We start from the raw sequence: 144179 nt of genomic DNA, 5'->3' as shown, positions 1-144179 counted from the left end.
GTGATTCAAGTCAGTTAAGTCAGTGAAAACGGCCTAGTCGCTAGTTTATATGCCTCCTCCAGAAGCCTCTGGAAGTAGGTTAAATCTTTGATGGGTATTTAGAGGTGGAATGCATACGAAAAGAAGGATTTATGGAAGTCATCTTCTTTATTGTGACCTGATTTCCACCTGATGAAGGGGCAAGTATACGCTCCGAAACGTCGTGTTATTCACGAAAAGAAGTTGGCATCCATAAATCTTGCTTTTCTTATTAAAAAAGCAGTCATCCAGTGATCAGCTGAGGTGCAGGTTTGTTGGACATGTAGCAATGTTATTATGACACTAATATACCTGAGAAAATCGTCTACAGTGTAATTGCATATTGTGTTAACATATTAATGCTTGTTCTCGAATCCAAATTCACTTTCATGAATGTTTTAAACCATTTTGAGGAACCCCGCATATTATGACATCGAAAACAGACTGAACTTAACATTGTTCCATGGTCAATATCGCAACGTTGGTGCAGTGGTAGTACTTGGAAGTTTGTTTCATATTTTTGATAACCCTTTCTTTTGTGCAGATAAAACTATTAAAGAAAGAACTAATAGTGCCATCCTTCTCTTAGAGTGAGAGAAGATGATTTATATACTGATTCTCATCGAATTAGATATGTCTTTTTCGTCCAAAGAGAATTCACTAATTACTCATTACGGATACTTTGGGATCCTGCAAAAGCAATATTAAACTTCGTGATTCTGTTCATAATCAAGGTCTGCGGCTGTGTCTTGGATCCTTTTGCGCTTCTCCAATCGACTGTCTTTACGTTGAAGATCAGTTTAACTGAAAAACCTAAATGTCTTCAGAACAAACATCGTCGCATCAAATGTCTTTGCTGTATGTCATTAATCTTTATTCTAAAGCACCCAACCCTGCTAATAGCCGTGTGTTTTATCCTCTTGATGAGGATCTGTATAATACAAAAATCTTCGCATATTCAACCAAGATTTACATGACTTTGGATTAAAAAGATTACATCTATATCCCACGTTTGAAATGACAATTTCATGTGGGCGTAGGTTCAATCCTGTCTGATCAATACAATCAGGACCAGGGCGTCCCATAAGGCAGTATTTTGTCTGTCACATTGCTTAGTATCAAGATCAACCGTTTATCCAATGTTTTAAATGATTCAATAGATAGATCACTTTTTGTGTATGATTTGAGTGCTTCTTATCGCGATGTAATATGCATGCTATCGAAAGGCAACTGCAGTTGTGTTAACCAAAACAAATAAACGGTGCCTTGAAATCTGCTATAAATCCAAACGTAATTGTGGACATTTCTGCCGTAAATACAAACCGCATAAATACCCCGAACTATCTCGAAATGGCACGCACATCAAAGTTGTCAAGTAGACCAACTTTTTTGCTCACACTTAACGTTTTACCACATATCAAATCCCTTAAAGCTAAATGCTTTGAGGCACTTGGCTTGTTGAAAGTTGTTTCGAATTTTAAGTGGGGAGGGGATCAAGCTACCCTCCTACATCTATATGTATGCGGTCAAAGTTGGTTTTACTGGTAATACATCGCCCAAAGACTGCAAGACAAGTGTGCCTGAACGCATTTACATTTCTTTCCTTTCATCTTAATCAAACAATCTTCTTTTGTATCCAGGTCACTCTTGTGGGGTCTTTATCACAACCAGCAAGACATGACTGCGCTGAAGTATCTGCCCGTCCATTACCGTCTCAACCACTATGACCAGTAGCATCTTGTCATGCACCTCCGAGACAGTCAATCAGACTTGAAGACAGTGTGGTCAAGTGCTATCATGCACACCTGTGGACAGGGAACATACAAATATTCATGACAAATGCTTGTCTGGATGGGATAAGCTCATTTCAAACTTTTCCAGTAGATATGCACAATTTGGTTACGGATGCAAAGCGTAATCTTGTGCTTAAGACGTAGCTGGCCTACCCATTGGTCATGTGACAATATGCCTTGATAAATTCTTGATGTGAGTGGCAGTGGTTTGCTGAACCAGCTTGGGAACCTGTTCCTAGTTTTTCCCCTTAGCCTACACCCGCAGAGAAAGCATACCTTTTCATAAAATCCCATGTCAAGGACATGTCAATTTATTCAAATACATATGATCGTATAGCAAATTTCATCAGCCACAAACAGCAGGACCCCGTAGTATGATTTAACTTCTGAATATGATTGAATTTGATGTAAAAGTGATCAGCACCTTACACTACGTATGTAGATTTTTTCAGTTCTTTTTTCAGATGCTTTCACGTTCGTACCTGGAATCTTAACACTGGAATATGTATATGTTGTAATGGGCAGCAAGTGTTAAAACTGCCTCCCAAGAAGAAACGGCATTTATCAGACATCATTATGAATATTGTTCCCGGATTTGTTCAAACTTTTGTATTCGTTCCTGATTGGTCATTTCCTGGGAAGACACCCCTTTAAACTCTGACCCTGTATTTCCTGCATTTACAATGAGCTAGCTGACGTTTGCTAATGGCTAGATTTGGCATTGGTTTCTACGGTCGTAAAACTTCTAATCTCCATATCTCGGAAACATTTGCAACAACAACATGAAACTTTGTAAAGAAACGTACAACATGCTTTTCGAAAACAATAACAATGTATTAATAGCGTAATACATCTACATATTTCATATTTGCACTTCCAAAAAGACACCTAGAACAATACTCTAACTTGGTGCATACCGATCGGAACCTATGGTAAAGTACCAACTGACTGACACCGTAATTCCCAAATTCTTTTAATGAGTCCTACAAGTCCTGTTTCCTTTTACGAATTAAATATAACACTTATACCAAGTCCTGGTGAATGGTCCATCATCACCTCTCAATTTTTCTTTGATCTTGCCCGAGAAGTTAGCTGCTTGATGGCTTCCTAAATATACAGGCAGACTGACAGTAGCGTCTCCCTTTTATTCTTAATTACAATGACGGCACAATCGAGATGCGCCTGCTACAATGACCATGCGAGATATTCGTAAACAAAGATGCCGGCGCCCATAAAACAACCTGCTATCCCTACGCTGTTTGGCGATTTTTAACAAGTTTTGGACGTACGCAACATATTGTTATGACGGTAAGGTAATAAACATATTCTATGCCCAGAAACTAATATAATGATGTGCAGACGCTTCCTAACGTCCTAATCTAACATCGTATTCTACCGGAAGTATGACGGACATTCGATTAGACAGTTACGTGCAGAATGACGTAATGACCAGTACGTTTTAGAATAAGGTAATGAATCCCTATTGCGCTTCAGTACCTTCAGCTCACTGCCCAATCCTCCAGATGACTGTATTAACTACCTTGAAAACATATTTGTTTTCTTTCTACATTCATTAGACTACTGTCTAGGACCAAGGTTTAAGACTTTGGTTTGAGTCTTTAAGAACGTCTCCTATTGACAGTCTCTATGTCGATGTCGATGAGTCATCTCTTAACCAACGCCGTATACAATTACCCTTACAGTGTATAACAAAAAAGAGCCCCCGTAATCTAACAAATGTAACCTTGCATTTAACCATCTCATTCCTCTCTATGGGGATATGCACAAACAAATGAGACCAAGAGTAAAACCCTCCTTTCTGGTGCTGGCATTGAGCTGGAAAATATGTATCCTTCCTTCTTTCTTCTCCTCCTTGACAAATAAGTGAGGCAACATACTGTCCTCACACTGACAACATTTAATAAATCCGAAACTAATGAATAGAAATATAAATTAGAATTTAATCAATTACAAGTGAAAATGATACATACACATCCGTATTAATAGATGGGTATAGAGATAGTAGCGCAGTGACTTGTGCCATTGTCATTTGACCCAGAACAATATCTTCTGGATTACCAGGTGATAGTTCTATTTTCACAGCCGAAACATATACCCAAAACAACATTCTAAACTGATTCAGATTCTCTGTCGCGCCTCCCTCAAGGCGCAAAGACCCACTTAATATATAAATACTTACTTAATTATGTTATGAGCTTGCTATTGGCCAATACAGCTAAAGACAGCGTTTTCGGCTAGTCGCAATCCAGGAAGGAATGTCTGGTATATAGTCAGTTTGCTAAAAAGCGGACCGGTGAATTGCAATCTGACTCGAAAAATAAATCTCAGAGCGTTGGGAATGAAAACATGACATTCTGCAATGATTTATAACTCTATTTACCACGAAAAATAAACGTTACAAAATATTTGATTTGGTTTGGTACATCGCATAATGATGAATTACTATAATTCAAAACAAACACAAGGAAACATCAGCTCCTTGATCCATGGGGCATTTTACACTTAGCGTGGTGTTGATAGAAATAACTGAAAACTGAGAGTGAGTTTAGTTTTACGCAACAGTCAATCCAGTGATCAACAGCATGAGCATCGATCAGCGTAACTGGGAACCGATGACATGTGTGAACCAAGTCAGCGAGCCCGACCACCCGATCTCGTTAGTCGCCTCTTACGATAAGCATAGTCACCTTTTATGGCAAGCATGGGTTGTTGAAGGCCTAGTCTACACCGCACGTTCACGGGTCACAGTTTTTTTAGAATGGTGTACTTGTACTGACAACATCTTCTGTTGTGTGTGTGTTCTCACTACAGAGAGCATACCCAATAGACAATGTGCAAGTACTAACACCATGATCACATCCTTGGCATTTAAAACATCTTAGTTTGTTTTGCATGTAGGGTGTTGACATTAATGTTACAGAACCCAAACTTAAGTGTTCAGGGAGCAGTAGGAGAAGAAAAAACAACAACAGGTATATGTTGGTTGAATTTTGTTGGTTTTTACTTGTAGAAACCTTGTGACATAAGTCCCTTGTTCTTTCATTTCTGAAACAATATCAAGATCAGAATGATCATCTGTGAATGATCGATCTTGGTCTCTAACGATGCCTTTGTGTTCAGTGTTCTGTGAGGAGACACCAAAACCAGGATGCCCGCAAACGTTTCAGTGTTCATCAGGTTAGTTGTCTGCTGCCTTTTGCTGCACTCAGTAAGCGGTGCACTTCTGAACGTAAACGTAAGATGTTTGGGGTTTTTTTAATACATGCCACTGGCGTTCAGGCTCCATCACTAAGACTCGTGGCCATTTTTACGTTCAACGTAAGTGACCCCTCTAGCTTTCATTTTTGAAACAGTATCAAGTTAGGACGTCAGTGAACAATCGATCACCGTCTCAAATGATTCCTTTACTGGTGTTATGTGATCTATGACGAGAGCCTGATACCGGAATGCCGACGAACGTTTCAGCAGACATCAGGTTAGTTGCCTGTTGCGTCCATGCAAGTATCCAAGGTACCGTAAGTCCCCATGGCCCCTAGTGTGCTGATCTACCTTCTGTTGTTTGCGATCTATATCCTGTTATTATACTGTATTGTCCATATAATGATATCATTTTAAACTTTCCACAATAGTTTTAATGCTAATCGTGATATTCTACTTGCTTTCTTGTCCCTCGTTGACAGGTTTTACAATGTACATATGGTCCTTTTCATTGTCGAATGTTCTCGCCACGATATGGCTGAAATATTGCCGATGTGATGTTAAATATTAACTCACTCTCTCACTAGTTGCCTTTTGCTGCACTCAATGAGCAGTGACCCTGAACGCAAAAAGTTGTTTTTCGCATCACCTTGCATGCCCTTTTGTACAGCAAAAGAATTAACATCAATTTTGAGTTAACCTGAGTTTCCATTACTAAGAACTTGATTTGGTGCTGCCTGTAATCATCATCATCATCATCAGGAAGAATCACAGTCCAGCATGCTTGACTGTGCTGAATATTCCATCAAAAGGGATAAGTATTTTAAATAACGAACTATGAAAGATCTTCTTGGCAATATAAGTTCGCATTGTGCTGGAAAGTCGTCGAATCACACTCCACGAGTTAGAGGAGACCACAGGCATTTCACACGGATCCATCGAGACAATTCTTCATGAACATCTCGTCATGTCTAAGGTGTGCGCAAGATGGGTGCCAAGAATGCTTACAGATGAAATAAAGCAAACAAGGGTCACCATAAGCAACTCCATGCTAACCAGATACAACAAAAATCCAGAAGATTTTCACTTTAGGCTAGTAACCTGTGACGAAACCTGTATCCACCACCATGATCCTGAGAGCAAACAAGAATCCGTGGAATGGAAACATGTCACTTCTCCCAGGATCAAAACGTCCAAAGCCTCCAGATCAGTGCAGAAGGTAATGGCGACAGTCTTCTGGGATAGCCAAGGCGTCATCCACATAGATTACTTACCAAAAGGAAGAACAATGAATGGGGAATATTACGCTAACTTGTTGAGGCAAATGCGACAGTCAATCAAGGAGAAGCGCCGGGGCAAGATCAGACGTGGTATTCTTCTACATCAAGACAATGCTCCAGTACACACTTCTCGCGTTGCAGCCCCTGCTGTCCAGGAATGCGGGTACGAAATCTTGCTGAATTCCCCCTACTCTCCAGACCTGGCACCAAGTGATTACCATCTGTTCCCAAATCTCAAGAAACACTTGCGTGGTCGTAGATTTCAGGATGATAATGACCTTATTGCTGCAACTGAGGCTTGGTTTGAGGACCAAAAATGGCGCCTTCTACAGAGATGGCATCAGCGCCTGGCAGAAAAGATGGAACAAGTGTCTTGACTCACAAGGGGACTATGTTGAAAAATAAATGGGGTTCATACCAATATTTTGTGTTTTTCTGTGCAAGGTTCACAACTTATTGACATCCCCTCATACCGTAAAATTATTTTCCTCTTGGGAGGGTATTTAAGTCCCAAAACATTTAAAGTATTCCCCTTTTTCACCTGAAAAAATGTGGCTAATCTTGCATACAATCGCCAGCAGCTAAATCCAGCTAGGGACCATGCAGGTAGCAAAAGTAATGTAAGTGCCCATGGACCCTAGTGTGGAGATCAACCTTCAGTTGATGATAAATGGCCCATTTTTATATGGTATTGTCTAAAATGTTATGTTTTTAGAAATAGATACTGGGTAGTTTTAGCTCTTTTTGTGATACTCTAGTTATTTTACAGTCCGTCGATGACTTTTATTCATTGTGTATCTGTCCAAGAGCGTCCGTCGTGGTCACTCTCGGGTGGTAGTTTAGGATGGTGGACAAGAGACAGGGAGGACATGAGTCGGCGTTAGAGATGAAGACAGCAGCAGCCATGTTTTATTACTGTTTGGTCGAAGGATGGTCAAAATGGTAAAATACAGTGGTAAACATGTGACAGAACGCACATCAGGACTGAATGGCCAATGATCCCGATGTGGAGACCCGCTCTGTCACTTACACACATATTAGAAGTCCGACGGCGATTCTTCATCGTCGACGTAGTCGTAGGTGGGCGACGGCCTTGGCCGACACCCCGACTAGACGCACAATCCGTCCACTTCTGTCGATGATCTAGTCTCCATGGTTGGTCTTGCCGGTTGGTCTCCTGGATGGTCTCGCTGGATGGTCTCGCTGGATGGTCTGTCGACTGACCATATCAGCCAGGTTTTTATACACAGGGCCATTACGTCACATTGTGCAAGGTCACTGGCCCATGCACATGTACACACGTAAGATTAGGCGACTTAAGGAGGTGTCAATTGACATGTATTGATAGCGTTTGAGAATTAAGGGTCCTGCCCGGAGGGGGGTTTATGATAAGAGGGGATACACCGAATGTTTGCCGAATACATTACATAGACAAAGGGGATAGAATTTCGGTGCACTTTGGACTTATATTGAAACAAATAGATTGTTTGAATAAATGAAGTTTTAAGGAAACCTATTGAAATGATTTAGTCTATGACATATCTACAACATTTCTCGTCACTACATGGCTGCAATATTGTCGATGTAAAGTTATATTTTACTCACTCACTCATCATCATCAAGATCAGACGTTTGTTTTTAAGGGAGAGATTCGTAAGCCATGGTTAGTGTTTAAAGATTCTTCATCCGAACTCCCCATCCACCACGGAGTGTCACGGTACCACGGGCAATGCAAAAACAAGTGGGGCTCCAACTTGCAGCACCAAGGATGCTCGGATGATATACTCAAGAAGAATTATGAATAATTAATCCTCCAGACTGGCCCATGAGCCACCCCGCCTTCTGGGCATAAGACTCAAGGCAAAGTTGCTTTCATCATATTTCAAAATCAAAACGTTTTAAATGAACAGTTAATCCAAGACCAAAACTGAAACCATTCCAATTGGCTATTAATGGGATATTTATCATAATTCCAATTTAAATTTGTACAATGACATCGTATGCATAACCCATGCACGGGGCCTTGGCACGACCAGCCAACTGATTGAATTTAACCACCCGTCTAAGTGAAGTGAGGGCCGCAGTGGTGTGTTTGGCAAAGGAACGTTGCTCAAGGCTCCAACTGCGCACAGCCACCAGGATCCCGTCTTCCGCCAACACAGGGGAGCAACCTACGGCAAGCAGGTTGCCCAATTCGGCCGCTCCTCACGACCAGCAATGGGATGCTATCGACCTAGTTGACCCCAGGTCCATGAGGAGGTGGTTCTTCTCTGGTGCCAATTCCAAATATAACATGTGTTAAATGTTCTTATGGCTCACCTCACCTCACATCAAGTTTTGATGGGTATCTTTGATGTCGTACTTTATATAACTCAATACATTTCCCTTTTCGGTATATAAATTGTGAATATCATGTACATGCTAGCAATCCTGTGATTGCAAATTCATTTCTTACGTCAGTATTCACTGAACCATTGTATAACCAATTCACAGAATACGTTCAAGCCATAATAGCACAACAACATGATGGTTCATCAAATTGAACAAAAGTTCTTTCACTTTTTAACTGCATCAAAGGCAACCTCGTTATACATACTTTTTTCCGTTTACTTTAGCTAAATTGATAACTTTCCCCCAAATGAAACACGATATTACGAGGGTATAAGAGTAATCTTTCTTTTTTAGTACGAGTCTTTCTATCGAGTATCCGAATCTTGACAGAAGTTATTTGATTCATACGCCTCATATATAATATAACAGTGACGTTCCTTCAACGGCGGATGAAGATAAAGCGGTAAGTCTATTTGATTATAGAACAAACTTACACTTGAAAACGTGTACTGAAAGCGATTCTAGCTATCGTTACATAATTCCTTCATACTACAGAAAAGACGGAAACTGGTCATTCCTGCTACTTTGGGTCTTATTCTTGAGACAATACTTTTTATTAATTGTTTTATACCTTTACAGGGACACTATGACATGCACACGTCTCTAGTGTTGAAAAATGAAGATTTTTGCTTGTTAACGTTAATATTTAACGACTTTCGTTACAACAATGTAAAAAATGTCAATTTTCCACAATTATAATTACACAAAAAGCCAAAGGTTTAATATTTGGAAAGAGAATAAGCTATTTATTCAGATATACTGACGATATGACGATATACATCAATATTACCATTTCCTGTTAAAAAGTGTGCTTGATGCTCTGTACAAGAAGTTCTCATCACGATATGGCTGAGATACTGCCGATGTGTACTCACTCTGTTCAAGAAGTTGAAGAAATATTACATAACATTGGTATTTCTGGTCCATTTGTATCAACAAAAGCGCTACCTTAAAGGCATGCCACTAAAAAATACCATTACCGTGATATGAAATGTCACCCATAATAACTATCACGCAAAACTCTAAACATTGTGACGCAGTAATAAGTATAACTTACTCAATAACAATACAAATTACAGAAAATACACTCTCTTATCACTCTCCCCCTTGAGAAGTTTAACGGAAACTTTCTGTTACAATCATAGCAAGATAACTAACATAACATGACGTGTAATAATATGAATAACATGAGAAGCATATTGCATAATTACTATCACACACACACACACACACACACACACACACACACACACACACACACACACACACACACACACACACACACACACACACACACACACTGGAAAGTGCACCAGCACAAACATTGTCTTTGCCTTATTTGTGTCTGACCAAGGATTGAACCATTGCAAGGTCAAACTCCACCTCATAAATCTTTGATTCTTGTTCTTCATTTTATGAAGAAAAGTCAAAGGATTGTGATCAGGTATTACTTCAATTGGCAAAGTAGTGGTACCTAGGTACACTTGCAAATACTGCAAAGCTAGCAAAAGACCTAATGTCTCTTTCTCAGTGGTAGAATAATTACTTTGATGCTTGTTAAACTTCTTGGAAAAATATCAAACTGGATGTTCAGTTCCTGCATCATCCTCAGGACAGCACCTGCACCTACACCTACATCACCTGCATCAAATGCTTTCTCAAAATTTAGTGTCTGCAATACTGGTGAATTCATGAGTATGGCTTTGACTTTTTTAAATGCAGTTTCACAACTGCTATCCCACTGGAATTTTGAAAGGTTGGTAAGCGATGATACAACATCTGAGAAATTTTGACTATATTTTCTGTAATAGCCTGCCATACCCAAGAATCGCATGAGTTCTCTCTTTGACTGAGGTACTGGAAAATGTACCATCTGGTGTAGCGAATATCATGGTCTGTGAGTGGAAAATGCCAGAAGCCCTTCAACAGGTCAAACATACGTATATATATGGCTTGACCAGTGCAATCAGTTTAATCGTCCTTTGGTGAAACATTATCACTAAGGTCATCAAACTTCACATCACTAACACCATCATCAATGTTGTCAAAATGTTCACCATTGTCTTAAGTACAATCAGTAAGTAGGGCAGTACAGTTGACCTGTTTGATTATCTAAAGTGCTGGCTTGAAAGGTAAATTGTCAAATTTGCAGAAATGTCACTGCAAAACTGGCCATAAGGTAGGGCACACTTCTCCCATTCATTTCAAGACTCTTGAACAAAAACAGGGCTGAAAATGATGTTATAATCTTTGGGCAGATACAGCATGTGGGGGGAAATCCAGCTAGGGTTCATGCAGTTAGTAAAGTAATGTATGTGCCCATAGTCTCTAGTATGATGACATACCTTAAGTTGATGGTGATCTGTAGCCTGTTTTTATGTTGTAATCCCATAAGTAGTACTGAATCTTATGTGAAGCGGAAATCCATAGGTTAGAGAAGACATTGTTTCACAACAAATGAGTGAGGGAGGCACGGTTTCAACAGACACGCTTCTGTACCATTAAGATGATTTGTTTTCCTTGTCGTCTTATTTGATTACTAAGGAGTAGAAACTCTTTTGAGTCATCACGATTATTGTTTCTAGAAATGCACCTGTGAGTAGTTTCATCTGGTACGTAAACGGACACTATTGGTGGAACCACGTCCGAAGAATCGATTCCATTAACAAAGCCTTGAGTAATGTGTGCATCAGTTTCCTGACAACATTTACCATTCTCAGAGAAGGGCGGCAGGAACAAGTTGTTACGATGTCTTGTTTCCCGTGTCTATCACTGAACTTTATATTGGGATTTACACAGCCGATACCTTCTGACGCCATTCCAGTGAACGTACCCATGTCTCGTGTTGAATGTGCTGCAAGGTGTTTGGAGGACATTAGATGTAACTTTTTCTTCTATGATAAGCGCGATAGGCACTGCTACCTCTCCAACACAATGAGGGATCAGTCGTGGGATAGAAGGGACCTGGAAGAAGCACTCAACATTCGCTGCTATATTAATGCCGAAGGTAGATATAAGGCACATCTACTCTTGTGACAACTTCATTCCTATTTATGAATGATCATGGATGTGGTTTTTTAACAATATTCCAGCAATACCGTGGTGGGACACGCCACATTGCATCGTTGCTCAATCTGCTTACTGTTTTATGATAATATAAATTATAAGATCTGTCAGCGAAGGACAGTAAAACAACTTGATTATTACAGATACAATTTTGAAACGATTTTAAGTCTAAAACAGTTTATATATTTAAGACCATTCAATACAAAAAAAACAGGCTGTAGATCGCCAACAACTGTTGTCAGATTACCATACTAAGGACCATGGGGATCTATTTCATACATTGGAAGATTATGTTTTGCATATACGTATGTACTTTGCAAATGTCCGTTTCCCGTCCGCTTCTTGGTCTGTCTGATCTACCTTCAGTTGTTGGTATTGCCTGTATTTTATATTGTTTTGTCCATCTGGTGCTTTTAGTGTTACCTTTCCACATTATATTTAATTGTAACTGTGGTATTCTAGTTGTTGTACTGTACATATATGTTCTCGTCACAATATGGCTGAAATATTGCCGATGTTACGTTAAATATTAACTCACTCACTCTTGATCTCTCTTCACTCAAAACAGGCAAGTGGTCGTTTTAGAACGTTCCTGGTTCATGTCGCATTTTTGTCTGTCCATTTTACAGCTGAATATCTGTTTTCCGTTTGTGTCCAAACACTTCCCTTTTGTGTATCGATCAATGGCCGAGGGCATTTCACCAGAAATATATATGTTACTCCAAATGTTGTAAACATACTGAATTAATCCAAATGGGAGTGCCTGTTCATTATAATGCCAGGCAAACAGGCCATTTTACAGCTGAGAAATTTTTTTCTGTTTGTATCCAATTACTTTCATTTTATGTCAGTATTTCATGAATATTCCTAGAAGTGGGCATTTCACCAGAAATATTTGCAATGTTACTCCAAATGCTGTAAACATACTGAATTAGTCCAAATGTGAGTACGTACTCACATTTGTGCCCATGGTAGTGTCGAATGTAAGAACGTTAAGGGCTTTATGGTAACACAGAAGTAAGAGCACCCGGCAAATCCTATTCATTACTTAGAGCATCCGTCTGTTTATGAAGCCAACAAGTCAGGTTCAACTGGCCAGATTGTACGATGCGTGATGCTATTGCTGGAAATTTGCAAAATGCAACGTAAAACTGTACTCACTCAATGTCACACATGTCACATGAAATAGTTTACATCGCATCAGCCATATAGCGATGAAAACATCAATTGAAAACATCTGTCGGCAAAGGACAGCAAAACTAACTTGACTGTCACTAATAACATAACATAACATAACATAACATAACATAACATAACATAACATAACATAACATAACATGAGTTCATATATTTCTTCTTGCCGGGAACCCCTTCATATCTGCGCAAGATATTTCCAGGATGAAAGGGTTTATTACCGGGAAACAGACATTTGTGATGTTGCTAACAAGTAATAAGCGGGCTGCCGCATTTTGAAAACAATTTCCAAAATTATAATTTCCGACCATGACATGGATAGTGTAGTTGAAGGAAGATGGAGGGTGACACGTAAAATGTCCCATCACTGCACATAATGTCGAGGTTGACGGTGGTCGTCAATCCTCGTACCTTGCCGTCGTCACCGTAATTTATGCCCTACGCCTGTCACCGCATGTTTGGCTGGAATTACGATCTCTTGATTTGGGGATTGCAGGAACGGTTGAGAGGCAGGCAAGGTACAACCTATTTTTCTCCCTGTCGAATGTTGGCATACTCTCGACAACCGATCTGTTTTGGACTGTATGCTATCCATCCCTCAGTGATACCTTGAACAGCAATGGCAAGTGTGTGTAATGTATTTGCCTTCACTTTCAGCCGCTCCAGTGTGTCTCGCACATGGTGAAATAATAACATATTATATTAATATTCTATACATTAAACGATGTCTAATAAGAAATACTTTATTCTCTTATAACATGTTGCAGTTATTATCATATCACTGTAAATGGATATTTATACCTGTATGTTATTGTTGACGTATAAGTGGTTATGTACATCAGCCTGCTTGGTTACTATGCCATCGTTAGTCGTGTTGCAGGTCTCTGCTAGGAGACAGTCGTGTTGCAGGTCTCTGCTAGGTTACTTTGTCATCGACAGTGGACCCAGTCGCGCCCTTAGTATTTCATCGTTAGTGGAGACAGTCGCGTTGCAGGTCTCTGCTTGGTTACTTTGTCATCGTTAGTGGACACAGTCGCGTTGTAGCTGTCTGCTTGGTTACTATGTAATCGTTAGTGGAGACAGTCGCGTTGCAGGACTCTGCAGCTGCTTGGTTACTATGTCATCGACAGTGGACTAATCCAGCTAGGGCCCATGCAGATAGCAAAGGTACTGTAAGTCCACATGGTCCCTAGTATGGTGATCTACCTTCAGTTGTTGGTGAACTAGAACCTGTTTGTGTACACTGCATCCTCTCTAGTTAAAATATTTTAGATTTCATGACTAGTTTTAACATCAATGTATCTGTGATAATCTAATTAGTTTTACTGTCCTTTTTTCTCGACGGATATTTTAGATTGATTACCTTGTTTTCATCGCCGTATGGCTGTAGTATTGCCGATGCGATGTAAAATTTTAACACACTCACTCACTCGACAGTGGACACAGTCGAGTTGCAGGTGTCTGCTTGGTTACTATGTCATCGACATCAAAGGGTTTTTACTGTAATAACAAATGTCTACTTCCCGGTTAGACTCTGGTGAAAGATATCAAAGGATGAGCCGAATATTTCGAAAATCCAAGACCAAAGGTATGTGTAGGACTAGGCGTCCTGAAAAGCTAAAACACATCCATGTCCATCTAAATATGGAGAAACAAAATTTCAGACACCTCGATGTGGAACTTGTTCAGTCATAACTGAAGACTGCAAATTCACATTTTGTGAAGACAAAGTATTTACTATCAAAACAAAAATGTTATATATGTTTTAACATGTGCGTAATGTGGTGAACATTGTATTGGGGAAAATGGAATGTAACTAAAGGATATAGTCACTGAACACAGACATCAAATTCGAGATCCTAATGTGCGATGTATAAATGTACGCAACCACATTGATGAATGAGTAAATCTTTTCGTTAAATCTGTTGCTTAACAATGATAAACAATTACGGATGAAAGAAAACAAATGTTCATAAGGCTGTTTAACCTAAGCATACTTCAAAAGTACAATTTTGTATCTTTCTTAATGCAACTAAGTATATATTTGTGCGCTGAAACCAAAATGCATATATGTTCACCTCTACTGTTTCTAACTATGACGTCAAACACATGATGACGTCACAAACGTAACCCTACTGATACCCATGACTTCGTTATACGTCTCCCGCTATTGTCACCAGCTTTAACGTCATACTCAGATGACGACATAGCTATTGGAGTTGCGCGTCGCCTATGTCGACACTTAAGTTTTCATTCTATACCCGAAGAACCGCTGAATGACGAAAGATATTGTGCCTATGTAAAAGAGGTTTTGCAACAAGAGTGAGTGAAGAGTTTACTTATACGCCGCACTCAGCAATATTCCAGCTATATGGCGGCGGTCTGTAAACAGTCTGGACCTGACAATTCAGTGATCAACAGCATTAGCATCGATCTGCACAATTGGGAACCGATGACATGTGTCAACCAAGTCGGCGAACTTGATCACCCGATCCCGTTAGTCGCCTCTTACGACACGCATAGTCACCTTTTCATGGCAAGCATGGGTTGCTGAAGGCCTGTGCTACCTCGGACATTCACGGGTCTTGGCAAGAAGATATGGCTGCAACATTGCCTATGTGACGTTACATTTCAACTCATTCACCCACTAGTATGGTGATCTACCTACTATTTTGTGATGAGATTGAGCACATTAATTCCTCTGTTCAGGGTATCCAGATAATACCCTTTTCTTGTCTAGGTGAAGGAGAGTGCCCATTTTCTGTTGAATCTACGCCATTCCAGATCATTTTGGCAATATCACATTCACAGTATGTTATGGTTTTGACACTTATTTTACAGACAGTACAAGAACTGGATTCAGTTAATTTATCTTTTTATGGCATGTCGTTAGTTGACATAGACCTGTGAATGATACTACATTGAAACCACTGATGTATTACATTAACAAGGGTCCTGAAAAATATTTTATCTACATATCTACATTATCAGTCATTATCAGATATACATTCGTTTACTTCTAAATCTCATTTATTTTGGTATTTGGTTTTAGTATTTTGAATTGTTGTTGTTTGTAGTACATCAAAAAACATTCTGCATCCTCTGCTTGAGTTCACTAAATCACTAAATCTTCTAAAATGTAAAGAATGAAAGGCATGCAGGCTTTTTATGTAGTGATGTATCTGTTAAGATAAAATATGTTTAATCGTCATCGACATTCCGGCAAATTCTGTAAAGAAAATTCTGTACATATTTTTACATTGTTCAAATGTTAGTATGTTTCCTCTGTCGTCTACCAAATAGTTTATGGTATGTATACCTGCCTTTACATGGTGTCTTTAGCATACCTGCTTGTTATTGCTACGTAAATTGTCTTTGTGTCACAGTGGTTGTGTGAAAATATCACCATCCTTGCTGTTTTTGTCTTGTACTGTTGATGTAAGGACATAACATAATACACGGGTCCAGGTCATCACACAAAGTCCTTTCCACTTCGAAGCGAGATGACTGCATTACCAGTAGTGAAGTATTCATTTCTGAAGTAACCATTTTACTTTTCAAAGTAAGCGTGTTTACTTTGTAAATGAGGACAATATTTGTGTGCCAAATCGAAAAAAAACAGTCCCTTCATGGTTTCATGTTAACATTTCCTATGATATTATTAGACGTGTTATTATGTACGTATCTGACAAGGCGCTATTTTATGTACAGCCCGTGGTTGCAGAACAAACAGCGGGTATCAATTCTCAAGACTGTCTAACAAGTGCTATCGTTTTTACACTGAGGCAAAAGAATGGCTGAGCGCCCAAAGGAAATGTGAGTCAGCAGGCGCTAATCTGGTTCATATACATGATGACAAAGCACGTGACGTCATGAGATCTTTCATATCGAATGGAGGTAAGTCTTTGCAATTCAGCAAAATGCATGCTGATAAATGATGGTTGCTGTGTTATACTGAACACCAAAATGATGCAAAAACATACAAAAATATAACCAAAAATGAACCAATAACTGTTCTTTGTCTACCCAACTGTCAATAAAGACTAAAGTATAAAGACATGAATAATATTCGAGCTATTGACCAGCTGGAAACAGACCAAACTGCACAGATGTTTGCAGATATATTCCACGTCACATTTGATAATTAGATTCATTGATCTTAAACATATCTGTCATTCAACATTTTATCGCCATCAATTGTTTATGCATTAATGTATTGGTTCAAGAGAAATGGGTGTTTTGTGTGATTAAGTTCAGTTTGAAAGACATCAATACAGCAAAATTCAAAATTTTGTAACCACTTGGAATCCAGATTTCCTCGATGTCCTGGCAGAAACGTGGCTTCTTGTAGGCGTACTGGAATATGTGTGTGACTGCTAAGGCTCGGGAAATTGGTTCGTAGTGCCGAATCGGTCCATAATTGCTGTCATATATCAGCCTGATGTTCAACAACACATGAACACAGATATTTGCAGCAAGATTTACTTTCTACTTTTATTTGCAGTCATATGGATTGGACTGAATGACAGGGCCTCGGAACAGTCCTGGGTCTGGGCAGATGGCTCGGCCATGACATCCAACTACTGGAACCCAGGAGAACCACTAACCTCCAGAGACAGTAACTGTGTGAGTTACAATCCGCACCGGAGTGGTGGTTGGGATGACGTCATGTGTACCAACAAGTATCGTTTTGTTTGTGAACTGTTGTAAAGGTTTGAAGTACTGTCAGACATAGTGTTTCTCTTCCAGGGCATATGTGTTTCTCTTCCAGGGCATATGTGTCTTATGTCTCATCACGAAGGGTCGGGAGACATATTGATTTTGGCTGAGCTATCGCCGACGTCGGCAGTACCATTGTTTCCGGAACAACTAAATCTACTTGAACAATCTTCACTCTCCATATCATGTAGCTATTTCGGGCGTTTGAGGTTTATTTAATTTTTTCTGTTGTCATGGCAACAATTTGGACTTTGTCATTTTGGGAGGGTAAAGTTCGTTTCCGGGGCAAAATTTTGCCTCTCCATATTATGTGTTTTGTCATGTCTATTTTTCTCGGTTTCTATGGAAACGTCCTCTCAAAAGAGAGGAGTGGGCTCCACTCGAAACCGTTCAATATCATTCTACAAGACTGGACATTTATATACACAGAACTTGAAGTAGTGCCTTTTGCTATTTTCAGATTTTTGGTAATTGTATATTTCTATGCTACCATTGAAACGATTTGAACTTTACTTAGTCAAAAATAGATCAAGTTGGACATAATTGTCTGAAGAATTGTTCTTTCCAATTTGGGGGCCTTAGTCTGGTGATCTACATTCTGTTGTTGGCGATCTATAGCCTGTTTTTGCATTGTATTGTTCAAATAGTGCACGTGATATTAGTTTTAACTTTTCAAGCTAGTTTTAATTCTAATTGTGACATACTTGTGGTTTTACTGTTGTGCGTCAACGGGGTTTTGTACTCGTCTATAGCCTGTTTTTACATTGTATTGTCTAAATAGCGTTATTAGTTTTAACTTTCCACACAGTTTTAACCTTCCACACTAGTTTTAAGTCAAATTGTGATATTCTAGTTGTTTTACTGTCCTTCGTTAACAGGTTTTTATAATATACATATAGTTCTTTTCAGTGTTAACTGTTCTCGTCACGATATGGCTGCAATATTGCCGATGTGACGTTAAATATCAACTCACTCACTTGCTTGAATGGTGAAAACTATTACAATTTTAACATTGTTAAATATTAACGTAAACAGAGTAAATGAACATCAACGCTAATACATGAATTTGAATACTCCAGTGTCATATTTTATTTGAAACATTCACATTCTTCATCATTTGATTTATGATTGAAACGATAGCTGACATACATGGCAATACCTAACGACGCGATTCAACTTAAGGTTACAGAGGCTATGGTGACAATAAGGCTGAGCTTCACAATGTACACACTGCCCCGACGCCCGAGTGTGCGCCTAGCTGTAACGGCTTAGTGATTACAATGTGACACAAATGAGATTGTTGACTTTTAAAATTATTAACATTTGAATTCCTCGATCTTTATCGAAACAACTTATAATAATAGAAATTATGTCTTATAACGAAAGTTGAAACTTTCTGACTATTTTAGAGTGAGACTAAAATTAAAGAGAATGTCTGTATATTTTGAACTATTCCATAGCAGTACTACATCCCCTTGCGTCGCGATAATGCGTTTACATTACATGAAAATATATTTATAAGACACTGTCGGAATGTGCGCGTTTAGCTAGATGTGTTTACACGCAGTATTGTATTTTAAAGCATATGCGGTCACAAACTGGATATCTTGCACGTAAAAATATATAAGCTTCTGGCGCTAACAATACATATACAAATCGTACATTACATATATATGGCAAGTAATATACATGACAAAGATTTAGCTGTATCAACTGAGAACACGTCAATAACGTTGTTCACCTTGTATGTGTTGTACACAAACTATTTTAGCATCCACGACCTCATACAAGAATAGTCTATTTTAGCGTCATTACCTCCACAATACGCCTACCTTTTATACTAAACTGTATTATATTTAGTACTGTATTTGACGACACAATGTAATTTACATAAATGGAATATAGTGAATGAGTGAGTTGGGTTTTACGCCGCACTCAGCAATATTCCAGCTATATGGCGGCGGTCTGTAAATAATCAAGTCTGGACCAGACAATCCAGTGATCAACAATATGAGCATCGATCTGCTCAAATGGGAACCGATGACATGTGCCAACCAAGTCAACAAGCCTGACCACCCGATCCCGTTAGTCGCCTCTCACGCCAAACATATTAGCCTTCTATGGCAAGCATGGGTTGCTGACGGCCTCGTCTACTCCGGGACCTTCACGAATCTGATATATATATGCAGAGACAAACTAGTGAGTTCGAATGGCATTTTATGATTTTGACTAAATGTAACTTAAATTCATTCTTCAAGAGGAGTGCAAGAGTTTTAAGCAAGGAGTCGGGCAATACTGATATACTGGGTACGTGCACATCACATGCTACAGCTAGCACTCTAGTGAATAGGGGATTTGGAAGGGTTGAGGAAGAACATATGGACAACATTCTTGGACTTTGTTACTTAACATCTGCCACCCTGCAGTTTAACTCTCGCAAGCTCTAGAGCAGGTTCAAATAGATGAGTGGAGCCTAGCGTATGGCGAGAGATTTGAACAGGAATTTCAATCTGGCAAGAAGATGGTGATAGGTTTCCTGGCCCCAGCATAGCCTGCACTAGATTCTACTTGGGGAACAGTAATCAGACCTTCTTGGATAATCAGGCACCTATCAGCTAGGGAGACAGCAGCCTTGTATTCAGAAAGGACGTCCATGCCTTATATGAGAGAGGGGTGTTGAGATTGAGAAAACATCCAAGGACTGGGACATAAGAAGAAGAAATTATCTTACCTCACACATGAATGTCGCTTTCTGATTGGCGAAGCGCCCTTGTATTTTTTTCAGTGTACCACGCCTACAGACGATGTATTTTTTCAATGTACACATGTACATGGGAATGCCGAACTCATTTGTTTCTTCATGGTAGTACTTTGGTATCTCGAATAACTTTGAATCACGCATGATGCACGGAAATTACCGATGTTTTGCGACTGAAAGTGAATGGAGGGGAGATAGCTCTAAATTTTTTTCCTTGTGTCCTCTGCACAATGGCGACGAAACGATTCGCCTCACATTCAAAAGAAGACAGTGCTTCAAACAGTTCAAAATTAAAATTCAGGTGTTCGGTAAGATAAATACGTTGTTCACAGGTCCCTCGGGGTCCATGGGCTCATGTACCCTCGAGGTTTGTTTATGTTCATAAACGAACATATGGAATATAAACAAACCTTGAGGTTACATGAGCACATGGGCCCCTCGTGACCAGTGAACAACTTGTAATGCCCAATGCGGATATCCAGAGAAATGGAGCCTTAAACCATATGAACATCGCCACCTTCAACTGGTGGAGTCAATCCAAGATACCCGGATTCCCCACTAGTTCAAACAGTTTTGTTTGTGACAGTATATGCCTAGAATTATTTCGGGGAAATACTTCCGGGATCAACACTTCTTCAAAAGCAAACAGAGAGGAATCTCAGACTGAGCAGGACTGATTTTTGTGTGCAGCCATCCTGAATATTTACCCAAGGCCTCTTGTCCGAATTTGAAAGCAAATCTGTATGCAGAAGTTCAGTTAGCAATTTCGATATCAGAATATATCATCAGACAGCAGATGGATGACAGATGTTAAGGGTGAATGCCAAAGTAATGAAAGTTAGATAATGAAAGATTATGAATGCAGTTTGAATGTCAGAGTTTGTGATGGTTCATTTGATGGAATATACTTGACTTGCTCAGTGTAACTATGCTATCGAGTTCCTTACATCAACAAGTCCCTCTATTTCGATTAGGACATAAAGTGACCTACCATTTCATTGCATGTAGCGTAGCTTGACCTGTTGCAACAGCGTTGCATCATCAGGTACTACATAATATGCCAGCTGCCATGTGCAAGTAGAGTTACTTAGAGTAAAATATAAACAAATATACATTGCAGAGTTTTTGTGAAAACTAGAAGTAAAATATGCCAGTTTTAACACAGTTATAGTATCCTTAAATTTGAGGAATAATTTTACTTTATTAGATGGAAGAAATATAGCCTGATGTCAACCACCCTCAAGCAACTATATGGTAGCTGATTATGGCCATCGCTTTCTCGTGTTAAATTTTAGAGGCGAGAATGCGATATCGCGAGACGAGAAAGCGTAGACACGAGATGAGAAAGTGATATCATTGCACGATAAACCAACCCAGTGAATGTCATCTGTTGCTGTCATTAGATTCGAATAGTTTTGACATAAACTGACCAAATTATAGACAGGTATATTACAGGTAGATCATTACATACATTGAACGAGTTTCAAGTCCTCGTCTAACAACGAAACTGTTACAGACTGAAAAAAAAGTGAATTGGATACACGCGTCACCATTCAGCTTATCAAATGCTACGCGACCACGAGCAGCTGTGCCCTTTGAGATATATACATGTATACAGAGATATAAACAGCATTTAAACTGTCTCAATAATATATACATAACGTACTCTAAGTGATGATATGTATGATATCAGATAAACGTGATACAGAGCAAAGTTTGTTTTAATTGCATGGGCACTTGGCTTCATCATGCAACATTGTTAATGGTTCCAGTTGGTTGCATTTTTGCTAAGAGCGACATAAATCGATCGAATCTCACTCACTTAAGCGTTTCCTGCAGTATTGTAAATCACGTGCTTGATAACAGTGTCTACACCAAAACGTTGCTTATATTATAATACAGAAGCTGCATATCCACAGAACTGTCTCCACTGCTAAATACCCCTCGAAGTTCACTATGGTTAGTTAGCCCAGCGTTTAACTGCGTGGTGTATACTGTATATTTTCAGCTTTGACAGGACGAACGTTGGACTGCATCCTTTTGCCTAGGTTAGACCACTGACTGTGGAATGGTTCTGTTTCTACATTTAGGTACCAATTTAAGGTGCTTTACTGTCAAGCGCGCCTCTTCGTTTCTTGGGTAGGAGCGATTTAGGTAGGGTTCATAAAGGTGAAGATAGTCAGTTAATAAATCTTGAAGAAATCAAAGAAAGTACAGCTGTAATTTTTGATAACCATGAAAAACATAAATGGTCCCAGCTTTTTTAATTATTGTTAGGAGCTACTTAAATCGAATCTCACTCACTTAATGAGGTTGTTGCAGTGATATTATTTTAGGATGAATATTTGGATGTGGTTGAATGCACCGTTTCAGGTTGCGCTAGTGCTATCACAATGCCTTATTTGTCATTACTCCTCTCCCCACTAATAATAATTGGTTGATGTCATTGAGTTGGTTAAGACAATTCTAGTTCGGTGATGACATAAAATATGTAATTCCTTCAGTCACTTCGCAAAAAGAATATTTCCGGCATTTCACATTCAAATAGTATGCCAAAGGAAAGTCTACATCTATCTTAAATTTCTCTTAATGTCAAGTCAAACAATGCCAAGAACATTACTGAAAACCATTTTATACTATTGAGAAACTACGAATGGCGATTAAGCTCCAGTTTGTGGTCATTCGTGCCCAAACAAGACTGAATTGTGGGTAATATCGCTTTCACGCTTTCGCGCTTTTTCGCTTTCTCGCTTTCTTGCTCTATCGCTTTCTCGCACAATGATATCGCTTTCTCGTCTCTCGCTATCACTTTCTTGTCTCGTGTTATCGCTTTCTCGCCTCATATTCAAGCCGCTGTCACAATAACACGGGCATTTGCACGATCAAATATGGTTTAGGGTCTCGTTATATGAAGTTGTGTTGAAACTGCGAATGTAACATAGATGCACATAACAATAGACAAGCATCGTCGTGCTCCAGTGAAAAACTGATTGGTAGTGCAGACATTATTTCTCAGTTAACAACGAGGAAGGCAAGGATTTCATGTATCTGTATCTATTTTATAATTAATGATGGTTAGAATTTGAATGTCCCTATTGTCATCGCATATATATATATCTTATGTAAAGAACTGCATGTTTAGTTTCCTGCCTGCATGTACCATTCTCAAAGAAGGGCGACAACAAGAAGTTGTAAAGATGTCCTGTTTCCCGTGTCTGTCAGTTAAATATATATATATATATATATATATATATATATATATATATATATATATATATATATATATTGTAACGGAACGGCCAAAGACTAGTCAAAATACTAGTAGACAAACTACACAAATATAATGGATGCTGCCACCAGTCACAAAATGTGACAAAATAAATACCAGAGTTCGGAGACGAAGTTCAGTGAAAATATATCACAAGGACCTAAGATGCAAAGAATGAAGAAACTGGCGATATGCAGAAGGATCACACAACAAGTAGATAAAGTTCCAATAACGATTTTATTTAATGAGCACTAAACTGAAAATACACGATCTCGAAACTGTCACCTTGTCAGTCATCAGGACTGGATATCTTGCTTGTCAACCCGTGTCTTCGTGGTTGCAGAAATCTTGCCTTGCTGTATGGCAGTCTTGACTGAAACTCTTGGCTGTTAAATGAATTAAACTGTATAATAAACTTTGAAACTGGAAAGTGAATGAACTTGCGGCAACCGGAACTGGATCCAGATAATGTAAACAACGTATTCCGGAAGTCACGTGATCCGGAATGAATGACAAGGAGGCCACACCTCCAACAGCTGTCAAAATGTGATACGAGTATGAATAAGGCTAAATCCCACTTATAACTTGCATTAAAAAAAACCGTATGTCTCGGCTGTAGACGATTCCAATAATCCCCTGTGTAAGAAACCCTTAGCAGAGACTGTAACTTGATAAGGTCAACATAGCATGTCGGAATGACCTTGGACCCCCGCATCGCGAAGACAATCAGCGACTGTCAACATTAAATTAAACTGTAATATTTCCTACAGGCGATAAACCATGCTTGACTTGCAATATACAACTGTGACTGTGAGTGTATCTGTATCTGTAATTTGTACACTTGATTCCCATAAGCCAAGGATAATCTGTCTGAATGAATCCGTCGGAATGAATCCGCCGGAAGGGATCTGCCGGAATGAATCCGGATCTCCACAAGGTTGAAAATAAAACCACAATAATCACGTAACTACAGCTAGATGCTTAGAGAGCAGACCAAGTGTTAACAATATCCTAGTTAATTAAAATTTATACAATAAAGGTATCCCATAATACGAAAATGAGAATTAAGCTGTGACGTAACCCTGGAACCCTACCTTGCTTGAGAAGTCAAATTTGCCGCCCCGACTTTAACCTTGACAGCTCTATTTATAGGTGACATAAGGTCACATGACACGCAAACGTGACGTCAGGGAATTCAAGATGGCGACTGTAAACATGACTGACGTTACTTGTGCCGTAATTTACTGTTATACCTGATACTGTAGCTTGGAAGCTGACTGCACAAAAGGTAGGTCATCTTAATTAGATACAGCATAAGGCTGATATCTTGGCTGGATTCACTGTGATGGCTGAGAAATTGATTATCTCGGTACTTGAAGCCATGAATAGACATGAATTTTTGTTACAATATATATATATATATATATATATATATATATATATATATATCTGTGTGTGTGTGTGTGTGTGTGTGTGTGTGTGTGTGTGTGTGTGTGTGTGTGTGTATTTACGCCACGGTCAGCATGTATTGCACGTACTTAATCGCCACTCTGCCTGTAGCAAACCAAGTGTATTCGTCTAGATTACTTGCCCCGCCTGCTTATCACAAACGCGTTCACTGCGCTGGCTCATCTAATACTTGTCAAGCAGTAAATTAAGCACATCTGGTGTTTTTGGAATGATAGGTTTTCAACACGTACATAAAACGTCTCGTGGTGACCTCCACCGATTTTTTCCGACCTATGTGATCCGCTGACTCATAAAAACGACAAAATGATTGGAATCTATGTTGATTATAATGATGATAAATGGTCATTTAAAAAGCAAAACACCGATTTTCATACAAAACCAGGTATATACAAGTATTGCCCAGGAATGTTTAATGTTGAATTAAATGGTGAATGTGAACATTCAAAATGAACATTTGTCCTACTCGATTCAAGGTCAATACCGAGTGTAACCTCCGTGTGACTGAATGACAGCCAGCACTCTCCCCCTCGTAACCCCCCTGATCCTCTGAAGTGGCAGTCTAATGTAATTACTCATGTAAATAGATTTATTTATCTGTTTAGGGCACCCGTGAAGGTCCCGGGGTAGAACAGGCCTTCAGCAACCCATGCTTGCCATAAAAGGCGATTGTGCTTGTCGTAAGCCTGAGACGACTAACGGGATCGGGTGGTCAGGCTCGATGACTCGGTTGACACATGTCATCGGTTCCCAGTTGCGCCGATCGATGCTCATGTTGTTGATCACTGGATTGTCTGATCCAGACTCGATTATTACAGAGCGCCTCCATATAGCTGGAATATTGCTGAGTGCGGCGTGAAACTAAACTCACTCACTCACTCACTCACTCACTCAACTTGGTAACACAAATGATGCAGAGGTACTCGGAGTCTTTGCTGACCTGGGTCAGACAGTTTAAGGCCTGTCAGTTTGTCTGTATGGTTCCCCCAAATCTGAGTCGCACCGCGAACAAAACGAACAAAATCGTTTGTAACGTAACGACGGCTTAGCTGATTGGCTACTGTGGGAATGCGGAGGCAGCAAAGGGAAGTAATAATATTATCGAGCCATAGATTCATCCAGGATATAGTGGAGATTTATCGGAACGTATACTCTGGAGATATGGAGGATGGATTGTACATTATGCTCTTGAAAAAGAACATGTCATCCTAGATGCAAAATTGGCACTTTTTCGAGACTCATCCAGCTAGACAGGTCCAGGATTCTCTCATCATTTATTCTTCTTATCACTTTGACGGTTTGGGCGACGAAGGTGCTGTGATACTGAATCTCGTAATGACTTGCCATTATAAACATTTTGCTGTAATTTTTATTGACTTCATTAGTAATTTAAAGTTTCCTCTGTAATTGTAGCATTTCTTTGGTGTTTGATAGTATTAAACTGTATTCTTTCGCGCACATATCTTTGGATAAACATGTCATATAGTTAGAGAGACATCTGTATGAGTCCCTAGTGAGGTGATCTACCTTCAGTTGTTGGCAATTTATAGCCCATTTTTATATTGTATTGTCCTCTGTAATAAACTGTTTGAGATCTAATCACTAGTTTTACATTCTTCTCTGTGATATTCTAGTTAGTTTTACTGTCCTTCGTTGACAGGTTTTTACAATGTGTCACTAATTAAAATGCATTTTTGTAATTCATCGTTCTCGTCACGATATGGCAGAAATATTGCTGATGTGACAATGAATCTTACCTCACTCACTCAATCACATTTGTATGAGTCATTATATGTAAGCGGTCTCGGTCACGGAAGAACAGAGAAAGCACCTGTCTCCTGAGACGAGAAACATTAGACGATTTTACGCTCAATCCACAAAATTGAGTGTAGGACACTTTTCTCAACATGTACTAAAGGAAGCGTGCGTAATATGACAAAAAGCATGCGAAACTTGAGTGTAGATGAGTTTGTCGGTAGGCATCACGTCTGTAATATTTGACTGTGATTTCAATGTTTCATTTACTTTGTTCGACATGAAAATAAAATTTGTGTAATTGTATGGTGTCGAAGTTTTGGGATTTCAGATATATTCAGTGCTAGAATCATTTTATACTATTTTCTGTAAGTTTGTGCAAGAGGTTTGCAAATATCATTCCAGTAATGCTGTCTTGGCGGAGTGAGTGAGTGAGTGAGCGAATATAGTTTTACGCCGCACTCAGCAATATTCCAGCTATATGGTGGTGGTCTGTAAATAATCGAGTCTGGATCAGACATTCCAGTGATCAACAACGTTAGCGTCGATCGGCGCAGCTGGGTACCGATGACATGTGTGAACCAAGTCAGCGAGCCTGATCACCCGATCCCTTTAGTCGCCTCTAACGACAAGCATGGTCACCTTTTATGGCAAGCAAGGGTTGCTGAAGGCCTATTCTACCCCGGGACCTTCACGGGTCTTGGCGGAGTGAGGTAGACATCAGCTGTATGTAGATTATCGTGTTAAATGCGTAAAGTATTGTTGCAAACTTTTGATGATGGATAATAGTAGGTATCCAAGGCCGAGTTATCTTTTATCTTGTAATGAAACACGTTTATGAATCTGGCAGGAAAACATGGACAAGTGGTGTAAGGCAATAACTTATCAGTTTCGCGAATCCGCGACCATCCTCTCTCCGGACGGACGCTCTAATCACTACACCACGAAGGCGGTCACTTTTTGTGAGAAGGGGAAGATGCAAATTAATATTTTATAATAAAATTTAGAGAGGTCTTCGCCATTTTGTCTTCAGGATTTACTCCCATCTGTATAAGTAGGCAACCGGACAAGTTATGATTTAAGAAACTCCGACAATTTTAGCCAACCATGTCCACTGGATCCACAAATCTTGGCAGGATACTACAAGTTTGACGACCATACAGTGTTTTAGTGCATGCGGGTTTCCAACATGTGCACCGGATTCTGTAGAATCGGACAATGGGGAAGATGGTTTTCCACTGACTGTGCTTGTTACAAACATGACGGGTAGCGCATGTAAGGTAGAAGAATGTGTGAATTGTGATCGTGCCATTCCAACACTGGACCCAGATATACAGTAAGGAGAAGCGGAAATTTTGAATAGACTGAGTGGTGGTAAGAAGGACAATGAAAAGTGAGTGAGTGAGTTTAGTTTTACGCCGCTCTCAGCAATATTCCAGCTATATGGTGGCGCTCGATAAAATAATCGAGTCTGGACCAGACAATCCAGTGATCAACAACAAGAGCATCGATCGGCGCAGTTAGGAAACGATATCATGTGTCAACCAAGTCAGCGAGCCTGACCAACCCCGATCCCGTTAGTTGCCTCTTACGACAAGCATATATAGTCGCCTTTTATGGCAAGCATGGGTTTCTAAAGACCTATTTTACCCCGGGACCTTCACGGGTCACAATGAAGAGTGAGATGAGTGTGATGAAGAGTATGATGAAGATTGTGACAATGATAACTGAAGAAAGTGATTCACTAACTACCAACCCTACATATCCAAAGGTTTTAGAGATGCTAAGGGAAATAACACATTATGCCATGGTGCAAAACTCACTTGAACTCTTGAATCCCGCAGCTACACTCGAAGCCACTACAGAAACTATGATCCTAAAACAGCCAATTAGTGCGTGAGTGGGTTACAATTTAACGTCACCCCGGCAATATCTCACCCACATTGTTACGCAAAATACAAAAAAAATGAAACCATTTAGGAGAGTAAAATCTGTCACCGATCTGACAGTAAAAACACAAGATTATCACATACATAAATATAAAACTAGCAGGGCGAGCTAAAACATTTAAAGCAGACAATACAATATAACACACGGGCTAGACATCGCCAAGGTAGATCACCATACCAGGGACCATTGGGACTTACAGTACTGTTGCTACCTGCATGGACCCTGGTTGGATTTACACCACACCTTCAGCCGCTGTCGATGGCAGGAAGATTTAAAATTTAAAAGACCAAATATTCTACGATTAAGAAGTATGGTTTAACAAAATTATCTAAATCTTTGAAGTTTTTGCGACTTACGTACCTTCTCAGGAGGACAATTATTTTACGCTACTTCAACACCTTCCCCGCCCCACCCCGTATAAAACTTACCTATTTACAAAACAAATATTACAATTCATTTAACAAATCTACCTCTTTTAAAATAGTCAGTTAATAATCATTCACAATCCTTGATGACTGCTTTCTTCACAAATTGAACCTTTTTATGCATGTATATAAGAAACAAATGTTTCGTCTTTAAACACATTCAAGTAATGTGTGTTTCGTGCACAAGCGTATGCTCGTTAAAGGGAGATAACTCCACTACATACTGTGTAACTCGGACTGTTATTCGGACTTTTTAGTCGGTTCCAAACCGGTCCGAATAAAACAGAGTGCACTGTACTAGACTGAGGTACTCAACATAATCTTTTACTCCATCAGCAGTTAGAGACCCGGGAAGATCAGGGGTAGAATAGGCCTTCCGAAACCCATACTTGCCACAAAGGAGACTGAGCTTGTCGTAAGAGCCGACTAACTGGATCGGGTGGTCAGGCTCGATGACTTGGTTGACACATGTCATCGGTTCCCAGTTGCGCCGACCGATGCTCGTGCTATTGATCACTGGATTGTCTGGTCCAGACTCGATTATTTACAGACCTCCGCCATATAGCTGGAATATTTCTGAGTGCAGCGTAAAACTAAACTCACTCACTCAGCAGTTAGAATGTGGAATAGAATTACCTAGGAAGGGAAAATGTTCACCTATAGTCTATTTGGATCAAAAGCAATGAATTGCAATGTCACTAATAAGCATAACATGCTCAATGAAACGCTGACCATAATCAAAACATCACACCAACTCTGTGAGTTTTCCGCAGAATTTTTGTCCTAATAATAATAAGTTGTTTAAGAAACTGTCATTACTGACACAGTTCACTATTTGTTACGAGGGGGGAGTGCAGAGAAAGGCACAGCCAGGTGTTCGAGAAGCACGTGCACAAGTGCCGAGAAAGTTATTTATTCATTAACCTGTGCTGTCTCCGTGCTTCCTCACACACCTGGCTGTGCCTTTCTCTGCACTCCCCCCTCGTAACAAATAGTGAACTGTGTCAATATTGTAATGATAGTTTGTTTATTTATTTTAAGGACAAATATTCTACAAAAACCTCACAGAGTTTGTATGATGTTCTGATTATGATCAGCGTTTCATTGAGCGTGTTACGTTAATTAGTTTTCGAGGTAGAATGCAATTCAACTGTTCGCTTTTGAGCCAAACGGACTATAGACATATTCATGATGGAATAAAGAAGTTAGATATTTTGCACAAAACACAAAGATACATGACGAGTAAACTTAATTGTGATGTACTTAGAATAAATGTAAATGTGTCGTGTCATTGTGGCCGTTAATATTGGACTATCTTTCATTACGTCCTTTCATGTCCATTGCATACCAATCAAGGACATAAACTGTAAAATCTTTACAAAATATTGTTAACAGTAGAACACTGATTGGTACTAATCTTATCTTAGATGACAATGCAGGTCTCTCAGTTACTGAAAATCATTTTTTTTCAAATATGTACACGTCTATATCTCGTGTAACACGTGTTAGCACAGTTAACTTTCTAGTTAGTGTCTGTCGACCGGCTGCCTGGCAAATAGGAGATAAACCATTTTTACCCCTTGAAATGTCATCTATCAGAATATACATTTCTTAAGCAAACTGTTGGTTATCTCCCATTTGACAGACATTCGACTGACAGAAACGCAGATTTTGACAAAATGAAATTTCAGGAGTAAAAAAGAAATGTACTTTCCACGTGTGGAACGCGGTTCTCGACATGTACTAAAAGAAGCGTACGTAATATGACAACAAGAGTGGCGAAACATGAGTTATTCGAGTTTGTCGGTAGATTTCACGTCGTCATTCCGCTAAGAACTGTTTATAACGTGTCTCTGAAGGTGTTCCTTTGTACTTATTTGGTATCGCCAGCTTCAATAATGTATAAACCGGAACTTTATTATATCTTTATTATAATCATATATACATCTAACTATATAACTTTATGGCGATGTTACATTTCACCTTAACTTCGCACTGACCGAAAAGTCGCCAAATGTGCGTATGCTTTTACCGTCTTTTAGAGTTTCGAATATAAGTTTTCAAAAGACAACCAAATCACCAGCAATTACCTTTGGAAACCACTCATACCTCTATCCTTAAAGATACCACGTCAGGTTGAAAAATACCGATATCAGCTTCTAATAACAAAACAACAAGAACGTTGATTTCAGCGAAAAGGCAAAAGCATTGAGGACATATGCACCGACAACTGAGCCAGGTCAATCAATAGCTATAGACAAATAACAAAGTGTCGAGTCTGGATTGTTTGGTTTACATAATCAGCGCGCTGTCTTTTTTCTCTCCGTGGAATCCAGGTGAGATCGCCATGCGGTGTTAAAGGATAACACCTGTCAAACTCATCACGAATGTGTAGGGTATGTCATTAACACAGACATTCAGTTCGTCATGTACGTCATTATCAATAGCGAGATATATACACATCCCAACGTGAAGTGTAATGTATCTTAAGCCATCTTAAGGAACAGTAATAGTCCGTTTATAAGGCGCACATATCCAGGCATGTTACCTGCTTTCAGTGCTAGGTGCATTACTATCCCCGGTCATAGGACACTAGCGATACTTTTTCAACTCATACAGCCATGTTGCCAGTGAAGCGCAACAAACTAAACACTCACTCTGTCAGCACATCCTCATGCGTACCCATTTCACAGCTGGGTGAATTGAGACAATGTGGATCAAAGTATTTTGTCCAAGGATACTACGCAAATGTGCCAACTCGGGTCCGAACCTAGGTCCCTCAACCCGGAATCGAACCCAGGCCTTCAGCGTCTCCGGCAGACGCCTTACCACTGCACTATCGTGAAGTGAGTGTTTAGGGATTGTGATGAAACACCAATACATAAGGGATGGCGTAAATCTTTGAATTATAAAGGATCCATATAGTGAAACCTGAACAATGTGCACTTTTTAACCTTATAGTTTCCATATTTTAACAACTAAACTGTCTTGCAAACCTTGAAACAAATATACCCAATACACCCCTGCACGTCTAGGCTATGAGACAAGCCTAACGATTTCGGGTTCCTTTATAAGGTATTAGTGAATATAATTATTTAGGAACCTTTTTTTCTGTTTACGTGTTCATTTCAGAAGCAATATGTTAGTCAACCGAACACAGAGCAACGTCGTTATGTATACCAGTAAAAGTTATAGTCTAATTTTCTTTTAATGACAAACAGATAAAACTGACATCTGCACTCCAACTGAAAGGACAAAACTCATCCCGTCATGAGGACAGATCGTCAACTCGCACGCTCCATACTTCACCAACGTTCCAGACAGGAAGAGATCTTTTGAGACAGACCAAGACCAGGAAGACCTCCAGGAGCTACGCTATAGTTAGCATGAACCATGGCAGATTAAGGTGATTAAGACATTCTAAATACCGATATTATTACATTATTAAGCTTCCAAGTGATGCCATTAGACTAACAACTAGTCTCTAAAGTGAAAATATATATTTTACAGAAAAAAAACAGCTTGAAATTGAAAAAATAAAATATAATGAAAAGGAGCCCAAAGACGTGGAAATCTAGACTTGCTACGTATTCTAGACTTGCAACATAATATAATCTAGACTTGCAACATAATCTGGACTTGCATGGGCTTTCTCGCATATGCTTGTTCACAGGGGCTATATCACAGGCTATCATGCCATGGGCTTTTGTTGCTGTGTCTGAGAGGTAATATTCTGCTGCTGGTCATATAGGTAAGACACAGTGGTTCAGTACGCAAGCCTGTGCATTTAAAAAGAACCCGTCATGACCAGATGACGGTCACGTGAATACGTGCACACACTTAGTTGCGGGTACAGCAGCATGCAGTAAACTCGGACAAAGTACTGTGATCATGTGCCCCATTCCACCCAGCTGTGAACGGGTACTTCGAAAGGATGTAAAAGTCACATAGACGTAACTTGGTGTCCCTAAATGGCTACAAGAGTTGCATGATCCCAGGAAGTTGGGATTGGAAAATACAATGTGCACGCGAGATTGACATCCAGTGATCGAGGGAAAAACAAAGCGCCAGTGAGCAGTTGGTCTCGATATTGGTGCGTGATCGAGGGAAAAACAAAGCCATTGAGCAGTTGAGCTTGATAATGACTAGATACAATTATTTTTGTGAATGACTGGTTGAGTAATTCTTAGCTTGTAAAGGATGTATGCAGTGTAATATTCTTCAAGTGACTGTCATGCGCTTACCGAAGCGCAGTGGCAGTGTATGAAAAAAGGCCCGTCCGACCGACCGAGACGGACTGGATGGCTGATACACCTAGTCAGTCCGATGGCCTGGGAAAAATATTTAGACGTTCTGAGTAAATTCACAATATCTTGGTGTCTGGTCCGGGTAATTCCATTTCGAGCTGGTAACAAGCCTTGATCTCTGGCTCGGCTTTTAAAGCGATTTGCAACTATGGGTGAGATCTGGGTTCATCAGAGGAACCGCTGTTTCAAATAAATAGCGACTCACACGACGTGCCAGTTGTATTCTCAACCTGAGACAAGTATTTTCTTGTTTGTTTCCTCTCGGACACGGAACAGCATTGATGACTTCACTTTACCTACAGCGGTAAATCTCGAAAATCTTCACCAGCTGAAATGCTATCAAGTAATTGAAATACAAGATGTACACATTTCCAATAACGGGCTAGAATTGATCTTCAGTACGAGCCAACTAACGAGGTCAGATGGTCAGGTTCGCTGACTTGGTTGACGCATGTCATCGCTTCCCAAATGGGAAGCAGATCGATACTCATGCTATTGATCACTGGATAGCAGGCTCCAGACTAGATTTATGCAGACCACCACCATATGGCTGGAATATTGCTGAGTGCCACGTAAAGCTAAACTCACTCACTCATTATACACTCATGCACAGGTAGCTATATATTTGACTGAAATTGATTCCATACTTTAACACATTTCCAATAACAATGTTTATCATACATTAATCTAAACTGTATTAGAGATGTCATTATCTTCAAGAATATACAAAATTCATGCAATCATATCGCCATCTCCATGGAAAAGAATGAATTCCACAACAGGAATTGTACATAATAAAAAGGACAGATTATGAAAGACAACTGACAACTGGGTCGAGGTGGTGTACAAATTATTTAGACTGGTCGTGGACGGCGGGATATGACACTGCGCCGTTGTTTCTTGCTGCTAATAGTGAGCAACTTTGCCATTACATATGATGTGGTACTATGTGTGACTGAGCAAGACAGTGAGTTCAATTTCATGCCATGTACACGTTTTAATCACGTAACTCATACAAGTGGTAGCGGAAGTGGAGCCCAGTGGAAAGAGCGTTCGCTCGCCACGTCGAAGACCCGGGTTCATTCTCCGAATAGGTACAGTGTGTGAAGCCCATTTCTGATGTCCCCGCAATGACATTGCTGGAATATTGCTAAAGGCGGAGTAAAACTCATTCACTGCGCGTTACCTTGGATTTGTTGTGGGAAGTGATAACAACGGCGTGAACTCCATGTTCGCTCATCGACTCCATGATACATAAACATCCCCGACGACCTTGAACACGCGGACACAAACCCGTAAAACCGACACATCTGCAATTCGGCAAGTCCCCATGGTCACATAACCACTGTTACAGCTCAGGGGATATACAACGCTCAGCAAATTTCACAAAAATTACCCAAATCTAAAATAATTGTAATACAAATCGCCATTTGTCATGGAATCTTCAATTAAAAAGGGATCAAGCACCTTCATTAACGCATGGCAACGTGGTGACTGGCGTGTTAAACCCGTAGTGTCACTTGAAGGTCAGGGTCGTTTAAGGGGAGATTAATCTTCGTCAACTAGATAATTATAGGACTGGGTTTGTTGATCTGCGATCGGCTTACGATAACAGGACAATTAAAAAACAGTTTGAAGGTGTAAAGTTGAAAATTTCAAAACCGATTTTCTGACTGTTGTTTTGGTGCTTGTCTTACGGGACGCATAACATAATGTTTGGTCCTAATTTCAACAACAGCATGTAATTTCATGCGTGTTTGATATTTCCGTTAACAAGCTTTGTTTAAATGCAGTGTTTACTTATGATTTTCGATTGATTGTCTGCTCAAAACGAAATTATACTGAAAAGACAATAACGGTTGTTGTGGGTCACATCACCTGATCACAATTTTTTGGCACACATGTACAGCTCACCCTACTCTCCCTACCCCCAACAAAAACAAAACAAAACAGTTTGATTTTAGCTGGATAAAACACCTTCGCTGGGATGTTAAGATTATAATGATGACGCTCACGACAACACCGACGACGATGACGATGACGATGACGATGATGATGACGGTGGTGGTGGTGGTGGTGGTGGTGGTGGTGTGATACAATCCACATGAACTTCATGAAAATCTACTAGGATCACAGATAGGGCTGGGGTGGGTAATACAAGGAACCGGAGGGTAAAAAGAAAACAAAACAGAAAACAAAAATGTTATTTGATTTTAGCTGGATGAAACACCTTCGTTGAGATGTAGGGCTGTGACGGGTAACCCGTATACCCGGGATGGGTGGGAAATGAGTTGGGTACCCGGACCCGTTACGATCACGTGACTAATAGATTATACAATGTAAAATGCTATTCTTTCACGAATAAAATGTTACATTGGCTTTGGAGATTCAGGCATCATTTACATTCACCGGTTTTAAATATAATATATGATTAAGACATTGAAATTGTAGCCTCTGAGCTGAAGCATATACATGTACTGCCAATATGATTTCAGGAATTAATATATCGGGTATCCAGGTAGAGAAATAGGGGGTGGAGTACCCTGTTGGAACAATTAGACCAACCGTCTTAATCACACATGTAACCGGTTAAATAAATTCAAATGACTTTTGGTGGCCGTTGAATGAATTGAATAATCTGCATCCGTATGTCTACGAACGATCATAAGGCGCACAGTGTCCTTCCATCGGTAATTATTACAGCCGGCACCTCAAAGACTTTCCAAAGACCTTGTACAATACTTCCGGTCGATAGCATCACGTGACGTGTGTCTGGCAGCCATTGTTTCGTACTTGGACGGTGCACCCATTACTTCCAGACTACACTGGTTTTCCCTGGAAGCACGAGTTCAAGCCGTTCAATCGATTTCATGGACGAGATAATTGTTATCTTTGCAAACTTTTATTCCAATATAAGCGGATTTATAAACACACGTTACTTGGAAGAAATCGAATTTGATTGAAATGAATACATGATCGCGTGAAATGTTGAGGGATTATTTCAAATCCAATTAATATCATTTATTGTGCTTTGAGACTCGAAATTCCCCACTTTGTTTTAATCTTGCGTTTTTCATGTCTGAAGCATATGCGACCAATGCCATAAGAAAATAGCCTACGTCGAGGATATTTTCTCTTTTCTTTTATCACCTCTAGGGATGTATTGAAGACTCCCTCAGCCAATAGTTCATATTTGAATTTGGCTTCTAAAACAAATATTTGGTATTTACTTGAATGTTTTCAATGAACGATTTATAATCGATTAATTGCACGTAAATTACAAGTACTGTTAATACATTTGGTGGTCTTTAGTTCCTGGAGAGGACTTTGTGAACACCAGTTCTGACGTTACAGCATTCATTCGCATCATTGGACACTTCGATTCTCTTCGTGGGTACAATGGGTTATTGTTTTCAAACACCGTAGTGTTCCCAGAAGCAATGACTAGCAACTGGAATTATATTTTCTGTTTACTTTGTAGTAAACAAGACTGCTCTTCTCCGGCACATTATGACCGCCATAAGAGGCAGCTAATCACAGCTGGATCCGGTGATTTGACCATTGCATGTGGGTCATATTGTTCGTAATGCCATTTACTGGATTGTCTGGTCCAGAACCCAGTTTCAACAGGCCGATATGACATATCTGGAATACCGGTCATAGCGTTAAATCAAAAATGAAAAACAAGAAATTAACTCTAAAGGGTAAATACAAGATAAAGATAACATTCGTTTTTCATTGTTTGTCAACCTTTTGAAACCATGGTAACATAAAAGCAGGACGTAATTACGTTATTGCTAGGGACTATACAGTCCAGTCAGAAAACGGTTTACTGCTTTTTGTCATAGCTGGCAATAGGGCTGCAACGATGAATCGAACTATCCACGGATTCCAATTGTTGAGTCTCCGATAACAGATAATCGATGGTTCACACGAAAAATCGATGAATCGATAGTATGTGTGACTATCGATAGTTCAGTTCGTTGATGAATCCGCAGCGCAAAATACAGGAAGTGTCCGATTCATTCACTTTGATTTACAGTTATCCGCCCCTGTTACCTCTTCAACAAACATGATCTGGGTTCAAGTGTCTTGTTATTAAAAGAGACTGAGACTATTTACTTCAGCTTGTTTTATTTCAATATACGTTCGTTTAGGAAATGACTTCAAATCAGACAATTCAAGGAGAAAGAAAACTATTGCTATATATATAGTATTGCATCAGTATGTTGCAACAGACTGTCGCTATCGTAAGAGCTGTTTCTCTTAGTCAGCCCTAGCTGAAAGACACAATTGTGTATAACGAACCCATTCAGCTATTACTTCGTAACCAACCGATGACGTATCGGGGGAAAAGCCCGGGGCATTGGTATACTAATTATAACTGGATTTCAGACCACTTCGTGTCTTGACTTAAAACATAGCAGGATGTTTAGCACTTCGAATCGTAACCACGTATCTCTAGATATGAACCGTTATACTCCCAACGCCCCAAAGCCGTAAAGGACCCGTGAAGGTCCCGGGGTAGGATAGGCCTTCAGCAACCCATGCTTACCATAAAAGGCGACTCAGCTTGTCGTAAGAGGCGACTAACGGGATCGGGTGGTCAGGCTCGATGACTTGGTGGACACAGGTCATCGGTTCCCAATTGTGCAGATCGATGCTCGTGTTGTTGATCACTGGATTGTCTGGTCCAGACTCGATTATTTACAGACCGCCGCCATAGAGCTGGGATATTGCTGAGAGCGGCGCAGAACTAAACTCACTCACTCACTCACCAAAGCCGTAAAGTTCTTGTATAATCTTGTATAATTATCAGCATTCCGGTAATATTATGTATGAACTGGTATATATTAATACTTAAATGAATACCTTGTAAAATCACTGTATATGGTATATTTTCCATGCCTCAAACCTCCAATTTAAAGTTCTTGCATCAGTGACCCGTGAAAGCCCGGGGTAGAATAGGCCCTCGGTAACCCATCCTTGTCGTATGAGGGTGGTCAAGCTTGCTTGGTTGACACATGTCATCGATTCCCAATTGCGCAGATCGATGCTGATACTGCTGATCACTGGATTGTCTGTTGCCGACTCGAATAAATACAGCCCGTCGCCATATAGTTTGAGCATTGCTGAGTGCGGTGTAAAATTTGTTTCTTATATATATGAAAACAAGTTCTATTCTTAAATATGTATATGTATATGTATATGTATTTATGTGTGTCTATATATATATATGTGTGTGTGTGTGTGTGTGTGTGTGTGTGTGTGTGTGTGTGTGTGTGTGTGTAAGATACTGAGCACAAAGGCATTGTGATCGTCTTAACAAAACTGTCTCAGACTGACTTTTAGATTTTCTTGTTAACTAAAATCGTCGGACTGGCACGCTTCACCTGCACGCACATCTATATGCCTAGTCCCTACACCGCATATACGCCAGGTTCCAGAAAAGCCCGGTTAATGCTGGTCTTTACTATCCCATGTTGTCGTAAGAGGCGGTAAACGCTAACGAGGTTTAGATGGGTGTTTGCCGACTCCGACTCCGCTATATGCCAATCGTCGGTGTAACATATACGCCCAATTTTCACGTTCCATTGTTATACACGTATCAAATACTAGTATTCGCTAATATCCACGCCAAGTACACACAGCAGAATGACACCTATTCTATATGCCATATATGCATCAATATACACGCCCATTCTATAAGCCTCATACACATCAACATACACGCCCATTCATATACATCAACATACACGCCCATTCTATACGCCACATGTCCATCAATATAAACGCCCACTCTATATGCTATATATACATCGATATACACGCCCATTCTTTATGCCACATATACATCGAGTGCACGCCCTTTTTCTATGCTTCATATACATCAATATACACGCCCATTCTGTATGCCACATGTAAGTCAATAAACATGATCATTCTATACGCCACGTATAGCGGTATCACACATATTCTATATGCCATATATGCATCAAAATATACGCCTATTCTATACGGCACATATTCATCAATATGAAAGTCCATACTATATACCACATATACATCAATATATACGCAAACAAACAAACAACAAACACGCCCATCCTATACGCCACGTATAGCAATATGACGTGGACTGTAATGAGATGACGACCCCAGATTGGCAATGACGAGCACTGAGATCTGGATTTCATAGGCCACCCGGAATGATGTCATTGTTTAATGTCTTTAAACAGACCTCAATCCAGGAAAGTGTTGGAAATCCGTGAAGATCCGGTTCAGAACTGATCTTCAGCCCCTGCTTGTCGTAAGAGGCGACTCACGGGGTCGGGTGATCTGGCTCCCTGACTTGGTTGACACATGTCATCGGTTCCCAATTGCGTAAATCGATACTTATGTTGTTGATCACTGGATTATCTGGTCCAGATTCGATGATATACAGACCGCTGTCATATTGCTGGAATATTGCTAAGTGCATCGTAAAACTAAGCTCAGTTACTAAGCCTTGAAGCATACGCCTTTTGCGCAACTGTGAGAGTATATTTGTTCAAGATTGATACTGTAAAGAATAAGTGTATCTATCTGTGCAAAAATACTGGTGATGATGATGATGATGATGATGATGATGATGATGATGATGATGATGATGATGGTGGTGGTGGCGATAAATCGTGGCTTATGATTATATACCACTTTATATAGAAAGTAAAATAATGTGGAAGGGGAAAATAATGATTATTTTTATTTAACTGTGAGATAAAGTCTTAAATTAGAAAATCAATTTGCTTTTTCAGCTGAAACGAATGCATTTGTATTAATCACAGATAGAAACAACATCAAAGGTCAACCTAACAATACGTGTTTCAACCATACGAAAACGCTGTCTATTTTACTATACTGAATAATTTCACATAATTCACATCAAGTGAGTCGTTTGACATAACTCTCCAAAACTGTTCTTTTAAGTGCAAAACACATTACGATAAGTCGACAAATCATCCATTAAATATTGACTTTATGTCAAAAAAGGTAAAATGTTGAAAGGTGCGTTTCTAATAAACCCGCATTCGTATAAGTGACGCCACGAACGCTACTTGCAATAGCGTGTAACTCTATATTATTTTTTCTTCAATTTGTTCCGTATTTGCGGAACTAGCTGATCGCTGTCTTCCGATTTTTGTCTCCAAGCACACTTTTACTCTTCACCAGCAGACACCGAACGCGGCTGTATTGTTCTACGACAATCTCACACGCAGGGACGCAGGTGCGAACGCGCGGGGATAATTAGCTTTTCGTATTCTCACAGTCTTTGCCAGTTGTCAGTTGCGACGGTGAAAGAAGCAACGGTGAAGAGGTTGAATGGACAGCGGAACGCAACGGACTTCTAACACATTTGGTATCGAGAAATATTTTCGCTTCATAACAGACAAGGTTCGATTCTAATGCACTGGAGTGTTTAATTGGGTGTATGCTGTTTTGCAACCAGAAGCGCTGGGTGAGACAATAGATTCGCGCGCACCTCCTTCTGCCGGTGTCTTTGAAGCTGAAATAGGCACCATTTGGACTCGCTGTTGTTGTGTGTATGTCAAGAGGCGTTTCCACATTGAGCACATGTGAGATAGGACTGTCTATTGGGTCTTCCCCGGACTCTCAGTTGAAACGCTTCATCGATCTGTGGCTTGCCCATTGTTAAAACATGGAACTTTATTTTTGTCATTTACAGTTTGTTAAAATTACTTTAATACAAACCAATACAAACCAATATACAAACAGAACGCTTACACCCGTGGTTATAAAATCAATAAATAGTTCTATAGGAGTGACGTTTCGATTTTCAAACTCGTGTTCAATTCTGACAGCTTTTATTCGTATAATCATTTTAGTTTAAAGGCTATGAAGTAATTAATTATCGACGCCAGAGAGTCACCATTCCTGATCATCTGTTCAAATCGATTCCACTGGGCGCCAAAGATGAAATCTGGATATAAATCTGACTTGAATACAGAAACATGTGTATATATTAACTGTCTCCAAGACAACCTTTGGTACATGCATTCTGAATAGCATTGAAAACAATCTGAAGGTATTTGCATACAGGAACGATAAACAACACCCCAACCTTAACATCTGATGTGAGCATTGTATGGATCTCTACATCAAAGATGAAGTTCACATACTATTTTGTTGTCCAAAATATGTAAATCTGCACTTTGGATGAAATATTTACTTTGGCTAACCATACATGAAAACCTCATGAAACCTCCTCAAACCTATTTCTTCACACAATTAAATTACAATAATTCTATCTGAAGCATCTATTTGATGTATTTCTTTCATAATTCTACGTTTTGTTCATTATATCATGAGAAAAAAATATGTTCTGGTGTAATTGTAACTCGGGTCACATGGCCTGTAGTATTTCATAAACGAGGCTGAGTCAAAGAATTCTGGAATTCTATAAAAGTATCATTTATTGGAACTTAGAGTTTCAGACTTCAGTTCTACTGGTGTAATTCAAAAACAGCGATTGAAACTAAATAATGACAATGATACGATACATATGCTAAATTTAAAGATAAATGAACATTTACGACTTCGTATCGTACGTTTTTGTTTATGATTCACAATCAAATAGCAGGTGAAGCTTGTGTACACACAGATCTCTGCCATGAGCCCCGAGCTGACCATATCCATAGCCTCCATTGCTGAATACTGTCTCTTATATGGTGTTGATGTAGATGTTGATGTTGATGTAATTCTCTGTAGTGGACATCATCACCAATATGAGCATCAGCAGCATCACCGTCGTGGTCGTTGTCATAGTGCATATGCCTATGAACGGTGATGTGTGAAAATACACGATGATCTACATATTTTATATATCGTTAGCTGTTTGTTTATTTTTTGTGCATTTTTTCTTTGTTCTGTATTCTCTTTGTTGTGTTTATTATCTTGTGTTTGTGTTTAAATGTTTTGGGGTTTTCTTGTTGTTTGTTGTTGTTTTGTTTTGTATTATTTATGTGGGTTTGTCTGTCGGGGAGGGGAAGGGGGTGAGGGATGTTCGCTGTGTTAACAGGAGTTGTAGTAGCCTACTTCATATTGCGTCAAAAATGAGTAAATTTTGTCTGTATCATTCTTCTACTGATAAACTACAATTGCCGTAAATTGCTTGAAGGCCCGTCACTCACACTGATCGCTGTATATATTTTTATAGGGTGTGGGTTGTTTTCATAAAATATCAAACAGCTGTCGATGAGACATGACATCGTTTCATATCATAAATTAAACTAAAATGGGCCCTGTCAGCATCCGATGTGATAGAGGTTCAACAATTTACGGTTCTTATATATGTAGACATTGTACCTGAATATGTATTCAAATAATATAGGATAAAGGAAGTTATGTACTTAATAATGACCTGCGCGTGTAATGAAAAACGAAGGAGTTAATTTTATTTGAAGAATTTACATTTTAGAGTTTCCAGTTGAAATGGATTACATATAGTTTAGGTAAGCTTTCTTGCAAAACGCATTGCTGTTTTTGCAAAATATGAATTACTTAGTGTTCATAACAGATATGTGTAGCCTGGTTTTCATCAAATGAAATGCGTATCTTTCAACAGTCGCTAAAGGGAACAGAAACAGCGTGGATATAAAAGTATCAAAATATTTGTGTGTCACCTTTTGTTGACACCAGAACGCGATAATCTAGCTTTCGAAATTGAAGTAAATAAGAAAAAATGCAAATCAAAGTATCAAAACATATGGTGCACCGCCTTTTGTTCACACCAGAAATCGATAGTTTAGCTTTCATAATTGAAATACGTAAGTATAAATCATAGATAATATCCAATAATAAATGAAAATAACACTGAATATCAAAGTATTAAAAAACATATCAACTTTTCTTTAGCCTGTCGTATGAAAACGACAGTCTAGGTTCCTAAATAGAAATAAACGAAATACGTTTAGTCCGTATCAGACGATGGCACTTGGTAACGTAGTACGCCTTCGGTTATAGTTGCACGTAAGTTTTACAATTTGGATAATTTCAAATTTCAACAATAATCCGTAGTGTCACAAAGCGGATACCCGCATTTGCCCTTTACTTGCACTATGAAACCCCCTTTTAAAACTTCGATGGGTTCGGAGACACGACGCACGAAGGAAACAATACAATCTTCACTTTCCCTGTAAACTGCTCTCTAATTTCGTAATAAAAAACCTCGGTGTTGAGAACAGATTGGCGACATCCTTACATTAGCGAGGGGCCATTTAGGTGCTGCTTCTAACAGTTTAGGCTGAAAATTACAACCTGCCTCTGAAACTGTCAAGCAAAACTCGCGTGCTCTAAGGATTGATTTTAGCGACAAACATCTTAGCTCAGCGAAGCGAGATTCAATGGAGGCCTGTTCGTCAGTCTGTCTCATGTCAAGCTATACCGTCTTGTTTAATAACACACGTTGTCTGCTCTGATTGATGGAAATCGACACAAAATTGCACTACTTGACAGAGCGGAGGCGCTCGAGCGAAAAAGGTCCCGTATCAAAATGGCGATTACTACACCCCAAAGAAGCGTAAACATATCCTCTTCGACAGGAGGGGAAGGATTTCGTCCCAAACCACAAACCGTTAAGGAAGACCGATCGTCAAGGCAGCATAGTATCAATTTTATTATCAAATGATATTTGTCAGATTTAGTTCGGACTGACGGTAAATGATCATAAACAGCCCATACGGCGCCTCATATTCGCGTTCATACGGGACGGATCCCTTGTGACCAAGGCTGTCCCTTAGCGGTCATCGAAGTTTGTCATACATGCGGGTGAAATGACACGAAAAGAGTATGGTGTTGTTTTGGACAGCAGTTGGTAGTGATCCTATTACTAAACATTACTTCAAGACGGCTGAATATCTGAAGATGAACATATGTGATGTGGGAGTCGTATTGTACTCGTTGACATCTATGTAGGGGTCACATGTAGAGGGGGCAAAACAGCTGGTTGTTACAATGTGATCAATGTCACGTTAATTTCACGTCAACTGCTGTCAGGTCGGTAAATGAATCGTTTATATGCAGGAATTAATTGTCAAGTTCAGTGACCCGTCTGATCGAGAAGAATCGAGTTTTAGAATACTTGCAACGTCGCTGAAGTGTTATACAATATTTTCTTCCTCTCCCAGTTGTACCAATGTAATGTGAATGACGGATTGCTTGTTGTTTAATTGGGTGCTTTGACGTTTTCTGTTTGTAAATACTAAGAATAATGTGTAAAAGAAAACCAAACAAAACCCCAAAATGTTTGGACCTTGTACTGAGGGTGTGAATGAATCAGACTTGTTCTGATCGCAAAATGACAGAAAGAATTCCAGAACCCAACTTTCCCCAGTAAACTATTCTTCGCGAAATAATTCTTTGTAAGTACCAACCCGTGATGCCCCAGGGAAGGTGCACACAGGTGGATACAGAGGGGTCTTCAAGGGTGCACCCCCTCTTCTCAAAAAGCTGTATCCGCTCCTGGTACAGACGTGTGAAGATTCAGGTTAGTTACAGACCTGTGGAGATCCAGGTAAGGTACAGACCCGTGAAGATCCAGGTTAGGTACAGGTCCGTGACGATCCAGGTTAGATACAGACCGTGAAGATCCAGGATAGGTACAGACCCGTGAAGATCCAGGTTAAGTACAGGTCCGTGAAGATCCAGGTTAGGTTAAGACCCGTGAACATCCAGGTGACGTAGCCTAGTGGTTAAAGCGTTGCTCGTCACGCCGACTGCACGGGTTCAATTCCCCACATGGGTACAATGAGTGAAGTCCGTTTATGGTGTCCCCCGCCGTGATATTGCTGGAATATTGTTAAATTCGGCGCAAAACCATACTCAATCATTCACTCACTTTACCTGAAGCATTATATTAAACGTATACATATTCAGTCTTTTTCAACAGTCTGGATTGTCACGCCCGCTCCCGATTGCCCGCCTGATAACAGGAAATCATCCAAACTAATATAAACTGCCAACGTTATCTACAACATGTGTTCCCAAAATACTAAAAGTATGAAATGCTGATTACTTTATTTCATCAACTCAAACTCTTTGATCCTGGTTGTTTGATCATGGAAACAAATTCATCATTGCAAATCACATTAAACATTGTCAGTTTGTATGATTTAAAGAAGATTTATCACAACAGAATCAATGGCATTTTTACTCCGGTCCACGTGAAAAAACATTAAAATTCATGGATAAATATTTACTTTAAAATTCTGTTTTTATAGCAAAATATGTCTTTGTGATTTGCGGTTAAAAAAGGTCTAACTTTTTTGTCACGCGGTCCGTAAATTGACATTTGAAAAGAGTGATGGATATCTCACCTCTGACAGCCTTCAAGAATTGTTTAACACCTTGCCTGCTCTGCTGATAAGGATGTGATATGATTAAAATAAAATTCAAACCAAATTTTATAGCAATAAAAAAATAATCCCATTATGACAAAACTAAATCATTACCGTATCTTCAATCCTTGTTGCATACTCTCGTTTCTGGAGAGCTCTTTAAATCTCGTAATGGATGCTCAATCTTCCAACAAGTCCCAAATGTTCTCTCAATTTCCAACCTGGCATCGTAAATCGTGCCCCCTTGAACCTTTTTCATCTTCATTGAATTTTCCAGCAAGCCTTTAACCACCCCCGTTAGCCTGAAGACGAAGCAACAAGAGGGCGAATGGATGGTTCCGATGTAACGAATGTTTCTTGTTGCGCTCTTCGTTTCTGATCTGCCGAGTTGATCTTTTTGTTACTTATTATCAGAAATTAGATCCAATCCTTGTCCGTTTTTGATGACACTTACCGATTCCTAGTCCTTTCACTTTCAATTCCGTCTTTTTAGATTAACTGTGTACGCAAGGAAATCCTGAGTCGACACTCTAATTGAGTAGGTATTGTGTGGAGCTATGGGAAAGAAAGGAGTACGCGGGGTTTGTTTCGAGTATCGATTAGAACAACCTTCAAGCGGAAAGTGATCGATGGACTCTGGGAAATAAGGTTCATACAAAAAGTTGTCTTGAAAGACTAAATCGAAATGAAAAATAACCATGAGCTGCTGTGACAAATGAAATGTTTATGTTTTGCTTTCAAAATATTATGTTCATGTATTTGGTTTGGTGTTTTTACGTAGAAGAGTTTATATAATGTTTAAAATTGATACAAATTTAGATCCGCCATGGAAGAAACACGCAGTTAGTGTTTTGTAAACTCAGCCATTTTTTGCTGAAAAATAAGTAGTGTGGACAACTGTTTTAACTCTGAACCAAAAGCTGTTCCCTGACTGCGAATAAGGAAGAAAGGTAAAAAGCGAAGTTGTCTCGTATTCCTAACTTTAAAGAACAAGTATACAATCCGGTGTCTTCCCTAGGTGTATTGGAGTGACGCTCTTACATATACCAGAATGACAGTTTAATGAGAGTGGGAAGACGGGAGGCGCCGATTTCAAGGACTTAGATCTGTGATCCTACAGTGAGCGGATCCTGGAGGCTGTGGGATGACACCTCTTCCATGTCTTGTCATCTTTCAGTGGAAGACTGTCAGTCACATCCTGACATGATGACCAATCGTAGTGTTCATTGTAAGACTGACGGAATTCCTATAAATCTCTCAGGGCCTGGTGGTGGTTAAAGCGTTATTTCCGAAGACTCGCGTTCGACTCCCTTTCCTGAGTACGGTCTGCGGAGTCATTCATTTCTGGTATGAACCGCCGTGACATCTCCGAATATTGCTGAAAGCAGCGTAAATCACCCTCCCACACTCGTGCGAATAGACACTATTCTCCTACACTTATACAGTGTTTAGTATTTATGTATTTGAATATGCAGTACAAAGGATAATTGAACAGATTCCAAGACATATGAACTTGGAATTCCTTTGGTGCGGATAATTTCTTAATGTTCTTTATGCTTCAAATTTCGGGGTAGGGGGAAGGGGAGGGTGAAATCGCTCGTCGCACCAAAGACCCTGGTTCAATTCCCTACTTGGCCACAAAGTGTGAAGACCATTTCTGGCGACCCTACCATAATATACCCGGAGTATTGCTGAAAGCGGCGTAAAACCCAAACTCACTCACTGACTCACTACAATGCCTTTTGCCTGACTTTAACAATGACCTAGAGAGGGGGGAGAGAGAGAGACACACACACACACACACACACACACACAGAGAGAGAGAGAGAGAGAGAGAGAGAGAGAGAATGCAATCACACAAAGGTTACAAGAACATTGACGAAAGCATGCACTCTCAAACGCAATCATACACTCATTCAAGCATTTATCCACGTTAGCAATGACGCACCTACGCGAACTTACATACACATATATATCCAAACACTTACATACATGCAAACATACATACTTACATGCAAATACTATATACTGCTGGGATAACACAAACAACACACACAAAAACACACAAAACACATTGATATAAGCATATTAAAATATACCCACAATAAAAGGATAGGCGCCAGTCTGTTTCAAAACTAAGATGAGATGCTGAGGAAAGAGTTGACTAACGGGATAGAGTGGTCAGGCTCGCTAAATTGGCTGACACATGTCATCAGTTCCCAATTGCGCAGATCGATGCTCGTGTTGTTGATCACTGGATTGTCTGGTCCAGGCTCGATTATTTACAGACTGCCGCCATATGGCTGGAATATAGCTGGTTGCGGCGTAAAACAAAACTCACTCACTATATTAAACGTAGCTTCCACCTGTCAAAAATGACAACTATATTACCATAAACAATCATTTCTGATTTTCACTTTTCAAAAGAAGGTAACTTATTTGGAAAAACACAATGCCTTTTTCTTCTAAAAGTGCATACATCCTGTTTAAAGTGAAGATGATTTCAATAATGGTTTTGTTTTTAAACTGAAAATTACTAAACCTGATTATGATAATTGTTAGTTTTCTGAAAGATTTCCTATCAGACAACCTATAGTGGCAAAAGACACTAGGTGGCGTTTAACTTTTTATTCTGTGTATACTGTGACAAACGTTTTTCTTCGCACTAAGAGATGCACCTTAGAAGCAAGGAGAATTTGATCTTCGGGACAGAGAAGTATTGAGCACGACGGAACCTTTACCATCCGTAGCGCTAGCGCTAAAAGGATCTGTAAAAAATCTGTGACTTGGACAAACGATATTCAGAGTTCTTGGTCAGCGAAACCGTTGTGTAAACTTTGAATCTAGGGACACGCCTACTGCTCGTAATACAAACGATGTATAAATGCACATGTGTACCTCACGTCATGCTAAGGACTCGAATAAATCATTTCACGTTTGCTTACCATTCGAAATGCTCTCCTTCAAAGAACCAGGAAACCTGCACGCATTTTTAATCCGTTTTGTTAAGATCATTGGAGCCATGTTAAGTCCTATTGTCCCTTCTGAGAACATTTATACTGGACGAAATAGGGTAGAGATACTGGTATTTTTATGGCTGATATTTTATGAGTGTGTCAGTGAATAAATAAATCCTTATCCACAATTTCAAATTTTACAAATAGCCCTAAATATCTTTGTCCAGTATAGATGAGAATCTAAGACAGGTATACGATCTGCTGACTTAAAATAAATATTCCGCCAAGGTTTTCGACAATGGACTATTAGAACGTCGCCTATTCTAATTCTAACAAGACTGGTTTCTGGATATATCAGTTGAGACTGCAAACATACATTTACAAAGTGAACTGTGTGATAATACAATGATTAAACATCCTTGTCACAAGAATAAAGACGCCAGCCCTTCCACACGAATAAGCAATGCTACGGGTAAAGGATTCAACCCTGAAGTTGTAACATCCATGTAATTCCAACAGGTTCCTCAGGAAGTTCTAACAGAGTCCAGATTAACGGGGGTTCTCAATACTAATTCTTTATTTAATTTCAGCGAAAGATACAAGTACATAGATTATTGACATGTTTATTAACATTATTATTTTTTTTATAGGATATTTATATAGCGCACATATCCAAGCAAGTAGTACATGCTCAAGGCACATTCGTAATTCAACTATTTCAAATGTCAAATTTAAAAAGAAAATACGTCAAGCAGTAAAACATTTTGAATTAATTTACTTAAAATATGTTGCTTTATATACATTCAATATAGCTAAAATTAGTGTGGGTCATTAACTCTCTATATCGGGCTTAAAGCCGCCTTTTCATTTGTCGAATGACGTCATGCTTGCATCAAAGGAACCTGAACCAGAATGCAAGGATGGTCTAGCGGTTGAAAGCAAGTTCTGTAACTAAACAGAGACCTTCAATTAACGGCTGATAAATGTAGCCGATGTTTGAGTGATTTCAATAGCCTTAAAGGATGCGAGATGAGTTTGATGCTGTTGAAAGTCCACAACGTAACGTAAGTCACTAGACGTGGTTTGCTCGCCCTTCGACGCATCTTTCTTCCGCTAATGAGCTCCAAACGAGGCTGCAGCGCGCGCACGGCCGACGCAGTGAGCGCATAATTGGATGGTAATGAAGCTACTTTGGACGATGCGGCCCGGTCGACTTCGTGTATGACACAGAGGTCCGGCTTACCAAGCTGTAATTTTCCGGTTTTTCATTGTTAATCAATTCAACCCTACGAGGAAAAAGCCAGTCAGAGGATATGAAATCAATTGATTAATGGCCGATCAGGGAGGGAATATGTTTTGTCGCGCAATAGTATACCCGACGTGGAGATGATTTCGCGACAGGGCTCCTATTAATTCGTGTAGTGATTTGAGGGGCGAGCAGACGACACGAGTCTGAACAACCGCCATCTTGGAAAGGGCGAAGAGATTCTGTAATAAATCTGTTTGTTGTCGAATCCCGAATGACAAATAGCAGTCAAAGGCCGTTTTCTCATTCTTTAAAAACACCAAGAAAATGTTTTTGTCCCCATAAAGGCTAAAGGTTTCTTCCAACAGATGTGTAACAATTTTATTTCAGAACGTGGACGCCATAACGAACTATTTATACATTCGATCCGTAAAGCAGGACAATGATACTGCACGTTCAAAAGATGATGTTTAATCATATGATCTGAAAAAAATAAGACCATAACGCGCTTTCAGATTTGTTTCATATTTGGCGCGCGGACTCGAAACATAAAACCAGTATTGAACATCTTTTGTCCTCAGAGACTGTCGAAAATCTCATCAATAGTCAAGAAAACGTTCGCAACAAATTTGTTGATGGGAAAAACATTTCTGTTTGCCTCGTAGAAATAATGAGGAGATGAATTATTTCGCTTTTTTCATCCAATTATAAACAAAAAAATTATCAACCAAAGCCGTCGAGAAGTGAAAGATCCCAAAGGCGATGTGGTAACTGATTTTCTTTACAATTGATACATATGTTGAAAACACACGTTGTTGTTCAACATTTGTTACGAAATGGGAACGCTTATTGATCTGGAAGCCGAAATAGGAAGATAGAGACCTCGATACACTGGACGTTTTGACGTCATGTTGACGAGTCTGGTTCGATCGTACCTGTGATACAACACGTGCACCAATGTTCGTGACTGCGTGCAGGTTCGTGCTTGCGTTAAACGCCTATTGCAGAGCACATGAGTTTACCCTGAAAAGACTCGTATGATTCTTTGTCAAGAGTTGAGACGACTAACGGGATCGGATGGTCAGGCACGCTGACTTTGCTGACATGTCCTCGGTTCCCATTTGCGTAGATCGATGCTCATGATGTTGATCACTGGATTTTATGGTCCAGACACGATTATTTACAGACCGTGGCCATATAGGTGGAACATTGCTGGGTGCGGTGTAAAACTAAACTCACTCATCCATTGTAAAGCGTCGTTCCGATTAGTCAAGTTTACAACAAGTTCAAGGTCACAGTAAAGATTTCCGAAACTTCCATGATGGAAACGTGGAGGACATTTCCGGCTTTGACACATCACCGACGAGTGAGTGAGTGAGTGAGTTCAGATTTATGCCACTTTTAGCAATATTCCAGCAATATCACGGCGGGGGACACGGCGAGAACGTCAGAAATTCCCTATTTTGAGTTATTTTCGTTTTCGGTGTTTTGTGAAATGGGTCAAGCACAAACATCCCATGTGTAATTTGTAATGTCGTTGCGAGTAAACGTTTTCCGGCGGTGCACTCAAGAAATGGGCACATCCCTGACGAAAATATTGTACCATGAAATTCTCTATTTTCAGTAAATTTTTAACAAACTGTTCCCTTGATTTGTACGGAACAGCTAACCACCCTTTGATGTGCATGGGACGGGTGCAAGCGATGGGTCAAGACGCGCTCATCTTTGTGCAGACACTGGCTGGTGACGTCGCTTTGTGATATCTACTGACTCGGACATCGAAATCAGCTATGAGTAGATACAATATTAATGTACTTCGTATGTTTGTGAGAATTGTTTTGCCACTATATCTTTTGACACAGCAATGTTACAGTAACTCTCTTTTGAGAATGTTTTGTATATGCTCTTTGACAATAACAAATGGTGCATTTGCACTTTCCTTTCAACATCTCGCTATAATATATTTATTCGTATTTGCTCAATCTTTTGGTAAAGAATCACACTAAGTTTAGTGACAGGTTCTTGACAGGTAATATGAGCATGTCATGGACAGAAACGAAAGTAGCAGTTGTAACGGAATAGTTCGATGCGTAACTAAATGAGTATGTCATTACATGCCTGTGATCTATTTCCAGTAATATTTTACAAATGATTCTGCAATTTCGTCAATGTTTGCCGGAAAATGAATAAAGAATGTTCCCTTTTGCCTATTATATATTGAAATATATAAAAGTGATAGTTTTTTTAACAGATGAATATATAACATCAAAGTAATAGTATTTGATTATTATTATTCATATGTTGTTTCTCAAGACGTAAGACTCATTTTCAGCAACAAGTACAAGGATTAGAACTGACAACAAAGTCTCATCTCATCTCATTAGTATCAATAAGAATCAATATAATTATTTCATGTTACCAAGCTGTATTCGCCTAAATGCCTTTCCAGCTTTTGTATTTGTGATGCACATATTTGCCTCACTTTACGCGCCTTGTAACAGATAATTCAGAAAGAAAGCCTCAACGATTTAAGCAAATAACTATTTTACCTCAAAACTGAAAGTGTTCTAACTCGCATGGTATTATTTTCGCTGCATTCACTCTGCTTCAGGTAGCGAAAATTAAGGAGTATCAACCAAATGCAAATACACTCACAATGGCATAATTTCCTGTAATTTCGATAAATATTATCATTTCCGTACTCAATTCGCTGACACCATGTGTTCGCGCCACGGAACAGATGAGAGTGAGGGATACCCTCCAGCGCTCGCTATTTTCCTCGACAGTCGATCTGGAAGTAATACTACGCTTGCATCGCGGCGGGTTCCGAGTCGCGCACTGTGTTCAGCAAGGAGAGCTTTTCCCTCCCATCTCTTTTACTTCCACGGCGCATCTTTTGTACGTGTCTCTCCTTCTGGGCAATCGTCGAGGCCTTCCTGCAGACCATAAAATCTGACCTTCAGCATTGTCCACCTGCATATCCGCCGAATACCTCCGACGAGGGAGGCCCTACCCCCAAAGGATTTCTCGACAAGCCCCCACCCTCCTCGGGCTAAGTTTTCTTCCGACGAAATCTGGCATCGCCCAGGCTTGTGTGTCTCGCTCGACGTTGTATTGAGCGATTTTTCGGCTTTTAATAAAAATCAATACCTTCTCAAGATGCCCGAGGACGAACAGCTACGTAACATGAACGCTCTCCGTCTATATTTATTCCCAGACGATTTTGCTTTGCTCACTAATTAACGGGCATTTTAATTAGAGAAGAGGACAGGATCTCCTGAATGGGTACAGATCACCCTTAGGCAAGTTATGTGTGAAGCTGAACATGTAGAAGAAGAATCAGATTTAACCTTCCAATTTGTGGATATTTCAAAGATAAAGGAGATTTAAAAATAAATATCAGACTATGATTCTTTTATAGATTCAACATGCAATAAACGCAATTACATGTACTTACTTTTTAAAATAGATTTGGGGTCGTGCTAAAGATGGGAGTTATATCGGAAATAACCGGTCGATATCGCAATATTTCAGCAATATGAATTAGAAGAAGAATTAAAAAGATACTCTTTTTTAAAAAAAAAGAGCTCATGTCCCATATACGCCATCTGTAATGTTCATTCATTACCCCAATAAAGATTTGAACTCGGGACAGATATGTGTGTCTCTTCATCAATGAAGTCATCCTCCACCGTTTGTATGTTTGCTCATTCTTTGTTCCTTTTTTTCTTTCTTTTTTTCTTTTTTGTCATGATGCAGTGAGATGGTGTAACGGTACTTCGAACAGTATTTCAGTTACAACACAGGGTGACTCGAACATGAGTTTCTTGTGTCCTGAATGGCGCAATTCAACATTCAATCAATTGCGGCGCCATAGAATGCCACATATGTCCGTATCTATATTGAGGATGATCTTTTCGGGCTCAAGTGGCGACTCGTAGTCTTGGAAGTCTGTAATAAGCCTTGCGCACTTCCATATACTCTTGATTTATATGGAGTGACTGGGTTTAGTTTTACGTCGCACTCATCAATATTCCAGCAGTCTGTAAACAATCGAGTATGGACCAGACAATCCAGTGATCAACGGCATGAGCATCGATCTATGCATTTGGGATACGATGTCATGTGTCAACCAAGTCGGCGAGCATGACCATCAAGGGCCACGCATCCTACAACGACAAGCCTAGGTGACTCGTTCTACCCCGTAACGTGACGGGTCGATCTATATGGAGTAGCGAGTTTATCCCATACTATGTGTAGCTTCCAATCTCACACAGTATTCTTCCTTGATCAAGACCTTACTAAACCCTGAATTGATCATTCACTTTGCCTACGATAGATATTAGTATCAGTCACTGAGGTTGGTTTGCAACACTTTGCAAGTTAAAAAGTCGGGGAACGAAAGAATGCTCTCGTGTTTCATGGCGGATAACAATGAAGCTAAAACAGGAATGATTAATAAGCAGGGATGTATTTGATGCAGGTATAGCGAGCTGTGTTTTGGATCTGGAGTATCCTATTTTCGGCCACTTTTTTCAGCCTTCAGCACTGTCCACTTTTAAATTGCACACTTTCATTTGCCCGGGTATATATCTGATGTATCTGTTATATATATTCTGATGTATACTCTTTTTAAATCTCCAAGACAAGGAATATCTCCGGATGCACGTTAATGGTACTGTTAGTACCAATGACTACCGTACTCGAGAACAAAATGTCTGACTTACACCATAAACCACAAATAATCTCGATGGTAACCGAAAGATTATACATGGCTAAAACCATATTAAATGTATCGTGGAAACTTTTAGCTATCTAAAAACAAACTATAACCCTGTGGACACGCCATTCAAGTTGTACTAATGAAATTAGTAACGTAATTTAAGTAAACTTCAATAAATAACATTCTACCGAGAAATCCATTTGATTTAGTACAACAATATTTACAGCCGATGTCTTTGCCGTTTGGCTCTCGAAAACTTTGATACCCACATTAAAACAGTTACTTCCATTGTTCAGGGGGAAAAAATGTCAACACACCAGTCCTCAAATCATCGCAACCGTATGCAAAGATAATGACTTGGCTCCTGTGTAACAGTAGATCGAAATGTACCCTAGAGAAAACCAGCGGCCTAGTGCTTGTCAGAGACTGCGAAATTTGAGCCGTTAACTTGCACGTGTCTCGATGCTTCCTAATTGCAACGCATCTTTCTCTCGATGATTTTCGGCCCTCGAAAACTCCGTGTTCGAAACTTGATCAATCGTCTGTAAAGATGGCCGTCCACGTGCCCTTACTCAATGCACGTGCGTACGAACGCGCGTGCGTTTTCGGCACCTGCTCCTGTCACGTGTGTGTGGTTGCAAAATTTGGTATCTGAATCCAAAGACAGCACTCTATACTTAGTGTTGACACCATATAATCTAATCAGTCACTTTTGTCCTCCAAATATTTTTTTCTTCTATTTTTGTTCCTATCTGATACGCCCTCTGAAACGAAGTAGCAGGCCGAATTTATAAGAAGTCGGTGGATTCAAATTAATTTGCAATCAGTTAATCTTCTGAAAGGTACTTATAGATTATATTCAAATCTTGAGTGGACTCGCGTGCTCAAAGTACGTGTAAATTTCCCTCACTCTTCATATGCACGTGCAATTTTAATAAGATGAAAAAAAGAATCTTAATTTCGAGCAGGCTATTAGATAAAAGCAGTTTCTGCATATTTGAATTTCACTAGAAGAAATCAAATTAGAACTGAATTATGATATTTATTTTGTAAACACATCAAAATTATTTATGACACAAAACAGACTGTGATAGGAAGAATATCGGAAACAGTCGCGCTAAACATCGGCTGAAGAAAATACGTTTATAAAGAAGCACATTATACACCTGATTGGGTCAATACATGTTCGACAGTTTGGAAATGATTTATTCATATTTACCTGTAGTCAATTGCATTACATGCATTACTGGTGCATTATGTAACTTAAATAGAGTAAGATGGTGCATGCAGGGGTGGGTATGAGCAGGGGCGGATAAATCTTTTTAAGAAAGGGAGGGGGCTGCACGCTATTGAGATAAAGGAGGGAGGGGGGGGGGGTGCACACTTCATTTTCACGAGAGTTTCAATGGTCATTTAAGGGCAAAAGGGGATGTGCGCAACCCTGCACCCCTACCTCCCCACCCCGTCACCGGATCTGCCTGTGTGTACAAGGGATACAATGGTGGCGTGAACCTGGAGAGTCTCGCTTCTGTTCACAGTGTACCCGTAACAAATAGGACAGTGGGAATGGTGTTGGCCGCTTTTGGCAGAAATCGGACAACGTGAGTTGAGTTTTACTCCGCTTTAGGCATCATTCCATCAATGTGGGTACATCGGAAAAGGGCTTTACACCTTATAACCATGTGGGGAATCAAACCTGAATCTTCGGTGTGACGCTTTAACCACCGGACTACCCAACCGTCCTAATGGTAAAGAGAAAAGACGGGCATAAACCAGAGAATGAAATTCGTGTAAGTGAAGACTAAATGACGGAGGTGGGGAGACGAATAGATAATAGAATAAATAATTTAATAAACGGGGGAAAGGACGTACGATTTGGGACGGTGTTTTACACGCATGAATCGCTCAGGTACGTGCTCAAGTAATAAATGAATAATGCCACGAGGATACTTATGTAATACAAGAATAACCGATTTCTCGAGTGATGTATGAGTAAAGGAGGCAGTGGGATAGCCTTGTGGTTAAAGCGTCCGCTTGTCATGCTGAAGGTCCGAGTTCGACTGTCTACATGGGTATAATGTCTGTTGTTCATATATGGTGTCTCCCGTTATTATATTGCTGGAATATTGCTAAAAGCGGAGTTAAACCATATTCACTCCTTATGAATAATATCAGGCGAGTAGCGAGTAGTCTAGTTCGAGCACTGCGAGACGCTAATCAGGTATTTTCTGTTTCAGCATTTGCGGATGACCATATACTAGGACATGCCCACATGTTTGGACATGAAATATAATCTGAATATTCACCAGAAAAGGAAATATTTATAGATAATAGATTACGGAACCATTGTTGTTTCTTTGAAGCTTGTATCATGGAGCAAATGGTGAAACAAACGTAACAGGTGGTTTTACCTCTAACGACAAACAAAGACCTGTTTCTGACATGTCGTAAACAACCGGCCTCCATCAGGCACCGATGACATTGCCACATCAGAGAATCAAAAATAAATATTTGGGTTTCTTGATTTATTTATTTACGCTCTGGTGCCAATCAACAATTCTTGTTTCCATATTGCGCAGTCACAAAACACCTCGCTTGGTTCGGTTTACACAGATGGGAAGGCGTGCATCTGATAACTCCTACATCTGCGCATGTGCGTAACAGTGCCCTCTACTGGAATTATGTAACACAGTAATACAATACTTCCTTTCTTGCAATCAAGGTTGGGCTGAGTCACAGGAAGGTTAGTGGTCGTACCGTCTTGATCTCTTCGTCAGATTTTAACGTGCACAGACGATTTGAAGATTAGTGAAGACTAGAAATTATATTTATTCTTACTACAGTGTATTTGCTTTCAATGTTTATCGAGCTGTGAATACTTGACAAGAGTACATCGCAATTGTTTACAAATAGAAAAAATCAAAAAGTCCAGAGGCGATGTCTGGTTCCATTTCGGTGGGGTGCTCAGGAAGTGAGAGGGGCATTTTTCATAAAGCAGCAGCACCAGCGGCGGCGGCGGCGGCAGCAGCAACAGCAGCAGCAGTATTAGTAGTAGTATAATCGCCATCCGGACCAATCTATTGTGAATGATTTCAGGAGAGAGAGAGAGAGAGAGGGGGAGGGAGAGAGACAGAGACAGACAGACAGAGGCACACAGGGAGACACACACAGAGAAACATTTCATAGATGTCAATTTCTTCTTTATATTCCTCACACACACAACAACAAACAACAACAAACAAGCAAAAGAAAATAAAGCAGGTAAACACACAAACATTAGGCTAATGTGTTTTTGACATTCAAATGATAGTTTCCAGCTATATGTGAAATCATCTTCATGTTGGATGGTGTACCGCCTGCTTTCCGATTGCTGTATCCACGCTGCAGCTGAGGTTTGTCGTATTCCTGTCCGTCTCTGGAGCTTGATTCGCGAAGCCTCCTCAGTCCATTAGACTATGAGTGTTTGCTGAAGTGCCAAAGGTTTTGAAATTAGCAGCATTGACTGCAGTGGGCATGTTGAAGTGTCACGCTCGACGAAAGAAACCTACATATTGTACTTCACCCTTCCATAAAAACACTCATTCAAAAGAAATACAACTGACAGCACACGCACGTCAATGCTATGTCACATACATACTATGTATCCAGCTCTTAATGAGTTGTAAATAAACTGCATGATTTACTACAACAAGGGGTTGTTCAGTCGCCGGGTTCTTTCACACCGAAATGTATTCGTGTCTATTTCACGGTGATAGATATTAACATCAAAATGTGTCAATTACCGGTGATATTGACAAGCAGCACAATACCCTGACGTGTGGCGCATGGGTCGGGTTGTCCCTGCACGTGTAAGAAGTCTATATTGGGAGGCCACAGGTCCACGGGACAATGCAGGGGGCTGTCCATTATTGGGGGTGACGACTTAGCACGGTTGTTCCGCGTGCAGCGTTTCATTCTGACAGGTGATGGGTGTCTGTCTTGAAAACTGTGTTTTGTCCATGTCTGTGTCTGAGCCAGTGTCTGTTTACCGGATGGTTGTAGTGACTGTCGTATGTATTGTGGAAAACAAACAATCCTGTCTGTGGTAAGAATGTAAATTTGTCATGCTCACTGCCAATTAACTCTATAGCCAACAAATTAATTTCACGAAATCTAAGACTCACCCATGGGTCATCGTTTTAAGACATGGGTCTGTGTCTGAACTGTACTGTTTTATCCCCAGCTTATAATCTGTTTGAGATTAACAGCCAAGAATGATTTGGCAAGCGTGGATTTCTAATCCCTAGCGTACAATTAAGTTTATTCAGGATACCATTTGGATTTTTCTCATTAAAATATCCGTACTTCTGGAAGTAAATTTCATTTGATTGTGTTATAATGTCTTATAATTATCGATAATCAAATAACAAATGTAATGACTCACTGTAATCGCGCAGAACATAAACTTTCATAAACAACGTCAAAATTAAGCCAGTTTTGAACAGAGCATGAACGAGTCTTTGATAATGGTTCATATACATCATTAAGTTCGAATACATAATGAATTCGAAGTAGGAACCGTACAGTGGATCCTGCTTTTAGAGACTTTAATGAGAAATGAAATGGTTTTGTCGCTTGTATCAGAACTTTTCAGACGTTATTCTCCACACTAATAACAGTGTGGGTGTATTCATGCTAGGAATATCCAGAAGCAAGGAGGCTCATCTTTCATATCATTAGCATGATGCTTGGATTACATTTTGTATAGCACATGATTGACGGATGTAGTGGATAGTTGGTGTATAGCCAGTGTCAGCGGGTAGGGGGAACAAAACCAGGGTGGTCTGTTAGCTTAATGCATTATCCACTGGTCAGTATTACCTTGTATGTCCACGCGGTCAGTTATGTTACTGTGTGAGTGATTGAGTTTGGCTTTACGTCGCTTTGAGCAATATTCCAGCGATATCACGGCGGGGAACACCAGAAAATGGGCTCCACACATTGTACCCATGTAGGGAATCGAACCCGGGTCTTCGGCGTGATGAGCGAGCACATATCTTGAGTGAATTTAGATTTAGTCTGCTTTTAGCAATATTGGAGCAATATCACGGCAGGGGACACTAGAAATGGGCTTCACATTGTACCCATGTGGGCAATCGACGTCGGGTCATCAGCGTGACGTGCGAACGCTTTAACTTCTAGGCTACCCCTACCGCCCCGCTTGTCCTGAACAACTGAAAGAAAATATAATTATGATGTTAAGAGTCATGAGATCTGGAAGTCGACAAAACACAACACATCTATAATCTGTACTTCAGCTTGTAAAACGTGACCACTGGTCACTGTCGTAAGGCTACGGTCACAAACAAATATCAACAGCATCGATCTGCACAACTGGGAACCGATGATATGTGTACATCAAGTCAGCGAGTCTGACCACCCGATTGCGTCAGTCGCCTCTTAAGATAAGCCTAGTCGCCTAGCAGTACGTGAAGAAGTGACCGTTTTGTATATAACTTTCCACTGCGTCATGTAGTCCAACGCCCCCTTCAGCAATATTCCTGCTATATGGATGGCGGCGACTTGTACATGATCGAGTCAGGACCAGACAATCCAGTGACCAACATCATGAACATCGTTCTACACAATTAGGATACGATGACATGTGTCAACCAAGTCAGGAAGCCTTATGACCCTAGCCTGATAGTCGCTTCTTACGACATGCATGGATTACTGAAGATTAAACGTAACCTAGTTCTTCATGGGTGCCTGTCGTGTTATAGTGTATTCAATCGAGTGAGTGAGGTTTGAACGCTGCTTTAAGCATTATCTTAAATGTACGGTATTCTCATCAACTGAAATTGATTCAGATGTGAGGTGTTTGCGACTTTTGTGAAACCCAGGGGAATGGATATGATAGTGACAAGCATAGAAATACATCACGGCGAATGATTTCCTTCTTCCAGTGCATTAATAGACTTGGAAGAAGTCGATGTCGAGGATGTCATATTTCTCAACTTTAGCTCCTTCAAAACCGACTTTTTATAATCAAAAGGTTCGACTGATGAATAAAATCACGTTTCGCTTTTCAAATTTTAATAAATTAATCATTTCTTTTATTATTTCGCCAGCATGTACCAAACAATGAGCAAACAATTAAACAACCGTTTACTATACTGAATCTTCCATTTCATTACAACACGGAAACCTTTCAAGCGACCAGTGTCTCAATTTCCTTCGAACATGGCTGTGATCAAAACTCTCGCGCAAAATCTCGCCAACCGCTTCCGCCAACTGCAACTCCGCACAGAATCGCTGTTCCGCAGCAAATGAAAAGCCTCACTGCTGTTCCAAGCCCAAACATCACACGAAAAGGACCTTTTTCGGGATCTGGATGCAGCGCGAGGCTCTGGTCACGTACATCTCCAATTTATCTCAAACCAAGGTCCCAGACCACCACAGTGGCTACAAACACACACGGCTTCTTTTGTCGACGAAATCCTTTTGTTCCTCTTTTGCAATCACCCGCACAAAACTGAGGCGTTAGTCATGGAGCAAAGGTTAATTTTCGGAACGTGTTCCACCTTTATGGAGGTAGGACCGTCAAGTCGCGGGGAGCTCGCCTTCACACATTCGACCCCTATTGGCGACAGCCTGAAAACAAAAAGCAAATTTGGGGCTCAACATTTCGGTGTCTGGTTTCAGCCAAAGTGTAATTTGAAATGTTTTGTGTCAGTTGTGTCATTCAGAGACAAACGAGGTCTGTGATGTCAACATACAAACTTTCAAGACTTACAGCTAAAGATTTCAATTCCTGAACCCGACATGCTCATGGCTCTTACAGCTATCACACCTGCTTGTTTCTCGCTGACTTTATTTGCGGTTATGAATTACTAGTAGTACCTGGCAATGAATAGGTCGTCAGCTGCCCAGAACGGGATTAAAACACATGCATGTAACGTTGGAAAAAAACGTGTATAATTGCATTTATTTATTTATTTATTTATTTATTTATTTATTTATTTATTTATTTATACAAATCTGCTTGAGCAATCAGACATGAAGTAAAGAAAATGCAGCTACATGAAAGAAAATTGAGCGTTTCAATCACGTTTATTAATTTAAGATGTGTAAATTCGTGTTTAACACTTCTTGTGTAGTAAATTATATAAGTCTTGCGAGTTACAAGTTGATAGGATATGAGATATAAGTATTTTGAAATTGGGGATACCTTAGTAATTATGACACATGTTTTTTTGATGGCATGAAAACTGAAAACAGCCACATATTATAAATATCTTGCCATATTTTCTACTTGACTGTCTTGGACCGCTTGTACTAAGACACTCGTGGCAAAAGCCAGTAAATCCTTATTACCTACAATACAATTGCAACATAATTTGTGTGTCATTTAAATATTTTTTGACTGTAAAAAAAACAACAATACTGCTGTACGGAGCAGGGGTTGGGGAATGTTAGGAAAGAAGTGTTGTCGATGAATTTCATAGCAAGTTTGGTAAATTTGTGTTAGGGGTAGGTAAACACACATCAAGTAATGCTGCATTAACTGAATGTGGAACATATAGTATGGATGTAGATTATCATCTCAGATGTGTTACATTTTGGTGTAAACTATACTATCCCCCAAAAAAACCGCATATAAGAAACGATTAATTTTGTATTTTAAAAAAAATCTATTAATCACCTATTCTGTTCAAACAATCATCAAAACATGTAACAACACTGTTGTTTACACAACTGCACAAGTAAAAACCGATTTACCTGAAAATGTTGATTTTGATGAGATTTCTAACAAGGATAAGAAAGGCATCACCACAAAACAGAAACCACCTTCCAGTTGAAATAGTGCAGCAAAGAGCATTCACTCTCTGGCAACTAAAGTCCAGATTACTTTCAGAAATTGGCACTCGTTTTGAAGGGGGGTTTCAAGGTCAAATCACTACGTGACGTCTGGACACTGCGACACAGAACATCATTATAAAAAGAATGCATGCTGAAGATTACCAACCTTCTGTTGTCAGGCCTCTGAATGTTACCCCGAGACAGATAGATATGACTTGCAGCTCGTTGCAACCAAACAGGTACAACAAATGACCGTCCCCGTACAGGCAGACCTCGAGTTACCATGTTGGCGCACATCCGGGTACTACAGTTGCGTGACCGTACTGCCACGGGTGAGAGCACTACAGTCAGGGTGCCTGGACTTCACAGAATATCCGGTAAAACTGTAAAGGTTGAAAGAGATTCGTTTGGGAGCCAGGAAAGCCGACGTCGGGGTCGTGCTACGTCGTCACCATCGCGCTCAGCGTCTCCGTTATGTTAAAGCACGCATTTGGTTGTACCAAGGTCGATTTGCGGACGAGTTAAACATGTTTCAAAACATTTTTGCAACAGATTTGCGTTTCCATTTTTTATAGTATAATATTATGAAGAATGTCGAATGATCCTATCCCAAACAATGTTATAATTACATACTTAGACTGGATTCTGTTGGTAGGATTACTTGGGTTTCTCAAATACCAGAGCTCTTAGATGTATGGCTTTCCCAGGATATCAGAAATATGCCATTATTTTTATCATTATTTAAGCAGAGGTTAGTTGATTGTTCAAAGCAAAATATCAGTAGCTATATCAAGGAATCATCCTGTACATTTCAAAAGTATCCTATCATCATTGCCGCTTGAAAACCACATTTTAAGAATTAATGTAAGAGGCTTGAAGAAGATATTTAAGTTTGTGAAAATTTAATGCATTGTCATTATGAGTGAGTGAGTGAGTTTAGTTTTACGTCGCTTTTAGCAATATTCCGTCGGAGGACACCAGAAATGGGCTTCACACGTTGTACCCATGTGGGGAATCGAACCCGGGTCTCCGGTGTGACGAGAGAACGCTTTAACCACTAGGCTACCCCACCGCCCCCATTGACATTATGATGTAATATTACATGGAAAGAAACAATGAACTCAGATGTAATTTGTAATAGTAATAGAAATGAAAATGAGGTCCACTTCCTATTTGAATTTGATAAATATGCAACGCTACGAAAAACATATTTACCTCTATGGAATAATTTAACAAATTCCTGTAACCGCATAAAGTTTATAACTTCTAATGACATGTTACATTTATTGTGCTAAATCAATCAAATCAGCACTTAAATGTCGATCTTCTATATAATGACAACTCACAAGTCATTATGCAATAGAAAGTATCATTTATATTGCTTTCTGTACATGGGCAGGTGGCCTGCAAACTGACAAAACTCTCCAGTTTATTAATTTAAGAGAAATCAGTATGAGATAAGTAATACTTAAGAGTTTTCAAATCACCAGTAGACAAGCCATATGGTAAGCGGGACGGAGAGGTCATCTAGTGGTTAAATCTTTTTTCGACTCCCCACTTGGGTGCACTATATGAAGATATGCTGTTTGTTGTTTGAGGGTGCGCTTGTGAATGTATTGTAGGTAAAGTAGCATTGATCATGTACATATACTATTGTCCAAACAAACAGGGGCACACAGTTCCAGTTGGTGTACATGGTTTGTAGTAAGTGAGTTAGAGAGTTTAGTTTTACGCCGCACTTAGCAATAGTCCAGGTGTATGGCGAAGGGCTGAAAACAATCGAGCCTAACCCAAACAATCCAGTGATCAGCAGAATTAGTCTGGATCTACGCAATTAAAATGCCACTGGGATTCGGTGACGTGTGTCGACCAAGTCAGCGAGCCTGACCACTCGAACCCGTTAGTTGCATCTTATTCCAAGTATTGCTTACTGAATACTGCTTCCGGTCTTCACCACTGCAGTATTTAAAGCTCATTTCTGGAGTCTCTTACTGTGATGTTTGAAAGCGGCTTTAAACTCACTTACAATATGCAAACAATTACTAAAACAAACGCAACAAATTGCTGATGGGATGTTTTGGAATAACCCCTTTCACAAAACACCTAAAACTTAAATACGGAAAAATATTCTTAGGAAAGAAATTTCTCTAATTTTTGGTTTCTCAAATGTGCTGAGAATTGGTATGAGTGTAGTTTAAAGTTTAGCCCCGCTTTTAGCAACATCACGTTCAAAAAGGAATTGGAGCATAACATTCTCCACTGTCGTTTGAACATATTTCTTTCGAACACACAAAATGTGTGTCATAAATTGACGATATAAGTTCAGAGTGTGGAGTCAAAATATACGACAAAATAATAATAAGAATTTGAAATATACATATTATCATATTATTATCATATTATAGAAAAGAAACTTGTTTGTGTACCATAATTTCGACTTATTAAAACATATCAAACTACCTTTTATTTTGCTTCATTAATAATATTTGTCAGGGGGTACATTATTACGTGTCGGTATATCTATTATCTTTATCTTTATGACTATTTTTATCTATTACGTGTCAGTTTGTACAAGATAACCACTAAAGTTCTGCATATAAAGTCCCGCGTTTACATAACCAAGCCTGTTTTCACTGTCGTTCCAATTAAGAAATTAAACTTTCACGTCTAATTTGAATTCAAATAATCACATGCAGCCACGCAATACGCCACGTGCCCCTCTCGTAGCTTCTGGTGACTTCTCTAGTAATTTCCCCGAAACCTGCTCTCAATGAAAAGCTTAAGAGACACTGGACCGGAAGTCCTTTTCCGCCATTTTTCTCACTCTTGCCTGCCTCGTTCCGGCATGAACGAGTGGGGCGTGAGAGTGAAGAGAAGTGCGCCGGTCTGAGACTGTTCGATACTTTATGGTAATTTTTCCCAGAGCCCAAGTCACGTCTTGTTCACATCTGACCCTGGTAACACGGAGCACCGACCGCCTGGATCCCTGCGACACGGGCTCTTGGGAAAAAAGTTGTTTTGTTCTATTATTGGCCAGATTGTGGGCGTATGATATGATAATGAATGATATTTCCTGTACGTGTTAAAGCTATTGTAGGAATATTACCAGCCACGCTGGCCACTATACTTTTGACGCCTCAGATGTGGCGCCACCCATCATCAAATATATGCGCATGGACCTTCGGGCAAATCGGGACCGTTGCATGTACTGGTATTGCCCTTAAATAGATAATAGCTATTCCGCATCGAGGCCATGTTTTCAGTCCCAATACATCAGTAAATAATTTATGTATGAGTTTAGGAATTTCACTGTGTTGTGTGTGATTTCTCAAGAAAAGTTCTTATTGTTACCGACAGGTATCGAACTCAGAATTTCGGAGTATCGAGTAAACCATTTAACAACAAAGCACACCCGGTCTCCCCAAATCCACCGTTCATATATAATGAAGTTATTTATAACCAAGTTATAAAGTTATAAGGCCTGTTCCTATCATCAACAGAGATGGTGGGGTTGCTGTACACATGGGTATAGTGTGTGACAATCGTATTAAAGGGTGAGGGAGGGAGTGAGTTTAGTTTTACGTCGCACTTAGCAATATTCCAGCTATATGGCGACGGTCTGTAAATAATCGAGTCTCGACCAGACAGTTCAGTGATCGACAACATGAGCATCGATCTGGGACCCGATGACATGTGTAAACCAAGTCAGCAAGTCACGGGTCCGTATCAAAGGGGCATGTATCATAATTGATGTATTCGGGTTCAGCTATCCAATTCATTGTAATACATCTCGGTTTTGACACCACTTGAACGTTCCAAGTTTTACATATAAAGATGTTTTACGTCAGTAACGAGGGGCGGTGGGGTAGCCTAGTGGTTAAAGCGTTCGCTCGTCACGCCGAAGACCCGGGTTCGATTCCCCACATGGCCCATTTTCTGGTGTCCCCCGCCGTGATATTGCTGGAATATAGCTAAAAGTGGCGTAAAGCTAAACTCACTCACTCACTCACTACATCAGTAACGCGTATATCTAGAGTGAGTTGAGTGGACAGACCAGCGAGCAGTACAATGACTGAACAACACTCAGCATTAATTTAATCACGGAGTCAGAGCGAGAACGGGTGATCGTAAACATGAGCAACGAACATCAAACTCATGCAGGAACCTAACCACTGAATACCCATTTCAGTTGTAAAGTACAAGCAAGGATTTCCCACGAAATACATGCGAAAAGAGGTTAATACAACGACACTGATTGAATTGAAACGAACTTGATTGACTTAACACATCTACATTTTTCTTTCCCAGCGAAAAGTTTGGAATTGTTAAGTACCTTATACTTTACAAATGAATGCATTTCATGTGAAATATACTGAGTATGGTTTTATGGCAATATTCCAATGGCAATATCACGGCGAGAAACGCCAGAAAAGGACTTCACTCATTGTTACCACGTGGAGGGTCGAACACGGGTCTTCGGCGTGATGCGCGATCGCAATAACCACTAGACTACCCCCACTTCTCCCTGAAATACACTGCAATGTGACCAACACATCTATCCACACCTCTTTGTGGTGTCATTCAGAAACACAAGGCTGTACTGAATGCTGAGTCCATCGATGGATAGTGAGGCGAGTCTCCTACACATCATTATTTATAGTTTTATAAATTTATAACCAGCTACCTAAGACGCTTGCCTCCAATCTAATGCAGGACATGCGTGGCGTTTTTCTGGACATCCCTCATCATGATCTTCTCATCACTGATTTCCGTTATCTGCAATTTTGGGAACTGTTTCCTTGGACAAGCACCACACGTCACAGGTAGTATGACATGTCTAGTTCTATAAAGAGTATTGTATCACTTAAGCTCTGTTTTCAATTTGTTTTTCATAATTGTCTAAAACAAACAAAAGGTACACATCCAAATAGTTAGAATTCACGGACTGTCTTATGAGTTATCTTTTGATAAAAAATGTGATCAACACAATGTGCATGAACCATAAGATATACATGTGTTAGGTGCCCATAGTAACTGTGATATGCTGTGGCAATGCCCTTTCTGTATCACTAAAAGTGTTATACACTGCTAACACGCATTAATAAACTCCATTAAACGTTGAATTTTAGACAGCCATAGTAAATCGGAATTTTAACAAATTATAAGCAACAAACACATGTCATACTGTCCCCATATGAAATCTCTGATAAAGTAAGGTCCATTGTATGATCCCGTCTTTGTCATTGCTGACTAACTGACTAGTTGGTCAGTTAGTATAGGACATCTTCTGTAATTTAACTTTCATCCTATTAGTGAGTGAGTGAATTTAGTTTTAAGCCGTTTTGGCAACATTCCAGAATATCACGCGGGGCACCAGAAATAGGTTTCACACACTGTACCCATTTGGGGGAGTCGAACCCGGACCTTCGGCGTGACGAGCGAACACTTTGACCTTTAGGCTACCCAACCCTATCTTTTTTAATGGGCCTCAGTTTATGGCTCAGACTCCCTCGATATGTAGTGACACTGTGTGATCCTACACCTATCTTGTCACTCGTCACAAACACGAGCAAAAGCAAGGAAAGAACTGAAGGAAAACATCGCTAACACGTATTTAAAAACTTGGATTTGCATCGGACATCATTTTGGTTCAAACTGGCCCAAACTAACTGGATCCTGAAACCTTCGGAGTGGTCCTCTTGATCAGGCAGCTGTTGAAGGAGGTCGGTAAAACAATGTTTGGAAGCTGCGAAAATTGATTGATTGATTGGTTGATTGGTTGGTTGGTTGGTTGGTTGGTTGGTTGGTTGGTTGGTTGGTTGGTTGGTAGTAATATTCAAGCCATGTACGTGGTAGACAATCCAGTGACCAACATCATGAGCATCAATGTACGCAGTTAAGACACGATGACATGTGTCAACCAAGCCAGCAATCCTGAGCAAACGACACTGTTAGTAACCTCTTGCGACAAGCGTGGGTAATTGAAGATCAGTTCCATCGCGGATCGAGACAGGTCGAAGAAAGATCACGCTTTCTTCGTTTTCTTTCAGTGACTCTAATCAAACATCTTTGAGATAAAATCAGATAACGCATTTTGACGTCCCACAAGACAGATCTCATGTGAAAAGTAATTGATGTTCTTGTGAAATTTTAACAATAATGGATGCAGAGGTTTCAAATTAAAACTGGGGAAGCCAAATTTTCAAGATAAAGTCACCCCTGTTATCCGACAGACTAAAATATTTCCCATTACCCCCCGAACCCAAAATACGACCTCACCCGGAGCATTCTTTTAATTCAATTTAATTCAAAATGTACATGAATTTTCCACTCTTCCAAAATTCTTAATTTTCTATCGGTGAAAAGGTGTGAAAGTCAAGGTGATTTTGATATAAAATTACATAGAATGAAAAAAATCTTGATTCATATTTTTTTTTAAAAGAGTGACGAGAAACGAGAATATTTTTATGTAGCTTTAGGGAGTCTATCCTGTGTGGGTAAATAAATAGAAGGGTTATGGCTAGTAAGAAATATATATTTCACATGCCATATTTCTGAAAGATGAATATTACTATAGTTTAAAAACATATATTTTGCAAATGCCAGTCACCTTTGATGACAAGTACAGAAAAGAAAAGCGTGATATGTACAACTAATGTTACGCATTAATCTGTTGATCTGTCAGTGAAGCATATGTCTCGCTTTGTGACGTTTACTATTGTGACATTATGCAACAGCATGAAGGTGAGGGGAGATCGCTAGGATTTGACGTCACAGCTTAGTTCTACATTTCACACGTATAACGTGTTGATTTCATTCGCGTGGACGAATTAACGTTGGTGAGGGTGCTTCCTTTTGTTATTAATTTCACTGATCAGTGACAATTACAAAACCCGCGTGATCTCGTCGTAACTTGGCGTAACTTTTGATACAATACTTGATAGAGATACGCGATGACAATGAAGTTTCCGTTTTATTATGTTGTTCGGTCGCTATGCGTTTGATACGAGATATTGATCTCGCGGTTGTTTAAACGCTGTCCCGCTGTGTGTGCGTTGTACTGTGACCTTTGTTTTTGAGGAAAGTTACTGAACACAATTTTGTTACCCCAGACTATATCCTTTTTAATCAATCACAGTGTTTTTATTTTTTTTACGTGCAATCAACAGTAAACTTTAATGAGGCAAGTATTAAACAAATACTATTTTCATAAAATGCTTGCGTGTGAGCGTGCGTGTGTGGGTTTTTTTTCATCATGTGTGTTTGTTGTTACATGCCTCAATAATATACCGGCTCTATGACACCGGTGCAAAGAACGGGCAACCCAGTGATTAACATCATGAGCACCGATCTACGCAAACGGTATACGATGACATGCATAAAAACCCAGAAGCCTGACTACCTGACCCCGTTATTCTCCTCTCACGACAAGCATGTCAAGCTGAAAGTTCTACGTGTGTGTCTAGTGTAACGACACACAGTTACCGAACATAGCACTGCGCAGAACGTCTCAATCAAGCTGTGTACTGATTGAAGGGTAAAGGTGAAATTTGCAAACTGAGTCAAAAACGCCTGAGGTAAGTAAAGGCAGGGATAATCTATATAGGCTCTCTGGTAAAAGAAAGAGTGTTCGGTGGGGCAAAGTATTAACGAGCAGACTTGAAGATAACGTCTTAAGTGCACAACGTTACCCAGCAGCAATTTTATGTATTTCATATTTTCTTTAAGTTATATCAATATAATATAGCTGGAATATTCGTTGCGACACTTATTTTCGAAACGCAGCCCTACAATTCTTGACTTTGACTGTGATCAGGCAGCTGTGCTAAGAATGGGTTTATGAAGTTCGTAGGGCTACGAACGTTTCGAGAATGACCAGTCTATTCAATAACATCGGGGTAAATCTACAGTTCTTATGTTTGTTGAGAATTTATTGTTGATGTATAGGTACAAGAATGTCTCACATGACAACACTGATTAGGTCTTCACAATATTAAGGTAAGATTCCCAATCTTGACATACTTTACTCAGCATGACTTCACATATCTCGCATATTATTCATCTCTCTTGCAGAATACTATACTCACAACTTAAGTGAGAATGACTCGATTCGTTTTGTGTCTACCGCCACACATTGTGTGAGAGAATTGAATGGATTCGTTTTGTCTACCGCCTCACAATGTGTGAGAATGGACTCGATTTGTTTTGTGTCTACCGCCTCACACTGTGTGAGAGTGGCCTGTTTCGTTGTGTCTACCGCCTCACAATGTGTGAGAATGGACTCGATTTGTTTTGTGTCTACCGCCTCACACTATGTGAGAGTGGCCTGTTTCGTTCTGTTTCTACCGCCTCACACTATGCGAGAGTGGACTGATCTAATTTCTGTGTGTACCGCCTCACAATGTGTGAGAATGGACTCGATTTGTTCCGTGTCTATACCGCCTCGCCCTGTGTGAGAGTGAACTCGATCCGACCCTTGCCTACCGCCTCGTCCTGTGTGAGAGTGAACTCGATCCAACCCTTGCCTACCGCCTCGCCCTGAGTGAGAGTGAACTCGATCCGACCCTTGCCTACCGCCTCGTCCTGTGTGAGAGTGAACTCGATCCGACCCTTGCCTACCGCCTCGCACTGTGTGAGAGCGGACTCGGTTCGTTTGCGTCTACCGCCTCGCACTGTGTGAGAGCGGACTCGGTTCGTTTGCGTCTACCGCCTCGCACTGTGTGAGAGCGGACTCGGTTCGTTTGTGTCTACCGCCTCAAATAACATCGCAGTTATTGGTAATGTCATGTCATGTCAGTTTAGAATGACATGAAATCCCGCAGTAATGTCGATTTTAAACATTTGTCACTGTTACGAAACCAAAGCGCCACAGAGTAAGAAACGAATGGCGAATAGAGACCAACGATCAAATGCTTTTGATTTTATTATTATTTTCCTGTTTCGCTCTGTACAGGCCAGGTATATGACGGTGACTTCACTCTTTACAAATATATAGAAATGTGTCCAATAGATGTAGCAAGCTCGAGGAGAACGTGGCATTTGGTTTTGTTTCCATGAACTTGGTTCTTGTTACACAGGAATCTTTAGAATCATGCATAAAACATGTACAGAATAAAGAACCCCCGACAATGACTAAGGACCGTTTGTAAATTTCTCCTTTTAAAAACAAGAGGCAATTGTTGATACGATCCCTGTCGATATATTCATGTATGTGGTGGGTGACGTGGCGTCTCTTTCTATTGGAAATCGCTCACAGTGCGCAGGTGCGCGGATACACCTATTAACGAACACAGCAAACATTGCTGATTTCATAAATGATTAAAATATTGTCGTGTTTGCATAATCCAAATATTAAAATGTTTCGTCAATAAACATGAAGTCAGTGAAAATATTGACAATAGTGAAAACCACGAAAGACAATTTCATGACCATGATATTTGTAACATACACCGAACCTGCTCAACGTGTATTGTACCAAATAACGAAAGAAAAGCACGTTATCAGAACAAATGAGGCATTTAGAAATCCCCCTTAATTGTATAGCGTATAAACCTATTTCAATTGAATAATCCGCAAGTGCAGGGACTGTTCTTTAACAAACACAAAACGACCCAGAGGCAAGTACGTAGCTAGATAATGTGTTTGCGCAAAGAATAGGACTGTAAAACATACTAAAAGGCAAAGTTGTTTACAATGGGGAACGACAGGCGAGTGAATATTGTTTTAGGCCGTTAAACAGCATGTCACCTGTATCACTACTACCTAGACGTTATCGAGTTTGGATACGAAAACAAGTGGTGGATAGCATGAGCAGCGACCCGTGACGTCGGATTACGATTATGTAGTCGTCGTGAGAATTTGGATGTCGTTATGGAAACGAGAATGTGTAACAACCTTTGTGTTGATAGTAGACAACGTTCCATAGCTAGGTTGTACTTCACAGGGGACAGTGGGGTAGCCGAGAGGTTAAAGCTTTCGCTGGTCACGCCGAAGACCCGGGTTCTATTCCCCACGTGGGTACAATGTGTGAAGTCCATTTCTTGTGCCCCCTATTATTGCTAATAGAGCCGCAAAACCATACTCACTCACTCTCTCACTCACCCACCCACCCACTCACTCACTCACTCACTCACTCCTACTCCAGAGCGTGAACGTTTCTGCAGGAGAGGGACACGGAGAGTAATAACAGTTTGTGACTGTCTCCCGTCCTACATGCATTAAAAAACTGATGAAAATACAGAATTGTTGTATAGAATCCTATAAGGGTTTGCGCAAGTTGATGCCTTAGAACGTTTTCCACATAATGATGCTTTCTACGATTAAGAAGTAAACGTCTGACTTTGGCATTCCAGAACTAAAATGTTATAGTTTTCGGGGTTCTTAATTAAATTTAAGACGTAGTTTTATTCTGGCTGGCATCAGCTAAATATCAATTTATTATGACAAAACTGTATTGGTATAGGGCATCCTCTGTAATTAACAAAGAGTAACTACGGCCCTACTGGGTACCCGTTAAGCATTTGTGAGGGAGTGAATGAATGTGGTTTTACGCCGCCTTTAGCAATATTCCAGTAGTATCACGGCAGGGGACACCAGAAATGGGCTTCACTTATTGTCGCCATGAGATGAGGGGAATCGAACCCTGGACTTGGGCGTGACGAGCGAAGGCTTTGACCACTAGCTCCAGCGCCCCCCGTAAAGCATTAAATTAATAGTAATCCGCAATAGTGTGTACGTAAACATATCTTTATGACAGTTGTTGTCTTCATGTAGATATACATCGGTATGTATTGAAAATACAACTTACAGTTTAAACAAATGTAGATTTACCGTTACGGCCAACGGTGCTTTCACTTGTAAAAGTACATTTACTTATAAAAGTGTGCAAACTGAAATATCGTTTAAATAATGTGTATTTCAACATCAGCATTTTTTTGTCCTCAAAAATGTCATTTGGATCATCAAATTCCTGCGTATTTGACATTTAACGAGGCAAATTAAAGCTGTACATAGGCGGATCCAGGGAGGGGTTTTAGGGGTGCACTACTACCACCCCAACCCTTCACCGCCTCCCCATCCTTTTGTACTGGAATTTTGTTTAATGACCGTTGAAACTCGGCACACACTCTCATCTCTCTTTTCTCAAGGAGTTGTATTCGACCCAGTTATACGACAGCACTAGATGTTGAAGGTGATAAATGTCGGCATTTTAAATCAGAATTGAAAGAACATGATACAATAAAAAAGACTATTGCAAGGGGTATGTAAGTCTAACACGCATAACACACACATACAGGTACATTTCAGGAAGACGGAGTCAGGGAGTTACGGGCGCTTCCTTTTCCTGTGAGTGAAACACAAATACCCTGCACAAGGCCAGATCGACGCATCCGATGTGTGTTATGGTCCGAGGTATATGGTCAGTGTCTCGTACGTCCATATGCCATGCAGTTATCCTTTCGTAACTTGACCGAACAGGTCAATTTGATAATTATTTGAGGTCCGGACCAGTCAATTACTTCCCCACTGACACACCACTCTCCTGAAAGAGTAAGAAATAGAATATACTCCGAAACGCTGTACATGTATTCCCTTAAATTCCAAAAGAGTACATCCATATATCCCCCATTATGTGTTTTAGTGCTAAATGCCACTCAAAGATTGCATTCCAGGATGTTAAAGTCACATAGTGTGTGTGTGTGTGTGTGTGTGTGTGTGTGTGTGTGTGTGTGTGTGTGCTATTTGAAAAATAGGGGTTATTCCAGTTTGCGAGCATACCACCAGCCAATGCCAATGCATATTACAAAAAACAGTACATATCCACATAGATGGAACATTTCCAAAGGAACTGATTTGTCATATTTTCCTCTAATTTCTCTTCATCATCTGTTTCCTTCATGGCTTCATCATTTGTATTTTATCCTGAACCAGGGTGAACCAGTTGCAGATGTTGAGGAGAAAAATGACTGATCCAGTTTCTGAAATACCGCAGTGACAAATAGTTGCGTGGTGTGTTTACGCGTGCATTTATCATCATGTTCAGAATAAAAGAATACTTTATCCACGAGTCAAATATGAACATTTGCCTGGTCGGATTATCTTGTCCTGTCCGACTGCACTCACTGCCATATATTGATCCTGACGATGTACGTGGAGTAGAAACGTCAAATCCCTGTCTTCATCCGTAAGAAATCTCTGCTAAAAGTACAGTCGATTGTACATGTGACTATATCATGAGTTTGTGTGTGCGTTTGATGTCGCAGTCAGGAGTATCTTAGCTGTCTGACGACATGCATACATGTACATGTGTCATTGTCACATCCTGCTGAAAATATATTTTAATACACTAAACAACCTATGAATTAATTGTTATATTAATATTCTTAAACTTGAATATTTCCCTCAAATGTTTTGTTAATGAAACTTCTGGTGTCCACGGCTGTGATATTGCTGGAATATTGCTAAAAGCAATAAAACCAACCTCACTGTTCATTAAACAAAACAAGTGTATTCTTAGTCGTTTGAATTAAGAATTAAGCCCAAAGCAATTATTTTGGATTTATATTAAACAAATATCGATCGACTACAAAAATATTTCTATCCGTTTGCATTTAATATTTAAAGACGAAGTCATTCATCATTCCACCACGTCTTAATCAATAACACATTGTGAGGCCTTGTTTTTTAGAGTATCGGATAAAACAGGAGCGGTTTATACAGGGTTAAGTGTAACTCAAGCCCGTTTCCACATGCTCTCAGCTCTAACAATGTCGGCAAATTTGCACCTTTAATTAAATATAATCATGTAATTAGCATGTCTCGAGTCAGCTGAAACATAACGTGATACGCCAGGCTAAAGCTGACTGGCCCTTTGTGGCTTTACATTGACCAGTGTCCCTCTTAATGGTACCAGGTGGTCAGAGACGCTGACTGACAGAGTTGTGGTCAGGAGCTGGACACAGTCAGTATTACGTTGTCAGTTCAAGGAAATTAATTACACGCTGAAAGGGGCGTGTCACGTCGAACAAGGTATTACATTTAACGGCAGTGGGCGTTGTTGAGGCTGTTGAAAGATTAGTCGCGTTAAAGGGGTTTGCGGGAAGACTTTAATACAGTCTACGACTAACGGAGCTTTTGTTTCGTTTGTAACATTTAACGGCCACATCTCTAATGATAAATAAATGATAATGAAATATCTTACACATGGTTTAAAATTGAGTCATTTGATCATGATCGGATTGGCACACAAGCAGAGAACATGTTTATATATATCAATAACAATGATACAATAGCATTAATAATAATGATAGATGTTGGGGCGTAACAGGAATCTACAAGGACAAGACGATATAATGTGGGACAATTCGCAAAGAATCATTGAAGGTAAATAAACTAGTAGCTGTTGTGATTTGCTTTATATCCTGATATAGTTTCAAATGTTCTATAGATATACGATGTTTTTCATCAACGCTAATATATATTCAGTGTATTTGACTTACGGGGATTAAACGTGTCAACGTGTAATGAACAGAATCCCTTTAAATAGGATGGAATTTATATTCACAGGTGATAATATATTACTGCTATTCAGTTTTTCAAATATTATAAGGGGCGATGGGGTAGCCTAGTGGTTAAAGCGTTCGCTCGTCACGCCGGAGACCCGGGTTCGATTCCCACATGGGTACAGTGTATGAAGCCCGTTTTCTGGTGTCCTCTGCCGTGATATTGCTGGAATATGGCTAAAAGAGGCGTAAAACTAAACTAACTCACTCCCTCATCAAATATTATAAAACTAAGCCTGTTTTGACAAAAGAAACTTGCTGACCCATGTTTATAAATGTTTATTCCCGATATTGTACCCGTCTGAAACAGAAGTGATTGTAAGTTATTAATATCATAAAGGAAAACATGTGTACTGAGAGAAACAAACCAACAAAAACTCCACATGTTCTATAGAAACTGTACACCATTATTAAGATACGGTATATTTTACCTCTGGTATATGATGTAAACAAATTGATGTGTCTGATTTGATACTTGACATTTAGATATGTGATAAATAGGATATACCCCAACTGACATTTCGTACTGATGGTTTCAACTTTTCACAAGTCATTTGGATACTAGAGACACCGTGTCTGACTTTCAAGACGCAAACACGTTTATGCTACTATGTATAGTTCGCGGTTTTTAATTCAAATGGTATTTTAAAACTTTATAGTCATGTTAGCATTAACAATAAATGCTCTGTTTGAGATTGTTATGCTGATAACATTAAGGCACTTGAACGTATGTATGTATATGTGCGTATTTGTAATGTTTCATTACAACTGAATGCTTCAAAAATCATTATAAACAGGGATCGGTCATAGTTGGGTTCTGTCTAGAGTATTTCCACACTGATTAACGGCCCATAGTTAACCGTTGATACTGTGCGTGCTGCTTTATTTTCTATGAAGAGTTTTGCTGAAGAAGATGAATTATTTACTCTTGATTAATCAGTGTGACATTTCGTACGATTCATGGCTTTGATGATAAGTCGATACCCAACTATGATGAATATTTCAAGGGAAAGAATAAAGCTGTAAAACCATAATCAAATATTGATACGGATAGTAATACGTCACTGGGAGAAGGCTGATACATATTAATCCATACGGAAATCCGTACTACACTCATGAAGGTCGAATTTGAGATGTACACAGTAACTCGTTCTCTCCGTACGGTACCTTTAACACTGCAGTCGCCAGAGCGCCTGTCTTTGGACCATTAAAATCGAACACTTTCTATTCGTATTATATACAGGCTACACTGATCTACAGATCTGGATTCTGACTCCACCTCGTGACAGAAGGATTTCAGTCATGTAGCTAGAATACTGTAGAGGTGGGTGTGGGGCGTGTGTGTGTGTGTGTGTGTGTGTGTGTGTGTGTTAAACTACAAACTAAAGTTCTATCAACAAGATTCGTCTTTCGTCTTTTCATCTTTGAACCCATTTACATATTATAACTGATAAAATACTATTTGTTTTAAAAAAAGCCAAGTGGAACTGAAAGTCTACAAAACATAAAAAAAAGCATATTCTATGTACATATAATTGCATACATAAACTGGCACCAGATGATTTAAAACACGTTTTTGTTTTTGTTTCTTACTCATTCATTACTGTTTGTTTGTTCTAAGAGTGAAGACATTACTTTTGTGACTTATGCTCTGTGGCTTATATTTAAGTGGAAATAAGCCGTTGTCTTTGAACATTGCACGAATCTCAGTAATGTATATTGACTGAGTAGCTAGTTTCGCCATTGTTTCAGATGTAACTTTCACAATGATGAACATCCTGCACATATCAGATGATGAGAAGTTCGGATCTGTTTCAGTGCTAGTGTATTTTCACTCTATTCAGATCATTCAAAAATCATTTTCTTTGTCTGCAAACACAAATGTCATGATATGTATCGGTCCAGCGTGTAATTACCTTCATTACACAAAGACAACGGTCTCAGTTTAAAGCCGGTTATTAAACGCGTGTAGAATGTGTAGAACCTGCTACTAACCTCACTGAGCATGGTCCCTAATTGATTGAATACATCCATTTTGTCAGGTGCTGTTCTAACGGTACTACTATCAACGATGTACTATGCAAGACACTTTTCTTTAACGAACACTGTATCAGGTCTTGGAAATCAGTTTCGAATTATTTGAAATGTAATTTTATTCGTGTTTATCTTTTGTCTACATTATACCAATATATTTTACGTTGTATCGACTAGCATATAATACCTGTTCTTTAAATCATGTTTGATAGTAAATAATGCTATAGTATATAAGACGAGTATAGGGATGGTAATTTCTTCTTTATTGTAAAACAATGTTATATATAACAGTGATATGCAGTAAAAAAGAAGTTGCCATCCATTTACCCGTCGTATATATTCACCTGCTTGTACATACTTCTCCAGAATCTAATGCCCTGGTAGCTGGACCCGAAATGGTTTAAGGTTAGAAATCTAGTCATAAATTTTCAGTTTGTATGTGTTTTCTTTTTTAACTAAAACAAAAACCCCAAACCTTTTCCTGAGTTTATAACAAGATTTTCTCACTGATTATTTTCAAGTGGTTGCGTTTGATATTTAGACTAATGTGTAAATAACAGGCATTCGTGGATCGTTAATTGCAGAATGACTGGAATTTGTATCACCATATATTTAAGAATGATGATCGGGGACAGACCTGAGTCGGAAAGAGCACTCTTAGACGCGAGGGTCCATGCTGATTGGTTCAATTGTGGGCTCGTTAGAAGGAAAAACCTGGTTTGTATTTCCTATAATGGTAGTATGTGTGATGCCAAAGTCTGCTCTCGTCTATTATTTAAATTAGTAAAACTAAGTACTCTAATAATGAAACAACAATTATCAGTACAGCAGATACTGTATTTGACTCATGCTTGACAGCTAATGCCACACACCGCACTACTAAGCGTACGGACAAGTACACATCTCTTTGAAGGGAATTATCTTCAATATTGATTAAATAGGAACGTAAAACTTGGATTGCAGTTCTGTATTGAATACTTCTGTGCATTACACATCGTATATTTTCATGGAAAATATGTTCCTTAATAACGAAAACTATTAATTTTTATCTATTTATTATTTTTGTGTGTGTGTGTGATTAATTAGTACAATGCAACTGTATTGCATTGCCTGTGAAGTGGGCACCTCTAAGTACTAATTGTCTTAAGCATATACAATAAATAAATTGTGTATTGACGTACATGCACACATTGTATTTATAACACACAGCAGATTTCAAAAGTTCAAATCTTTAAAAAAAAATCAAATATATTTTCAGGGGCATGTTTGTACCAGGTGTGTACGTTTTCCACACTCACATCCGTTATCAGAGTCGAGATATAAAAGCAAATCAAATCGCTGAGTTGTTTTTAAAAATTTTGCATCTGCCGTTTCCAAATAATGGAAGCCTTGCGATCTGTTTTAGTACATGACGCGTGTCAATATGAAGCACAATATGAACAGAGCGTGAACACGTTTTATTCCGTTAGTTCTTCAGAAATTACTGAGAAATAAAGATTTATGCAATAAATACTTCAATACAGTTCATATTTCAAAGCTATTGTAAAATATGTATTCCCTGGGCTAAGTGGTAAAACGAACGAAATAATAGTCATTGAAAATTCCAAATTTGTTCTCAGTCTTGAATTACGGATCTGAATTAAACTTTTACTAAATAAACGTGAGGCAAATACTTTTACGATCGTCGACCCACAGAATCGTTTATTTTATAGAAAAGGATAAAAGCAGCGCGTAAGGAAAAGCTAGGAGCGGCGTGTCAAACTCGAGGAGTCTTGTGCCTCGTCGGGCTTTCTCGGTAGGAAGCGAAAACCGAGATGTCGACTCGCTTTAGATCCGCTTCATATTATACATGCAACCCAAGGCAAGAGATTGACAGGTGTGACTGTCAGGAACAGATTTCATGCAATTATCCAATCAGGACGGCGCTGGGTGTTATCGACCAATGAGAGCGGACCCTGCCGCGCGAAGCGCGATCTGAACAGTGGCACACCAGCAAAGCAAGTGCCTGGTGTGCCCCTCCCCTTTTATTGTGATCGTAAAGTGCTAGCATAGAACACGGCCCTTGACAAAAACTAGTGTAAGTCCATTTCTAAACAATCCACATTCAGTTGAACCGGCGGTGCACCCGCTTTCACTGTCCCAAAACAAATAGGTTTTTACCGGCGAAATCGACAGTGTTGACAACGCTGCAGTGGTATTCTGTGTTCCCAACGCAGGGAAGTGTTGCAATAGTTGGACGGACGTTCCTTGTGTCAGTAGTGTGGGGATTCTTCTCGGAGGGTGGGACTCCTGTTCGAGCTGGGTCCCGTGTCTCACGCAGTCGTCCCCGGGGACTGTTGGATACCCCTTCGTGGACACACCAACATCGGCATGGTGGAAAAAACTATCCTCCAAACCCATGAGGGATCGGGAGAGTTTCAAAGCCGGACCGTTTCCCCAGACAGTTTAGCACTGGATTGTCACGTCACAACAAGGGTAAGGTAACTTCCTGGAAACTCCGGGAATCTTTCATCCGAGTCTTGTGTTTGTATCTTGAGATATGCTTGCGTACATACCACAAACTCTGACAGATGACACCCCCTATACAGCTGCAAGATACAGTTTCACACTAGACTTAGCATCGCGACTGCACACTCTCAGAACCCCGTTTCCAAAGCATTCGCACATGCACGTGTAAGCCCCACCTGTGTTTCAAGGATAAGGGCAGATAGGTTTTGGGTACAGCTACTAGGTAGCACCGCATATGTCTCAGGAAATGCACGTGTTTATCTGTTTATTTTCACCGCCAAAACTTCGCCGTATAACCCTAGAAAAATATCATCGTTCACCCTTCCTAGCAATTCGCACTATCTCTCAGTTGTCGTAACAAGCATAGCTTAGACATTAGGACCAAATTGTCACGTCAACTGGCATTACAAATCAAGGCACATGGTCCTGATTTCGGAGTATCGGACTTTGCTGGAAATCATTTTCTGGCTATCTCTGCGGTCTTGAGCAAATTCTCCCATCTGGGTACGGCCCAAGTGATGGATTGGAGGATGGTAACTGCTTCCGTCTTGTGTCCTTAGGGGGCTAGGGTTCCCTATCCTTAGCTCGATACAGACGGCTGCAATTGCCGATACGCGATAGTTTAAAGCATCGATAAACAGTAGCATTTACCGGTACTCCAATCTAGGCTGAATCCTGCAGTACTCAATGCAACCAATTATTTCAACTCAAAACTCCGGATTGTTTATGTTTACTTCGGGTTATGTTTATATTTACTTACAGTCTTGCTTGTTAATTCTGGCATTCCAATTTTTATTATGCATTGGTATGAAGGTATAAATATGACGAGAAGTTGGTCTAATTTGGATAAGCATTGTAACCATATATTGTTATAGTTGGCAAATTGGATAACAAGGATGTTTACTTGTGCATACAAATAGAAATCACGGTTTTAAAATAAAATAAAAGCATTTATTTAATTAAATGACTTGTTGTAAATCATTGTTTCATTTATTTCATTTAGGCGGGTATTTATCATTAAAAAAGCACGTGGTCCCTGACAGTTATACTACCCTTTGTAGCACAGATAACATATCTTAATTCATTTGTTGAAACGGTTTGTTTGCTTGCATGTAATTCACACTTAGCTATTATAGAATTGAATTATTCCAAACCAAACTTATCGAATCTACTTAGATTTACTGTAATGAATTAGATGAACAAATTGTAACATTTCTTCAAAATCTGTTCCAGTTGAATTTATTTTCAAAAAATTCAACGCAACTACGGCTAAGTACAATTTTCGTTAAGTACTGAAGTGTACATGACTTTCTAAAGGTGCAATGTGTATAATTCAGACTATTACAGCTCAGTTGATACCTGTACATATTGAGGGAAGATGCAAAGTGTGTTATTTGCTCTGTTTGACTGCAATTTTGTTTCTGTCACGCTTCTAGGTGAAATCGACAAGTAATCCAAGCGCAATGTAATCCCTTTTCTCTCCGATAAAACACGTCAAAGCTGCAAGCTTGCTTGATATTGAGTGAAATTCATTTGTATCGTGTTGAGCAAACGGTAAGCACCTGCTCTTAACGGAGATGGGAATATATTTTTCTCATTGACAGCTGTGAAATTATGCAGCCTGTGAAAATCTTTGATTGAGATTCATTTTCAAAGGGTTTTTTAATACGACTGTTGAAGGGAACACTTGTCCTTGTTCGTGTGTATATTCAAGTCATAACCTTTCCTTTTATTGAGTCAACACGCTCCATATTGGTACAAGAATCGTAAATATTAGTGCACATGTTCACAATTACAATCACATGCAAACAGTCGATACATCTGATTTTAAGAATAATTCATTAAAAATATTATTGATTGAGGTATTACCTCGCTACAGATCATGATAAATAACTGTAAAAAGCTATAGATAGAACGTACTTTTAATTCCAGAATGATATCACTTTTGAAAGTTTATTATGTAAAGAAATTTTGACAACCGGTAAATAAATTACAAAGAGGTTTTATTGACACATATTTTCCAAAACAGTTTACTAATCAGTCTTATGGCACCCCAAGCATTTATGAGATGTCATCAAATAAGGAAACCAAAGTTGATTGTGTTCGGAACCAACGATAATTACACTATTCGTTTGATTCATTGTTTATACCCGAAACGTGTAATTTTCACCGCCAGTGACAGCTATAGACACGCACTTGTCACTTGCTGAAATATACATGACCAAGAATGCACATTTCAGTCTCCAAACAAACACCGTTTATAACAGTTACCTTTACGAATGACAAGCTTTCATACATTTCATTGCTTGGTTGACGGGTCGTCAAAAGCTTCACCCCAGGAAATTACGGATAAAGAGGGTAAATTATTGAACATGGTGTAGAGACTTCAGCCTGTGAGTTAGTCAAAACAGGTTATTTGCTTGGAAAATGTCCTGTCTAAAAAAACTAGGAAACGCTTAATTTACACTTCGTTGTTTAAACTTTTTGGTCTGTCGGATTTCATAACTGCTTTGCTCTCAGATTAAACTTCAACTTTACAAATTTATAACGCGCCTTGAAAGCTGTCTTTTCGCTTGTTCTGGAGTATTATATTTGCAATGGACAACTGTGTGATTTTCACAGCGTGATATTTCTGGTATCATCTATCCTTCAGATCTTCACAAAGCATGTCGTGGGTCGGGATGGAGAGGGGAGGGGGGACGACGCCGGGGACATTAGCCGGTATGCGATGGGGAGGGACGGATTTGGATGGGAGTTTATATAACAGGCCAAAGCGCCGACACATGGGGGAAATCCGATCTCTTCAGTACGCATATCTATCAATCTCTTTCAATGGTAGGATTGTCGGTTGTACTATGGCCGATCAGTTATATCTACAGGTCGTCAATTTCTGCTTCCCAACAAAGAAATATGCTGTGAAATGTATATCATTTTAGGTGATTCCGGGCCGGACGCTGGTGTATAATCAAGAACGTCTTTATGTGATATTTACTTTTGTGATAAGGAATTTTGTAGGCAGTTGATCAGTTAATCACTTTAAAATTATACATGTCGTTTCTTTTCCTGAAATGGTCCTTAGTGTAAAAAGAAATGTATTTTCACGAAAAGAATAGTAATGCTGATGAAGAACTTCAAAATACACTTTCTGATTATGCCTTTCTTTCATGGTTTGAGTGCGTGGGATTATGGTTACTTTTTACTACATATGTGCGATGTCATTGATGTATTTGAAAAACCTCCAGTGGGTATCCTCTTTTAATTTGGCAACTTTCCATGTGTGTTATAGTAAAAAGAAAACGAATTTGCGGAACGAATATTCTGAGCTCTCTATCATTTCAACTTCAATTTTCACACTCATTTCACGTTCATGTGTCAAATGTCTTCAGGATCTGGTATCGTGTCAAACTTGCTAATACCAGGTGTAAAATGAATCACCTTTATAACAAACTTATTCGGCAATCGAACGAATAAATTAAAACTTTATTTAGAGTTTAAATAATTTAGATTCAAATCTGAAAAATCGCACACGGGCAACGTTAAACAGGAGCGCAGCTACAAATTTTCAATTCCTGATATGGCCTGTATGTGCTATTCAGTCATACTGCGTTTTGTTGATATAACAGAATATAACACGCTTAGTAATGCAACGTAACAGTTTATGGAAGTTCCTGTATATATGCCAATGATTCAATGGGCCAGGTTCACTATGTAAACCCACACGTGATAGCACATCGCTACAAAATATGTTCATGAATATATGTATCTTCGCAATGATCAAACTGTTGTTAACAATCAGCAATGATATTCTGACAAGGTATTTCTGAATTTTTCTTGTAATTGTTTGGAAAATTGCATATGACAATACACAAGGCATATGGTGATTATACAAATGTGTCTATACCCCATGGAAAAGTTATTTACTAAATGGATATTTCGACAAAATACACTTTTGTAATTGGCGTCAATAAGTAAAATTATAACTTTGGTGTGACTAGACTGCTTTGTCTTTCTGGAGGGTAACGGGCATATAATGTTTACACGTTTCATCATGCGTTGTTGTGTCTAAGAAATTATCTTTTCATAAGACATAATAACATATTGTATGTTTCCTACGTGTCAGATACCTACATCCATACCTTTAAATATCAGGAAACAAAGTTTACGACATTCAAACTAATATAATCAAACACTTATGAAACACGAACACCTCATGTACAATGTAGACATTGTGATACTATTGAATTCTTGTTGAGTAAACATGTTATTAATAATAAAGGTAATTGAATGAAGCACCGGTAACTGTTTATACTGTGTATACATATAGATATGTGTATTTCAATAGTAGTACGTCTTTGATGTGGTTTTCTGATGAGGTGTTGTTGTTTTTGTAGTGATATTTGTTTCTTGTCCATATGTTTTGTTTATTTTATACTCCTAAGATGTTCAGGCATACTGCGTATTCCTATATGTCTCACATGACACATAAATTACATAAGTTACATTTACGAAAACCTCTCTCTCTCTCGTTCTCTCTCTCTCTCTCTCTCTCTCCCTCTCTCTCTCTCTCTCCAAATATGACACAGACACGTACGGCTGTTGTGATGTCAGCTCTGTTCAAGGTATACACTTGAATCACATGTGTGATATTATTTATTTGTATATTTATTTTTTATGCAATTAAAAATGTTGAAATGCCAGTTTTCTTTAAGGTCTACCTGTTATGTTTTCAGCATCAGATGCCCCTGAACAACACCGGTGACGACTTGCCCGGCGTCTGTGCCGGCTGTGGTGGTCGCATCGTTGAACGTTACTACCTGCTGGCCGTAGACAAGCAGTGGCACGTGTCCTGTTTAAAATGCAGCGATTGTAAATTCAGACTCGATTCTGAACTTACATGTTTTGCCCGGGATGGTCTCATCTACTGCAAAGAGGATTATTATAGGTAGGAAGATTAACATATATTTTCATACTCATGTGTTATGACCCTTAAACAATATTATTCGAGATGACTCAAGCAGTCTGACATTGGATCGAATTAGCAACGGGAATGTTTTACTTTCTGCTACACTCACTGTCAGGGCATTCCTTCATTTTCATATGTTATAATTGAATTCAACGATTTATCAATAAATGATGAGAAATATACGTTCATTATGTATTTCTGTTACATACTTTCCCTTTAAAATGAACTCAGTTTATTGAGTCGGGTGTATCCTTCACACAAGCGATTAACTTCTCAAGGGCATTTTGATTTAACAATTTTATTCCAGATTTTAGCAGGTGGCAATTTTGTTCCACTCTGTATGACCCTGGAGCCTACTTCTTTGCTTTGTTACGAGTGTACATATGAAAAATACCCTACTCTGATTCCTTATGTCAGTATGAAATATATTTCATATTTGTTTTAATAGATAACTCAGGAGCCAATAATTGTTATCAAAAAGGACTGACAACAAAACGAAATCTTGACAATATTGACAAATGAATCTGTGGATATACCATGAACCGAGCTAACGTTCGGAATGCCGTGTGCCCGTAATATAGAGGTCCAGTTTTGCCTGTTCCTTCTGTAAACAAACAGTATTGTAATTTAGCAAAACCGACTTATAAGTGAACCCCAAACAGCGGTACCATTATCATAAATATTGACAGAACGAAATCTTGACAATATTGACAAATGAATTTGTGGATATACGCTGAACCAAACTAACGTTCAGAATTATGGGTGTCCGTAGTAACGAGGTCTTATTATACCTGTTCCTTCTATTAATAATTGCTTATTGTAATTTATCAAACTCGAGTTATACCTGATCCCAAAACAGTAGTACCATCTGAAATACTCATATCACTTAAGCAGGAATGTTTGTATTTTCCTGCTGACGTTTCGAATTAAGTCCTCCTGTAGTAATCAGATAATACATCAATGAACAAGTAATGATACATGGATTCCCTACGTAATTACTTTAAACCTTCCCTATTGCGGAATTACAAATCGACAAACTCCTCACGGTGTTGGTAATATTCTCCAGGTCTCCCTTTCCGCTTGTGGTGATGATATTGGATTCGGCTGACACCGAAGCTTGCTTTTCTAGGCGCATCAGAACGCATTGTAAAGAGCTTAACAATAACCTTGCGTTGTAATCTGCCAATCAAAACAAATTAATTTTCCGGTTGCGCGTTAATGGTTTCATAATTGCATGTAAGGCTCGCGAGGCTCGAGCGACGCCGTCACACGACACTGCACCGAGTTTTCACACTAGATCGCAGTGGGGAAGAAGACCCGCTTGCTTGGGAAGAGACTACAAAACAAATTATAGCATTGGATAATCCTTTCGTAACTAGTAGTTGATTTTTACCGCTGACGAAAGGCTCTGATAGAAAGGGGTACGGTTAAAGCGAACAATTTAATACCGGAGAGATTTATAATGATTTATAGACCAGACAGAGCTTTAGGATAAATGTGTAAAATGTGCCTTCTCCACAACCCAACGGATGGACCAGTGGATAAGGTTTGATCTCGAAATACCACTGTTCATCATCATGAATAGTTTTATATTCCAGGTGATTTCTTATGTGATCTTGAAATTTGTTTAACATGACCAGAAAATTGTCTTTAAACTTTGAATGCGTTCATTGATGAAATATACTAAATAATGTGTGTATGTGTGTGCTCGTATGTCTCTCTCTCTCTTTCTCTTTCTCTGTGTGTGTGTGTGTGTGTGTGTGTGTGGAAGGGGGTGGGGGGGTGGGGGGTGGGGGGTGGGGCAGTGTTGACAATAAACATTCATATCCATGGCCAATGTAAGGTATTTCCTAACCCTTGACTCTGTTTACATCGAGAATGGAAACTTTATTACAGCAATTTTCTTCATTTCATTACATCACTTACTGGACAAATATCTTGTGTCGTTGATACAAGCCATTGGCCCACTAACTGTTCTGTAAGTGTGATTATTGAATACACACTTCTCAAGTATATTACGGATGTTTAATCGACAATACAACACTTCAGTTATAGTGTTTACGAGCGCTGACGACTCAACATGCATATTGTTGGCATGTTCATATAATTCTATTCTCTTGCTATATTACAACCACATGTATAGTTCTATTGACAGCACTAAGTGGGATTGTCCTGACGCACATCTATAACTATTTGCAAGTAAATAATAGTTTTGGTTGTTTTCACTTTTTACACACGGGTGAAAACACTGAGCTTACGAAGATCTCAGTGGATCTGCTTACATTCTGGAATATTTTCTCAACACATTTCTTCTCAGTATCAAACAAACATGTTGACTTCCGTATCCTTTTTTCACACAAAATGCCACTAAAGTGCACCATCATTTGGTCATTGCAATTATCGTATGTCCTCTGAGCATATTTAACGTTTATTTTGACACTTCGAGAAACCTTTTCCCGCTGTCAGTCATCATTCCAGAATTCCTTCACTGAGAAATGTCTCAACTGATATTTTCACATTTCTCGACTGGCCGCCATGTTTACGGACGCAAGAGGTCCACCCATCACCCAAACTCACGGAAAAAGTAAATACAGTTTTTGTTTCCATTCCCCTCAAATGATGAAAATATCTTTCTACATTTTTAGGTCTTTTCTTTCACTGTCTAAACCCGGCAGCGACCACGTGCATTTTAATTCGAATTCAAGATTTCACTGACACTAAACGGTTTACCATCTTTTCCTCTCTGCTTGCGAGGAACGGTTTTGTTGGATACTGTTTGCCTGAAAACTGCTTACGTACAGTGATGAGCGATAGCCCAGCTGATCGAAACCATATGCGCTCCATGGCTTGATTGTGCACGAGAGGATGGTCTAATTTTCCAATAAAAATCTTATAGATCGGTTGCCATGGTGAACCCATTTAACAATGGATAATTGCAGGGAATCTTAAGTTGGTATGCCAGACGTGTTTTGTGATATGTCGTTACACCCATATGCTAAATACGTTATCACACTGCATTAACCTAAATGACACGTAATATTTTGACTTAATCTAAAGAGAATAAAAGTTCAATACTGTAAGATATTATTTATTGATTTATGTCAAAATAGGGTTTTAAAGTAAATTATTGACATGTTTGCGATACATAAAATATTGCTTGTAGTAATTGCCATCATTAACATTTTTCTCCATTAGTTTTAAAGGTGTTCTAAAGTATGTGTAAGATTTGACGACAGATGACGCCACGCGTATTCAGCATTCCCGGATAATTGTCCAACATAGGTACAGATATATCCGGCATCACGACATCGTTCCGGAATACGGCTCCTCAAACTCACTCACTGTCGGCATCAAAGACGCCATGAGGACTCTGTATCACTTGTGTTGCAAACCCTAGCCTGAAGTCCCAATATCTCAAGTAGTTTAGCTCCATCCGCCTGTTTGATCACCCGATCGATCCGACACGATCGATTACAACAATCGAACCGCTTTACGGTTGAGAAAAGCCCGCGTAGGAAAACCACGAGTCGATTTTCGGCGTGTCGTATTTGCCGTCTCTTCTCTTAGACCAGATAGTATAGCGGTGTTTATACAATGCATGAACAGCCAGAATTATTTATGATATGGTTGAATAGACTGTGCCACGGCTTGAATTTTATCGAATAACCCCGTATAATCAGCAAAGAAGAAACTTTGTTTATTTATGGATTTCATCAGTAATTACATCAAACGTATCTCTTATAACCTTACCGAAGTATCTGCTATCGTTCAGAGAACACAAGACGTGCTTTGATATCAAAGATTCCGATTGAATCTACTTAAATAATTAATAGACAATGCGGGGCAAATCGGACGCTATTGTGCTAGAACCGACGCGAAGCTGTAGCTTTTATTAATCATTCTATCGATATAGCTATTCTGGTATTGTTAAAAACGGGTTAACTCAGCGTGTTTAACTAGACGATCATTGTTCCACTGCATGCGGGTATTGACCTAAGATGTCCTCTCTGTCATCCGTGATTTCTTCATAGGGGTCCGTAGACAATACATTTAGCGGTTTTGATGCATTTTACATGAAACCCTAACTCGTGTTTACAGTACGCGTGTGAATAATTAAAACATAAAAAGAGAATTTTATATCGGAGTAACGAGATAGGGATGAAGCCAAGACAGTAAGCTGAAATATTTAGTATTTCAATATCTTAAGGCATCGTTGAATTTTACTGTTAGGTAAGATTCATTTTATTTGAGTGCTTTCTTCGTGCTAGAATCTAACAAAGGCCATGATAAACAGCTGTATAACTTCGGTGTTTATGCGCCTGAATTACTCATAATATTGTCGACTCAGTGTTAGAGTGAAATATTATTCAAACTTCTCTCTTTCACTTCTCCGCTTGTAGCCAACGTTCACATTCGGAACACGTGTTCTGGTACAAAACTGATTTCATAACGGGACAAATAATAATTACGAAATACCAGACAAAACCATTCTGGCGAAACCTAAGCCTAACTTCAGTTACAAAAGAAACTCAAAGAAGAATGCTTGAAAATCTTTTTCACGAAAATTCGCGAGCTTTCAAGATAGAAATGACGACAAGACCCCTTGAAGATTTCAAGTACTTTCTCCCAAACTCTCAAGACTTTGGCAAACATTTTGGCAAGCAAAGCCATCCCACGTGGGCTCCACTGCACGTGCGGCGTTCGGATTTCTCCCCCTCCCTCCTCAAAGAGCGGGTCCTCCTAAGTTCCCCTAACGCGTGCCCCATGCAGAGAAAACCAACCGGTTTCTATTAGATTCTACAGTGCCAACAGTTTTTGTTGCATTCTTAGTAATAAAATGTTCAAACTTAAACAAATTTGTCAAATTGTCCCTGAATTCTCAAAGGAAATGGATTTGGGAGTAATATTTATTCCGAATTTTGAATTGTAAACAGTTTTGAATTTTCTCAAACTTTTCTGATTTCGATGTATGGTTGTAATTTAGCGTGGAAAAAATTATGAATCAAGGTAAATAGTTTAAAGATAAGGTAAATTAACCTGATGCTTAACATCAAAGTAGTACGTCCAAGCAATAAATAACCTAAAGTAAGAAAGACCAGCGAGTGTGGTACAATATGGCGTTAGGTCACCATTGGTTCAGGGATATAGGGGTGAGGTTAGTTATATGTATAAACAGCTGTCGTAAAATATACATATATGTGTAAATATGTATAACATATTAAAGGTTAAAATCTCATTTATTACCAAAGCTAAATTTTCGATCCCCTTACTGCCAGGTTGTCACATCAAAACTCCGATACTGACGTTGACAGTGAGGTTATTTAGAGAAGAGGGTGACGGTCGAATCTGATTCATCTGAACTCATCCACTGACGTTGGTATTTACAGATTTCGATTATTAAAGTTCACACTGACACAACAATGATTGATGAGAATTTATATAGGAAGAAAGATTTCTTTACTTAATAACAAATTTGTATTTCGTAACAGTAAAAAAAGCTAATGTCAACCAGCTGTCAAGTGCTACCGGTGCGAATCCGAGATGCTAAACGATTATAGTAGCAAATTTACATGTCATTTTGCCATGTTCGTACTTAAGATGTAACAGAAGCGGTAAATGTCTAGGGTCTTAGTCGCTTGAACCGTTTACATCATAGGCACATGATATGACTGATATCGTTCAGGATAAAACCAATTCACTCACTAACTGTGAAATATGTTTGTTTCCTCTTGTTCCGACACATACAATGCCATGCAGTTAGCATTGTTTCAGAGCTGTACTGAATGCTAAGACAATGGATGTATCGTGATTCTATCCTTTAAAGAAGCACATGTAGATACGTGGACTGTACATAAGGACGCCAGTCTGATCGGGGGATATTTACATCTATATTTGTTAGAAGTCATAATTTAATAACTTAAAGACTTCTGCAACTCAGTGTATTGCGGTACTTAAATTTATGGTGTGCTGCGTACAGATTACGGATCAAACAAAGACGAGCAAAAATGTTGGCGGAGAGGAAGTGCATGGGTGAAGGAGTTCGTCAGGGGGACCCCGATGAGTTTTTAGTCTTTGATCCTGTCCAACCCTTGGGTGTATGTTGCAACTGCCTTCACCGTAGACAAGTGATGTCTTTTCGCAATAACCCTCACTTTACCAAGCTGTACATGGGTACCCGGGAGAATGAAACACTGATGTGAGTGCTAACTCGCTGGAGTCACGCAGACAACGTTGTGTATTTTCCCCCAGGGATATGAAAATGGAATGGACGCTGACACAGCATCATCTTGTTCATCATCTCCACCATTATCATCTGAGCAAATGAGATAGATAGATAGACAGACAGACAGACAGACAGACAGACAGACAGACAGACAGACAGACAGATAGATAGATAGATAGATAGATAGATAGATAGATAGATAGAGGAAACTTGTATGAGAATTCCATTTTTTCGCCCCATTGTTTTTTAAAGTAAACATCAAGTAGAACTTCAGTTGCTGAACACCTGACATAATGCTTATGCTTTAACACTTCGCCAGCATATATTTGGATCGAATTCCATGTATAAATACGCTGCATTTAAAAATATCTACAAGAATGTTATGCACTCTGGAAGAGAGTTTGTACGCATTATCATCCGTCAACTTCTACCAGTCCAGATAGGCTTTTCCGCACGTCTGCTTCTTTCTCCATTTTACCCAACAGCAGACGTCAACTTCCGCCATGTTGGATTATTCTCCTGTCGAAGGCAGATGCGGTGGGTGGGGGAACATATGCGAGAAATATGTCTCCCAATATGTGTCCCGGGAGTTTGTGGGACAATATGTGTTCTGAAATACACAACCTCTGTCATAAACCCACCTGCAAGACATATTTCACTGTCGTCCCACTGGCAGTGGATTTCCTTTCCACAGAAATGCAAGAAATATTGGTCTAAAAATCCCATAAGATGTGCTATCAAGTATATTTTTGAGTATATCAATAACAACGTATAGGTTAAATCAATATATCATTCTCACTTGACAGTGCGTTGGAATACTGTGTGATTAGCGTTCTCTTCTTGACTCAACATAAACTTTAGAGAAACAGTTTGGTCGAAGTTACAATTTGAAATCGCTTTTAATATAACTGCATTCTTTTTCGAACAATTCGTAGATGTCTTATGTATTTAAATTAGTAACGATACAAACGACGGAGAAAATAAAAGGGGGGAGAACGAGAGGTGGGAGAGGGGATAGATATATTGGAATGTAGGACCAGCACTTGTGATGTTCTCTCTGGTAATGATGAAAGCACACGAATGAGACACATTCCATTTGATAATAACGACAATGGAGTATTCGAATAATTTTGTAATTATGCCCCATACATTAATAAATAATCCGACTCATCAGAACACGTGTGTAAGGTTCCCCATGAATAAATTTAATAATAATCCTCGGAAAGTCTTATTCTCCGGTATAAAGAATGTTGTATGTGCAACAGGTACACAATAATGTATCTCGAGTTCTTTTTTTAAACCAAACGATTTTCTGTACGTTGTTCTGCACCAGAATGAATTCATAGACCGCAACCCTTGGTCAGGTTCGCCATACGTCAATCACGTGTAATAAAAGACTATGTTTGTCTGTTTGTCAACTCGATCGCGTTGTTTAATCATGCTAGCCTGGTCAATTTCATTCATGACGATGGAGCTGTGTTTTCCGATACACGCTGCTGTGAAATGTGTCAATTTCACTGGACGTGGCTGGAAGCTCCAGGTCCGTATTTCCCATAAAGTGATCGATTGCATGTAGATTTCAAATGATGTCACTTTCACAATGTAAGTTTCGTAACGTTGCACTGATTCCTGTCGTTGACAATCGATGTAATTCTGATCAGGGGGTGTTATTAACTGTCACGTCTCGTACAGTGTGAATCTTTGTCAATTTCATGAAGATTATGTGCTTTGAATTATTATCATTGTCCTGTACAGACAACGAGATAGTAATCAGTTTATGTCATGTCAATACAGTAAACATTATAATTGTATGAAATATTAACCACTTGAAACAACGGCTGCGTTCACGTTGTCATGATGTTTTTATAATGTTTTGTAATGCCAACCAACGGCGGGTGTTGTTGTCTTGTCGTTAGGGCAGGTCGCGGAAGCTTCGTGTAATATTCAGGGTTCGCTCTACATCCAGTTGATTTTGGCATCAGACATAAATAAATATGTAAGGAAAATAATGTCATTCATCTTCCCATCAGCAGCAGGGGCTACAGTCGGGTCACAAATCTCGAGGTGACAGTAGCAGCAGCAGTAGTAGTTGTAGTAGTAATAGTAGCTGTAGTAGCAGCAGCAGTAGCTGTAGTAGTTGCTGTTGCTGTAGTAATCGAAGTTGCAGTGGTGGCTGTAATGGTAATCCATTGCTATCAACGATATATCATCATCATCATCATCATCATCAGCGTCATCATCTCATCATGGCCATGATATACATGTTTAACATTCACCCTTACAACGTCATCAGACCACGACAAACGCTTTCCCTGTGAAATCGACATGTGACTTGACATAAGTAACGGTCATCTGACGGCAGCCACAGCCACCTCAGTTATTACCGTGTCCGTTTCGCCGGCAGTTCACACACAACTACTCATTTGCCGCTGGAAAAGAGCACGCAACTCCATAATATTTGTCAATGAGAGAAAGGGCTGTGTTTAATTTGTCGTCGTATTCAATATTGACTTTACTGGCGTTTAAAGATCGCCTATGATAGCCCTCTTTCCATATAATGTTTTCAGTATTTAATGCTATCGAGGTTGTGATAATGTGAGTATGTTTATTATAATGCTTGATACCAGCATGTGAAAAGTGTTATTGATTAACAGTCTGCCCCATCAGCGAGATTATTTGCGGAGTATTTGAGGACGTTTAGGTAAGAACCATAAAAAACATGACAAAAATTGGTTGACTGTTGGTGTTCCAGCTAAAAAATAAGAAACTGGAACTGTTTTCTCAAAAATATGAATATGTTAGGTCAGTTGACATGAAATCAAACAAACGTCGTGCCTTTTAATGTAATGCCGACTGGTATCTTATTTGATTAGTTTTGGAGGTTATGCTTTGATATTCATCAGTCATTGATTTCATTGTGACACATACCGAAGACGCTTATCGATTTTATGTCAGATGTTTATTCAAGAGCACGAACATTCACCTACGTACATTTCAAGAACGGGTTCAAGATGAGTCTAATTAGAACCCGGAACAGCACCCATCGTGAACATTATTTTGCAAAACCTTAACCTTTCGTTTCTGTTTCAGGAGATTCGGAATAAAGAGATGCTCGCGCTGTCATCTTGGAATTGCCGCCAACGAACTTGTTATGAGAGCACGTGACCTAGTGTATCACCTCTCATGTTTCACGTGTAGTTCGTGCAACCGAGCTTTGACACCAGGCGAACAATTCGGAATGAAAGATCACCTTGTTTACTGTAGAACAGACTATGAAATCATATTTCAAGGAGAGTATTTGCAAAGTCTGTCGCCGGAACTCGGTGGACCAAATATTCCCTATTATAACGGAGTTGGCGCGGTCCAGAAAGGAAGGCCACGCAAACGGAAGAGTCCATGTCCAGAGCTCGAGGGATGTCCGTCAATGGGTAAGCCACATTATCTGGTTGTTGTACTTTTGCTTCAGATCAATTTAATCTACATCCTGAAGGCGTTGCAATGAAAATACTCGTCGTGCAATTTCACATGTACTGGATGAACATTGATATAAATGAATTCTGGAGATTTCTAGAGTAACACTTAGTCTTTGAATCCAATAATTGACCGAAGAGTCCCAGTGCGATTCAGAACCTGAGCAAAGCTCCACTTGCTCTTCATTTAGCGCTTCAGCATTGGAGGCAGAACGTGGCGGAAGGGAAAATAACTGCATGATATACTTCGTATAAGAAAGCCCCAAGTCTTTCATTATTTGACATGATGGCCGGTTGTATTGAGAAAGGTGTGGTTAGAATGTGGGTCCTCTTTGTGGGAATGTGGACCTTGTTGGCTAGAATATGGATCCTGTTGGTCAGAATGTGGACCTTGTTGGTTAGAATGTGGATCCTGTTGGTTAGAATGTGGAGCTTGTTGGTTAGGAAGTGGATCATGTTGGTTAGAAAGTGGCCTTGTTGGTTTGAATGTGGATCCTGTTAGTTCAAATACCAGCGGCTTGAACATTACTATTTGTGTTGATATGTGCGCTATATAGGTATCCAAGAATAACAATACATAGTCTTTATTTCAAGATAGAATAATAAAATGATTGGAACTTGCAAAGTTATTAAATACTAATACAAAAACACAGTTCATAGTATTTGAATAAGTCGTACAAACATGTCGCCAAATGCATGCCAATTACAGTATGTATATTCTGGGCTCCGCTTTGTCTTGCATTCCAACGGTGTCCTCAAATGCCAAATGGATTGGTTTTTCTCACACTTCAACGCTGAAGTCAAAGGCCACCTGCGCTGTGGAAATCGATGACAAAATGTTTCATAAATGACCTCAACAGTTCTCCACTCTTCGACTCAATTACTTTGCTGCAGATGTCACAACCTAAAAGCCATACCATTGATGCTAGTTTCGCCAAAACAGGTTGTCCAAATACCAACACAAGCTCGGCTTTGAAGTTTTAATCCTATCCGAGGAAAGCTTTTATCAAACTTTGCCATCGAGAAATGCTGAAAGGAGGGACAATACGCAATGGAGTCGTCAGGCGTCTTTAAAGGTCTATTAGCAATGTGGCAATGGGTGAACTATTTCAAGCCATTGGCCACAAATAACCGTCTCCGATCAACATCAGAATCCTTTGTCCATCCTTAAAGAGTCTTCTTACCTCTCATCGTAAATACTACTTCAGGAGCGGGTTCCCAAAGGTGAATAATCGGGGCTCATTTCTTGCGCGGCAGGATACCGCAATTGTCCAGCGGTGAAGGGACCAAGCCTCCCTGCCTCTGATATGGGTTGTGCTCGTTTGACAAGATTAGCGCTCACTGTTCGACCTGTCAAGTTTATCTTTCACGCTTGGTTTAAATCTTAAGATTATTTGTCAGACTTCTGAAGTAGTACGGTGAATATCGCGTGTGTTGTTACGTAAACTGGACCCAAAGCTCACTTAAACACCGGTATTAATGAGACGTTAAGAGTATTATCAATGTAGCCCACCTACGGGAACTCCCAAGATTCAGAGATTCAAAGGTTGAGTTATTTGTCGACTTCAGTTTATCCGTACCTCGTTACGTAATATTTTTCAATATTTCACACACAAACACACACACACTCACAAAAAATGACATTTATTGACGATTTACATGACGCTATGTTAGTTATGAAACAACATATAATGCTCTGACTTGAAATGGATTACTTCTGACCTTAAACTTCCAGACATACAAACATTTATTTTTTGTTTCATATAAGTTATTCTCTCTCATCAAAAAACATCATCTCATTAATTCGTCTAGGCAAAAGTACAAATGTGACTGTGGCTATGATTTTTTTGTTGTTGTTTCAGAGGCAAATAGCTTCACAATTCGTGAACAGATTTTCCACATAAATCCTAAATTAATCTTCCTAAAGCTGTTAGGCCAAACTAATTAACAACCCTCTGACAATGAAATTGACAGACGTTCATTTGCCCACGCTGCTGCTCTCTTCGTGCCTCAATAATCCAATAATTATTGGTATGATAAAACAGGTTAAAGCAATTAATTAGGATCAGTTGTGACCAGTAATCAACGGATAATCAACGGCCGCGGTGCATGGAGGGTTAATCGTAAATTTAACACATTCATTACTTCAATTTAGTCCGGTTTCACATGAAATATTGAATGAATCATGCTTGAAAGATCGAAACGTGGGATATTAATTAATGTGCGCTTTTGTATTGTGCGTGAAAAGCAGAAAGATTTAGAATATAATTTTAATTTTAAAATATGAATATTCCAAAATATTTATGGTATAAAAGGGATTCGTTCCGATGTCCTTGTTCGGGTACAATAAGCGAAGGTATGTCCATAGCAACCTCGCTATACTGGACAGTAGCCACAATTACTGCCTTTTAGTTCCAGAGCAATTAAAACCGATTGTTTAATATAACTGTCGTAAAATCTTTCAACGTATCTTGGCAATTAATAGAGGAATAAAATGATAAAATCATTTCCAAATATTTAAAATAAGTAATCTTGCCACACTTTGGCGTGTGCATAGTGTGATATAAAAAGAATTAAGTTTTTCAGGTCTCGGCATTATTTAGCCATTACAGTCAGTCTAAATCATAGGTATTCGACAACACACATCAGTCGGTTCGTACCATAAGATAAATATCTTATGAAACAAATGACACCTTTCACGTGTGTTGCAACTTTCAACTTCCGCTTGACCAGGTGAGCTATAGCTGTGTAACCATGACATTTCGACTACAAATAGTCACTATAACGGGACATATCACGACTAGTTTCTTCAAAATGTATCCACGATGAGCGGCCTGTTGTGTGTCCATAGAGAGTTCCAAAAGAAAGTGTTCACAGGCCTTTGCGTGGAGACTCAAGACTGAGTGAGTGAGTGAGTATTGCTTACCGCCACATCATCAGTCTTGCAGCTATTCACGTCGAGCTATTTGTATAGTATGTCTCACAATCCCTGAATCATGTTATTTTCCCAACAGCCAAGCACTCCCTGCAATGTTAGATCCCTAAAAGAAGCAAATCTAGATTTCCCCACGTTCTGAATCTCTGCTCTGCCTTGGGTTCCTTTTCAATTTAAATGGGTTTATTTGTTACAATTAACTTATATACATTCAGAAACTAAGTGTTAGTCTACTATTTGTATAATGGGCTTAATATAAGATTTCCTAACGTGACATATTCCTTCATAGTGGCAAGTGCCTGAGATTAAAGAACGATTAAGTTTGTTGTGATTTGTTCGTAAGTTGTGATATACGTTTGTTTTCTTTTACGAGTCAAAAGCTTAAACCATTGTGTGGAACAAATGCTAAAGCCTCAGGGCACATATGATCGCCAACTAGTCCGCTTGCCCACCCTCCGAACAAATGAAGACCCACTGAAGTTGGGTGCGATCAGCTTTGTCTTACAGAGTCATTATAAACAACACTGGATATCACGGACTGCAAGTTCCTAATAATCGTAGTTTTGTGCCCACATAAACACGTATCATCTCCTGTGGAGGATATTAGTCGAATATTCGATACATTCAAGACCTCTAACTGCCTTAGTAAACACGTGCCAATAACTGAAAGTGGTGTTTTTCCTAAATGCAAATACAAAAACGGAAAATTGTAGGATTATATGAAGAGAGAAGTTGGTTCGAGACACCAGCATGCTCGAAATATCACGTATTAAAGCTGGAAGTTCACAACAAAAAAGGCTATAGCTATTAACCTGTTTTCGTCCAAAATGAACGCCCATGGTTGGCTAAAGGAATCTGGTAATATGTTTTCAGATCTATTTTCGTTTTAGGAGACCCAAAATGGTTGACGACTATTCTTCTGATATAAACATTAAATTCCAAAGGATTCGCAGTTCCTTGAGATGTTATTGGTCCCAGCTGCAGAATATAAACGTTTCTTTAAACACCTCTCCTGATAGCATCATGGCGTGTTTGCGCTTTGTCGAATTAGATAAAAAGTTGGAATCGATATTCATACGGGAACGGGAACTGAGAAGATAACGTTAAATGTTGAGAGTATTATAAATTCGAAATGGGTGCGGAAACGAAATTTGATTGACATGCGCATTAAAAACAAACAGACTACTCATTCCGATAGTATCGCTTCCGGGGCGACTCAAATGCAGATCAGTAGCTGGGTCATAGGATTACATGGACAAATTTGAAATGTCAAGAATATTAACAGGAATGCTTAAAAAAGTGCCCTTAGCAAAATGAACCTAATACATGTATTTAATACTCAAACGCTTTGTGCGCCTAATACCGAGATAGAAGCCGGTCGCGGTCGCGAAATTTAGTAAAAAATTGTTTATCTGTTCGTGTATCTTATATGCGTTTGATTACATTTACGATTGAACGTTTGACTGTATTTAAGACGGATGAGGTTGTTGTCGAATTTCTGATATGTAGGGTCAATGTTCGGTGAAAAGTGTGATGAATGATTAATTAAGAATATAGGATTTGTCATAGTGATTAACTTAATTGAGTTAACCGAATTCAAGCGAATGATGATAATGATGAAAATAGTACTGAAAAATATATGAATGGAAGCCTTGCAGACCAACTCCATTCTGAGTAGTATCACTTAATGGTAATGGAAATGTAACATCTTTAGATATTGAAAGGGTGGAGCTTAGACCTGGGCGGAAACGAGACATTCAGGTCTAGACAGGACGGATAGAGACAAGTATTGTTGCAGCGACAACTGATTGCCCCAATGCCATCGTCCCTGGGCTTGTCTCTATCAGAAGTAGCTGGAACTCTCATGTCGGTTTGCAGGAAATCTTAAAATATCTGAAGAATCTTTCAGTGTTTCAAGTTTGCAAGCCACCATTGATCATCGAATAAGGCCAACTTAGTACTATTTGTAAAATGAATTATTGATATGTATCGGTGTGTTGTATGCTTGGAGGGCCCTGCTTGTGTACACATGGATATTTGCTTTTGCTCCGCAAGAGCAAATTCTACAGGGATCATTTTATTGATGCACCGCTTTTCTACAAAGGCCAAGGGCAACTAGCATTGACGGGGCAGATTTTCATTATAGACTTGCAAATTTGTAATTCGATTGTTGTTTTTTAATCCATTTCTTTTTTTATCATTTATTTGATTTTTGTCCTCGCTGACATAAGATATTAAGATGGTTTCAGCGGGTTTTCAACGTTTTGGGGTTCGATATTCGCGAGAAGCTGCAAACGCTGACGTCTAAATGTCAAGGTTTAATTTTGGAGACTAGCGTTCTTCATCCACGCGTTTCGCCTGTCCAGACAATAATCCCACAATTTCTATAGTAACTATAGATACTTACAAAACTAAGTTAAACACATGTGAACTTTCATATCCCAAAGCATTCACCCCCATTGTGCACAGACTCTGTGCAGCTGGAGCTTATTAGCTGTAGATCAGGTAGACCAACTAGTGTCGTATTTCAAAAACGAAAATAATAAAATAGACTCTTTAACAACGTGAATGATGATGTGGCTCAGGTTTTTCAACGCGCAACCATTAAATCACGCTAACAAATACTGCCCACAGCTTATAATGTCCACCTTTCAACCTTCAAACTGTCCAGTGTCTGGACCAGATAATCCTTTAGCCCTATCCCTGTAGGCCACGCGTAAGTGTCCGGTTTTATGCAGGTCTGCTTAAGGATTTCAATACCCGGGACAAACCCTAAATCTCACGCCATTGTGGCCAACACAAATGAGCCTCGTGCCACAATTCCCTACCTGTATCCCCTATTTCTTAATTTACTCCCAATGTTTAAATTTGTCAACGGCTGACTTAGTTTGGACAGTGGGGACGTTTCGCCTCTGGGGTGCGGCAACTGGTCCGTAGGGACCCACAGTGGGATAAGGGCCATTGACTACACCTGGCTGTTGCTTGAAGATGGTCCCATTTAAAAAGATTTAAATCAACCTCAACCAGTCGTTTAAATTCGATCAACTTAGACATGAAAGAATCGTAAGTTCACTCACAGTTTAAACTCAATGATAGCGGTGTTTTACGATTTCGTGTATGCGGCTCATTGAAAACAGCTTTGAAATGTTTACAAACATCCCGGACATACACTTTATTGGTTATTTTTGCCTGCGAATAATGGACATATACCATGGCAATATACAGAATAAGATAACATAACATAAGATATTCTAATTGCATAACATGTCATTAAGAAATAGTGGCAATATTCTATGAACTACAAATATAAACGTAAAAGGTGCAAAGATATAGAAATACACATAGATGATCTAGATTATAACAATTTCACAAATCAGAAGGATAATATTCTGGATACTATATAAACAAGATATATAATGGATATACATAATGTCAATGCCAGAGAATAACCAGCTTCAGTTACCCACCGAAACAGAATTTATATAACGGCAAACCTATTATATGATGTCAGTATTATGTGAATAGTTCATAGAATACCGGTGTGGATATCGGGTGTCAAGTCAGTTCACACTTTGTTAATGTCGACACGAACAATGGCTTTTGTAACACAAGACTTCATTGTAGATTTTTAGATTTAGCAGTTGACAAAAACCGTAGGTTCACATCAACGTTTAGCAATCATTCATAATATGCTGAAGGAAAAATATGGGATCATCTAAAAGCACAAGGGTTCCCTTATTTTTTTTCCAAGTTTCAACACAAGCTGTGCGACACAAAACATGTGAAGAAACCTTGGAAAATAAAGGAACTCTTCTCCTTTCATCTGAACCTTTATTTTTTCCCACAGTATATATTCCATTATGTTCTGTCATGAAGTACAATTGCAATTGTATGGATGATGAGCATTCATTTAATAGAACACAAATCCTAGAGAACAGTCAGGTTTGTTTTTCCACCCAGTTTGTAAAGACAAGTGGTGAAAACCATAGGGAGGATCACTGGGCATTAGTGATGACATCGGGTGCTCTAGAGAAGGGTTAAGACTCCACACTTCGTAATGATTATCTCTGCACCGTTGAAGAACATCGTTCGCAATTTAAGATTATGTTACTAGGAGAAATACATTCGCTGATGCTGTTTCCAAATCTGACAGTGATGATTTTGAAGGGAATTGCAACCGGTATATCATCGTACTATCAGAGAGGGCCCTTCGGTTTACGAAAAATTAGAGATTCACGTCACCGTTGTCTCAAAGTTCATATCATGAGATAATTCTGTGGAACATAGGAACCACCGTCAATCTAAAACCCATCCACCTCCCCACCGCCTTGCCCACACAGGGGAAACATTTACAAACAAACAGGGACGTACTTGGAAGTAGGGGCAGATGGAATACTGCATACCTAACTGAGGGCCCGAGGGGTATAGGCATGGCCCCAGGGGGGCTGTCAGGGAGGGCTTGTCTTTCTAGGTCTTTGATGTGATGACAGAGGTCTAGGCTAGTTTTCCTGGTCTATGAGTCTGGCCGCTCACATTGATCGGGCGCTATATGTGGTCCTCCGCCATTCTCCATGCATCTCGCTTCTATCCCTCCTTTTCAAAACCCCCTTCCCAGCACAGCGTGACTTCTACCCTCCCCACAATTCACTGGCGTAGACTATGGGTGTTGAATTGTGTCCAAAGTATGTATACTTCTCTGGGTTCATAATGGAGGTGTGACCTTGTAGGTAATCGTGATCAGGGTCGGGACGATGTGGAGTGGTGCTGGATACCCCACGGGTCATTGAACACCCACTTGTCATCCCAAACTTGTGTTTACTCACTTGTGTTGTCCACAGTCCAACCAGACATTAACGGTATTAATCATATGAAAGTTTTCTTCTGTATATTTATTGAATTTACAAATACATTGATCATAAAATAGTGTCAGCGATGCGATGCACAGATCGGATAAACTTTGGATCACGATCTGCTAAGTGGCCCTTGATGTTCCCGAGAAGAAAGTGTCTCACTGTGCTTCATTCTGTTTCATTCTGCATCACTGTCTGCTTTCTTAACCTAATATTGCCTAACGCTGGCAAAAGGTTTAGGAGGGGTGGGTGCGGTGAGGGGTAGGGAGTGAAAAGACATATCTTCAAGTCATTGAGCACTATATGAAATATGGGACGGTTCTATGGAAACAAATGAGATACATTTCCTCAAGTTAATTCATGTAGTGAAATCAAGTCTTCTGCATTGACTGGTTTAAAAATGACATTTTCTGATACAGGGATTACAACCTTCGTCTGTTTCGTATTGTAAGCATCCACTATTGGGTATGTTCGGTATTAAATGTGCAGAATGTAGTGGTTTATGTTTGTTGTTATAATTATTATTTACATAGCGTGTGTAGGTTTTGAGGAAGGATACGCAGGATTTTACAGGAGTGCGGAAGGTCAAACAACAAGCAGGGTGCGCAACTATTTTGAACCCAAGTCATTTCTACATGCAATTAGAAGTACCAAGCCCCCACTTCAACCCCTCTCGCCTTGTCCCGCTTACGCTTCTGCCCAACCCCACAAGTGTCCAGTTTCTCAGTTTGGTCTGACATCAACATTAGTCTGTTACGCAGTTACAAATCGCTACAAACATCTCCGTTTCTGAAGTAGGCCTCCATTGTTCTTATGTCACACACGAACCAAGTGTCCGGTTTTTCATAAACTGGGATCTGAAACTGACACAGCCGTTGCTGTACGCTCACATCTTGTTAACCAAACTGACGTCATGGGGAGCCTCGAAGTGGTTACTCGTTCAGACATGTTGAATTGTCGTCTGATGAGCTGCAAATAGCAGACGTTAACTTGATCCCGTACTTTAGCAGACGACCACTTGGTGCTCGCAGTGAATGTCGTCTGCTAAAGTTGGTGAATCCCAAACGTGTGCAAAAAGCGAGGAAGTATGTTTATGTTGAAATTGTCTGTGAAAACTAAACGTGTTCAAGTTTAATTCATTTGCACAACATGATGCCTTCTGTGAAACTTTCAAAATGGCGAGTTACCCCGCCTTGATTTGGCTTTTTCTGTTTCCGTCTTCCGTAAACTCCTCGCCGCGTGGTTTCTGAATGGAAACGTTTGAACACGCCAACTACCCAACGATTGATGAGGTCCTTTCTCTGGCGATCCACTCTCACTTAAATTTACGAGATATTTATTGATATTTCACGCACGCGTAAATCCTACAGTAAACAGGCATGTCTACCTCGCGTGGAACATGCCGTCGTGACGTTAAGCGTTTCTTATAGAACATCATATAATATTACATTCATTATTTCAGGCAAAATCTGAAATTTAGATTTGGAACATGTATATTCGCTCGTTCTTTTTTAGGAAACCATAAGCGTATGTTCCGTGACTTTTCATGGACTATATGGACTGACGCTGTCTGATATCATGGTTCTGGCGTGGTCAGTGATTCAAGAGACCCACTGGTGTTCCTATTCAATGTCTGATATCATGGGTCTGGAGTGGTCTGATTCAAGAGACCCACTGGTGTTCCTGTTCACTAAAAATGAAGGTTTCAAACAGACGCCATGTATGTCATGTCTATAAAATGCACACTTAACTCTTACAGTCCACGTTTTGATCGAACCACGCCCCTTAGGATTAGTAAGCAAGATGTCAGCTGGGTAACCCAGGTTTTGTAGTTATAGTTTTGGACATAGTGCAAAAAGATCAGAGAACATGGGCAGTCGCATTCAATTTGGAAATCAGTCGCACCAGACAATTTATGTTAATCGATAGGGTCGACTAAAAGTAGGACTGGCACATATCCCGAAACAAAAACCTATCACTTACGGAGACTGACGCACTGTCATTGTGGTTGTTTCAGTAAGTATTGCTGTTCAGAAAATTTAAGGTTTTCAATGAAGGGCAGTTGACTGATAATCATCAAAGAATTTCCGAAGACAACTGAAGCATTGTTGCCGAGATCAAATTCCGCATTCCATTTGTAATAACATCAAATGCCACATAACGTTTGTCGGAAGCCCAACAACACAGGCCATGCTTGTAGTAGGTTAAAGCTCTCAACACTGAAAAACTCTACATCATTTACCGGACAAAACCTGTAGATAATGTAAGAAACTTTGGAGAAATTTTCTTTGAAATATTACCTCTTTGGAGATTATTATCTGCGCTAGGGGCAGCTTCGTTACAATAAGATTTGTTAGTCTTGCTAGGATTGCCCTTCAGAGAGCCCCACCCCCCGGGGAAGGAACCGCAGGGGTGGGACAGAGTTTATCTCGACCCACCAGCTCTATTCGCGCTTACCTCGCTCGTCTATTCACGTAGAAGCGTTTTAATGTCGTGTCTGCACCGAATATTGATACTTCACTGTAGGAAGTCACGGTCGTTCTGTCTAGTGTTGGGATCTTTTCTTACGTTAGAAAATCGAGCCGAAAACGACCAGAGCTTGAGTTCGGCGATGAAAATAGGAGCGGGCCCCCTGCTGGGAGATTTTAAAAGCAAGAGAGATGGAGTTTACTTGGCCCAGCGTTTTCCATTCATATTAGTTCAGGAGCTAACGCAGTGAAAAGCAAAGATTAGCGTGCACTATTTTTTGTGGAATAACACCTGTCAAAACGAGTGACTTCCGCGAGAGACAGAAAGACAGGACTATTTCACAGGTTAAGTATCATTTAAATAGCAAACCCACGCGTAATATTACATGTACATGAAGCATTTCTCAGCGACATCGGGGTTCAGAGATGGATAAATCCCCCGAACTGCTACCCCTAGATTGTAGAGATTAGGCGTGTCCTAATGCGCGAACTCGTTTTTGTATTAACACAACAATACAGCGAGATAACATGAAAAATCTCTACGCTATCGTGTTTCCCTAGTCCGAATTGTGCGATGATCACAAAGGGAAAGGCCCGTTGTTGTAAATTCATACAAGATTAGGAAAACGAATTAAAGGATTGAAGCAAAAAAGTGGTTATTTCTAAAAAAGAGATGAGCGTATTATTGCATATGTCCGCATGTCGATGTGAAACAATCGGAAAATTGCATGTTTCCAAAACCACCGAGGTTGGATGTAGTCAGCATGCAAGGGACAATGGTCTGTGTACCGTGGGAGACAAACTTTAGCATTGCCTGGGTTACACATAAACAAGAGGGGGATCAAATGTTATTCTATGTTTCTGAACATGGATTTAACATTTAAGGCAGCTGACATACTTGAAAAAAGAAACGCTTGGTTTATAGTTCTTTGTTCTGGTGGTACGTTGTACGAATGTAGACAGTTTGAAAACCCTGTCTCAGTCCAGTATAGTGACAGATTCTTTGAACTGGTTTATGGTAATCATCTTTAAGTTATATTTTGTGATCCCAGTGTAATGTGGTTTTGTGTGACATTTCGAAAAGGTTGTTGTTCGTGTTAACGCAGACTATATCAGCTGCGAATGTTAGCGAAGATGCAGAACATGTTTTATTCCCATACCTGCAATCTTGGCATCTTATTTGTCGGATAATCGAAAATAATCATTCTCTGGCGTTTACGACTTATATTTCCATTCACCGGTATTTTGTTCTCTTCTCCGGTTTAATGCCAAAGGCATTCTTATTTAAGCTACGATAACTGTAAACAAACATTGCAAATGCCACTCTGGCGATAGTGCGATATCGACGACGCAAATTGCAATACAAATCCGTAATCCGTTTATTGACCGAATCATACTTTTTAAACATGTCGTGTCACAGATCAGCGAAACGAAACCATATAAGGCGCTTACCGATTCCAAGTGTCACCATTTCTTGTATTTAAACACACGGGGAGAAATATTATGTTTCCACCTAATGCTAAACCCCCGTTTCCTTTCATATAAGCCGATAAGAAGCCAAAACAAGGCGATTAAGACTGAATATTATCTGATAAGGACCTAAACATACAATGATCGGTCAAAATGTGCCTTACAAATCAGCCAATCAGGTTCTGGCCTTGGGCAATATGGCCGCTGTAGTGTCTGCGGGAAGCGGTGGAAACTGGCATGTCAATGTGTCTAGTTAGCTCAATTAATGGAATTTACTTCTTCAATGGACAAGCTTGTGCTTGCGGTTCCAGAGGGAATCTGGGAAACGTCTTTCCAGTATGACATGAAGCGAGTAAAACTTCTCAGACTCAAGCTCTGCTGGTTACATATTAGGTAATAATTGATTTGGTTAGGGAGAAGCCGTTGGTAAGATGTGCCAGTTGGTCAATAACGGTTTAAGACAGAGTTGATCCCTTGCAACCATTTGCACATAATTATGTGATGATATATGCCATGATATCACGTTACCTGCAAATTTCGGTGGTGCAGAGACTGAGAATGATAGATCTGTCAAATTATAAGCGACTGGGAACTAAATTCGTTCAAATGAGTTACTGATAATGGTTGAGTCTGTTATATCGGTTGCAGCAACAACAATAATCATCCTAACTCTTTACTGCATTTTATACTTTAATAGGTAAATAATTCCATGGATCGGAATTACAAATTCCGCTTGTCAGTGCCCCTTGAGAGAAGTCTCACTCTCTTTGCTGCGAGTAACGTCTGCAAGGAGCCGTACCTAGGATGTCTCTGCCAGGATCACCCGAATACTCTTTGCTGAGCTTATGTAACTTATTCTGTAAAATAGTATCTTGTGAAATGTTCATCATATGGGCGAAGCCATATAACAACTAGGTTATTAGTACCATCGCCGTTTGAAAGTCAGCTGTAACAGAAGTGTACAATACCTACATTCTGCAGTTATAAAGAATTCTGCTCTTGTATGTTAATGAACGTTGACGAATTCACTAATAATTCACGAACGTTAGGAATATGTTACTGAGCATGCATGAATATTGGTATTACAAAGGCGTATGTCAACAAAAGTCTCACAACAGCACAAATTTAATATCCGCGGAAGGAATATATTCCCATTATCTCTGCCTGCCTGGGTCATACCCAGCACTGGCCATCTGGCCTCACCCTTCCCCCTCAGTACCCCCTAACCTTCATCCCCACCCTGCACACAGCGACCTTCAGCTTGAACGAGCTCTTACATTACACCCGTAATACCCATCCTTCTCTGCTCATGTCACACGTCCCAACCATCTGTCCTCATCCCTTCACAGCATGCTCGACCCCCACCTAACTAAGACCGACCCCCACCCAGTTCCCACCACACCCCCATCATCCCCTTAACGAGATATTGATAGATGTGTGGGTTGCGGCCCACCAAGACGATTATGACATGGGTATTTTCACAGTCAATATTATGAACCCCAGGACTCCATCGCCTAAACGGTCTATCAGCAGCCAACAGGGCCGTCTCACGTTCCCATAGTGCTTCAGCGGCAAACGGAACCGGATCTTATGCAGGTTTTAGGTTAACCCTTGTTTGTTTAAAAAGTCCGACTGGCTTGATACACGAAACCGGCGACAATTCTCTCTCACTCTGGTATCGACGTTGTTTTGCTTCGAAGGAGAGGGTTTGTTATGTGTTAACAAGTTCTCAAACAGAGCCGGATTCATAGCAGGGTGTCTGCGGGTACGAGTGCCTTGCTAAAGACATTATACCTCTGACTTTGGCATTTTGATCGCTTTTTGACATGATAAAACCTCGCAGATGGGCATTCCCCGAGTTCTGTAGTCCATGTTTTTGATAACACCGTCATCTCGTGTCGCTGCAACAATCGGCAATTTCATCCCACCCATTGTTGTCGTTGGGATTTGTATACATATTTTTTTCATGTAATTTGTCGTGCTAAATAGTTTCTGTCTCTCGGTAAGACATGTGAACAGAAAATGTGAAGTTAGGTGCACACTTAATCTTAGAGCTCTCGATCAACTCTTAACTCTCAGCTCTTGCAGTCCAGAGTAGTCCCTGAACCACATTTTGCCTACTGCATTTAAAGTACACTCGAAAAGACCGGGTAAGAATTAGCAATTAGCAACCCATTGTATTTATAAGAGGCAACTAACGGGATCGGGTGGTCAGGCCAGGCAAATTACGTATAGTTACGTCAATCTCCAGATTGCCAGCTACATACCCGATCATGCATATAGAATATTGCTCTGTGTCGCCTTAAACAACAAACAAACGAACAAAACAGGCGGACGTTACAAGTAATGGCTTGTGATAAGACCTACTGCCATTGACAAGACCTGCAGCCAGAATAAAACTCAGATATTGCCCATATTCTTATTTTCATATGTAAATGTTATAAATATCGTCGAATTTAAACTATGCCGGACCATTTGGTATTTGCGTTCCATGTACACAGCAAAAGCCTTAGATGCGCCACAGGGGATAGGAAATCGTCTTGTCAGTAGTACTAACACAATCATTCGCCCATTCTATGATGGAGTCATTTGTTATCAATCCACTTAACTGATTTATTCAACAGTCCTCGGACATAAAGATACCTTCCAGTGATAACGAGGAAGATTTCTTCAGTGCACATGGAAGCGTGGTCACATGGCCTTTCAAATCTAGGATACTCTCGACCCTCGTAGATAACCTCGAACCGTAACAAATTTACACATCTATTGTCAAGCACAGGGGGCGCTGCATTGTGATCATGCGCAGTAAAGCTGTCGAGGCGCCCTTTACTGCTGGAGTGTTTTCACGAGTATTACTGATAGTCGGAACATTTTTTTAGGAGAAACCAGTCATTTCTCAGCATCACCAGGTGTGTGTAGGTGTGGCCTCAGTATATGTTATTTCACTATGGGATATATAGCACAATGTTATCGGTAGCAATTATTCATCAAAAACTGAGGCAACGAGTCTAGTCATAGGCATTTTGAGATAAAAAAATATATTTCTTAACTGATACTATAATATATTAAACTTTTCATTTTCGAGAAGAAAATGCACGACAGTCAAGCATATTTCAAATTTATACATGTATATATGGTTAGTGCAGCTTTGATAATTATGCGTACTTCTGTAAATTGCACTTTTACAGGAAAATAGGTTCAGATAAAATCCATCACACAAATGAAGCGCAGCTGAACCTCCGTTGCTCCCGAATCAAATGTAACAGCGAATTTATGTGGCATTATAACGAGTACAATGGCGGTGCACGATAGGACGGAACAGGATGAAGTAAACCATATGGATAATATATCATTTAAAAGAAAGAACATTGCATACAAAAAATGCATTAACTATTAAAGTGGCGTAAATTAGGATTCATGTTGCATATATGGCAAAACAAAGTTGGTGAAACATTTTCTGAAATGGTTTTCACTTCATGCTGACGCGAAAGGTATGAACGCTCTCTCTTAATTAAGCCCGAGGGTTCACAGCTTACACCTTAACGCCTCGCCCGAACGTTGAATCAAATGCGCCCTCTTAGCTTTTAATTTTCCCAATGTCGCAGAAAAGGACTAACAATGGCAACACCGGTTGTAATAAGACCCTTCTCAGACAGATAAGACGAGAGGGCCCGAGGTCACGTGTCTTCCTGGAACATCTAACGCGAGACCTTGGCGAGAGTTGAAGAACAATTATTTTTTTTCTTCTCATGTAATTCCCTTTATCTCGAGTAGGGCTTGTTTTTCTGTATTATTTTAGGATTTAGTGATCGGTGTGCTCCAGAAAGAGAGTAAGGACATGGATCTTGAGGGTATTTTGGAATTGCTCGTCGTTATCACTGTGGGTTGTTTAAAGGAGAGATATTTGGAAAAACTGGTGGAGAAAAACTTTAGGAAGTGAAAGCGCGTTTTAGTGTTTACATCATTGTAAACAAGCGTGTTTGTTTTGTAATGCATATAACTAATATTTGATTCGCAGACTCATTTTTCTCACGGTTGTAACTGTTGATGCACACGCATAAACTCATGCACACGCATGATTTGAAAGTAATGTACGGTAGAAGTTCAGCATTTTAAGCTAATTAATGAGTTAATTAATGATGTTAACAAAGAATATCAAGTTTGTTAGATCAGTTTGTTTCGGTTTGCCCCGAGTACACCATTTGCGTCGGGTTCATCAATTCGCCCCTTTACGAGCGAGTTCTATTCCCAGATTTACCGTACCCGAGCTCGCAGGTTCGAGTTAGTTAAGTGAGTTATACCCCTATTATAGCGAGTGAGTTTAGTTGCAATATTCCAGCTATATGGTGGCAACCCGTAAGTAATCGAGTCTGATCAGACAATCCAGTGATCAACAGCATGAGCATCGATCTACGGAAATGGAAACCGATGACATGTATCAACCAAGTCATCGAGCCTGATCACCCTATCACGTTTGTCGCCTTTTACGACAAGCTTGGGTTACTGGCGATCGGGTTCAATCCAGATCTTCCGGGTTTCGAGCCCAGCAATATGACGAGCGAACGCCTTAACCATTAGGCTACCCCACCGCCACACAGTTACGAACTGGAATACTGAACAAAACTGAGTTAGTCCATACCCACCAACGCGCATTAACATAACCAACGTTCAGAAAGTTAGATGTAAATAACACAGCAAAGCATCGAGATGGTCGTTTGTCTCATTGATCGCGCCAGAACGCCTCAGCCTGGTTGAAAAAATAATAAATTATTTTCAGTTTTTCTTCTAATTCATAAATAAGCCACAATGCGTGCACTTATTTAACCCTTAATTTTAATGGCTCATTTAAAATACCATAGTTACTTCATATCCTTCTCCATCGCATGTCGTACTAATTGAATGAGTAAACACCCATTGTATTTGCACGTATCGTGAAAGTTGATACAAGTGCGCATGCGATGGTTTGAGTTACTTCTTCTCAATTGAGGATACATTTGCTCTTAGCTTCCTGCCTTCGGCTCTGAAGAGTTCCACTCGACTCAGACCAGCCGGAAGTACTATTGTGTGACAAAAGTAGGAGTTCCGGTATCGGTGACCCGAGCAGGTGTTAAACCGTGGAATGTTGCATGATGGGAGTTGCAATTAACACGCAATTGATGACGTGTTTGGGGCAGCCTGACACAAGAAACGTGTCATTCATCATTGACTTTGGCATTAATATGTCGGAATGTGTTTGTCAATAAAACAGAGAGAATGCCGAAAAGAACCGAACTTGTAATTTACAGTTAATCATATCGACGTATATAGAATTCACCGTCACATCCAGAGACATCCGTCAAAGCGTTGTTCAGAAGACATGGCATGTTACGCTCGATATTGTGGTTGATCTAACACCAGCTTGTCATGAGGCCGCGGGGTGGTCTAGTGGTTAAAGCGTTCGCTCGTCACGCCGAAGTCCCGGGTTCGATTCCCCACATAGTCACAATGTGTAAAGTCCATTTCTGATGTCCCCCGCCGTGATATTGACGGAATATCGCTAAAAACGGCGTAAACCTAAACTCACTCATCCAAAACCAGGCTCAAATACACTCTAATGTCTTGTTGGGAAGCTGGCACGTAGTAGGACGTCCGTGATTGATGTGAGGTGTGTAGTGGGTCAATCAAATCCTTCACCCGACGCTACATCCGACTCTCCACTCAATTGTTTCCCATGCCCTCTCCTACTTCACCCTAACATCATCTCCTTCAAGTAAGACCTTCCATCTTACCTCACATCCACCGTAACTAATCGGATTCTGGAATCATATCCAAAGTTTAACTCCAGCTGTCCGAACTTTAGTCACACCTCATCAATTTCACCTAACTGTTTAAATACCCATCATTACCTCTTCCTATTCTTTCCACCCATTGTAATCACGACCACCCAAAAACAACCACCTCCCCACCTAACCTATTAAATATCTCTACCGTTAACAATCCAAAACACAGGATAAGGGGATCGGATGGCCGGGCTTGATGAGATGGTTGACACATCATCGGTTCCCATTTGTGTGTATCGATGGTCATGATATTTATCACTAGGCGGTTTGATTCAGTTTCATAATTTACCCATCACCGATCACCATTTCACAAACCCCATGTCCCATTCCCTATCTCAGTCCACCCTCAGGATTTCGATCCGTCCATTTCGTAACATGACATGAAAACGGTTGTACATGACCCGACCCCACAGAGGTACTCTCAACATGGGTGGTACTTCAAAAGGTACCCTGCAGTGTGTTCATTGTGCAATAAGGCATATCCGCTTACCATTATCACATAACCCAGTGTTGTTATGACATTAGTACCACGGAACATCGACTGTGATGAAACTGGTACAGAGCTGACGTGTTTGTTGACACTGTTGCCATGACATCACATGTGCAGAGGTGTTGACACGTGGTTTACAATATTCGTCAGGCCTTGGTGCCCTTACAAATTAAGAAATTGCATATGGGGTGTAAATATAGTAGTTTGCGAGGTGGTGTTATTAATATATTGCAACTGCGGGCGTCTAGTGAGTGGTCTTAAACACTGATATTGACCTATTTATTGGACATTTGTATGCACGTACACGCATTTTTCAGTTTACGGTGTGTTTTTAATGATTTGTCACTTAGAAAGACATCTGGTATACTATCATCAGAAGCCTTGTGATGAGCTAACTTTCACGCAACAAGGCACGTTGAAATCGCTAACACACAGGTCATATTGTCGAAGGTTTAATGGAAATATTTCATCACATTCCGTCGTACAATTAAGTAGCAGTGGTAATTGTATACGTAATTGGCGTTGCTCATAACATCAATCACTGGTTTGTGGAGAAGAAATTATTACAGTATACGATGGTAAAGCTAAAACATTCCTCCACTAACAAAAAATGCACTACACAAAACAGCATTAGACGCAAGCTGGAATTTCGGACGAAGACGCTAGCAACATGTACAAATCTACAAGATTACATTTCCCGACATTCGTCAAGTTTTTTCATGTACTTGGAACAATATCATATCAAGAAAAACATTTGTTGTGAAGGTCCTATCCTCGTTATCGCGTGCTTCCATCAGCCCCATGTCAACGGCTAGCCTACTCGTCTGTGAGCTGGACATTAATGTTATTCCTCAAATATATCGCTGTTGTTGCTACCTCCACATCCCCCTTTTCCCCCGTGGTCTATCTACAACAGTGCTACAATACAGAGGGTTAAAGTTTAACTGTATGCGGAGAGATGCTTTTCTAATGCATTGTATTCATTGCAGAGAAGGCATATTGTGTGTGGTGCAAATTTTAAAATGGTGGGTTCTGAGAACATGATCGCCCTTGGTTGTGCTTATCATCATCATTATCGCCATTATCATCATGTTCATCATCGTGGGATGACGGGGTAGCATAGTGGTTAAAGCGCTAGCAATGTCTAACTAACCTCATTCACTCTTCTTAACCCCCACTATTCGCTGTGAAGGGTGTGCGACATGTAAACCTACGTTTGAATCCCGGTCCTCATTTATTATGCATCCAGGTTTATCTGCACCAAATATACCAGTGCTACTCATATATCTTAGACATACATGTATATCTCCCTTGACTGTCCCTCAACAGCAACACGACAAGCCTTGGTGGAATTAGAGTGAGTGAATGAGTTTAGTTTTACGCCGCTTTTAGCAATATCACATCGGGTGAGGGAATTGGAATACAAACCAAATTAAAGGAGCGTGAAGTCAAAGTCACTCACTCATATCTATAAGCATCAGCATTTGTATTATTCTCATTCTAACAAAACAAGTGATACAAGTATACACAAAGCAAAATCGCTAGTTTTTGTCAGTGATTATCTGAAAAATATTGTGTACTGAACTACACACAAAACTTCGAAAAAAGACCAAGTGCCGTTTATCGGGACAGACCATTTGCTGCAGACTACCCTCTCTCTTCTAACCACCATAGTTGTGTAGGAACTGGTTATGCGATACCTCCTTAGTTTGGGTGTCCATTTACCCAATCAGTTGCTGCGATTCACGAGGTATCAATTTACATGATGAACAGTTTGTTAAACTTTCAGTCTGTCTGGAAATGTGTTGAAATATAATAAAGTTTATTTGATATATCGTAAAATCCAATTTCGGTCATTTTCATGTTAATACCGTTGTATTGTGCGTGATTAAACAGCGCAAGGACACATATAGGTGCTTCTAAGTCCCTGTATGTTTGAACAGCTCATACACAATACCCACTCTCCCATCGCTGTCCCTCCCTCCCCTTCGTCCCTCTCAGATCACGGGGGACAGGTGTGCTTGTGCACCACGGAGGGCCTGACAGGTGGAACCTGAACGTTTGAAAGAGAGTATCCCAGCGGCCTGTGTCTCCCGTCCCCTCCCACCCTCTTAACGAAGAATGGCGGCCGCCTCTTCACGATACAATATGCTAACACGGGATCTCGCGAGATGTAAAGCTGGAGATGTATCACCTGTAACGCATTGTTGTAGCACATCAACAACACCGTGATGCAGTTCGCGAGTAGGGGAGGGGTGCGGGAGATAATGCTGGAAGCACATGATTCTCACTCCGGAGACCAGGATGCTTCGGTTGATAACATATTTTAAATCACCTTTATTGGTGATTGCCAAATGAAGTATTATTGTTCTTATTGGCATCTTTGTCATCTAATATGATGATGATGATGATGATGATGATCATCATCATCATCATCATCTCCGACACCATTATCATCATCGTCATCATCATCATCATCATCATCTCAAACACGATGGTCGTCAACATCTTCATCATTAACATCATACCACATTTATTTTTATTCATTCTCATCCATAGTCCAGTGACGATAAAAAAGTAGTTCTTATTGATGATTAAAAGTAAATATTATCATAATCATCATCACAAAGACCATTATCATCATCACCATCATCATCATCATCAACAACAACAACGTCATAGCAAATTCGTCGTTCATTCATGCACATCCATAGTCCAGTGACGATAAAAAAGTAGTTCTTATTGATGATTAAAAGTAAATATTATCATAATCATCATCACAAAGACCATTATCATCATCATCATCATCATCATCAACAACAACAACAACGTCATAGCAAATTCGTCGTTCATTCATGCACATCCATAGTCCAGTGACGATAATAAAGACGTTCTTGTTGATGATTAAATGTAAATATCATCTTAATCATCATCGATGTCATACATACCGCCACCATCGTCCTCGTCATCAGCGCCACCATCGTCCTCGTCATCAGCGCCACCATCATCCTAACGTGCATTTCGTTGTTATATTTCATGGAGGTTGTTTGTTCCATTTGCCACTGTTTCCAAATGCTCATGTCGACATTTTGTCCTGGAAGAACGATATATCCATACACTCCACAACTATGGTGATATGTACAGATAGGATTTTTGAACACTTATAAACTTATAATGTGTTGTGCACAACTATTGGAGACAGTGACTATTTTTCCAGACTCGTGCAACTTGAGTGTCTTTCTTAAATCCAAATTAAATACTGTAGTTTATTTACGTACTGCAGTTTATTTACGCTTGATCGTATGTGTACTAACTACTAAATGGTGATGTACTTGTCAAAACGACAAATAAGTTTGAACCTGATATAACATTTGCCAGATTTTCCTTTAACTTTGCATAGAAACATGTGTGCAGGTCAAATATGAAAAATTTTGAATCATTAAGATATTGTAGCACAATTCCCACACAGTAGTGTGACTTCATGTACATCAGCTGTGAATCACCGGACAATGTCTAAACTATTCAGTTAACTACGCCAATATTTGTACAATTTCAAACAATTCTTAATATCAAAATACCCGACAAAATAAATCGCACAATTATTAATTGTTCTATTGTTAAAGCAGGTTTCATAATGAGAGAACACGTTTCATTTTTTCAAGCTAATGTTTCTCCGATCGAAAGTACAAAACCGGGACAGCAATCACGTGCATGATTGTGTCCGCACTGTAGCTATTTTCTTCCACCCCTTTCAAATCCCGGGGATCGGGGGGAGGGGAGCTCCGACATGCGTTCCCCCTCCCTTTTCAAACGTAAAACCCTAGAGTGCAGGTGTGTGACAATCAAAGCCTTTGAAAGGCCGGTGGGGTGTGTGGAGGGGTGAGACATTCCCGTCGTCGCCACTGGCATTAGATGTCTGTGGAACATGTAACACATTATAAGATGTGTTATCACTTAAACCAGTCTCAATTTAAGGGTATCCATGGCCAAGTTAACGGCCTGTCATATTTCAAAAGAAATAGATTATAATCTAGCGTAGATTTTCCATCATATGCGCGTGTTTCTTTCAATTGCACGTGTCAGAATTTCGGCGTTACCTGCGCGGATTCGTCGTTGCATTAGCAAAATTACAGAGACATAAATGGGTTAAGCCTGTAATCTGGGTTACATTTTAAAGTGATATTAGTTTTGATGTTTGGAAGGGCTGCATGGTGTTCCAGCGATTGGGACCTGTGATTATGTTTGATTAAATATGTGTTGTTGGCTACTCATGTCGAAATAACCCATTACCGTAAGTGTGTGTTCCTGGTCTTTGTCTTAGGCTCAGATAGGTATCGTTGTATTTCATGTCGTTTGCCTGATGACATTTTTCAACTTTAATTCTTAATATTTTCAATTATGACTTACGCATTGACTATACTGAAAACATTTTTTCCATGTCTTTTAACACACACAAACATATTTATCTCTCTAGAAACATAATTTCACATAATCAAGAATTAGCGTTTGAATAAATTATAATACATCAGGTTCATTTGTTGATATAATGAACTTTTGGCAACAATATTCTTTAATTAGAAATATAAAATCATTTTTTTAAAAAAATACCGATTAAGTCGCATTATTGTCAAAACCTGCAAAAATGCTGAATAATCGATCTCTCGCATGGTAAATAGTTTTCACCAATTAATGTAAGAACTAGGTTCCAGTAGAATTCAAACTCTGAGAGTCCTGCTCATCCTATTGAATCTTTGTTATGATTCACACCGTTATTTCTCACAAATAGAATTCGTTTTCATCAATTATCCCCACGTCTGTATTATTCGCGCGTGGCTGGTTGAGAAGCTATTGTCTTGAACTACGAAGCCAGCTAGATACGTCTATTGTTGTTACGACAGAGCATAACTGTAATTAAATCTAATTAATGCAGTATTCAATAAACAGATTCCGATCTTCGGCTATCCTATTAAATCGTGGTATACAAAATTAATGACACTGTGGTCTGCTTTGTAAAACACCTATGAGTGTTTTCAATGATAAGAATAAATATTTACTGTATTCGATTTCGTGGAATCGATTTGGTGGCGATGCGATTAAACAATTAGGTGATCATATTAATTGGCAAAGTTTCGCTTATGATATTTTCTTGCACTGAAAATCACCTACATGTCAAATCTCCACCAGACCTTCTCGCCTTAAATACGAACGGCGATGAATGGAATAGTCATTACCGGCAATTTCAGACGTTTAATTTTGGAATAGGAATGTAATTCCACATATAAGTACGGAAAAACCCATAAACCTGGATCCCCGCAAATCCGGACACCCTTTAAATCCAAATCCCTTTAAATGCTGATACCGTTTGATCCCTAATCCCGACTGTTGCTCAGAATGTCAACATAAATAAAAAAGTATCACTAATAGCAATATGTCGTTAATCCACATACTCGTCAATTCGGAGTGTTTCTGAGAGAGAGGCCTACGGCGCTCGGATTCACAGAGTCTCATAGTCGTTGTCGGATACGAATTACGGCATTTACTGTTGGTATAAATTTCAGAAAAATAAGGATGAACATTTCGACGTTCGTTTTGAGTTTTGAATAATTTGAGATCCCGTTTGTTTTCTTTAGTTCACTTTATTGTTTTCGTGTCAGTCACCAGCCTGGGTTCTCAGGGTGATATGTACATGGTATAACAACAGACCCACGTGCTACGTATCAGCCTTATCGCCTATCTACACTATGGACATGTACAAACAAACGTGATATAGACAACATAGCGTTGAAATAGACTAGGGTAGTATTCACCGTATCGATTGCTCGCTGGGCTACTTGTTAGTGTCTCCATTGCGAAGATATTGGAGGGAGGGGTCTGATCTGTTGGGATCATCATCATCATCATCATCATCATCATCGACACACACACAGAGGCATGCAGTTTCCTATACGTTTTGTGTCGTCAAAAGCAGGACATAGCCAGATGTTATCAGCATCTACACTATTTTTCACATAGAAATTGATATGTTGTTCTTGTTTATTAGAAAATGGATATCATCATCATCATCAACAACAACAACAACAACAACAACAACAACCACAGCAACAACAACTAGACACCATTATCATAACTGACGTCGTCATAAGGTTTTGTGTCATCGTCATTAGCTTATATTCTCATAAATGTCCTGTCAGCATCACGTGCTCCATTTATGAGGAAAACCAGATTATTTTGCTAATTATTGTTCTTAACTGGTGATCAGAATTCGGTGGAGGCGTGATTTGGCAGTAGCACTACACAATATGCAGTGCTGGCCGGGAATCATGTTACCATATAAGGTCAAATTCGTTTCAGGAAGAGCTGTTCTAGTTTTAGTATTAACTCACGTCCTCAACTGGTACTTCAGGGTTACAAGAACTAGGGAAGCGCAAGTACTTCACTTAACGTATTTCCTACAGTGTTTGGCCTATATATGCTTGAGTAGGACTGGGGACTACTAAAACTGGGCCTTTGATATCGATATGAAACTGCACACGGGAAATCTGAAACGAAAAAGGTTCCATGCATCTTAAGTCTTTTGTTCATTTTCGCCACTTAAGTTTTAAGAGGCTGGTGTATCTGTGATTGGTGAAGGGTTATAGTTAACACGTACACCCCAAGCTCTAGGTCTCTTTGTTTAAATAGTAATTAGTTGATTTCTGTGAATTATTTTGAAAATGTAGCAAAACTAATTTTTATATTTTCACATGCGCATCCTCATCTTTATTTGATAAAGTAAACGAACCAAACGTTTGCTGTGTAATCTGTTAAACCAGCGAGCACCGCGTTTCCTAAGGTCACAGTAGCGAAGCTGCTTTAGTGTCATTGTTGACCAGTCTCGCATGCATTTTAATTACCCTGAGGAGGATTCGGAGACGACTGCTTACATTTGAAAGACCCCTAGCCATGGCTTGGAACGAGTGACAAGAGACAATTTATTTAAATAATCCAATAAATAATCCTTTTCCGCATGCACCACAATGCACATTTTGGACACTGCCGCAAATGATTCTAGATCTTCTTACAACTTTTCAGTATGTCGTAAGAGAAGTCGTAATCTGGCACGAAGAGCCGGAAGCCGATTGACAGATGACAGAAGTCTGTCGACAGGTGGCGCAAGGTTCCGATTCGCCATGTTTATCAAAAACAAATCAGCACAGACATAAATAATGGTCGTTTCGTATGTCGGCGCGAGTGGGGGCTTGTCCATCCAAGCTGATCTAAATCGAGCAAATCCAAGCGATCGTTTCAGTGTCTTTGTTGACGGGGCGAGTCATTTCGTCGCAAACGTGATTCTGATTTACGACAATCCGTCTTCCGTTCACTGGGGAGCGACGGGGGATCAGGCTTAGCGACATATACTTAGAAGTCACGGAATACTCTCTGATTTTTGCAAAGCTCAACATCAAAAAGCTATCAATTTTCTTGAGCTCCAGTCGGTTGAAATCCTGTTTATATCCCTCATTAAAAATAATTATTTTTATTTTCGATTGAAACAGATAACTCTATACTTGAATGAATGGGGCGTCGGTTACTCCATGCAGACAGTCGGGATGTCAATAATGATCTGATTTATTTCAAATAAATTCCAAAGTGAGAGAGTTGAAATGCAGCTTATATATGCAGTTATGGTAACATCATATGGTTTTATCAAAACGTGTAATAAGCGAACACCCGTGAATGCAAGAAACTGGGAGGGGGTATTAAACACCTCAGTAAAACTGGGTATATTAGGGCTGATGTCGTCCACATAATGAAAATAAAGAAATTGTTAGTCACAATATTCATACTAGAGATTTACTTCTTATCAATTTTGTCTGTTCAATAAGTTCTTTCTTACTTTTCAAAGCAAGGAATTGGGACAGCTGCGAACATATACTTGTTTCAAATATACACTGACAGAAATTAAAATTGAATTAAAATTAAATTGAAAGTCATGGTTCAGATATCCATTGACCGCAATGACCCGTGTCTGGTTATTCGGGGCTGTGGTGAATTATGTAATCAAGGTCTTCTGTAAACCTGGACGTGTTAATAGCACATTGTTAAGTCTTTGGGAAGATAATATTTCTACACACGAAGACGAGACACACACTAGTTTAAATTATCACCCAAATGTTTGTGTAAACAATGTCGTTTGCCTCATAAATTCTTAGACGAGTCGAGCTTTCACTCCGGAATTTACGACATCTCGGTTTACATGAAAATAGGGATCGTAAATCCACCGGTATTCTTTTCTGAAACGATATAAATGAGACTCAGAGATCAGTATCGCGAATTCGCTATCAAAATTCGATTGCAGCCGTAAGCGAATCCGTATTTTAACTGATAACAACTTTATGGCTTTATTTCTCACCTGATTAAATGGAAACTGAAGACATCACGCGTGAAATGGTAACATGTACCTTAAACAACATTAATGAGAGTCGAGGAAGTTTATGAATAGATATGTATTTCCGCTTCTTTTCGTCATTTGCACTACATCAGGCTTATTTTGGGACTGTTCGTCATTGTCGACTTTTTCGTCTTTTTATCTATTTTTTTCTTGTGTGGTTCGTTTTAATTCCACTCCGTAAAGGATTTTCCAGATTATCGTCTTCTTCCCGGAATGAACATATTTTGACGACAAATAGGTTACACGATTTTAATTCAGTGATGAAAATGGGCCAAGGGACTTAACTGATTTTCATACGTGTATTGGTTGTATTTGAATTATTAGATTCGGTATTGTACGCAAACACGTTAGGATTTCTATCTTTAACAGATTTTGTATTCAGTTTTCTTTCTTGTCATTGATACATATATTGGTTATATATATTTTATAAACTCTAAGAATTTACATGCATTCGGCTTTCACAGCATGCCCCCTAAAGAACAAATTCCGTGCGTATTTGAAATCCCAACCCTATCATTCAACTTAGCCACGCTGAGGACATTGTTAGTATGAATTCACCTCTTTCACCCGCCTCCCTGTTAAATTATTTGTGTAAACTGATCTGTTGCCTCACCTGATGATAACTCATTCACGCACTTGGCACTATGTAAGTCAAATCTGAAGGTAAGATTGTTTATCGATTATCAAGAATGAACAAAATAAAGTTCCAACACAAAACAAATCCTGTTCCTATTCGTATAACGAAATTGAAAACATACTGTAAACGTCTCAGTAAGCAATGAATATACCTTCATTTGACACATTTGTACAGACCTGGATAGGAATCTGACAGTGTTGTGTCAACATTCGGTGACATTTCCGAGCCGGCCACAACTGCGCATGTGCAGTATCGTAAGTGTTTACTGCGGTTGCGCAATGAGAGATAACTCCGTGGAATTGAGTGCCCCGCTGACAGATAGAAAGCAACGGCTCTGTCGGGTAGTGGTGACAGGTGACAGATTTATGAGGGAGCGAGTCGATGATGGAATGCACAGATACCATTCACACGTGCTTCATTTTGAACAGTATCAACCGGTGGATCGTCTTGTATTTGTAAATATTTAATGTGATAAAGAGAAATTGGGAATCGCATTCTAAATACATAGAAAGATACAAATGCTAACTGGACGGGATGCTGGATTGTCGTGGACTTGTTGGGTGTAGATGTTGGAGTTGCCAGTGTGTGCGTGTGTGTTGAAGGGGGTGGAGAGAAGAATGAAGTGGTGTGACGGTGTGCAGGTGGCGGCCTACGTAGGTTGTCAGTGGGAATAGGGTTGAGGGGGTCATAATGGAGTAGGGGTGGGCTAGCGGTGTAGGTGGGCTAACGGATTAGGCTGATTCGAACAATATAACGCCTCATCTATGTGCAGTACACGTATATTCGAGATAAGCAATGTACTTTCTCATGTAAAGCTGCAATACAAGAAATGGAAGATATTTTTGTTTATGCGTGTGCGTGTGCGTGTGTCTGTGAAGTAGAAAGTGGGGGATATGGAGTGTTAGGATGTCCGTATTTTTTATGTGTAAAATGGACAAACTAGGTTTCTAGTAGTTTGGAGTAGCGTTTTCAGGGAGGTTGATAGGGAGGGGTGTATGTATAAAACTTGTAAGTGTATATAAGGAAACAATTCAGCAACTCATTTCATACAAAAGTCATAAAAGCAACAGCAAAGCGAAACGATTATTTCGCAGGCATGTTAAAATGGGTCATGATTAGAACTGGGATACTGCAGAAACACGAGAGTGTGTTTGTTTTTGGTCTAATTTTCACGGTTGAGTTGATGTGTTGGCAGGCTAAATACTTGATAAGTCCCCGCCAAGCCTTCCTGCTGATCTCAGCTCAAAACCATGGCACTTGCAATCCCTCAGTCAGACTTCTGCGAATTCCAAGTACAAGCGGAACATTTTCCAGGCTTCTTGCTGGTATTTGTGAGAGGTTTTGTCCGTTTTTTCCCCTGGAACGGATTGAGACCCGCTTTTTTAGGAAAGATATAAGTATCGGCTAAACCACAGGCAAGTCACCTGATTACATTGACCATGTTTGTGTAATATTTTATAACTGTAAAAGCCTACGGGCGTTGAAAAAGTGTCTTCACAAAACCAGCCTTCTGTGCAAAAATGTTTACAAAATCAACCTACATTTTTTTCCAATATGTCATATCTAATGGAATATGTTTTAAAACGGCATAAACATTACTCTCAAATATTTATGGCTGTGTTAAAAATTAGATCGTATCATTTATATCACCTATTGTTTTAAATATAAAAGTAACAAAGTCACAAGCAGTGGAGAGAATTTAAAGAAATTGGTCTGTTTGAGATGAAAATGTCCAATTTAGTACAATGTCATTGTCAATTAAAACTGTATATATTGACACTGATTTACAGTATTTTAATACACACACACACACACACACACACACACACATATATATATATATATATATATATATATATTGCTATTTATTTATTTTTTTATTTTTGTATATTATCTCACGTTTTCCCTAAAGAGCGACAGCGATTAGGAACAGTCTGCACCCAAAGCCTAGACCCTAGAGATATATCCGACTATCCTGCCAATTCATTCATCGCCCTCATGCTGTGTAAAGGTAGCACAGCGATATATACATAGGCTAGAGATTTTCGTCAACAAACGATCTATATCACTACAACCAGCAGGTACGCGCAGATAGCGCCAACAAACAGTCGACCGTCAGTTTGTTTCATGTCTGTGTTGTAGAAATATACACTAGTCGTTGTTGCTCGAATTCAAAGCCGTTTGTTTTATACACTTTTTACGTGCGGGGGAAAATATAAGCAACTTTAGCTCCGGTAGATAAATGAGCTGTGAAAATGCGGAGTCGGGTGATCACGTGTGACTGGTGTATAGGTTCCAGCTGATCAACACAGGTCACAGGTCAAACAGATGTCGAGCTTTAATCTCTTTAATATCAATTCTCCTACAGGTGATATCGGGAAGGAAGTTCAGGACTTACTTCCCTTCCCATGTGACGGTGAAACAGAGTTATTTCCCTTTCCTGTTTAACTTCCGGAAGGAGTTTTTTTTGAAAAACGAAGCACACATGGTGCAACGTGGCATTATGTGGTAGTGGCGTATTTTCGATAACCTGATTATATTTCCTTGTCACAATATATTTTAAAGATAAATATTCCAAAACTTCCAACTTACACACATCTGAAAAGACCGTGGTTTTCAGCACGAGAAAATGCTTCACGCTTGGCAGATCTCATCATTCTTCGAGAAGAATGTTTATTCGCTAAGAAGATGAGTGAACAAGAATGGAACACTGAAACCAAATTAATAATTTATTTAACATATCAGAGTTCTGTTCAAATGCTTCACAGGCTGAGAATATGTGGCTCGTTGTTTAAATAAGCTATACCACAGGTCAGGCAACTAATTTATTTAAAATATTCAAGTATTCAAAATAACAAAACAATAAGTTCAAAATCGAATATACTTTAGGTTGTTTCGTACAATAGATACCACTAAATACCACTCTGCGTTATTCGAGGGGTGGTGGGGTAGAATAGTGGTTAAAGTGTTCGCTCGTCACGCTGAAGACCCGGGTTCGATTTCCCACATAGGTACAACGTGTTAAGCCCATTTCTGGTGTCCCCCACCGTGATATTGCTGGAATATTGCTAAAAGCGGAGTAAACCATAGTCATTCATTATTCTGTCAGACATACCATATCTACACAGTCTGAGACCACTTGCATATGGCACGATGCACCCATATTTCCCAACGCCCGGACTGCCAGCATTGTCCTCTCTCTCATATCGAATTTGACAGTTCAACATCTTTTTATCATTGATAACCGCCTGACGACTGCTACAAATTTCCTTATTGCTTTTAGATGATCATCGGAAATAGTTCCCGCGAGTCCTGCTGATTTGCCCGTTAACCAATCATGTCCATCTGAAATCTGTGTTTATTTGATTCTGTGAAACTTGCACCTTGCAGAGCAAATAGTTTGAACAGTTAATCTAATTTTCGACAAAATGCCTCTTTAGCCCAGCGGGGTAGAGCATTTATCAATGAGACGATCACTAGCAGGCGATACTATGCCTCCATTTTGAATTCACAAGAGTGTGCGTACTGTAAAGGATAAGACTGATAGTAGTTGTACGGTATTGTGTGTACCGGTGTGAAAACGTTTCTATTGTCAAGTTATTTATTTGGTAAAACTGTTGAATCGATTGTAAAAATACATTTTGTTGGTTTCTGTCAAAGTGTCGTCTTCTCGAGTTGTAGTCAAGTACGGGGCCACTTTTCTGAGACCTTGTCAGGAGGTATGATAAAATATTTAGATCCCCACAGAAATAAAAAGGAAAGGTTCGGTATACAAGAAAGTTGTCAAAACAGTACAAACCCTACGTCTCCCCCTCCACCCCAAATATAAACACTGATGAGAAAACATTCTCTCTCTCTCTCTCTCTCTCTCTCTCTCTCTCTCTCTCGCTCTCTCTCTCGGGTATAGTGACAGCAATCAGACAGCACATCAGTAACCACCGTCTTGCTTTCTTCTACTCCACCTATCCCACACCGTCACACCCGCCCCTTATCACCCCAAGACGTCAAAGTGTGGGAATCCCCTGGGTCTGTACTGACCCCCTCCCTGCCAAATTATCAACCAGGGGAATCCGAGTGACTGTCGCCCTTACGATGCGACTTTTATTGGGAAATTGCTCTCGGTTAGTTCGCGGCATTCGGATGTCCAAAATAAACATTTTCATTCCTCGGCTGATCATGTGGCTCTCGCTGACTGTTATTGCCGAAGCTGAGCCCCCCTCCGCGCCATGTGGCTGGCAGATTACGGGGATAGGTGGCCGAGTGCGCGCCCCTCCTATGCAGGGGAAAATGTCTTCACTATCTTACATTTGGCTATTCAGCCTCGTTGTATCGTGTACGCGACGTGGGAGCCTCGCTTTGCTTACGTCCCGATACCGATTGTAACTTTTGGAGCATGTGATTTTAAGAGTTTTTTACAAATTACATAGTTAAATTTATATCTTTTAAGATTTGTTAACGCTCAAGAGATTTCTCAAGGGACGTTTGTAGCGTGTGGTTTAGGAGGTAGAACACGACAGAATATGAAGAATGCGAAGATCTTGCAATGGATTGTAAATTCTGCATTATGTAGACGTAGATATTTAAAATTGTACCCGGATATTCTCTGGTTAGTGAGTGAGCCATGACAGATGACGCGGTACAGACTTTTATAACAGACAATCTGACGGGCAAATGAATGGTTGGCTTGTCCCAGACGTCGTATGTAATCGTATCATCGGTCAGAACAGAACAGACATGGAAACGCATGCAAACGCATGGAAACGCATGCAAACGCTGACCTTGACAAACATGGCCTAGCTACATACAAGAACTATGTGTAGATTAACAACTAACAGACATGAAACAGACATGTGACAGGCTCAGATAATGTTCAGGATCTGTCGAATACATACTTACATACTTAAAGCTACACTAAACTATGTCAAATACTTTTAACAGTTTGTGACTTGGAATCTTGGGATATAACTGAACTTCTTGTCAAAGCGGCGTAAAACCAAACTCACTCACAGGTGCATTTCAATCACTTTGGTATTACATCAATGCATTAATCATCCTGACGGCAAAAATGATGATTAAGTAATATCACCAGTCTGTTTATTCTGTCAAATGACAGCAATAATTGCCAAGATTTGCAGCCTATGAACACCAGTAATTGCAGCCTATGAACACCAGAAATTGCAGCCTATGAACACCAGTAATTGCAGTCCATGAACACCAGAAATTGCTGCCTATGAACATCAGTCAACAGTAATTGCAGCCTATAATTACGTTTAGTTCTTGGTGACACTATGTACGAAATAGACGGCAAATGTTGGTAACTGTTTGCTCTTACAGACAAGAAACCCCTTGATCAATGTATTGAAATAACAAATACAACCATCATAATATTATCTCGAGTGGTCCACATCAAACACTAAGGTTTTCGAATAATCGAACTTTAAACATAAACCTTTCACAGTTTTGTTTGAAAATATTTTCTGCTGAGATGGCGGTTCGTTTTATTTTTCCTGTGCAGTATTTCTTATTTTTAGACAGGAATGTTTATTTTCAAGGGAACCGTTAGTAAAAATGGGCGTGTCACGTCTTACAATGTGTAACATATCTCTTCTCTCATAACGTTGGTTGTCAATTTTGGACTCATTTCAGTGATCAGTTTTGTTTTTGTTTTGTTCCCCACCATGCTTATAACAGAGAAAAGGTTGTTATTAATGGACTATTTTGTTAGACGTCTCGTTGTTCTCTTGTTTCATTTATTTGACACACTGTAAATTTTTTATATACATTTACCGAACGACGAAAGTAAACGCTGAAAATATTACACACTATACGTATTTAACGAACGGGGAAATGGCAGTGAATATCTGAATATCCAATCAAAAAGCGACAATTACGAACGAACAAACTGATCAAGCATCAAATACAAGACAGAAATGAGAACTAGAAGGTTATAGCATCGGAAAATGTAGAATACACGGATGACAAAGATCTATTCTGAATTTAGTCCACTTATTATGCACATGTAATAAAACGTCTTTGTTGACATGAAAGTTCATGATTAAAAAAAATGCTCTTAAAAAGGCTAGATAAAAATGTCTGCCATACCGCGAGATAAAACGCGCACGTGCAAAACATGCTCTATTGGCCGACCATGCACGTGTTACACATGTGAGGTAACACCGCCCGAAATGTCACGAAACGAAAAATAGAATGTTTACATTAAGTGTCAACTGCCGACATTAAAACAAAGCTCTGTTTCTATCAATACCTTCATAAACACTACTTAATAACACTATATGTCTTCTATCTTCTTAAAGACAGCGTGGTTCATTTCAACCTGTCGCTTGTTTATTTCACATGACCGAGTGAGCTTATTCGTCTGGCGGTCCAGTTTACAAATATTGGTTTATAACAAGCCTTGCGAGCTGGAATTAATGAGGTCATACCTATTTATTCGAAAATATACACGTGTGCCTCGTCGTAAATGAGAGGTTGTGTTTATACGTTTCACAGTACATGTGAAACATATTGAATTTGGTGAAGAGTATGGAATCTTTCTCAAGCGGGATTTGTAGATGTGAAAATCCTGTGAAAAAATAATTTATTCCAAAATTATGTATCAAAGGACATGTATGGTTATTTTGCCAATTGCTATTCTTGGAAAATGTTTTAAAATGTCAATTGAAGACATTTAGCTTGTTGCAGGTACAGTACCTGGGTACACCTGGTAGTGTCTGATATTAGTTTCTGGTGTTTGTACCCAGCAACAGAAACGAATGCGTCATTCACAATGCTGAAATGAATGTCGTATTTACATAACACTAACACTGCATGTCATTAAATGTCGAATATTTAAAAAAAATGGCCTTAGGCTCATTCACAAATGCAAACGCTGTCAGATAAGCAGAAAACGCAAGATGACTTAATATTTTGACCCTAACGATAACCCAAGAACCTATTTCAAAATCGTAGCTGATACCGTATGTTGGTTAAGAAAATATATGTATATCTACGTTTCAGACGTTTAATGTTTGTTTATAAATTGTATTCATCAATGTCAACTCTTGTTTATTCCATGCTACACAAATCGCCCACTTGAGATACAAATACATTTGTGAAATGTTTTAACCATTTTTTACGCGATATTCGAGGATTATATTTGACACCTGCTGTTGTATTTTTTCAGTTAAATTTACAATGAATTGAAAGAAATTGGTAAAACATTTTAGTTGATCTAGAAATAATGATTAGACCGCTTATCACGCATGTTAAAACCAAGTTCATTCCCTTTAAAGTAAATACTTTGGCCCTGTTTTTTCGTGTCAGTCGACAGACTTCCCTTCATTACCTGTTGCTGACATTTCTAATCTTCTTTTAAAAATATTATATATGTGGAAAAATTCAACTTTCAGCATTTCTGTACAGCTTCCTTACAGCATAACTGAAAAACAATATATGTTTGGTAGTTTTTTATTACTGAATAGTTTCATACGGGAGTTGTTCACATTCTTTATGGTTCTTTGTTTGTTTGTTGTTGTTGTTGTTGTTGTTTATGAGGAGGAAGAGGAGGGTGTTGTTGTTGTCCTATCCACATAAAGATTTATAAAGTCATGAGAATGAGGCAACGTCTACCATTTTACAAGATAATTGTAAAGTGAAACTGGTAGATACGAGTCTTACCCTAGAACTGGAAAAGATCATGAAACCTAGCAAAAGATTGAGTATATTGTCTTTCAAAGTGTGTTTGTCAAGTCAACGAAAATATTCACCAGGCGGCAAGGAGAGGATGAAATTATCGATTTATGGCAGGAAAACAGTACTCATTTATCAGTTGTCATGGTAACATATATATGACGTATTATTTCTTTCTCAGACCTCTGTCTTCGCGAGGAGTCAACAAATTTATGTCCAGTGATATCGAATAGCAATTATGTACATTCGCCCCGAGAGTACTCAATCAGACGACTGTATAAGACTGAACGTAGAGGCAGCTAGGTATGGAGTATTTGCCCAGCAAAGAATATTGTTTTATTTATGTTGTGATTATTTTTATTTTTACATTTATGACAGTGAGTGCAATCTACATAAACTTTACAACCTAATACAATTCTGTATAAAAGTGTTGTCTTTTTTATTCCTTGTCAAGACCAAAAGTGTATACTCTAACTATATTCAAAGTCAGCTCGAAAAATAGTCGTAAGTCAAGACAAGTTAAGAATTCATTAATTTTTTGTTTGTTTGTTTTGTTTTGTTTGGGCTTTTTTTTCGATCTATCAAAACAAATACCAAGACCATCTGTGTATTTGGTAAGAATTCATGAAATCTGCGAATCGAGGATGTACTAAATATTCACGTTTTTTTCAAAGACATTTCCATGTCAGTGCAAAGTCATTCCGCATCCTAAACCGTCAATCACTTTTGTATGAACCCAGAGGGATTACAAATATTATCCTGGCTTTAGTCGCGGACTCGGATGCGTTTCGGGACTTATTAGCTCAATTTAATATTTCTCTTGCCGGGGGAAAAATTCCTTCCGTTGAAATCTCTCCCCGACCACAGTAAATTTGGGTCTGAAAGACACGGTTCCAGACCACTCTTCTTAGCGAAACAGGAAACGCCAAATTAGAAGAAAATCATGAATGCACTGAACCTTTTAACGATTTTAGCTAAACGGCGATTCCGTTTTCTTCCCGGTTTCTTGTTTTTATTTGTACCGTTGATTTTCACCTTATTCTTACTGTTTTCAAGCAAGAGCAGAATTCCTTTACCGGCATCATGATAACATGATAAGGGTTTGTTTTCAGAATTTCTGTTGACACAAATTGTCTTTGTGAAGCTGGATTTCTTTGGTTGAAATGACTTTGTTTTTCTTTTCCTTAACTTCGTCAATCATGAACACAATAACTTATCCAATAAGTTGAAAGACCTGACTGCTCACTCAATTCCAAAATTTAATTTAATATAGTTTTCCCATTTTTGTTCTAGCAAGTTGAAACAAAGTTCACTTTACATATTAAACTTGGAGATATAATATATGCGTCGTTTATGTCATGTCCTCCAGATATAAGACAATGTATTGTATAAATGATATTCACAAATATTTGAAGTTTACATCGACACAAACCACACAAATCGGATTTGAAATTCGTTAACATGAGATTTTTTTAACCTACCCCCGGTATTAAATGTGAAAAACTTTTCAAAAGTGTAATTGTTTGCACCTGTTTTTAATCTTAGAACAGATTATGCTTTCAAGCGGAATTAATATGTGTATTAACAAGGATATGTAATAAACAAATCTAACTTGCTAAATATTCTGATGCGGTATTGATTTTTCTGAAATGCTCTCGATTATGGGGCCGCAAAAGAGAAATATGCTAGAGTTAATGATGATTGATGACGCTGAAGCAATGATTGATTGCTATAGCTGCCAACCGAGAACTTCTTCACCGGCCACATTTTATTAATATTCCGTTTCCTTGAGTTGTAATTTTGTGATCCAATGCATTTTGGTGCTGAGGGTTGATTGATATGTAAAGTCAGATTTGAACCTTGTGATGTTATTATTCATTTATTAAATAAGTGTTACTGATATTGTTGATACAATTTAATCATATAAAAATAAATGTGCTCCCTCACTTTACATTTTGCCTTGACTTAATAGCGAAACCACTGACACTATTTATGCTGCGTGTTGCTGTTCTGGTATTATTTTTGAAATAAACCTTCTCAGCTGATCGGTATTTATTAAAGCAACAGGGGATAAATGTAAACAGACAAATACGCCAACACAACTGTAATTATTCCATAAATTCCCCGAGCATGTGCCGATTATCTTGACAAAACGTGAACTAGTTGACTGGAAACAGTATCTTAATTCGATACACCGTTTTCAGTTGAATTCTTCCGGTATCAGATTTATGAATGAATGACTGCAGTTATCTCGTGACCAGTCGAGTTTGCGTTGAAGGGCTAATTAGGAAATGCTATTCGACGTACAACTTCATTTGACTATCCTGTTACCGTCATTAATTGAGCTTTCAATCCTTATGTCGCACGATTGGGAGAAGGCGATCTGACAACCAAACCCTGTTATATTTTTTTCAGTGTCATAAGTGGCCTCGTTGCTTTGGTCCGCACAGGTATCATCTAGTATGAGGGCGTGACTTTGAAACTTTTTCGTGAATTTGTGACTCCGCGGGTCGTGAATTTATGAATGAAAGGAGACTAGTCGTCAATCTATTAGTATCTTTCTCCGTGTTAAAAATTCGCGCCGTTGCATGCTAGGATAATTATCCTTTCCAACATAGCGATGACGTCAGGTAGCCTTGAACTGTGTGTTATATCAATATGTAAATATTATATTAATATACGACGGTACGACTGATGGATGTTGTATAAGCATTAATGCAATTCAGTGGAGCTAACATGGGTCCAGGACATTTATTATACTACTCTGATATATCTGAACGTGATTAATCTATTTCAAAATAATTATCATATTACTTAGCAAGTCTCGTATGTATGGATTGCGTCATATGGAAGTTTTGTAATTTTACTGTAGATGGATGCTCATGATGTCAATCACTGGATTGTCTGGTCCAGCCGTATTTATAGGCCGTCGTCATATAGCGAGAATATTTCTGTGTGCAACGTTAGACAACAACAAAACGAGGGTCGGAGTAACTGGGCGTTATCATTATAAATATAGTTATTTCAAATTTATGTCTTTTTTACAGGTCTTGGCCCTGGGGAAAACCCTGACAGACCAGGGGAGGTACTCGACCGGGAGGGATACCAGCACCAGACCCCTCGACAGAAGAGGGTACGGACATCGTTTAAACACCATCAGCTGCGGACGATGAAATCTTACTTTGCTCTTAATCATAACCCTGACGCAAAAGATTTAAAACAACTAGCTCAGAAAACGGGTCTCTCCAAACGTGTTTTACAGGTATGTCATTGAACATTAATCGTTACAACTGATCTATGCATTCATTTGCATTTGTTATTTCGATTACCTGGTTCATTTGTTTATCAAACTAATTTATATATCTTTCCATCTACAGTGTTGTTAATGTTCATGTTAGGTACTGAACAAATCACGATCATTAACTCACCCCAAGCATTCTTGTACAGCCGTTCACTGTCATTAATAATCTAAATGGTATTCACTTTGTAAATGTAACTTTTACACATTTTCATTAATTTCAATTGTACGGACGGTAGTCCGCGTATGATAAGTATTAATATACCAAAAGCACCACCCGTGGTTCTGTGGATGATTGACAGCATCGTGGGGTTTAAAAAAATAAAATAGGCAGATGAAAAATATTGATATCCCACTCACACTAGATTAGATAAACATTAAAAACGATGTACGGGGCCTATACAAAGCTCCTCAATGAGTATATCGTAACGCTTGGAATGGTTTAATGCATTCCTCTACAATGAGCATACGTTACAGGTTAACGCTGAGATTTTTCAAATTTGATACTCATTGAAATTCAATGAACTTCAAGTTTATCGCCAAGTATTTGTTCAAAATTCAATAAACAGGCTTGCTATTTATATTCCACTTGATAGCTTTGTGAACACAGACACATGACATGAACACAAGTCCCCTAAACAAGACGTGCAAAAGCGACCAAAACTGACGTTATTGTCCAAAACGGGAAAAAAGGCCCATTTGTCCGTCCGTTGCCATGGACCACACAGGATAGGAAGAATCCGGGTTCGTTTACCTAGTGTAAATTTTAGTGTTTACTGAGTATCATTTTACATCTACCCAGTCCTCCACGCACTCAATGAATGGAAGGGGTAGGAGAGTGTTCCCCTGCTTCACCGATGTAGTTTCTATGGGTTTTGTTGCTCAGTAGGTTTGTCATTGTTCCTGTCAACACCTTCCAATGTTTACCAAGCTAGGAAAACTTCTCTTCAATTGAAATGCATTGAAAAATACAGAAAGCCGATATTAAGGGAGATGTAACGCTCGTGAGACGTACACTGCACAGGCGTGAGTCAAATCAATCCAGAAAATATTTTAACTTATTTTATATAAAATATATTGTTATTACCAAGAGAATAATAACCTTTACAAACTGCCTGCCAATAGAAAGTATTTACGTATGTTTGAACATAGCTAAAATGCAACAATCAATAAATGGTTACCCAAAGTTGATGTAATCAGCTGTGTACATTATATCTGATTGAGTCACTTCACAGCAACGTTTTGATAACATGAGTTTTGGGTCTAATGTTTTATTATGAGTACCCTTCCACTGGTCAGGTCCTTAGATCCATACTCATATAAGGCATATACAACGTACCAAAGTATGAAAGCCACGAGTATTTAAAGCATGTCTTATTTTAATTATTCTTGCAGTTTCGTTCCAAAAAGATATAAGTGTAACAGTTCTAATTTACTAACTGAAAACAAACAGGCCTGAGAGAATGATAACCGTCGCCGGTAATTAGGGGTTGTTTCCACCCTTAAGGAAGACTGGTTCTATTGAGGTTTGTGGTTTCACCTTTAGTTACAGAGACCATTCACAATCCCCCGTCTTACGAGATGGGCGGGTTAGTGCTTAAGGTTTATGTACCCCCATGGTCCCCGGTTCTTCAAATATTTGTTGCCCCTCTTAAAAGGCAAAAATAGATTTCCAGTCGTTTTTGACACGTTCATAGTTTTATACACACCCGCTCCTTGGCTCCGAACGATGCGAGCACGTCGCTATGTTTACCCTTTTCTCACCCAGGACCGGTAACTTCAATAACCAATTGAGACGAAACATTGCCACCCTCTAAAATGTCATGTAGTTCCCGAAAAAGTTTTTAAAAGCCTTGGCAAAACTGTATAAATATCAGAAACTGAAATTCAAGAGGCGATGTGCGGATATTTCAGATACAAAGCAGTATTCATGTCCCGCGTGAATGGCTTCATGTTCCGGTCTATGTGACAAGCAGTTCCAAGCAGTTTCGTTTATGTACCTAAGATCTTCAGTCATTTTTAATCGACCGAGTAATATTAAGTAGCATATTTGTCGAGCAGTTGTAACGAACAGGGGTAAATGTTGGAGTTATTGTACGGCTACTTACGTCATCAGGGTGTATTGAAATCGAAGACCGTGTCAGATTACATTACGATAGCTATAGAGCTTTGAATACATCATACGTTAAGGTGTTTATTGCTGATAGAAGAGCTATTAACACATGTCACTTGCAGTCATGCAATGTACGCTGGAGAAGTGACACGAATGAAACTATTTGGGAACTGACTTCAGTGACCATAGCGACAGGTGCAAATGTTTGTATAGTTACTAGAATGACACTGTGGGGCTTTTAATTCTGAAGGAGAATTGATTCATGCTATTTATGTGTTGATTTGAACGAAGCAGGGGACTGACTGGAATACACCACACCTGTGAATATCAATCCATCAGAGATGCCACCTTGAACACATACTTTTTATATTGCATGTTATCAGGCTAAGTGAGTGAGGGACCTTTCGCTATTTACACTACTACAGGCTCCAGAATTTAGATAGCCAGGATGTACAAAGCATCGAACCTGGCTTTGCGCTAACGACTTACTCACATGGCCACCCCACCCATTGTTTTGGAAATGTAATTTGAATGTACGTAAAATAATGGTTGAATATCGTTTTGCAGGTTTGGTTCCAAAATGCACGTGCAAAATACCGCCGAAATCTACTCAAGCAGCAAGACTCTGACAAGGGAAATTCCAACACAAACGGGAGCTCGAACGGAGATAAATCCAAAGACTCTCACGATCAGTCTCTCACCGATCTCTCCAATACCCGATCTCCCGCCCTGTCGGACATCAGTTCGAACGCCTCTCTGTCGGACATCCAAACTCCAGCATTGGACACAGATCAGGGCAGCAATAGCATATCTGATCTCTTCTCCAGCACAATTGCCTCAATAAACTAGCGAACCCGGAGAGCTGTGTACCAAACAGAGATTATTTTCAATTCAACCTATGTTATATTTATTGAAAGACCAGAATAAAGTCTGGTTGAAATGGTGTACAGTTAAGCGGGGAAATTCCTCGATTTTGTAATCGAATGTGTATAGTTTGGCATGTGAAACAGTTCGACAAACAGACACGAATGTGGACGAAAAGGCCTGATATCATGACGTCGCCTAGTCTGGCAATGAGACATTGTTGATGACGTTCAGTTGAAGGTTTAAAACGATCTACTTTTTAACAAAAAGTGCTTTAGAGTTCCCAAACAACGGATATTCTTTCAAAGTGCTAGCTGAAATGAAATTTATGAAGAAAACATACTCAACTGAAATTAGACAACAGGAAGTGCTATGTGTGATGGGAACATTCACAGTTATTCAAAGCAAACCCCAGCAAACGTGAAATTAACTTTTTGCTCGACATACAAGTGTAAATAGTTGGAGAAGGACTAAAAAGTTGGTTTCACGCCCAGAAGCGAGAAAAACACTAACTGCTCAAATATGCCGCACGTGCAAGATTTGAAAAAAATGCTTTTTGTGTGGACCGTTTATGATTCTAAGGTGCAGCCAACCCAAATGTGTAGCAGATAAAAGACGGAACGACGCTTTCTTTGTATTCTGTAGATACATTGAATTAAAAACAGTCAGTGGTTCCTCTTTGAACTGATAGCGAGCATATGTAATGTGGTCCAGTCCTCTCATGACGGCGGCTGGCGTTTGGATCCGGGCTGATACAAAATCAAAAACAGATTTCAGTCCGGTTACGGAACCGTATGTGAGACGCAAATACTTTAGTAATACAAGGCACATTCCAAAGAGCTGCATGTGCAACGCTGATGTAAGCTATGAAAAGTAGGACTCCTAAACGGAAACACGGATTCATAATCCACGCTGTCAAACTGTCGAGTTTTGCTATAGATTTTATATGGCAGCCATCGTTTCCCATCAGTTTAAATTTATTGATTTTGTTTATATCGACACAATTATTCCTCTTTCGCAAATGTGATATGTAGTTTTGTCTCATCTATCGCATTACAAACTAAACTTTATAAAATGGCATTTTAATCTCATCACCCAGTGCGTTCTTTTAGTGTTAAAAATGTTAATTTATTTTAAAGGTCATAATTGAAATTTCAGTATATTGAGTTATAAATATCTACAGGTGTACAAGACAGGTGTAAAAGGGATTGGTAAACCCATGCTAAATCTCGCATATCGCCTTCTCTTTGATGATTTGATGTGACTGTTTAGGTAACTTTTACATCATACTACCCCCATGTGCTGTTTGGGGGAGGAGGGGGTATTCTTTGGGGGAACTGGCAAGCAGATGGTGACATGAGCGTGTGGGTACAGCGAGGGCAGAATGGGTAAAGGGAATGCAGGGTAAACCACATTTCCTTCTGCTCAGCAGATTCTGTCGAGGGCTAGTGTCGATATACCAGGTGCAATATTGAATGTGGGAAAAAGGTGCAAAGTCCGCATTGTTTCATACGCCAACTCGGCTATAATTCTGGTTCCTATTCAGCTCACTCGTACCGGAAGTTATAACAAAATTGCCCCTCTTTTTCTTGAAATATATTCAGTTCAACCTGCATCTACTCTTGTTTTGATCCTTTATGAATCTTTTTGTTTTAAGTCATTCATGATGCTGGGATTTGGTTGTGCAGCCTATTATGATCGAATTCCAGATTTCTTTATCGTGAATTAGCCGTGCAGGTTACAGGATATTCTCACTTTCTGATCCAACTAACTCCAAAAGCGTATAAATTGAGATCGGGGACGATGGAAACGAAACGAAAAGGAACTCAAAGACCCTTCACGTCTGTAGCTCATTAGAAGAATGTAAAGAACCTAACATGGGACAGAATCATTTTTATTGGTTGATATTAACAGCTGACATGCGGTCTGCTATTTCGCCTTTGGGCGTGGCTCAGATAAAAGGGACATTTTTATGATAGTCTTTTCACCCTAACCTGTCCCCTACTCTTCACACTCTCGACCTTCGATTTCGCCTAGCATATGGAATTCGCATTTTTATCGGAATTAGGGATATCAGGTGTTATTAAACACGATTTCTCTAATAAGTGACCTCGCTTTTACCTTTGAGGGGAGATAACTCTCGATAATCGGCGTAGTGTTTGGTTACCAAGGTCAAATGACGACTGTTATCACTTGGAATGGGACAATGAAATTACTTATTATTTATGCAAGTGATATGCTCGGCTATGGGCTTGGTGTTTTGGGGTTTTTTTTCAAATCCCTGATATTTTGGTCACATGTAGATGGCTGCTTTGTAAAAGAGAAACGCCAGGCACCGAACAAAGGCAAAGTACCATTGGTTTGCGGAAAGGGTCAGGATGTCAGATCCTCATAAATTCTTCATTTATACCAGAGGTCTCTATCATGGAAAATATGGTACTGATTTTGAAATTGGCTTTTCTTTATCCCCACATCACATTTTCATTCTGACATCCTCCAGCATTAAATCAACTTCTTAGATTGTTTGTCTGACACAATGCACGTGCACACCGTTCAGGGGATTCAGCCCTTCATCAACCTAAATTGACGTCGTCCTCCTGGCAAGCGATAGGTAGGAATCTTATCTCAAGTTGATGATATTAATCACCCCATAACGTCAACAACAGATACAAACATCTTTTTCACAGCGATTCATTTCCACACTGTTTAGCAGATCCAGAAATTGAAATCAGAAACCTTTCAAATAGTTTCTTTTTACTACCCAGCGTACACTTTTAAAACCAAACATTTTTATTTAATTCGACTGAGTAAATGTGTGTCTTCTCATATACTGATGTTTATTAGGACGGAGGTCGACATCTCGCAAAAAGGATTAAAAACGTGTTCTGTCGCGGAGGTATTTTCCCGATAATATACCTTCTGTTTCGTTTCTTTCTCCCCAGACGCTGGTCCAAGGCTACATCTGACTAAATCAAATCTAAATGTGGCAGCTATCTAGGAATTCCGATCCGTGTTCGTTTTCCGGTTCGGGTTTTATACTGACAACTGTGACAACTGCGGGATTGCCGATCCAATATGGCAGCCATTGAGAAATTCCTATACTCTCTCACGGAGAAGGATTCGAGCATCTGTTTTTATTTATCTGACAATCTGGGGGCCATTTTGTAAAACAGTTTATCCAAACAGAAACAGTCTGGCTATGGGCTGCAACGGCAGCGACTCGGCCTTTAATTTTCGTTTACCTTCGCAAATGGCTGGCGTCATTTCGGCCACTTACCCATACACGTGCGCGAATGCCCAATAGGATTAAAGTCAACTTCCTTCTCAAAGATGCACCCAGGCCGTATCCCTCAAAACATATTCTTCATTTTTAGGACTCAGTTTTAGGAGTGTATTAGCTGTGTAACTCTGGTTTCAGTACAAGCCGAATGTCTCACGTGACTAACAATTCAGTAAATAAATAACTTAATTAACTAATTGAACCCATTACAAAAGTCTCGCAATACATGTATTTAAATACACAGGGGTTTGCAACTAATGTATTCTGCTTAATGTTCTTCAATCAGTAACACCCCCAATAGGTTTGCTGCGTTAAATATTCATGACATCAGAGCAGTATATTTCCTTTCGTCGATTAATATTCGCCCAGTTTTTCCCCATCCTGCGCCAGACGACACTAGAAGCAAGGGAGCAGGCGATCAGAGATTCGCACCACCTGCCCCGTCTCAGTCCTGCTCCGCTTCGTCGGCAGAATTAGAATACCAAAGCATTGTAACTGTATCAAATTCAGATGCGCTTTCCTTCAAAATAATCGCCTAGAATAATTTGCTTTTGAAACTGAGAGCATTATTCTCCCCGCTATGTACTTTACAGATAAAATCTGGATAGTAAATGATGAGACCCGTGCAATGAGGATTAAAACTGTATCTTTAACGAGTCGTCTTCTCAAATGTCATAGTTTCTTCTTCTGTACCACGAGTGCATTTTATATTGCTGTCGAAAATCCACATTAATTTACTATGATTTCATTTTAGTTATATTTGAAGTGTTTAAGACGAGGAGTTTTGTAGGGATCGTGCATGATTCCAAAGTTCTATTTTTATGTTTTGTAGGAGTCTTCAATGTCTTTTCTTTCTTGGGCAATAACTTATTGATTTTGATTGCTGTAATTCTTGATATCGATTTGCAAGAGGGGAATATTTGTGTCCGAAACATTGAATAAAATATAGATTACCAACAAACTTACTTACCCTCTAAACATCCTCCTTCAGCTACTTCAATTGTTCCTTACTAACATAGATTAACACCAGTAGTACCTTAAACTGGGTGTTCTTTAAATTCTTTTGAATAGTTTATGTTAGTATTTATGTATTAAATAAGAAGACAACTTTTGGATTCATTGTGAACAAGCCAATAAATGCTTTGTGCTAGATAGAGACACTGACGTGTTGCAGCCAACTGGTATAAATATAGTAAACGACAGTTTGTAAAAAGACGATGGAATGTGAAAATGCGGGTTCATGAATAATAGACCGCTCTGCGTATATGTATATATTGTGTGTTCTATATCTGTATATGAGGAATCACTTCTGTTGAAATTCGCTTGTTTTGTGATGTACTGAGAGTGAATTCAGTCGACCAGTCGGTTTTTGGTGGTGCTTTCAAAGATCCCATTGGTAAGGTCTATCGCTTGGAGTTTATATCGACTTATTTCCATGTTTCTTTATGTCGAACGTTTATCAGCTGTTTGAGTTCATTCCTTTGTAAAATTTATTTCATGCTTAAGCCGAAATGTTCACCTGATGTCTCCGACATGAATTTCTACGCATTTTTAATGTTTGCCCCAAAACTATAAATTCATGATTCTACTGGGTTTTTTCAATGCATGGAGCATCCAAAATATGAAAGTTATATTTTATAGTCATGTCGTGTTTTCACTTCTGATAAAAGTTTCTAGACCCGATTCAAGTCCTTTTGGATTCATGGATTATTGCCCCTTGCAGCTATACTATATTGTTCTGTCTCATGTCGTCATCAACTTTGTTTGTTTACATCACTACTTCGTGTGTATTACGTCATTGTAGCGTGCGTGTTTTACGCATTGTCTGTTACGATCAGTTTTCTTGACAAATCATTTACAGTTTATTTGACTGTGTATATATATATACATCGAAATAAACAAATATGTTCAAATAATATCGTATTTTTATTCATCAAAGAAAGACACAGATCCTTCTAAACAGGTTATACTCTGCAAATGGCAAAAGGCTATTTTCCCTCTTTTGGCGGAGACTAACCCATACACAAAACAAAGACGAATCTAAGTTCGAACCTTATATAAGCCTAATAATGGAGTATAATATGTGACGCCCATTTCTGATGCCCCCCGCGTGATATTGCTGGAATGTTGCTGAAAGCGGCGTAAAATCATACTCACTTATTAGTCATATGAAGGATCATAAACAAGTTGGTCCATGGAGCCACCTCTTCTGGATAGCCATGTTGTGGTCCAGATCATCTTGTATGCCTTTAATTATAGACACTATCACAACACTCACTCACTCACTCACTCACTCACTCACTCACTCACCGGACGCACGAATGACTTTTGCGAATTACATAATCGCGAGTGCATTTGTAAATCTAAAATACTTCAGAAACAAAAACATGCATACACACTTTGTACAAAAGAATATTATGCCAAAGTCATCGAAGGAGTAAATGACTGGCCTGTCATAATATGGGGAGCTGAAGATCTGGGTTCGATTCCCCACTTGGGTACAATGTTGGGGAATATTGCTGAAACCATACTCACTCACTCACTCACGTTATGAAGGTGGCACACAACATCGACTGTCAAAATAGTGGCAAATGTGAAAACACGTATTCTATTCCTATAAGAGTGAGTGAGTTTAGTTTTACGTCATACTCAGCAATATTCCAGCTATATGGCGGCGATCTGTAAATAATCCAGTCTGGACCAGACAATCCAGTGATCAACAACATGAGCATCGATCTGCGCAATTGGGAACCGATGACATGTGTCATCCAAGTCAGCGAGCCTGACCACCCGATCCCGTTAGTCGCCCCTTACGACAAGCATGGGTTGCTGAAGGCCTATTCTAACCCGGGACCTTCACGGGTCTATTTCTATAACACGTCGGACTACTCATTAGTGATTCCCACTGCTCGATGTTGTCATTTGACACTTATTGCAAGCGTTTGTTTTAATCCCAAAACGAGGACTTACATTATCTTATTAAATGTAGCATGTCTGGCTTCTTGTGTACACCCGCTTTACCCAAACAGTTGTTGTAACACGGGTATAATCAGCCGAAAGGAAATTACACTGTGCTGTTAGCGGTCACGTGTTACTTTAGCTCTTGCAGCTTTTAGATATGGCTCCATGGCTATCTTTAAAAATCCTCTGACTTCTTAACATACTAGTGGTCGAAGGTGAAGGTCGGCAATGCTACGATATCATCCGGGTTACCTAGAGTTTCAAGGGACATAACCTCGTGTAATATTTGGGTCCTCGGCTCACACAACTCGTTTTTGGAATATCATTACCTTGGCCTGACTGTAGGTTCTACTATCTCCTCGAGGTACAGACCTCTCACGCAAGATGAGGCTGAAAAGTGTAAAACGTGTAAAACACAAATTTGCTCACTCACTGCTCAGATGACTAGAAGAGAGTCCAGAATATTTCAATTCGATGTCCAGCGCCCAAGAAGCCAATGTGCAGTAAAACTACGCAAATAGAATAATCAATAGTGCCAGATTCTACGTATATTACGGCATACTGTTCCATTCAAATGGAACCTTGTGAAGTTCCATGCAGAATTCCTCAGCGCCTCTCTTATGGCCTGTGAAAAAACATCAAAATGTCCTTACATGTCGTCCTCGTAGACTCAAAAGACATCAATAGAACCAGACATTTGAAAAGCCTTCGAGGAAATATTTTCTTTCCAAAAATCAATAAACGAGTCGCGAGGATATTCTCAAAAACAAAGCCCTATTTTCAAGAGGCGCGGTTTGCCGCAAACGCTGCTATTGGCCGGAAGCCATCTTACCACCGTCTGGATAAAAGCCAAACTTAATTACGCGAGTATGAATATGTCGCCGGAGGAACTACTTTTCAGGTTTCGACCAGTGACAGTACAGGGTTTCTTTGTTGCTGAAATTTGGCTTGAAACCATATCTGGGTAAGAACAGCGGTGTAAAAACAAAGGAAATTCCTCGGGCAGTTGACCCAAAATTTGCAAGGAATGAATAATACTCAAAGGTCTTTAAGTAAAGCTCCGTTTCCGCCGGAATTGATGAGAGAATTGTGGGCAGAATAAGAAATAGGGGTCGTCTCAAAATTATTCAATGGGAAATACTTGAGAGTCGACGGTGGAACGGGGATATTATTTTCAAAGCACGTTGACCCGACATCTGTCATCTGGAGGTTTGAAACGGTTGTAACAGTGTTCTCGTGGCAGACTTTGTGGTATCAGTGATGTCTTGGGGGGTATTAATGATGTCAAAGGCCAGCGTAGAGATTTCACGTGTCTAGGCGCTGAAAATCACCCCATCACCT

At 39.5% G+C, this 144179-nt stretch overlaps 2 protein-coding genes across 2 annotated transcripts; both read left to right on the top strand.

The window, feature by feature from the left end:
• The first annotated feature begins 11449 nt into the window (after positions 1-11449).
• LOC137272328 (C-type lectin BfL-2-like) lies at positions 11450-18753 on the top strand. The gene is made up of 3 exons (XM_067804696.1): positions 11450-11708; positions 16673-16858; positions 17466-18753. Exons 1-3 carry the CDS (start codon positions 11450-11452, stop codon positions 17669-17671), a joined length of 651 nt encoding a protein of 216 aa, XP_067660797.1. The 3' UTR covers positions 17672-18753.
• A 61711-nt stretch (positions 18754-80464) lies between these two features.
• LOC137273372 (LIM/homeobox protein Lhx9-like) lies at positions 80465-137831 on the top strand. The gene is made up of 5 exons (XM_067805992.1): positions 80465-80844; positions 85608-85819; positions 95154-95491; positions 133370-133584; positions 136301-137831. Exons 1-5 carry the CDS (start codon positions 80740-80742, stop codon positions 136580-136582), a joined length of 1152 nt encoding a protein of 383 aa, XP_067662093.1. The 5' UTR covers positions 80465-80739; the 3' UTR covers positions 136583-137831.
• The last annotated feature ends 6348 nt before the right edge of the window (positions 137832-144179 follow it).

Source organism: Haliotis asinina, chromosome 2, assembly GCF_037392515.1.
Source record: "Haliotis asinina isolate JCU_RB_2024 chromosome 2, JCU_Hal_asi_v2, whole genome shotgun sequence".
Lineage (NCBI taxonomy): Eukaryota > Metazoa > Mollusca > Gastropoda > Lepetellida > Haliotidae > Haliotis > Haliotis asinina.
This window is presented reverse-complemented; position numbering and strand designations above follow the sequence as displayed.

Bases quoted from the DNA above. Each gene is read 5' to 3' on its own strand.
- LOC137272328 (XM_067804696.1), top strand. From the start codon at position 11,450: ATGTCTTGTTTCCCGTGTCTATCACTGAACTTTATATTGGGATTTACA. The intron at 11,709-16,672 runs GTAGATATAAGG...TTTTATGTACAG, and splicing joins CTGCTATATTAATGCCGAAG to CCCGTGGTTGCAGAACAAAC. The intron at 16,859-17,465 runs GTAAGTCTTTGC...TTTTATTTGCAG, and splicing joins ATCTTTCATATCGAATGGAG to TCATATGGATTGGACTGAAT.
- LOC137273372 (XM_067805992.1), top strand. From the start codon at position 80,740: ATGGTGGAAAAAACTATCCTCCAAACCCATGAGGGATCGGGAGAGTTT. The intron at 85,820-95,153 runs GTAGGAAGATTA...TTTCTGTTTCAG, and splicing joins TGCAAAGAGGATTATTATAG to GAGATTCGGAATAAAGAGAT. The intron at 95,492-133,369 runs GTAAGCCACATT...TCTTTTTTACAG, and splicing joins CGAGGGATGTCCGTCAATGG to GTCTTGGCCCTGGGGAAAAC.